This window comes from Dufourea novaeangliae, unplaced genomic scaffold, assembly GCF_001272555.1.
Source record: "Dufourea novaeangliae isolate 0120121106 unplaced genomic scaffold, ASM127255v1 scaffold124, whole genome shotgun sequence".
NCBI lineage: Eukaryota > Metazoa > Arthropoda > Insecta > Hymenoptera > Halictidae > Dufourea > Dufourea novaeangliae.
Genome location: NW_015374010.1, coordinates 3,693,560 through 3,813,291, shown reverse-complemented (window position 1 = coordinate 3,813,291; position 119,732 = coordinate 3,693,560). Strand labels below are relative to the sequence as shown.

Genomic DNA, 119,732 nt, shown 5'->3' with positions numbered 1-119,732 from the left:
AAGGTTAACTTTCGTTGAGATTCGTTGGAACTTTTGACGTTCACCCATCGTTTAAATTTATTCAGATTAATACGGACTTTTACGAAAATTGTTATTTACCCAGCCGGTGAACTTATGAATGCATTCGGATGAAGAGTACGTTTATTTGTGCAACGACCTTTTTGTGATTTGGTGATGTATATATCCTCGAATTAATTGTTTCTGTTGAAATGATCCGTTATTTTTTTCTCACGAGTGGTCATTCGATGGGTATAAATGTAGTGATTTAAAAATGGAGCATATTCGATCGATATTAGGTGATGAAGCTAAAAAAATGAAGCGTGCATTGACGAAGTGATTAGAAACACTCGATGTGAAAATTCTATTGCTCGATTGTGTTATCACTTGGTCTGCTTGTCGAGTGAAAATTATATAATCGATCAAATGTTAATTAATTTGTACTTACAAATTAGTTAGTATTATCCTTTTTTAATATATAGATGCGTAAAAACAAAGTACAATGAAATATTATTTACATATATTTATAAAGGATTCACGTATTGATAATAAAACAGTTTTAACGCGAATTACTTTAACTTTCCATTAAATCAATATCCAAAAATTCACTCCTGCCGTTGCAGATATCAAAAGTCAAGGTAAGAAACAATGAAATATTTCTCCAATAAATTGTTGCATAATTTTCTAATCGCAAGAATGTGTAAATATTCATTAATGACAGATAAGGAATTCCACGCAAGCAGAACAGATAATAACAACGAAGACCTCAGAGACACCAGACTCCATTGATGATTTCAATGACTCTATAAAACAAAGCATAATTTGCATCGGGCGAATGACCGTCACTGACAATGATCCACGCTTGCACTTTTACATTCCCAGAGGTGCGAAGACCAAGCAAAGTCAGAGTGCAAATTTCACCATTGTCGTATGTAAAGAGGCGCGAACGATTACGAACGGACGTGTTTTACTTTCACATGAGATGTCGAGGTCAATGATTCTCGGTTAAAACCACAAGAAACGAATCACAAAAGAAAAGTGAAAGAAAATTCCTGCCGAATCTAACATTAAAATCTCGCGAGATTACTTTTTGTCACACGAAGAAATTCATGGAGCATCGAATGACGGCGATCGAGAATTTAAAAATCGCTGGACCAATGGCGAAGAATAAAATTTCGCGGGGAAAATTGACACTTCACACATGAAACGGAAGGAATTCAGCCGCACAATGATCTTGGATACGCGTACCTTCATCGTTGACTTTCACGGTAGATCGGTAAAAGGATCACGGCACTCTCACTGAACTCACTGGCCATCGCCATCGAGTATTTCCTCTCTTTATACCGACTCCCACCTTTTTACAGGCACAGGAGAACGTTGCTCGTCGGGTTATAGGATACTTTGCTTCCAAAATTCGAATGTTATCTCGATGATTTCGGATGATTTAAATGCGTAATAATTCGACCGGAATTGTGGTTCGAGATTTCAGCGAAAGTTTTTATGTACGACGGGATGGAAATTGGGTTACGTTCGCCATATTTGGTATGATCTCAGATGCTGTCGTTGTTGTTACTGTAATAGTACAACGGATTTTAGAGCGTTCAGTAGTGGAAGTAATTTCTTGCATAAGTTTAAAATTTACGAGCACGCACAATTCTTATAGGAATATGATCGATAAAATGATTCGTATCGAATTTATTTTGCCCAAGATAGGGTAAATGTCACAATTACTGCCATTGTTAAGGTATACATAATTTATATTCATTTTTAAGGTGACAGTTATAGGGTCACTGCGATTGCTCGCAGATTTTAGTTAATTATTAATTAATTCTTCATATTTAATGCATGAAACTATTTTTTTTAATGGAAGAGGTGTTAAATAATATTATGTTCCAAACTGAGACGATTTTTAGATTAAACAACACGTGAAATAATTAAATGAAGTTACGGTACAATCTTAAGGTGACAGTAATTGGGACATCTACCCTAGTGAGGTAAAATACTTCTGCAATAAATATCTGTTTCAATTAATTTTCCTAGTGTTTAGTGTTTAATATTCTAGTGTTGCATTAAATAATATTTCCAATACTGTACATGATTACTATCGATCACCTATAACTTATTATAATATAATGTTTAATAAATAGAAGAAAATGCATTAAACGAATTTCCCCATTCCAATTTTTGTAAAGTAATCCATACAAATTTTAATATTCATAGACATTCATGTTTCAGTTAATAATATTTAGACTATGGATTTTTATGGAAATTGTAGTGAAAACGTGAGCAAAGGACGTGTCATCTCCACGTTTGAAAATGAATCTGCCGATTCAAAATCGCCAACTAAGGTGATATTTAATAGTTCTTAATCGTTTTTGTCGCTGAATCGTTTAATTCTGTTTCTAGTCTAACGCGTCCGATCTTGAAAAATTGCCAATCGTGTCATCGACTTGCTTTCTTCTATTGCACCCGAACGTCGATGAGCGTAACGGGACCAATATGGCCGACAGAACGTGCGCAAGCAGGTGTACAAATAGATTCGTACCGCGAAAGAAAAGAAGGAAGAAGACGCTTCCTTTTTGTCGAACTTTTTAAGTCGGAGCACGCTAATGAAAGCGACCCGGTGAAATGCAGACACATCCATCGGAATAACGAATGGCCGGTTTTGCTTAATTCTCGATCATTTTCATATTTTCCCCGTTCTCGCTTCGCTGTACATGAACAGCATGACCAATCATCTTCTCGATGACATAACTCTAGTTAAATTCCCAACTATGTAGTTAATCTTCACTGAAAACTGAAACCGAGAACAATCAATTACACTACTTGATACGTCAACGCTTTTTAATTTTGTAAATCTTACGTAAGTAACAGAGAAATGGATAAGGTATGAAAAATGCAAAATTTAAAGGTTCTAAAGGAGTATCTGAGGATTTGTGGTCCCAAATTGTTCCATACTTGTGTAATTAAATAATCATTTAAGAATCATGTGTACAAACCGGTTAAATTAATTATTCAATTTAAATGAAATGATTAAAGGTAGAAAGTTCTCTTATTTGAATTTCCACATTCAAGATGGCCGTTCCATGCGCACGAACCCAATTCTTTTGTATAATCTATCAGACAAATTTTAGGCACCAGAAGGAACAGAGATTAGGTATACAATTGTGTACAAACAATTTAGAAGAAAAATATCGTTTGAAGTTTTAAAAACTAAAAAGATATCGTTTCAAGCTTTAAAAACGAAATAAAAAATGTTGAAATTTTCCTTTCCATATAGAGTGAATAGAAAGCAAGTGAATCAGGCGAATTCTGTTATTATCCTTATCCGGTTCCACATGTTCACAACGAATGAATGCTTCTGTGTCTACGCAGCATAGATGTCACATTTCATGTCCTACGAGGTAGTAAGATGATTATACCGAACGATACAACCTATTATACGTAATACGTTCTCACGAATTCGATGCTCGTTTCCTAACTGTCCTCCATGTTCAATTCCGCAATTGTTCCGTATTCTATTGCACTGGTAATTTCTGTCATTACCTTTATGTAAGGCTTAACGAGAATTTATTCAACCAACAAGATTTAATTTTGTAGCTTACATCTAAAGAATATTATGAGGTATACATAAGAATACGCACTTTTTCTTGGTTCTTGATTAGTTTTCAATTTTTCAGTACAAATCGTCAAAAGCATGAAGCTAGATAGGTAGCCAATGACATTTAGTCCATAGTCCTTTATATCATGTTAAAGACAAATTCACAAAAATTATATCTAATTTTAATAAACAATCAATTGTCAGCAGATTTGTTGTACAAAGAAGAAGATAGTTTATATATAAAACGTTCTATATACAAATAATAATCATATATTTCATTATATCCAGATAGCACATGACGCCTTAAAGACGCACATTTTACAGCTATTTTAGGTCTGAGGCGTCGTTAAGCCGTCATTAAGCCGTCTTAAGCTGTATTGTGCGCTATCTGGGTAAATTTCGAATGTTTATATAAATCTAGACTCTTATAGACTAATTTACAGAAACCGGAATTAAACAGAAAAGTGTCTTCCTTGTTGAAGGAGGTTATTCAAATAAATCATCAGTACCTATAGTAGATGCATTCGATGGATAAGTAGCAACTACGAATTCAGACGCTGTTTAGCTAGATGCAGCTTCGAAGTCGCAGCGTCTCGGCCTCGTGTCGTTATTAATCTAACAAACGTAGTATACAGTGACAGGAAATGAACGGTTTCAGAGCGAGAGAAATCGTTATACAGTGATGGGACGCTGCAACTTAAAGCCGAATCGAGGAAGAATAAGAAGGCATGTGAAAGGCGTATAGCTTTAGAACGAACGTCTACCGTCGATAAAAATAAACGTTTCAGTGAAAACTGCAACCGTTCCTTCCTGAGCTTCGATCAAGTTGAAAGTAGCATACGGCAAAAACTGCATTTATCGGTGCAGAGAACTATTATATACATAGACGCATATAGTTTGTGCTCCCGCAGGGATAAAATGGCGTCATTACTGTAGCGTATCTACGTCCAACAGGAACAGAATAAATTTATCTCTATCAGATTCTTTTTACATACAAAATTGCATTTACCATTAGAAATTATATTGAAAAATATATGTAATAAATAAACCATAGATCAGTGATCGATATATTTTATTTCACATTTAGGGATCTGTTACGTTTATTTTATCCTCGCGTATCTGATCATGTAACAATGAAGCAGAGGACTGAAACTGGATCAATAGGAATACGGGTCAAAAGTGACCCCATCACCAACTACACGAGGGTAAAGTATAATAATATGTTTGATATTAAAACACAAAGTATATGTAAGTTTAATCCTCGGATGATGAACGTGGGTCACTCGTCACCCAGATTTTTAAAACATTTGATGAAGTGTCAATTAGGAATTTGGGTATGGGTCAGGAATGACCCGGTCCCGTCTTCCACGGGGCCGTCTTCCTAGGATTAAGAAAATATTTTTTATTTACGTAACGCATATACATCAACATTAATTTTAATAATACGTTGAGGTTTTACTTAATCGTCGGCGTGAGATGCTTTTAAGAATCTATCACCTTGAAATTCGACATGACAGCAACAGCTGACCGGAAATCGAAAGGATTCATGATTGATCGAGCCATCTGGGAACACCGCTAGAAGTTGACGATATATGTACTTCTGTCTGCACTTTGACACGTAACCCTCGGCGAAGCCTTCGATAATTCTGCACGGCTTGTCTTCCTCCCTGAAAGGGTGCAAAGATCGTTGTGACTTTGCTCGGACCACGATAGAACAGGAAGTATAGTAATCACGAGTCATGGGATCAAGTTAAAGAAAGGTATCAACTTTCACGAGGTTTATCACTCTGGTTACAAACTTATTATTAACTTCCGACGGTACGTAAAAAATTATTAACTTTCGATAGTATATAAAACAACTACAATTTTAATAGATCCACATTTTCAATCATTACAAATACAATTTATTTGAAAATAAAAAAGGAAATCTAATAACTTTCGTTAGAAACGACCGATTTCATGAAACATTTTAGAATTTTGAAAAAAATCTGTTTTAATACGTACGAAAATTTTTAAGAAGTTAAACAATGAATAAAACCTAATTGTTGCTGTTAAAATGTTCGGTTAACGAGTATGTATGTTTAAGAGCATTTTATGTCTAGATTTATTTTGTAATATCGAACATGAGTGTGTAGATTCTTTATTACCAAGATTGAACTTACATGCACGTTTCAATACGCACCGCCTGTGTCAAGTTCTTGTGGTTCACGATGTACATCCATTTGTTGCGTTTAGTAAGGCCTGATTTAGGAAATACAATTAGTTCCTGAAAAAAGAAAAAACGTACTGTGTACTAAAAAATTCTGTATTAGTAATCAATTCTTACGTTTACAAAACAGATATTTTTATTTTATGATTAAGTTACCGTAGATACACAGAGTGGTTCTTCTTCGGGCTCGTCTTCGTGTCGCCCAGATGTATCCAGCTATTAAATGAAAATAATAATATCTCAAAAGTATCATCTGACACAACTACAAATCGAAAAGTGTGTTTTACCATTTCGAAAGTTAAGGTTACGTTTCATTCGAAAATCTAAGGTCCAACTTCCGGGACGCGTAATATAAACCCAAATCGACTCCACTTTACAAAATTATACTTTTTCATTTGTATATAATATTCCATGCTTTTACAATATCCTGTACACACATTTCATAGCTAGAAGGTTGGTTATAATAAAATTTTATTGAAGCAGTAACAAGTTGGAAAGTGGTTAAATATTCATAAAGCTTTGCAATTCTATTAACATACAACACGTGAACGTGCATCAGTCGATACACGGATTTCACCGGAAGTGCTGTTTGTTTCAAATTTTAAAAAGTGTTCGCTTGGCATTCCACGTAAATACAGAATGAAAATGGTTAAAAATACATCGAGATATTTTGTACAATCGTGAACTTCGTATGTTGTATGCTATTACAAAGTATGTTACTGTTGTGTTTTGTAAGTGTAATAATTAAAAACATATACCTACCTCATCGGCACGCCCATGCAAATTAAGACGAGAATTGTTCTGCAACGCGTCGTTTACTAATTCTGTTGGATATTCCGGAATAACCTCGCAAAATGTTTTGTGCTCGCAGACTGGAACTATGCTAACAACAAAAAAGTGTATACAATAATACTGTTTTAACCCAGAATTTAGAGCCTTTCGATCTTAAATTATATTTTCTATCGTCGCAATCTGTAAATTAATTGGACTTCAGTAGTTTGCACATATATGTATATGTTTCACGATCTTGCGACGAGTAAATATACATATTATAATAACTCGGGGAACTGTAAATTAGTAAAAAAAAAGGTTTAGTGAAAATTATACGAGGTTTAAGAACTCGAAAGAGATGAGAATTTCTTCGACAAAAGATTAAATTTCTAGGAATTAGTGGTTTGAAGATCATTATTGAGTAATACAATTGTAAAAAGGTATTATTTTTTTATAGCACCTTTACGTGATGCCTCGAGAGACTTCGGACCAATTGCCGATTGCTGATGATACCCCCATGCCTCGTATATAAGCTGTAAAAATTACACTACATGAAGTAAAAAATTGATGATATTACATGAATGTAAAAATGTCCGCTTTTTCGTTGAAAATTTATAATATTTTAAACTCATTTTTTTAAATTTTTTACAGATTTTATGGCAAAATTTGAATACTCTGACAATTAAATAAAATAAAACCACATCAATCTAATAAACGACGGTCGTTACTTTTGCATACACTTAATATTATAATAGTTACGATCGTATAAAACAGGTGTTTTAGTGTTGTGTGGTTTTTCTTTCTTAGTCCTCCATTTGGTTTTGGGTGTCCTCTTCATCGTTCCAGAAGAATTTTATTATACATGAAATAAATAATAATCCCAAATAATTGGAATAAGAATCACTGAACTGACGCAACACTAACACCATCTTTCTTTATTTGTTGCATATAAACGTAATTATTTATAATTTCACATAAGGAAAACATCGTGGAACACACGTCGATTGTCAACAGTAGCTGTTCACGTTTGAATGTTTCTTGATTAATAAGGCCATTGATGATGATAATATTAACTTCTGATTCCGATAGAAATCGAAATGATAAAAGTCGTCCTCTAATCTTATCTATGTATTTCATAAATACCTAGTTCATTACACGTATATGTCTATAAAAATACGTATGTGTCATTTAATTACACAATGTATAAAATTCAACAATTTTTAATCGAGTCACGGTTCTGAAATTTTCTAATTACATCGTATAATTTAGACCGAAATATTAGTTACATGAAAAATTACAGAAATACACATAAACATAAGATAACAGTGATAATAAGACAATGTTTCGGTTGAAGTAAATTTACAATCTCACCAATAACAACATTCCTTTCGGCATCGCCATCGCACTTTTCCTTCGGATCATAACACTTGCAGACAGTGCAAAATTCGTCTTTGTTGCTAATTTCTTAAACAAACGATTTATTTAAACCGCGAATAATTTTAGTACTATTATGAAAATGTAGAAAACTTATTCCTGTTTGTTTCGATGTGTTCGCTTACGAGTATGCTTATGATGGAATACACGCGTGGTAACAAGTAGACTGCTTAAATTCGCTCCTGACGATACGATTCGGTTAAATTTTAGGGAAACAAAGTTATTGAGCCACTTTCGTGGCTTTTTGACGACTGATCTCGTAGCTTTATATCAACATCCACGGGGGAAATGAGATTACACTAATACACAGTCATTTGCTACTACCATTTTGTATGCGAAATGCGCACTTTCCAATATTTCGTTAATTAATTTCGCCTAGTTGGTTTTATTTCATTCACTTTTACACTCGACGGAAGAATTTACGAAGGATAAATAAATTAAGGGTACAGAATTTAAAAATTTTAAAACGACTAAACGATATATAAATATATTCTCAATTTCTTTAGAACAATTGTCAAGATTTGTTATTTCACACAAGTATATTTGCTTGATAACAGATTGAAGAACAGCTATTTTTAGAATTTAAATTTTACCATTTTATTGAATACAAATTTTTTAATGCATGCTATAATTTGTTTCTTAATTAAATTTTTATAGAAAGAACAATTGTTAAATAAATATAATTTGCAAATTGTACTTATAAAATATACATATATTTAAGAAACACAGGTATTATTTATACACACCTTACCTTCCGAACAGAATATTTCACTTAATTTTCATTAATATAAATTTTGTTATAACGTTGAAGTTAATTAAAATGGTTAATTATTGTGTTACAAATATTTTATACGTATATATTTTCCATGACAGTATCGATTAATGTAATAACATCTAAAAGCAATGAAATTAATTTTGAATTTTTAAATGTAACTAGATAATCAGTGTAATGTAGGGATAAAGTGTTTATACCTCTTCAAATTTCCCTATCTGACCAAGGTTACGAGCACTAGGCTGAAGTAAACCGCAGTTACGAGCAGTTACGACGAGCGTCGAATTGCTTCAGCTCGGTCGATTTCGCATTGCGTCCAAAGAAAATCAGAAAAATGTCGAAGAGGAATCCTGGGGACGAATATAGAAAAGGTTTTATTCATTTTATTTATTATCGTATCACTTGCATTAGGTAAAATAACATTCACGTTCTGCCTTGTTACAGTTGTACAGTCCTTTCTTCTCGATTTGTTTTCGTTATTGATTTCATGCCGTACACTCTTTGCCGTGAAGAAGATTAATTTTAAACACGTAACACACTGCACCGATGTAACATAACACAGTTTTAGGAGAAATAATGCAAACTTAAATTTTCTTTTATTATCAAAAAACTGCTTCGTACTTTTCATGTACCGTTTTTCGGGTGCACGCACCCAACAACCATGTGCCAAAGGATGCATCATCTTAGTAAAAACGGAGTGAATATTAACCTTATGTAATAAATCAAATCAATATATATTTATATATACTGTATACAATATCATTCTGTGTGACTTTAGAACATTTATACTATACACAAACTTATTGCTAGTCAACTTGTTCACTGTATTCATTTCAAATTTAATTTAGATGGCTAGGTCTAAATGGAACTTCTACTAAGCATGCCGCTTAAATATTTCCGGTTAAAGAAACAATGTTGTTTAACTTGATCTGAACTTTGCCAGTGTTTGACGTTGTCAGGGTCAAGTGTCTACAGAGCAGAGGACTCCAGGGGGGATGACAGAGGAAGGGACCGCTCTCCACTTAGATCAGACGACCGTAATGCCACCAACTACAGTCAGAGCGATGCAAAGAAACAAAAGCTGACATTTGGGTTCGGGAAAAAAAGTGCGATGGACCAAAAGAAGGGTATTCAGATAAAACTAGGCTCAACATCGGTGAGTGAATATTGTACAAATGAAGATTTCACATATACACCAGTTCTAAAATTATTTACAAAACTTATTCTCCAGAAACCCACAGTAAAAGCAGCACCTGTACAGAGGCCAACAGTAGCATCAGTGTTTAATGCAGATGAAGATGATGAACCTGAAGAAATGCCAGCAGAGGCCAGAATGAGGATGCGAAATATTGGAAGAGAGACACCAACGTCAGCAGGACCAAATTCGTTTGGTAAAACAAAGCAAGGGTTTTGTGACTCTAAGAAAATATTTGAGAAAACGCTGAAGAAAGCAATGGAGGAAGCAAATAAATGATTTCTTCTCTAATATATCTTGCAATTATTGTGAATTGTATATTAATTTTACATGAAATGCAACAATTACTAGCGAGATTCTTGCTACAGTTACATGCAAAATATTTTTATGAATTTTGCGCATTTTATCGGCAGAAATTACGTACGAAGTCTTACTTCCAGGTTTTCCATATCTTGAAACTTAATTAAATATTAGCTGTATGTTAGCAATGGCTAACATTAATCATGCACTTGAAATGTAACATTTCACTATGTAAATCGTAAACGAGTATACATATGTAATAAAATTATACCATGTACTTTTTATGTACTATGTTCATTTCCATCATGTTCATTTCAAGTTATGTGATAATTGATGAGAAAAAGAGTGACTTCTTTAAAATGGATAGAAAATAAAATAATTTATCAGGTAATTTGTAGAGAAATATAATACAAATAAAAAAGAACTCTAATTGATTTTATATTTATTTTTATTTAAAATTTACATAGCACAATTATTTCCTGTTTTGTTGTCCCTGACGAAGATCCTAAAAAAGAAAACAAATATAAGACAATAATAACGATTGATTATTGTATTAGGTGGTAACAATTTTTAGATCTAAATGTTTCCATAATTACCCTTGGGAAATTGCGGACTGGTGGAGTTCTAATGCGACGGTTTGCTTTAGACCTGTTACGAACCACTTTAGAGTGGATGGCACAAGAAACACAGTAGTGCAACTTGGCGTACAATTTTGGAAGCTGGTATGCAGAATAAAAGCTAGCTTCAGTTATGTCTCTTACAGCAGCCGCTTCTACGATGTTACGAATAACAAACTTCTTGATTGCTTTGTCTTTCGGTACACATCGTGCACAATTAGTACAGCGAACTGGATTTACATGGCCACGACCATGCTTAGCACGTCCACCATTTCTGCGTTTGCAAGTCTGCGGATAAAGAAAAAATAAATTAATATAAATTCTCCATAAACTGTCAAATTTTATTCAACTAATACAACTATTAATTACTTAGTAACATTAAACAGTTTCGAAAATACTTATTAAAACATTAAATATCATGTACACGAAGGTTAAGTTCATTAATTCAATAAAATTTAAGATCACATATGAAAAAGGAACTAGCGCACTTAATATTTCGTACATATTTAATTATAAATTTTAACAGACGATAAATTATTATTTAAAAGAAATTGTATTTTGTATAGACATTATGACAACCACATGGCACATCATTCAATAATTTAGTATTTCGCAAACACATCATACGCAATACTAAGTACACCTTCCAAAACTAATATTCGTATTAGATACACCAACAAGTCACCATCATAAAGCTACAATATCCAGTATATACTAAACTAATGCAATTATAGACGATAAATAAAAGCCAGTTACCATTTTGTTTCGCTAGCTACAGAAGAAAGGTCGGAAACAGCGTTCAGTAGCAACACTATGTAGAGTGCGTGAGTCAAATCAATGTATTTCCGTTTACATAAAATCATTCGTTTTTAATCATAGAACGTACATTGTGTAGTACATTTTAAATATATTATAACTAATTTTCTACATCGAGTATTTGTATTATATGTAAGTAATGTCAAAATTTTCCATTTTTCGAAGCTCCTTAAATTGATTGTCTACATTTGGGGGTATGTCAAAAAAAAAATTATATATGTACACCGACGAGCAAACTCGGCTTCCGCTAGAAGAAAAACTAGCGTTGGAAAAGGGTCTCCCAAAATTTGGTATCGAGATTTATTGCAATTTATGCCAAATTAAGGTAAGTGTCCTTTGTAATCGGCGTCAAACTTATGAAACCTTTATGAAGCTTTGAAGACGGTACGGAAGATTTGCAAGTTACAGAGGAGGGAATTATTTGCGGCATATAAGTTACAATATTTTATAAGCCTGAATAATATCTAAGCCTACTTTTTCTGAATTTATATAAATATCATTACAAGTATATTGTAAAATCATAAAGATAAGTAGGATTTAAGTAAAATAAGTATCTAAGGGCACTTTTATTGAATCTATACAAATATTATTATAAATATATTGTAAAATCATGTATCTAAGTAGTACTTAAGGCAATTGTTGTTAAATTTAAAGAAATACTATTGTAAATTGTATATTTTCGTACGCTTTTTTCAATAAAAAACAGTCAAATCATACATATGCGTTATTCATTAATCCCGGCACTATCTCCACTCCGATTCCTAATATCAATTAACCAAAAAAGTAATAAGAAATAATAAATAATAACAAAATAATTAATTCTAAAACTTTCAAGTTTTGGAAGAAGTTCTGGAATTAATTCCAATTTACCGAATTTCCATATTACCGAAGATAATACCGAGCTAATGGCTTGCGAACTTAGAATTCATTTTTCTAGTTGTAAGAATGAATATAAGATCGAATATTTTTGGTGAATGTTCGAAAATCTATATTTTGTAGAAGAAACTTTAAGAACTGTGACTATATTCGGTTCAGATTTTTAACCGACGGACCTTGATGTTTAGTTTTCGAAATATAAATACCTATCTTCCTGTTTAGTCCCAGATCCTTAGAAACAACTATTTATAACTTTCATTAATTTGTGATACTTGCACCTTTTTTACTTAATCTTGATAGTTATTTGGATGAAGATATATTATTGGGCATCGTGCACTACATGAAAATATTTTTAAAATTCGTCTTTGTTGTATCCAGTACTAGTACAATTAGTGATTCTAAATTTTTAGTATCTAAAGGGTGAATACACGATAAAAGAGGAAGTGTGATAAATGTTAATGTACATTATTATTGTTATTATTATTATTATTTCGATCATAGTACAAAGTTTGTGAACACGAAAACAAATCCGAAAAGGTTACTCTATATGTATGAAACTGCTTTCAGCAGTATATTAATTTTAAAACAAGTTTATGTTTCTTTTTACAATCATCTGTATGTAGAGTGACAATTTTATATTCAAAAAAGCAGATTTTGTGTTTTCTTCTGTATTAATCCACTGACATATCAAGACGCGACTATTTTTATCATTTTTAGATGTTATTTATTTATTTATTAGTTCCATGTAACAGTTATTAGAACGTTTTACTTTTTCCAAATAATAGTGAGCCGATGAGTTAATTAACATACAGAAGTACAAATTACAGATAAATCAGTAAAAGTATATAGAACCTAATATTAAAGAGTAAGAATGTCAGAAGCTCTAGATTCCAATAGTCGCTCCATTGAGCTAACATCTTTACACCATCCATCAAGTCTCTGAACCATTCCAGCTATTTGACTACGATCCAATACGCGAGGTTGTACCCACGTCATGTTCACTGTTCCTGCTACTTGATCGATAGCACCACGAACCAAACCTTGAGCTAAAGCTTTCATTACTAACAGTTCAACTTCACCAAGAGGTAATCGAGTTTCTTGAGAAATTTCTGTGAATGTTAGTTGTCTGCAACAAATAACACTTTCCATCACTATAATGAATTAATATGAATCCTTTTTATATAGTTTTTAATATTTATCTATAATAACACTTTAGTAGATAGATAAACAAAACAGACCTGTTGTTAGCTTGCCGTTTGAACGTCATTTCCATCAGGCACAGTAAAGAAATTTTTTGCCTCAGTTTTAATTCTTGTGCAGCTAGATCAGCAACTTTGCTCCATTGAGGTTTTAATCGTTCTAGTGCAGCAATGTCACCAGCATTGAAAGCTTGCAATAAATCGACAAGCCAAGAATTTGATGTGCCCTTCAAAGATTGTAAAACAGGATGAGCTAGCAATTCCCCAAGATTATAAACACCTTCACCCAAGAGTGCAGCTAAACCAAGAAAAAACGCATGTTGTTCCTGTTCTTGTCTACTTAAGGTACTTAAATCAATACAGCCCAGATATCTAAAACAAGACATTAATTTATAAGAATTTTTGATAGTACAATACATTCACTGTTTGTATAAAAAAATACCTTAGAGCAGTACGATAGTATTCAGCATGTTTTCCTTGCAAACGATAAAGACGACTGGCTAACAAATAAAATCTTCCATGAACTGTGGTAATGCCATCAGCATTATCTAACATAGCTTCTACATCTTCTATAATTTTTTTTGCTTGTTCTTGATCGTTTAATTTATCCAATAAAATCTGTCCAATAAGGACCTTGCAGAGAGCAACTGCTTCATTGCTAGTTTTAACTTTAGATTCAGTTTTCTCCAAAAATTTAATTGCTTCTTGTTTATCTTGAAACTGTTGTATTACGTGTGCTAATATTTCCACCAACGATAAAGGGTTTATTCTGAACACAAAGTATATACATATAATACACAAAGATTAACAATAACATTTTAAACAAATGCAGCAGTTTATTTGCAAATATTTTGCAATATGTATTCTAACACATTCGTTGCAAATTTAACTATTTTATACTTCCAATTAATTGATAATGTGTGGACTTTCTCTATTGCACTTGTAACTTGTTCTACATTTTATTTGTTTATTTATTTTATACATTTCATCAATGTTTAAATTACAATTTCATATAATAAATCGACTACAATTACAATTGAATTTCATTTGTCCAAAAAATGAAACATTGCAATAATTTAGTTAACAAGATATATGCCGCACACATTCAAGTATCAATTTACGAAGTCACAGCGAATTTGCTAAACTATGTGTAACTGTAATACAAAAGTGAGGTTATGATTCAACATTTAAAAAAAAAAAGTACATTTACTACACTTACTTATTCTCGAAGGTAGACAAAAAATTGACATATAATTGCACCAAATTATCTCCTTTCGAAAGAGTTGGATGTTTCACAAATGTTTCTAATTTAAGTGTCAGCTGATGCCAAAGCCTGCAAGTCACCGGACGAAGAGAGTAACATCAATTTTTTCTACTTCTACACAAATGTAATTTAGAATATTTTATAGGCAGTACCTTTTATTGTATAATTCTTCGAGCTGCGCCCATTCAGCAGCCAATTCTTTATCCGTAACATTTTGATTTTGACTTAAATATGTATTAACACCTTTCGGAGCTACGGCTGCCGCCATTTTTAATAACAATGACTAACTCGAATCAGCATACTGAAGTTAGGTGTGCGCCAATTCTACATTCTGGACAAAATCATAAAAAATTTATTTAGTTGATTATTCTTAACATATTTAATGAACCCAAAAGTTTTAGAAAAATATTTATGATTGAATTTTATGAATATTATTAAATGTTACTACAGAAAACATCTGCCGGAACTTTACATTCATTACTTATATATTTATTGAAAATTATTGGAAAATTAGTAAAATGAAATGTGAAACAAAAGCAATTAGTATCTACGTGGTTTAATTGTACAAATTATATGTGTGATTAAATTGTAAATTGTAAAGTGAAGTTTAGATAATAATCATTCAATCGATATTTTGTTATTCGATATACTACTCGACGGTCGCTGTTTTCGAGTAGTGCTGGATGAAACTAAATTTGCGAATGCAATGAATATTCGTACGCTGGGTGATTCCCGGAAATTTATTTGTGTAATGCATTACGAATTTCCACTATGGATTAAACCAATGATCAATTTCATATTCAAACAAGTGTATAATTTAAAAAATACCTCGTGATATGATCAACATTGTCTCAGATACATGGAATCGTCCATAGGAAGACGAAACATTAACTTGAATAGTTGATTGTTATTATTATTTGATTTTATTTGTAAATAAGTTCATGATTAAGATTGAAATCAACGGATTCTCATCAATGTACATTTAAGACTTTAAATGTTTAAACATGTTAAGTATTCAGCGAATTTTGACAGCTACCTCTCTTTTAATTTTATTCAATTATCATGAAGCAGTTGCTTCTCAAAATCTGTCATTCACACCTATCGTTATTGAGGCAGAATATCATAAAGAATATAAACTTATTATAAACACTACTGTTGAATATGTCCTTTTGTACCGCACTAACAATGTGAGTATTTATGGTCTCCTATTTAATGTTTGTGTCATATTTAATGTTTCTATTAACATAATGTATGACACATAATGTATGCAATCAGGTAACTTGGATGGAAACTGCGAGAATTGATGTTGAAAGCAATGCCACTCATGATCTGCCCCTTATTGTAGTTGTACGGCAGAAAAGAGGAATACTGTCGTGGCAGATTCCTCTTGTAGTAAATAACATGTATTTTAATGATTTAACTTATAATAAAACAAGTCGTACACTGTGTTCTACAAAAGAGTATAGAAATGAACCAGGAGCTCAAGAAGAATTTGTTACTGTTAGTTTGTCTACTGCTAGTCATATAAACATTGCATTTACATTGATTGTAACTGAGGATTTTCATTTTTATTTAAGGTATATCTTTTTATTAATTTGATTCAGTTATATGTTACGAAGAGGAGAGTAAGAAAATCTTAATGGATGTTATTTGTGCCTTATTTTAGACCAGGAGAGAAGAGATCTGTAACAATTTCCCCATCTGAACCTATTTATTATGGTTTTACCTTTCCAGAACAAACTGAAAGTTCTGTGATTGTGCACATTGAATCTGAGAGTGATATTTGTATGACTGTTTCAATTCAAAACACAACGGTAAGTTGAGTTAATTGTAAAATTTGATGTGAACAACTAATGGTAGATAGAGGTAGTATACAAAGGTTTGCTTAAATGTTTAAGTAACTTTTAAATAATTTTATTCCCTCAGAACAAAATATTGCCATACTTCATTATCAGAAATTTTATTTTTATTCAAACAATAACATGTAATGTTTTCATATTGTTTGTACTATTCAATTTTTTATGTATAAAATAATTTTGCCCATCTGTAACTACAACACTGTAATGATACATTATTATGTTATATTAATAAATATCTTTTTTTTATTTAGTGTCCTGTATTTGATTTAGAAAGAAATATTGAATTTGCTGGTTACTGGCAAACTGTTAATCGACAAGGTGGTATCACAGTGCCAGTAAGTATTTTTCATAACTGTTAATAAATGGAACAACTTATAGGCTGAAAGAGTATAAACACTTGTTTCAATAAAACTTAATTTCCATTATGACTTTTTTTAGAAGGAGGCATATCCGAGGGGATTTTTTGTTGTACTGGTAGTAAAAGGTGATGATACTGATTGCTTCGGATCACCTCACATGATCTCCTTGAGGAATAAAAATGTAACATTAATAGTAAATCATAGTATTACCAAACAAGATTATCTTATCGCATCAGGAGTAGTAGTATCTGTTATTTTAAGTTTTTGCATTATCTACATTGTGGGCATTGTAGCATTAAAAATTAAAGAGGGTAGAAAAATTGGCCAAGAATTATTGAACAATCAAGAATCTGGAAACATTAATGAACCTATACAAAGTCCTTCAACTATAGAAGAGGTAAGATAATAATTGCAGCATGACATTATAAATTATAATAAAAGAACAATATTAAGTTTTATATGGTATCTAAACTGAAAAGCATGCATCTGTTTCTACATATCTTCAGAAAACTTTTGTCACAGTTAGATGTATTGAATCAGGCATCGTGTTAAAAAATGAACTTCTATTTTATAAGACATAGAAAACGCGATAATACTAGAAATCAAGCATCTACACTTTTGTATATATCATAAATTGCAAAATAATATGGTCCGGTATTTACCGCAGTGGCCAAAAGTTAAATGCATGTTGTGGTATATATTTTTTGTATTATCGTTTTCCTACATGAACATGCTCCAAGTACACAAAACGATCTAAATCAAAGTTTTCGGTGATCCTATCATCGTTACCTGTCAACTTATGAATTTTAAGCTTAATTAAAAACTGTACTATTTGAACCATGATGACTAGAGAGTCTTACATATATATATATTTAGCATTATTCTTTGCTCATTATGCTTGTGTGACGCTTGTCTTACAAATTATTAATGTTTTAGATTGAGCCACACCAATCGGTAATAGAAGAAGACTCTTCACTGGATGAAGATGACATTGATATAATGGAAGATGCCCTGTCCGATAAAGAAGTAATACGAACAAAATTAGTGCTTGCAGTCTGTGATTTAGCTCGTAAAGATCCAAAAATTCTTAGACACAAATCCCGGTTGTACTTATACTACTTGGCAACGGTCGCCGTATTTTATACTTTACCCGTTGTACAACTAGTAATAACGTACCAGCATGTACTTCATGTTACCGGAAATCAAGATATGTGCTACTATAATTTCCTTTGTGCACATCCGTTTGGACTGTTGTCGGATTTCAATCATGTGTTTTCGAATTTCGGATACATTATGTTCGGTCTTCTATTTATTTTCTTGACGTCCTCCCGAGAAAACAATGGAATAGTCAAAGAAAAAAACAAATGCTATGGTATACCGGAACACTACGGATTATTTTATGCAATGGGTACCGCGCTAATTATGGAAGGTGTACTCTCAGGAAGTTACCATGTGTGTCCGAATAGAAGCAATTTTCAATTCGGTAATATGATTACTGTATCCTGTGAACTTTCGTAGTACCTTTGATGTTACAATTTATATTAACTCTATTGTTCTTTAGACACCAGTTTCATGTACATCATAGCAGTGCTTTGCATGATCAAGATTTATCAAAATCGTCATCCCGATGTAAACGCCCGAGCGCCAGTCACATTTGGCGCTTTGGCTATACTTATACTTCTAGGATTAGTTGGTGTTCTGGATGGTTCAAATGCTTTTTGGATTGTATTCACGATTATGCATTTAGTAATTTGTTTGTTTCTAACTATTCAAATTTATTATATGGGTCGGTGGAGATGCAGAGGCATTATTAGAAGAGTGATACAGGTAATTTTGTACTTTTTATGCATCGGTACTAATATGTCTACTGATTCTTTAAAACACGTTGCAGTCCTGCAGATACGAGGCACGTACGGGAATAAGAAATCTGTTACGACCGTTATATTTAGGACGATTCATAATGCTTGTCATAGCAAATTTATGTAACATTGCTCTCGCGGTATATGGAAATATAAGCCACGAGAAAAATTTTGCCACGTTTTTATTAGCCATATTAATGTCTAATTTAATTTTGTATACTATGTTTTATATTGTAATGAAGGTGAGTGTAAATGTGCGAATAACTCAAAGCGTTTATGTATCGAATCGTCTAAAATTGATTTTATATTTCAGATTTGTTATAGAGAGCGGATCCTTCTCCTACCAAAAATATATATTATTTTGACGTTTATGTTCTGGGCCGCTGCTTTGTATTTCTTTGTAAACAAAACAATTTCGTGGGCACTCACTCCGGCACAGTCTCGCCTTTATAACAGACCTTGCAAGCTTCTATACTTTTTCGACAACCATGACATTTGGCACTTCTTGTCTGCCTTAGCTATGTTCTTCTCATTCATGGTTCTGCTCACCCTAGACGATGATCTAATCGATGTACACCGAAGTCAAATACCAGTCTTTTGAGGGTAATGACACGAACAGGTGTTCATTCGTACTTCATTTTTGTTTATCTCTTCATGGGGATATGACTATATAATATACATTTTACCATTAATGAAGTAAAAATAGTATAAAATATATATGTATATATTAAAGATCATATAGTAACTATTTTGTATTAAACGCCTCAATTTCGTTAAACATTCGGATTTACAAAACTCTTCATTATTTATACCTTTCGATCAACCGTTTTCAATAAACTTTCATCTTACAACAGCAAATGAATTCTTTGATATTTTGCATCCCAATCACGAAGAGGTAGCATCCAATACTTTAGAACTTACCCATTAGTTTTTCCGACCGACACAACGGAAAAATTATGTGTAAATACATTCGCTTAGCTAGTCGTTCAGTAAGAATCAAACGCAACGAACAGACTTTTTCTAAAAATAAATATATATATAATATAATTTCTATATTTGGGAATACACTTATCGGTTTAGGAAACGGCAGTAACATTGTCTGATATCCGATAGCATCACCGTTGAACCGCACTAACGCGCGTCTTTACACTTTCCTCTCTACCATCAAGTAACGCTATCGACAGAAGCACTTATTATTACCTCTGCGAAATTATACTATTCCCGTAGAATTTACTATTAACAAGATGAAATAACGAGTGTCTGTACAATTAATTCTAACGGAGTTACATACACCAGGTACGTGGGATAGTCAGAGAATCGGGTGGGCTTTCTCAAAGCTAAGACGAGGCGCTCGAGTCATGATGGTGTTCCTGGGTGGTAGTTTCTATTTGTGATAATGTCCTAAGCAATTCCGCGCGTTCTGTCGGCTGTAATCGGTGGGCAATTTCTAAAATTGCGGTTAACCTCACTTCTGGGCAGGCCTCGAGAGCTTCTTTGATTCGTGAAACGACCGCGTCCTGTTTCACGCAAGTGATATTACGCGATACAACACTGTTCGCGTCATCGCATTGACCTTCCAGCCAGTTGGTCACAGTTTCATCCTGATCCCACAAGTAGGATTCTGTGGGACCCTTGTCTTCTATGAACCACCTACGTAACATTGCACCAACTTGTCGAACATTAAGATGCGGTTGCGTGGAAATTATTTCTTCCTTTATCGTATCTTCTAAAAGTCGTCTCCTGAGCCGCCAATAAAGTAATCGCCGAGCCTTTCGCCATGGTACAATGTCGTGAATTGCGTTCTTCTCGAACATTCTTTCCGGTGTGTCGTGGAGATCTGCGAAATGAACTGCAACTTGGTGATACATAGGTTCCAAGTATTGTTCTCTCTTGCGTATCTGAGACTCGATTTCTGTTCTTTCTTCTGGTGAACTTACAGTGGATAATTTCTCCTGAAATAACAGTACATGAAATCATAAAATTTCGTATATTACAAGAATATCTGTGCAAATGCAAAGTAGAAATATTTCATTGAATAATCATACTGGAGATCGTCTGTATAGCATGGAGACATCTGTCTACATATACTCTCTTGCATTGTACCGTCATTTCTTCATAAATAGTTGTACTTCATTGCATTAGTGTAGATGACTTAAAAACACTTACTTTAAGCTTCTGAATAACTGTGTCCACCCTGTGCATAGCCTTCAGTATATCTTTCATCCTAAACTTGATTTCCACTATTGCCTCGGGTTCCAGAACACCTGCTTTGCTTGTAGTATCAGCAAACATTTCCATGTAACGAGGGTTTATAGTCGGGTCGACTACTGCCCAGGCACCACCTCTCAATTCTCCATTTGGTGGGATATATACAAATATTGGTTTTGTATATTCTCTTAGTCCGTCTACTATGTAAGCGCCGAATTTGATGATCTGTTCATACATATCTGTGAACAAATACATGATTAATAATTAACATAAAAAATGGTAAAAATAGTACTCTCCAGGAATACACTAAATTAATCCAAGTTAATCACTCAGCATTAACAAATACCTTTCATTCCACCAGAGAAACCTCTCCAATTGGCAAATATAAAGAGTGGCAACTCTTCTCTTGCAAAATCTTGAATGGCCTGGGCAGTTTTGTACGCGCTGTCAGGGAACCATACTTGCCCCGCTTGAGATATTGTTTTGGCCTCGGAATCTAAATTCGCAGGGTCAGCTGGTAAATGCAGCTCGACAGTCCTTGTTTCTACTGCAATGACACCGCATGGAACGCCACCTAATCTGGCTCGTCCAGTTACGACAGTTTGAGCCCAAGGTCTCATTATTTCCTACAAATAATGTTGAGAGTGTTAAAGAAATTTGAGACGTATCGTTGTGGAAAGAAAATTATAAGTCATTTTTTCCATAGCTAATTATACTGTATCAGCTTGTTAGTTTGTGTGAAATGGTCTACCAGAGAATACTGTTCAGAGACTTTGGAACAGCGAATATTTTTTGCTCCTGGCAACAAGTGTATGTTGCAATGCATTTTTATCGTAGGGTAATTAACAATAATGGTACTGTACCTGCCAAGAACCTCGGTCAAAGAATCCACTTTCCCAAGCATTCACCTCGTTCTGTATATGCCTGCCTTCAAGCATCCATCTAGGATCGTAGGCTGCCTTTGTTGGAACATAACTGATTTCTCTGTCAACCGGATCGGGAAGCGGTGACGGTAATATAGGAAGAGGTGCTCCTTTAAACCTAGGACAATAGCTCAGCCATTTTAATGCAGTTTCAACACCGTCCAAGTCTCTTTCATCTGTCGCATGCGAAACACCATTGTTGTGCATGATTTGCGTACCACCCAGTTGATTGTTACTAGCGTACACTTCACGGCCTAGTACAGTGTTCAACGCTCTATAACCGGTCAAGATAATGTGCGAGTTCTCTATCTGAATGACTCTCTGTCCAAGACGTAACAGGTAAGCTCCAATACCGATAGCTCTACAGGACACAATAGAGATCGTGACTATATCCTGGTAGGCTCTGGACGTTTCTCCAGCTATCATACCAGCGTATTTCAAGTTCTCCACACCAAGACCGTCCTCCTTGCCGATAATATCAGTAATCTTGTAACGAGATTCTCCTCGATCTTCGATCAACGAAGCCTTTATAGAATTAAATGGTGCTAACCGCGCGTAGTCGTCCGGTGTCAAATAAATATATTTATAGCCTTTCTCCGGTTCATTCTCATCCTCCCAAGCGATCCTGAACAACGCTTTCACTTCTTCCGCCAGACCGATGCGAGCGCCAGAGTTCGCGGAGAAATAGATTCTAGGAATTCCAAGCTCTCTGGCCCGTTCAGACGCTCTGCAGAATAGTAAGTCCTCCTTCGGACCGAACGAACCAATTAAATGCGTCAGATCGTTTGCTATCAATATAATGTCCCGCCCAGTGTCTGGATATTCTGGCGTGTAGAGTCTTAATTTCCAAGCCACCATACCCACATTATTCTCACCATGGAGACGCTTCTGTTCCACTAGGTTATCACCCTCCAACACAAATTCCACGTAGTCCATCACAGAACTTGGGATGGTTAGATTGCAATTTGGTCTTTCTTCTATGTACGTATGCCAGAGTTTTTCCGTTTGTTGTCTGAATATGTCGAGTAAGTCGTACACGTAAGTCGTGCCAGCACTTTGAGCCTGGAATCGTTTCGCTTGAAGATAATCTTTGGTTAAATATGGCGTGGAGATCGGTAAACCATGCATAGGTCCTGACCTCCGGATACCACCGCTTGCGGTCGGCGACTGGAAAGTCTCAAAGCGAATAATACCTGTCTTTGGATCTGTTACCTCTGTGTACATATGTAAATCTATACTATAACCGCTATCATTGGCAATACACAAGCGTATAATGGACGTTGGCATGCCTGGGGACGGGCGAATTGTCATTTTGATTTCAGCCTGACGTACTCTTAATTTCCACAATCTGGGTCCGTATCTGAGTACCATACTGGTCACGCTTTCCTCTATTCTCACGGGATCCATAATAACCGTGGGTACAAAGTTCAGGAAAATATGATTGCACTCGCTGCGTTTGGCTAGTGGATGCGAGAACGCAACTTCTAACTCATCCATGGCCTCCAATAAAACACGCTCACCCTCGTTATGAAGATAATCAAAACTGGCCTCTTTAGTGATTAGATCAGAATGTCTTATAATTGAACGAATGAAGAACCGATAGTCGGTCACCTGTTGCCCTTTGGCGACCTTTGCATGGCCAAGGTAGAGGTGCATCTTTTGATTGGACGTGGGCAGGGCCTCCAGGTCATAGGTTCTCATTCTGTTCAGCTCCAACTGGAACGCACAACCGGGCTCGAGGTGTCGATAAATTTTATCTTCCAAGAAACCGTCTCTTTGACGGAAGGTAAAGAATTTCGGGAACTGTCGTTTCTTCAAAGCAGAGAACGTTACTCTTCGGATACCTCGTGAGATCAATTCCTCTTTGTTCGTGGTACACCAGTCTCCAAATAATTGTGCCAGAAAGACATCGTCGCGATTCTCTTTATTATCTTGAACGGCAATGCTTAAAATGTGTACCGGCTCAACGGATCTCTCGCCCATCTCCGCTGCAACACCAGCTTCTGCAGTACTTATAGACACGTTTATAGATGTGCTGTGTCTAGACTCGCTGCCAATGGCCTCCACCGCCTCCAGAACTTTGGCAGAGACTGCGATAGGCGAAGCCAAGTCTTCCAATAGGTCTAGCACTTCATCGGAATATCTGACGAACTGTTCCATATCGTGGAAGGCTGTCATGGCTCCAATTCTATGATTCACCGCGGATTGATTTTGTCGATTGGGATGATTATTCGGCAACAAGAACTGGAAATGCACAAGAGGAACTTCGCCCGAGAGTTCCAGGTGTTGCAAACAGGTTAGGTCATAACTAATGTACGCTCTTCGAACGTAAACTTCCAACGCAGCGTTACAGACTGCACGATTAGTATGATAGAAAAAGTCATGCAGAATATCGAAGATTGACGTTTCCGATAGGATCAATTTCTGTAAGTTTTCTGGATGGAAATCGTGACCGTACATGTCCACCGCTGACAAGAAAATAGACTCCATTTGGTTATGTCGCAATTCGTAGGCGGGTTGGTGAGCAGCAATCAAGATCTGTCTGGCGCGCAATGCCACCCTGCTGTGCTCTGTACGATTCAGACTAGTCAACTCTGTCAGGGTACTTGACAATTCGTCTGTGAGACCAGGCTCGTTCGCCCAAATGTGATCAATCAACATAGTCACCAGGACGTTCTTTCTGGTAACTTGATTATGACTGAAGATTATGGCTGTTACGGCAGCTACGTCGTCTTTGTGTTGCTCTATCAAAGCAGAAACACACTTGTCGTAATGACCTTGTTGGAACTGGCTCTCGACAGTATAATAATCTCTCAGAAGCTCGTGAACCACTGTCTTCATTCTTCCACGTATTCCATTCCTATACTTTTGTACTAATTGCACTATAACTTGTGTATTCAAGAAGAAGACGTCTCGTTCGGATCGCTTCGAAAGACTCGCCGCGTGTCCATCGATCACTGCGGCGATTTGCTGACTAGGGAATTGGGCCAAAACGGAAGTGATGTTTCTCTCGTAGAGCGACATCAGTTTTCTGATTTTCTTCTCGACGGAAATTGGAATTCTTCCGGATATCGAGGCGATTACCTCTTGAAGCTCGAGCAAGGGTAGACTAGGATCTCGCAACGAGTTCATGAATTTCTCAAGAAGTTCTCGTACACGAGGCACGTGGTACGGGTCAGCCAAGCAATATCCAGCCAAAATATTTTCCAAACCGATTCTGTACTTTGCATGGAGATGGTTTAATTTCTCAGAAACAGCGGGCGCTTCAGTCTCGGGGAACTGACCAGTATACTCCTGGGCTTTGGTTACCAACGATGGATCATCTAATTCTAATTTAGCGATCTGAGTACCAGCCTCGAGAATGGCACCTGGCCTTTTAATGTAAAAAACTTTTCCAGCTTCGCTTGCTGTAACCGTCATTACCATTTTCATAACCTCAATCTCTGCATAGGCTTGTCCAGCAGTAACGTGACCGCCATCTTCAACCAGAAAGCTGATCAGCTTTCCAGCCGAAGGTGATCGTAACAAAGACGGATCATTGTCTTTCTCGAAGATACACGTTTGATTGCCTATGACAATTCTGTAACGATCGACTTCCTCTTTCATGTAGGTAGTGAAACTTCCACCATCCAATGAGAGTAACAGACCTCCATCCGACAATCGGTGTACTTCTACTTCCTTATACGAACCGTTCATGACAAGAAAGTAACTGTTGGGTCCTGATTTGGCAGCTTGTACTTTATATTTAAAGCCATCATTAATGAGTTCGATCTAAAATTGAAGATAATGTTAAATGTTTAGAAGTTCCAACATACTATAACGGATAATCGTAAAATATTAAGTCGATTCTTATACTTATATGTATACCGTATGTGATACTGAGTTTATATTATTATTGAGGACTCACATCAATCACGTTGTCCAAATCATTACCACCTTGTATTTGTCCCTTTTCCAATGCAGTTTGGAACCCAGAGAATGCTGCAGTAATTGTTCTATCAGCAATATGAAGAGCCCCGCAAGTCACGGCCAACAATATATCCGGTTTGTCGCTTCTAACACGCTCAGAAATTAACAAATCGAGCCAAGCCGTGTCTATGTTGTTTTGCTGGAAGGATTCAGTTTCGAGTAATGTAATCAAATATTCGACGGTCGTCCTAAAGTCACCCCTGATGCTCAACTCTTTCAGAGCAATGACCAAATTCTCCCTGGCTTGGTGACGATCTTCTCCCCAGGAGAAACAGTGACCGAATTGTGAGTCCGCGAACTCGTGAAGACCGCCAGAAGCTCCTACCGAGAAATAACCCCAGACGTTCTTCGAGGACCGGAAGTTCAGTTCTTGGACAGTGCCCGAACTTGGCTTGAAACCTAAGAAATAAAATCTTATCAGTGTAACACCTATCACAATGCAACAATAATCGTGTCTACAATTATACTTATATTCACCTTCATCAGGATTTTCACTAGTAATTCTTGCAGCTATCACGTGACCCCACGGCTGAGGTTTGTGTCCTGGCTGATCAAAATCGATAATGCTGTCACCCCATGGATTTTCACCGTAAAGCAGACGAATATCTTTAATATGGTGCAACGGTAATCCCATGGCAATTTGAAGCTGAGCAGCAGGTAAATTGACATCTGACACCATCTCGGTGCAAGGATGCTCCACTTGCAGACGCGGGTTCAATTCCAAAAAGTAGTACCGTCCAGAAGTGTCGTACAGGTATTCGACAGTGCCGGCGCTAACATACCCAACCATTTTAGCCAATCTTACTGCGGCCTACGATGAAAGAACATAGCAAAAAACGGTTTTATGAAATGTGTTACATTGTTACTTTATATACAGGGTGTTCCAAAATAGCTTCGACTCCCGGAAATGAGAAGTTCCTGAGATTATTTGCAACTAGTTTTTCCTTAACAAAAATGTTATCCGAGGCTTTGTTATCGAAATATTTACGAAAAATCCCGACCAATCAAAGCGCGAGTCTACTGGCTGAGTTCCCGCGGTAACGTTGGCTACCAATCGCAGTACGTAACTCAACCAGTAGACTTGCACACTGATTGGTCAGGATGTTTCGTTGATATCTCGTTAACAAAGCCTCGGATAACATTTTTACTAAGGAAAAACTCGTTCCAAATCGTCTCACGAGTGTCCCATTTCAGGGACCTGCAACATTTTTGTTACACCCTGTATATCGCATATCCTGCTTCGACGACTGTGGTAGTTATCGACGAATATTATTAGTAATTACCTTCTCCATTTCTTCAAACACTTCCGGCTTGGCGATCACAGCTGGCGCTTCTTCAATAATTTTCTGATGTCTTCTCTGAATAGAGCAATCACGGCCAAACAATGATATCGCGTTTCCATAATTATCAGCTAATAACTGAACCTCCAAGTGTCGAGCACACTTTGCCAGTTTCATAATAAATATAGGAGATCCAGGTATCTCAGTTTGTACCTGTCTAAAAAGAGAATGCACTAAGTTTTTTCACAGGCATGTTTATTTTATTATTATTGCGACTATGTTGTGATCTTCTAGTAGATAATTGATTCATTCATCTATTTACCTAAACAACGTGGGTAATTCTTCAGCGTTCTCGACTTTTCTAATGCCTTTACCGCCACCTCCTTCACTGGCTTTCACCATGATCGGAAATCCAATTTTATTTGCTGCCGCCAAACACTCTTCCGCCGATGAAACGCATCCTTTTTTGAACAATTCCGAAGATATCTTTATCTTTTTTCCGCTATATTGAGCTTTCAGCTCTGATCCCGACCAAGGCAGCGTCGGTACTTCTGCAGTCTGTGCCACTATACTGGACGCGATTTTGTCGCCAAGTGCCCACATTGCTCTCTCAGACGGTCCTAAAAGAATTTTTTAATTATTTATTTTCACATATCGTTGTTTCATCAATTTTTACCATAGAGGAATCATTTAATACAATTTACTTATGGATTTTCAGACAATAGTTAAATTGTTAACAAGAACACATACTGATCAGATACAAAATTTCTTTGTTGTTTCTTTGTTGTGTTTATAGAACATAAAAAAATGATTTCAATTCCGAATGTGATTATGTATATCATTCTGACCATCGCTGTTATGGTATTTCCATATCCGCAACATTAAACGGAAGTTAAACAATTTTTACTACATTTTAGTGGACTAGTCTACAAAAACAAGAATTAAATAGAAGTTTGTCTAGCCGATTAAGAAGTCTATTGCATTGCATATAAAACAAAAGTTCAAAAATCGTCTATACATATAATCACAATCAAATTATATACCGTCCTTTACAACGATATTTTAATATGTTTTAAACTGGTTTTGTTCATACACTTAACGAAAATAAAAAATACATCCATTATTGAATGCCTAAGAATTATTTAGATTCAGAAGGAATGTTCGCGTAGTGATACACGCCGATTTTTCTGTAACTTTGCTTAATTATTTATGGGATCAACCTAAGAATTTTGTTGTATTTAGTCGGTGTTACTTTTAAACTTTAAGGGAGAAACCACCCTTTCTTTCTTTTTACTTATTTGCTTGTAACTTATGAACTACTAAAACGATTGAAAGAAGTTTAGATAAATTTTATATCGTTTTTAGTTGTCAATACATCGGTATGAAAAAAATGTTTAAAAAAAAATTGTCAAAAAATTCTTTTTTTTTAAATTTCTTCCTACCGATATATAGACAATTAAAAATAGTATACAATTATAGGTGCTAAAATTCTTTTTCGATACTTTTTGTAGTTCACGAGTTACAGGCGAATAAGTAAAAGGGATGCTTCGGATAGAAGGGGTGGTTTCTCCCTTAAAGTCTAAAAGTAGCACCACCCAAATACGGCAAAATTAAGGAAAATTACAGAAAAATCGGTGTGTATCAGCTTGCAAACATCTTTTCTTAGTCGTTTTGGTGTGTCCATTTAAGTGATCCAATTGGTATTTAGTTTTCTATTAATTTTATCGTCTCATTGATGACGAATATCGTCGTACCGATGAAACAAATGTTGTTTTTATGTAACAATTCCGGTAATTTCGGGTTCTCGGAGGCGTGACCCCATCCAGCCCATACGGCCTGGACCTGGGTGCGTATGGCGATGTCGACGATCAGCTCGACGTTCGCATAATTGTTGTTGTTCGCTCCGCCGGGTACAGGAACATATTGGTCCGCCATTTTGATGTATTCCGCATTCGCTTTCAGATCCTCCGGCGTGACCATCACGACGAATCGGACGGCTCGTTCGTTCTTGAACATTTCGTAGGACCAACGACGTATCGAACGCATGCATTTTACTGCCGCTATTCCGTTATTTGCAATCAGGATCTGTGTGCATAAAGAATTTTTAGGTTAAGTAGGTCATACGGATAGCGCCATATCGGGCAACATTACAGTAAATTCTCGATGAATGTTCGATGGTTTCACGGCACTGACAAGAAGAGGTCCACAGGTGTAACGCTGACTTTTTAATGAAGTTCAGCACCGTCATAGAACTTGGAATTCTGAAGCTAATGATATTTGTTTCAGCCGCATATGGCCATTAGTTTATGAAATATTTCGTGTTCAGTGCCGAGGAGCCTCCGACCACTTATCGAGGATTTACTGTAAATGCAACTTTGGACAACTAAAATCTTGCAATTTGAGGCCCTCATTATTTGGCCTATTAGACTGTGAATTTTATGCATTCACGTTGGAAAATACACGGTTCTCTGTCAATTACAAGTTGTCTGTACAATAGGAAATACGAATGAGCTCAATGAGGTTTTTCTTTCATTTCGAATCTGATAGACTCTTCAACACTAGGACTGCCAAAGGAGTCAAAATGACTGGTTATAGTACTAGTATCTTCTTAAAACGATAATTAAAATGTTATAACAATGTATATTCTCAGATCTTTTACAACTTTCATTGCAATATGAAAGTGAAGAAACGAGTTAAGTTATAAATTGGTATATTTTCAAAATATAGATAGAAATAGATATATGTTCATCTGCGGTAGTTCTACTGTTAATGGAGCAGATGGTGTCGTTTAGCATTGCAGCTAAGGGTTGAATGACACACTGAATGAATACTCTTCAGTGTGTCATTGGAATCCTGTTGAAGTCAGCTGTAGTGCTGACGAAACATTCGTATAATTTTTCCAAAAGACCGTGTATTTTATGCCCCAGAATCTCAATAGTAATAAATGATCGTTTATTGAAAATTCCCAAAATTCAAATGTAAAATGAGAAAGAGTGAAGCTTTCTTCGATAAAAGGGCGAATATGTACTTTAGTGTATCATGCAAATAGCAAAGGTCGTTTAATACTTGACAAATTTTGCAGTACTAAACTTTGCATAAGAATACAATTTCGAACGAAAATGGTGTCAAAATATGTTCTGTTCATTGATTCTTCGAAATAATCGAGTTAAGTCAGATGGTTAGATTTTATTTAGCCAATCGGCTGAATTACAATTTTTACATTTTCTGTACTGAAATGTCGAGGATACTTCAAGGTCGTGATCAGTTTCTTTGTAGAAGTATTGAATAGTTGTATTTTTGTATCTGCGTGTTGCGGTGGACGATTTCGAAACAAGTATGGCGAATCTAGCGTTCAAGGTCATTCAAGGTCAGTTATGTTACAAGGCTTTGGCCGGTTAATGTTCGTTGCGAAACGGTACGGTGAGTGGCTCGTAACGTACTCGAGCGGAACGGCACATCTGTGCGTTGAATGACCTGCTTCGCTCCGCATTTTATTTATTTTTATGTAAACACACGCACATAGTTAAACATTAACATAATTTTTAACGATTTAATTTTCACATTTTACAGTTCATACTATCGTTTCTACCATTTTAATCAATATTATATTAACATATAATGGTATATTATAACAAATACATTAGACCGAATTAACAATAGTGAATAATAATTTGTATGCAAATAACAGTGAAAGATAAATTTTTTAAAAGTTCATCGTGTAAAATATTGGAAATTTTTATAATATAACCAAGAAACTTTCTTGGTGAAAATATCGCATTGTTTTCGAAGATTGAAAAGAATATCCTATTTTGACAGATACTTTTCTGCTCTGTGGAAATGCAAAATGGAGGTAGAAAAATCGAAAATTGAGTAGTGGAACGAAAAATTGATTGTTCGACTTTTTAGCATCGTCCGAGAGGCGAACAATGGCCGCCACGTAGCGTTGGCTAACCACTGTCTAACAAACTTTCATTCGAAGTATTCTTTCTCTCCCTAAACACGTTGCGAGATACGTGCCAGCGATCTACTACATATTTGGAACGTTCCACATTCAGATGCGTGATGTAATATCGTGACTATCTGACTGCGGAAAAAAATAAAAGAAAAAAGGTTGTACAAATACTGAGAAATGTCTACAAAAAGAGTGTAAAATACGAGATTCATGAGATCTTGGTTTTTGTTTAATGGTTGTCAGAATGTGTTTCACGTCAGAGTTGCATATATTACGATTAACGCAGAAGAAAGAGTTCATTGACCACGATTATGTTTCTTACTCGTGATTTTGTATTAATCACAACGAATAGAGAGCATTTTGAATAGCTCTGGTTTTAACTCTGACAGTAATAATCAGTATTTCATCTTTTTAGTTATTTGTGTGAGTAATGATATATTTTTGTGGAAAAATTCTATGACAGATTTTTTAAGGAGAGTTGTAGTTTACAGAAATCTAAAGTAGGATAAAATTAGTCGTAGAACTATATTTATTATATAAATTATATAAAATTAGTCGTAGAACTATATATTTTAAATTATGAATTAACCCAGATAGCATATGACGCCTTCAAGACGCCTATTTGACGGCTTTTTTAGGTCTAACCTTTAAGTCGTGTTTAAGGTGTCATTGAGCGTCATGTGCTATCTGGGAGAAGATATGAACCGCGTATGTATTATGATTTTTAAACTAAATGTAATTTAGTTACACAAAAGTACTACAAAAAGAAAATAACGAATTCTGATTTTCTGGCTATAAACTTTGGACTCTGAACTCTGAACCCTGAACCATAAGCTACGAATAACGAATTACGAACTATAGATGATCATTTCAGAAAGTCTTACCTTATTGATAACTTTGGTCCCGCCAAACCGGTGAACGAATTCCTCAGGTGTGGCGATGGTGAAGTCCTTCTCAAGGAGCCTACTCTGCGCCTGGATCATCACCGTGCCCTGCGACATGCTGGGCCTAGGAAATCAAATTGAACAAAGGTTACTGTACATTGTACAAACTGGTTTTTCTAATCAGTGATTAACCAATAAACGGAAATCACTTTAAATATCGAGTACATATACCTTATAAGTAACTGCATTATTATTAAAATTTCACTGAACTGTCTGAATAACACTGAATTTACACTCTGACAGTTAGCATAATCTCCAACAAAATTTTTTAAGCGTTAAAACACTTTTCTGACGAAACAGAAGCACTCAATTCATCATACACAATGCTTTAATCTTATCAAATTTCAGCAATCCCAATTTAATTTATTTCATTTTGAACTTATAATATAACTATTCATTTTTTATTTTCAGGCTGAAGGTATGGCATATACGTAATAATTGCCACGGGAATGTCTTCTAACACCGTTCAATCACAGTATCAAGTTCCAACAACTATCATTAATTATGCTTGCTTTAACACAAAAAAATTCCAAGGATCCTCGTTTGGTTGTTTTTATTACTTCTCAATACATATGTCCCCTTAATATATCAAGTGTCATGGTGGTTACCGATGATCACTGAATTAAATTTAAAAAACGATCACTATGACTAAACAGTAACGCAATTTTGCAAATATTAACTTAATCACCTAAAGTATGAATAGCACATAAAATATTTTAGTTTGTAATAGTAAACATTATTTATATACTCGGAAATTATCATATAAATTAAATCATATTTTTGGTAGTAAAAATTTAAATATAGTTCAATACTATATTGACCAAATAGTGAGAAATTATCATACAATTCAAAATCATATTTAAAAGTAAAGTAAATCATACTTTTGATACTAAATACTTCAACGTAGTTCATTATTGCGATGGCCTAATGGTGGCAATGTCGACAGTGAATGGCGTCAGGTCGATGCTCTCGAAGAATCGGAAACAAAATTTTTTTCGAAACCGAATAGGAATGCGTAGTCGGGAGGGAAATGGGGGATACCGTTTTCCTGCATTTTTTCAGGGTAATTCCCGTCGTTCATTAGCCGGAAACGCGGGAATGACAGCGGAGAAAGTATACGAACCGTTAATTTAAGCGGTTCACGCAAGGTCGTTCCTACAACACTAGTAAGTAACGCTTTCTGAGCCCTCTATGTATTTCGTTCAGATACGATTCTTCTATTCTTTTGGGAGCATTTCTCTTCCTCGTTTGATTTGTTCTACGATTTGTCCCACGAATTTCCTTGGTTCTCTAAAGTATCTTATTGGGTTACGAATAATATAAAAAGAACTCGTCGAACCAGATGAAAGTTTCCTCTTTTATTGTGTTTCATAGAGCCCCTATAAGCTAAACAATTACATAAAATCCGCGAGTCTAGTAATTAGTATCCGATACATCGTAATTAATTCTAATTCCTTCGAGTTTGTCTTTCGCACTTTAAAAAACGTCACCGAAATGGCCATCGACGGTTCCCCTGCTATTTACGGTGGTCCAAACATACGAGGGAATGGAAATTACTAAATAATTAACCAACTGGCCGTCCCCCTCGAAGGCCGAACGACGAGGACCATGAATTTTGACCGAAGACAGATGCGCTCATGTGTAAAGTTTAACCAGTCTCCTGCGTCGTTGGTTCTGACTTTCAGAAATTTCAAGGACCTGATCCAGCATCACAGTGCCAGCTCAGAAATTCAAAATGTGACGTCCACGAACATTCAAGAGATCTCGATGCACGCGACGAGACCCGATGAATCGTAAAGGAACCGATTGATGACGAAAGATATTATTATACATAAAACTAGCAATATAGAAAGAAACACGCTAATTTCTGCTATCGGAACTGTCAATTGCAAAAATACTGAAAGTAAGTTTTTGCGAGGACTAATTAATTGACAGGTGAAGCGAGTTTTTTTTTTCTCAAATTTAATATGAACGTTTTTGTAGTGGTTGAAGTTGAGCCGTTTATTTGACAAACTGATTAACACCACGAATATTATTAAGGAAGTTTTATTTTAAATATATAAAGTTAAACATCGATCAAGTGTTTTGGCAATAACATTTGAAAACATTCAAATTAGTGGAATTAGCAGTTTGGCTTGTGAATGATTCATTCTAGATGAAGAACTTATATCTGTTTTTATTGACTGCAGAAGAATGTATTTTAGGAAACAGGGTGTCCCACATACAAGGTGTCCCACATACAAGGTGTCCCACGTAAGTGTCGCCATGAAATTTTAAGACTTTCCTCGAACTTTACAAAAAATTGTGTTAAACAAGAGTTACACTACATTTAAATGTACCTAACTTTCGTAAATCGGAGTTTCATTGCCTGCATTTTTTTCGGAGAAATAGATGTTACCTTTTGTTTTTTAAATGAAACTATAACATTTTTTAGTTATTTTTCATTACTACGAACAGTGACAAATCCAACAACTATAAATATGTTACAAAAAAAAAAATATTGTAGACAAATGTCAACAGAAGTTGTCAACATCGTGGTATAACTGTTCATACGTTATTTGTGTCTTTTTTGTAACATATTTATAATCGTTGGATTCTTATGAATCGTATAATGAAAAATATTTAAAAAAATGCTGTAGTTTTATTTAAAAAGCAGAAGGTAATATTCATATCCTCGAAAAAGTACAGATAAAGAAACTCTGATTTACGAGAACTGTGCACTCTTAAATACAGTCCAACTTTTCGTCTAACACAATTTCCTGTAAAATTCGAGGAAGTTCTGGAGATTTCGTGGCGACACACGCGTGGGACACTCTGTATACGTACAGTGGCTCGCACAGAAAATCATCCACTACCCTCGTTCCTTGTTCGCCATTGTAAAATCGACTAAATACAAATAAAAGATGTTTATAATCAATATAGAAATATTCTTTACTTATTGATATAAAATGTGAATAGGAAATAAAACGATTTATGGAATAAGGACACACTAAAAGTCGTCCATCATTTATAAAACTTAAACATTAATTAAAAAAAATATATACAAATCAAATATATTGTCGGATGGCCTCTACTATTTTCTATACTTTTTAATCTATTAAACATCGATGTTTATATATATATTACATTCTGTAAAGAAAATTAAAGAAAGTTCGTGGACGATTTTCAATGCGAGCCACTGTGTATACTCTTCCTCGAAATACGAATAGTAAAGACATTAATTATTAAATTTCAACTTCAAATTTGAAAATGTGAAAATATATTACGTCAACCCGGGCGGCGAGAGCAGTTTCTCGCTTGGCGGATTTTCCACGATGGATGTCCCCTCCATGGATGTATCTTTCGCGGGCATCTCGTTCGTCTCCTCCGTGGAGATCGTCGGCACCGCGTTCATTTTCGACGCACCGACGCCGGCCATCAGATTGTCCGAACTCTTCCAAATCGGATCCTTCTCTGTGCGTTGAGCCAACACGAAACGTTTGATCCGTCTCATTCCGTAACCCCCTTCCCCAATATCCCCCCGGAAAACGAAGATGTCAAGGATACCACCAACGGTCGGGATAATCCTCCGATGCACCAATCGATCGACGATCGATCTTTCGTCACTTTTTCCACGTCTACCGTTCGATCAACACCCCGCAAAAACCACCACTTAAATCACCTTTTTTCTTCCCCTACCTCTCATAAATGTATACGAACTTCCCCCACGAACACGATAAACGGGACTTTCCACAGATAAAACGAACGAGTTTCCGCTGGAATCTGGAAAGTGATCCTTCTTCTCGTGAATCTTTAAGGAACCGTCAATTGGGCCGATTTTTCCTTGTTTCTGGATGATTCGTCTTGGTATATGCAAATAATACTTTATTTTCGTCCGAAGGTATTATACAGTGAATTCGTAGACTTGTGAAGTCGAGGAATTTCGAGGTCCCAGGAATTTCGTTCTAAGATCAATCTGGATCGTTCTGTGAGTCTTTTAGTGATTCTTTATATTATTCAATACTCGAAGACGAATTTTTTTCGTGTCTTCTTCGATTTCTTGCGAGGATTCGATGGGATGTGAATACATTTAACGAGTTACAACGTTTATTTCGACTTGACTGCGATCGCGGTATCGCAGATCTCGATCATTTTGTGTCTACACCCGTTCAGATAAGATTCTTGAATTGGATAATCGCCGATAATCCATGCAGCTTCCTCGTGTTGTGAAATCGTTTTTCAGCGATTTAGACACGTTGGTTACTGCGAATCAGCGAAAAAACCCGCGTGACGTTCGATCATCGATTTACATTGACGAGATCACAAGAGATCTCTTCTTGTTTCAGTTTTTTTCTATTAATCAGTTGCGTCAGAAATCACCTGTCTGTGACTTCCATTCGATGCACGACGCTTGCGTTGGGAACTTGAAGTGTGAGTTTTAGGAATATCGAGCCTCGATTTTCATGATCGTAACAATGACAGTTCGAGATCTGGTGGTTTTCGATGATCGATGGTGAAGACTTGAATGCTGGGCAGATGCCAAAGGTAGTTAAAATTAGTTGTTTGTGGAAGTGTGGTCAAGATTGTAAATTTTTTAGACGATCCTAATTGTTAATCACTCCAATGGGCCAGAATTTGACAGATTTCGAAGAGACTCGAACGCTTGTCTAGCATTCACAGGAACTTTTATGATCGATTTGTTAACAGCAATTAACCAGCTACTATTATTTTGTTTTCAGTTAAAGATTTGAAGTTTCGAATATTCCAGCTGCTACACCGATGAATACTATTTCTACTAGATTTACAGAATCATACAACAGGAATGAAAAAACAGCAGAGAACTCGTGGCGGCTGGATACTTGATCACTTGTTTACCAACCGTAACTCCTATTTATAGCGATTCGAATTGATCAAAGTCTAAATTTTCGATGAGAACCGATGAAACCGTATATCACGCCTTCGAGACGACCTGAAGACCCATAGTAGAAACGTTGTTGTCCATGATTAGAAACGTAGATCAATTTTCGGTTTCCTCAGATTTCGGTGGATCAAAGTGTAAATCTTCGAAAAGAACCGTCAGAAATCGCACGATCAGCACAAGACACAGATTTCGAAGCGACTCTGTCGCTTCACAGCCCGTTTACCATTCACGGGATTTGTGATCTTTTTGCACCGATTTCGAGTATTCAAATGGCGAATTTACGAATGGAACACTGGCAGAAGATCACATATCCGTCGCGACACAAATTTTTCGGAGCGACTACGAACACTCTGTCTGTCATAGTTAGGAGGCCCGTGGCCACTGACAACCTGCAAGGTGGACGATTCACTCCACCTGATCCTTTCCCCTACCCATCGCAGCTCCGTTATACGAGGAAGTAACGTGCTTTTGTGACGAAGTGAACGGCCAACCGAAGGTGTTCTTCGTGCGCAATCACGGACGAACGCGTGCTGCATTGTTTTCCAATTCTTCCGTGGATTCCTTCGTGAATAACGCGGAACTGTCACTTTGACGATCAACAGATTAAATTGACTGCGAGATTATGTGACATTTCTTCTTCATTTAAAGTAAACTTTTACGATGGATTGCTTGGATTCCTCGGAACGTTCGTCACCGTACTCGTGGATTCTTTATTAAGTGTTCGTTATATTCTTTTCATTCTTGGGTTAGTTCGATGTATTTATTTGTGATCTGTTATTTTTTAAAAGTTCGGGGAATATTTTTGTTGATTGGGTTTTTAAATATTTATTTGGTGACTGCTTATGTTGTGAAATGTGTGTTTTTAATCCTCGGTTGTCATATTGGGACGAATGACCAAAAATTTGACACCGAAGTAAAATATCTTTGAGTCGGCATTGAAAATGGTATTACTGGCGCCGTGTAGCAGTAATTTCAGATGTTATAAAAAAACTTTTTATCGAATTTTTTCAACAATTTTTTTAAACATTTTACCATGGAAATATATTCTACAATGTTCAAACTTTGTCTGAAAATTTTGGCGACTTAATTTAACAGATAGTTTTGAAACAGCAGCTGATTTTACTAAACATCAATTGGCTTCAGTTGAATTGATCTAGTGTGACAACTATATTTGAAAAAATAGGTGTGACAACCGAGAGTTAATAACGATAAACCTCTGTTGCACTTGTAGACTATAATGCAAATTAAAAAGGACAGAAATTATGAGAATAATAATAAAATGAAAGTGTAAATATAATAAATATTAATGCAAGTCCTAGAAGGATGAATACGAAAAATGTATAAAAAAATCAGATGTCGTAATACAAATATAATTGGAGGTGCAGAAATTAATTGCCAGTATAGCTGGTGTTGCTCAATCTAATTTGAATTATGTTGTAATAAAGTATCGTGAGTGAGAATATTAATATTACAGAGTTTAGATCATTATAAAGATTAAATAGGCGTCGGCAGGTAGTGCGTTGCAAATGAATTCATTTCTTTCGCGGTTTTGCGACGCGTTCTAGTTCGAAGAGTGTCGCGTTCTAATCAAAAGTAAACAGAAGGATAATAAATGTATGTGCCAGAAATTAATCTTGCGGGGTACTTAAGCATATAGTTGATTATGTAAGAAATAATTAGAGAACCGTACGTTGGTAACGCGAGTATTCAATGAGTACAGCGTTTCATTGAGATACAGAGTTTCGTGTTTCGTGGCTACGATGAATACGACCTCGAAGAATATCATACTACTTAGGGAACAATTGTTCATTGCAATTGCACATTAGAAACATATAATGTTTTCTCGTAATTACAATTATCCAGGTACGAATAATCTTTTCGTAGATTTTCAGACGTTAATGTCGATTTAAAATCGTCAATTTATGCAGGTGGCATTAATTATAATTTGAACACTCGGTATAATTGAGAAATTCAGAAATGAAGATTAAACATTACAAATTTGTGGATTGATAACGCACAACACGTAATTAAACGTACAATCTTTGTATCGATATTCCTAAGAAATATTAATTTTTATAAATGAATCTGTATTATCGATCTAAATCTAATCAAAGCTATCAGAACCGCTGAACCTTGCCATTTCTATCTTTGTCAAAATAAAAAGCTTTGTATTTATTTATGTTTTGAAACTCTGTAACATTATCTGTGTAAATCGTATGATATTGTTATAGAAATATAGTCACTATTATTGTTATTTTATAACAGGTCTCGAGGCCCACAAGATCGAGGACCTCGATTTTCTAGCTACCTACCGAGGATCCAAGTGATCTCTGCTGCGTCTTCAGGTGGGGATGACCCCTTCTCTTCAGAGTTTACCATCGGAGCTAACGCAGTCTAAAATTTTCATTTCACGTCGAGCCGTCGAGCTCGACGAACCTCCCTGGTCTCCCGATTCTGATTCTATTAGGCCGTTGCACGTGAAATATCATTTCCCTTTAGTGGCACTTTATATTCTAATCAATTTCAAGAAATCAATTCAAGTATTATTAAGAATTATCACTAATAAACATAAGTTTTTGGAGAAGTAAATTTAAAAATTTCAAATTAATTTTTAGAAAATATTATTACCACTATCACTAGTTTCGCGAGTAACTTTCGCCAGTGGCCGGTTGTTTTTGTCAAGAATTAAGAAAATATGGTTTTAATTATGTACGTAACAAATTGCAGCAACTTTGGATACCTATCTGAAAAGTATCAGTTGACATTCACATGACGCCAGTTTGGCGTCATCGGTCGTCATAGTGTTAACTGTGGTCTTTTCTCTAAAACGCTTTATTGTGGCCCCCTCTGGATCAATTAATAAACAATTTTATGATAAATAAGTGGGTTATTAGAAATGAAGAATATGTAACAGGATACCTTTAAGAAGAAGAATGGAACTTTTGTGTGAGTCAACTAAATAATCTATTTCTTAAATTACTAGGAAACATAATTATTGGGGAATCTTTCTCTTTAATCCTAACTTTTTATTTTTAGTAATAAAAGAATGGGAATCTATACAACCATCCTACGTCTATTCATCACCAGATGATACTTTTAGTCCTCACACCTTGATCTTCTTGAGCTGACATCCACCCGATCTTTTAACTTCTTCGTCCACTAGTGGCTGTCACCTTTGATCTGTTACCATTCTTACTGATTTAAAAACCTAACTTTTATCTACAATTCGATTCAACTAGTAATGACTTTCAGACGTAACCCCTTAATGTTACCAGTGTGCTTCATCTCTCTTACGTTCTCAATGAAGTTTATCTGTAACGCTAATATGTAGTAACTTTCAGTCCTAACTGTCTTAAGATAATAATTACTGCCAGCCCTAACTTTCTTGCTCTACCAATCGTGACTTTGATCCCTAATTCTCTGAACTAGTACTGGCCTTCAGTTGTAAACCCCTAAAGGTACCGATGTGTTTCATTTCTAATCCTCTTACGCTATTAATGAGGATTACCTCTAATTCTTCCAAGTCAGTACTGATTTTATTTTTTAACCCTCTTGAGCTAATAGTGACTTTCAGTCTTAACTCTGTACAATTAGCAGTGACTTTCTTCGCTGAATGTTCACGAGCTAATAATAACTTGCAGTGCTAACTTCCTTGAGTTAATAGTTCTTGCCAACCCTAATTTTTTTGAGCTGTCAACCGTGATAATCATCTCTAACACTCTTACACTAGTAGTGACTTTTATTTTTAACTCTTTCGAGCAAATCAATCTTCTCTTGAACCACCAGCAGCGACTTTCATCTCTAACTCTTACGCTACCAATGATTGCCACTTCTAACCTTTTCTTTTACGTTACCAATGACTTTCATCTCTTTCACTTCCTTCAGCAATTACTAGCCCCTCCGTCTCTAATTCCATCGAACGATTTTTCGTTTCCATTGCAAACTTTCCTAGATCACTTCTGCTTTCCACGGCTAACGTTCTTCAACCACTATGCTCGAGGTCACGAGTTTTAACTGGTCGAAGCCATTGAACGGTACTACCTTCCTGTGACACTAATCTATGTCAACGCTCCTTTTTCTTAATGGCCGTTCGTCGTGCACGAGACACCCGTACACGCGGTGTGGCTTGTATAAGCCACACAAGTGCTAAATACAGTGGCCGCCATAAACCACACGTTTCGAAATTAATATACAACCTGTATAGAGGGTGTTCCATCTAAGACTGAACACCCCAAATAATTTTAGTTTCGAAATTAGTAGACAACCTGTATAGACGGTGTCCAATCTAAGACGGAACATATTTGAATCCACCTTAACACGTGCTACGATATACAATTAAAAAAGGTAAATTCTGCATGAGAAAAAATTAGAAACTACCAAAAAAATTGTGGAAAAAATGGTCATAAAAAAATATTCCATGTACGATACTCTCGTTTTGAAACTATTCAAATTATGTTTGAAACGTTTCTCATATTATTAATAATAAATAAGATAGTTAGGTGTTTGGTGAAACAGCCCGTATAAATATCATTAATACTGTTCTGAAAAATTGATTAAAAAATTGGTCTTGATACAAAGACGATGTGAAATTAAAATTACTATGTAAGCGTCAATTTAAACGTTGGCTGAGTTATTAATATCACGAATATGAAAGACCTGTAATATATTCAATTTTTTTCTTTGGGTGCCATTGGGTGTAGTGACATAATCGAACGATATTACGACATCCAATTATTAAAACGCAACGATGTATAATCTCGAATTATTTAAATTTATGCTAAATGTAACTGTTTTAAATTATTAGTCAAAAGTTACTTTGTTAGTTAAGAAACCGAAATACTACAGTACTCCACTTGGTTTTGTATTTCACTTCATTACAATAATTAAAATTTATTTAATACAGACCTTTATTTCGTTTCTATTATATTATCTTTATTTTATCTTTATTACATTCTACTAGTACTTTTTATTATATTTTGTTTATTTTCTTTTATTGGCATGTTCATTGTTGCTTTTGTTTGATTTCTTTACATGTAATACTGACGATGTTATCATTAGTATTATATGTTATCAAAATATTAATGAATTAATTGATACATGGTATATGTCGTATGTATTGATCAATAATAAAAGTTCACAACTATATCTAGTAAATTTAACGCTGGACCTGAATTAATAAAATAATTTGACAGGTAAGTAAATAATCATTCTAGAGAAATAAATGTTTAAATCTAAATTCTAGAGAAATAATTGTTTAAATGTAGCTTCGAAGGTTTTTTGATAAAACAATCGTTTGTTGTGTCGATATTTACGTAACGTACACCATTTTCGTGATCTACTTAAGAACAGATTTCAAAACGGTGGTCCACGCATTATCAGGGGATCACGCCATCAAAACTAATCATTCAAGGCCGCGTCAAGATTTTCCAGAATGCTATCGCGACACGCAATCCGCGGCGAAACGGAAGAAAAACAACCCGTAGAATCAAATTGTTCCTGATATGTTACACGAGCCTTCACAACAAATTTCATATTCTAATCTTATTCGACGAACGTCATATTTTAAATGTTCTTCGAACTGTTTCAATAATATCATAGATATTGATCTCATCAAAGATTAATCCAAATACACAGAATGTGATTTAAAACTTGATGAATGTTTAAAGTTACATACAGTCCCTTGAATAGAAAAGTTATGAACAATATGAAACCAAATTTAATAACAACAAAATGATGAAAATTTACCAAGGAGAAATGGTTTGGATGGAAAAATTGATGTTACAAGCAGGGACTTCTACCGAAACGTAAAATACCGGTATTATACCAATATTTTCGGTTGTACCTTTGCCCTATATAAATCCTACCCTTATAGAAATCGAAAAAAGTACCGTACTGAGCTAAAAGTGCTATCCAGGTGTTAAACTTGCCTTTTAAATCACCTAATATAAACTTCATTGAAAGTGTGTGAAGATATATGAAGTTAACGTTTAGAGAAAAAAATATATGGAATTTAAAGTCAAATTCGATCAATATGGCGATCTTTACCCAAAGAATATGCTTAGAAGATGCCAGGCAATTATGAATAAAACGGAGATTAAACAACATATTGATATGAAAGCATCGTAGAGCTTCAAAGTACTCAAGTTCACGGGAATTTTTATAATAGCTGCATTCACGACAAAATTTTGCCGGTCACGCTCTTAATAGATAGACTGTAATCATAATTAAAAACGGTTGATAGAATAAGGTAATTAATTATAATATTCTGAATGGTCAGGAGTGAAACATTTAATACAGAGTCCAACTCTACAGCTTGAACATACAGTTTTTCCACCGTATTTCCATCTTGACTTCGGAACATCTGATACCTACATATTTTTCTTTATAAATTCTACTTACATATAAAGATAAATTATTGAATTTGGGAGTATATATGGCTTCAGCGTAATCAAATAATTCCCCAATGAAAATCACTCTATATTCTGATATTTGTTTATTACTATCGAGTAAACGTGTAAAATCTATAGGGTGTCTGTTATGAAACGATTCCATATTATAACAAGTTAAGTGCCATTTGTATCCAAATGAATACAATACATTCCAACTTAATGGGGCCCCTATTAGTTTGGATACTGTGTCCTTCATTCAGATTCGGCTTGTCCTTTTTACACATTGGCCAAAAGCAACATAATTTTATTTTACATGATTGCACTTAACGTGTCAAAAAGAAAGAAACGAATTTCTTGGCGAAATGCGTTTCGAGCGTTTGACGCAAATTTCCATCGCGACGACGATGTTTCGTGTTTCACGGTGTCGCTCGTGAATATTCAAGGATGTTTGAACAAGTCACGAAGGTGAACTGCGATTCTGTGCACGGTAGAAAAATTTTTCACGACTGCTCGCGACACGAACAGCTTTGACACGAGCCGCGCGCGCGAGCACGTCTCTGGACCTTGTCCGATAACTTCAAAGTCCACTGTCGTCCAGTTAATCGCGCGCTCGAAACACCGATGGCGTATCACGTAACACCGATCGAGAAGACGAAATATGTACTTTAGAAATATTAAGTGTACTAATAAGTAATTCACATTTTTTTTTGGTAGATTATACTTGTTTTGGAAGAACTCAAATATTCACACTGGATTGATATTTTGGTGGAGTTTGCATTTTTTTCGAAAGAACTCAAATAGTCACGCTACATTAATAGTATTTGGTGTTTCTTTTGATCAACCTGTTCTATTTTTTGGTAAATTCTGTACTTGTTTCGAAAGAGACTCAAATACTCACGTTACATTAATATTTTGGTAGATTCTTTACTTGGATCGAAAAAACTCAAATACTCACGTTACATTAATAATATTTGTTATTTCTTTCCATCATTCAGTATTCTGAATTTAAAGTTGACCACAACCTTATTGTAAACACGACGTATTTACTTATTAGTACACCTAATAACAATAGCAGAATAAATTTTTATTAAGGAATTATTAATGAAGTTTCGAGTGAATTTACCGACATTAAACACTGTGCACCGTTCGAGTGAATTCGATCAAAATCAACCTTTGACACTTATAGGTAACTAACATTGTCATCTAACAATGGGTGATTTAACTTATTATTACAGTTGAATAATTTTTTAAAGAATGCACTTTGTTATTTATGAGACGCTATCTGTTTTGCAAATAAAATTGCTTGAAAATTGTATCAAATAATTGAAACAGACAATGGATCGGAATACATGTAAGTATACATATATATTGACTTTTCTAAACGAAAAATAACTAAAAATTAATTTCCCCACAGAAATTTTATTACATTAATAATACAACCAGTAATTGACCAACCGTTAGGTACTGAATTATTCGTTTCAGTTGTTGCATGCTCAAACATTTTGTAAACACAAATAATCCGCAGTCTAAGAATAGCTCAAATAAAGCTAAAAATACGTACTGCATCTAAAAATAATAAATCACAGCCATAATTCTCATCCAATTTTCGGAGCCTTCGACAGTAGTCTCGTGAAACCGGTTCGTTAATGTACAGTGTCCCATTAAACAGAATGACGAAACTTTCCGACAAATGGGAATTTTGTTTATATCCACCATCTCCCTTCCTCACATTTCGATTTAATTAACGACAATGTTTCACTTCATATTTCAAACGGTCATATGTAAAAAGGAAGTAGATAAACAGCAACCATTTTCTTTTACCTTTTATTTGGTATTCCAAATTTTGTTTACTTTCGACAACCAACGACTCTTTTAACTCTTTTTTACGACTCTTTTTAACTCGATTAGCGACTTCATTTTGTCACCCCTACTATGGTTCTCCATTCCTCTTCAATCTAATTGTGCTCTTTTTTAAAATCTTCTCTACACTTGAGAAAAACATAAAAGGTTTTTTTCTACAAGGTATATTTTTTATTTCTCAAATCTCTGGACTCGATAAGCTAATGTAATACAATTTAAAAATAATATACAGCTTGTTCAATATTTCGCTGAACCGAGGGCGATTGGGAGAATTAATCGTTTGACGCAGGATTAATTCATATCAATCAAATTCCAAAACGGTACCAAATTACTATCATCCATATGAACGTAATTAACACCATTCATTCCATATGAACCAAAACTAATCGATGATTTTCCACATGCCAGAAAACAACTCAAATAATTTCACATTTTACGAAACGCCGAAAAATCGGTGTTTCACAGTCAGCCTTACCGTACATGAAATCCGTTAAAATTTCCTTCCTTAATGAACTATTTCATCATTTTATACCAACATAGAATTAAAATTCACGAAAAATTCGGAACTTTCAGCACGATCGGTAAATTCGTAAAACGCACTTCACACGGTTCCCTCATGTAAAAGCACTTATAAACCAAGTTTTTCGAACCGAACATCGCCTCCTGTGATCGAATTCGAACGACACAGGGATCGAGAGGATAAAAAAAAAATGTGGAAAAAATCACCTGAGCCGTTTGCGGCGTTCGACCATCCCCGGTATGATAGTCTGCTGCACCTGGTAAGGGCCGGGATCTGTCCCCTCAGACGGGAAGATATCCTCGATCTCCAATTCCTCGGATGGATCGGCGTCGGGTTCGCCGACCATGAAGCTTACTGGTTTTTCCGACATGGTACCGGCGGGGGAATCGAGAAAATCGTCCTCTCCCGATCCTCGTTGGCCGGCTACACTGTCTACGCGGTTGGTGTTACCTTCAAAAGAGCCGACAGATACGTGTACGTGTCAAGATCAACTGGTCTCCGACACCAGGTGCCCCGTGTGTATCTTGCGCGCAACATTTTGTCCCCGGAATTTGCATAATATTTACAAGTATGTACCGCTACCCGCGTTCTTCCAATAATATCATTCCGTTTCGTGTGATTCGAATGGACATTTGTGTGTGTGTGTGTGTGTGTTTGTGACCCCTCTCTATCTACCGATACGGTCACACTTCTGTTGTGTGTGCTGGGGACAAGGACCACTCGCGTGGATCGGTTTCTTTCCGCGTGTACAGTGTGTTTTCGAAGTTAGACGAATCTTTTGGACAGTGTTCACTTTTTATTGTTACGGGGGAAACGGCTGAGCATGAGACCTTGTGGTGATTTCTACGGTGTTTGAAATTATTAGAGGGTTACACACGATTAATTTATAAGGATATTACGATGCCCTGATTTCTTCTATCATCTACAGATAAATCTAGGTTAAACTCGTTCTTTTAGAAACTGGACTTATACCACTTTAACTCTTAACTGATGAGGAGGAAATCTTATGTACTTATTACACGAATCTTATTACTAGACTGCGGATGTTTATGCATGTATAGCAGCTCCTGACTTGCAAAATGTAGCAATATGGAGATTCTAAGGTAATTTAATAGTATTCGCGTGTTATTATTCAGGTATTAAAACCGTTAGTACAGGAATTAATATTCTGTCCGATTTTGTTTTTTATATATTAGTGAACGGAATTGTGAAGTTGCATAAACAACCGCAATCAACTTATTACACAACTTTTTTTGTTGCTTGTAAGAAAACATCGAAATAAACAAGCATCTTTTTAACTTATTCAAAAATTATTCATGGAGTTCTTCACATCTCACCCGTTAAGGGTTAAAAGGAAATTGTAGCTCATTTATTGTAGCCGCTGCGTACAATTTTTGAGAAATTTTTTGTAAAAGCAACAGTAAAGCGAGTTGTGGCTAGTCAAGGTAACTGAGACATTACTTCTGCCTACACACATAGGAAAAATGTTGTATACGTTAAACGACTATTTAGTTTTGTGTAAATAGTAATTAATCGGTCATTTTTCAAACAGAGTTGGGGTAACGGTCCCTTTTCTCATGGTATCTTTTAGAGTAATAGCAATATCCGATAGGATAAATACTGAGGCTCAACTCAGAGGGATGAAGGGTTGAATGCTGTTAAATAGACACTGCAAAAATCTCATATATAATTTGTTTCGTTCTTTTCACTAAATTAATGCAACAGTACCGTCTGCAGTAACGATCCTCTAATACTCTAATACCTTTGTCCAGTGTACAGTGTTCATTTTTTCTACTTGCAAAAAATGTTCACGATAACACCAAATGTCATTTCCAATTTGTCAACTAATCTCCATCGATATTGCTATCATCAATCTATCAGTTTATACAAAATCATTTTAGAAAATACCATATTGACGTTCGATATACATATACTTATGAACACTGCCATAGGTGGAACTGATGAATAATGGACATCAATAATTAAGATTGATTCATTAAAAATTCAGGAATTATACTTTGTATTTTAAGTTTACATTTTCATGTAAAATGACCGTTTGTTGAATTTTTATTATCAATTCGGGAACACTCTCAGAAACAACTCCTTAGTCCAATATGTCGTGTAAAAGGTAACATGGTCCCTTGCAATTATAGTATGTTCCAAGAGAAGAATAAGGATATTATATAAGACGAACTATAATTTAAGGTACAGTTAAAAAAGAACTATTCGAACAAGCAAAAATAAACGAAAAAATTGAAATGCAATTTTTCGTACAAGCTTTCGTTTTCAGGAGCATTCATTTTAAAAATTCATAATATTTTACTATAGCGATGTCAGGTCTATGTATTAAAATTTCTCTTATTCACACTCACAGAACATACTGGCGTGGTTTAATTGTCTAACTTCGAAACATACTGCATTCTGAAATAAATATTAATTCAAAGCTCATTATCTGCAACCAAGCACTCGAGGTCCAACGACTTTCACACTTCTTATCACCTTACTGACCGGTAGCCTATTAACAGACTTTCTGATTTCAGTATTTATCGATAAGTAGCTCATTAATTTACTTTTAAATCGGAGTTGAAGAAAAAAATTATTACATTATATCATTAGGACTGTACTGTCTTTCGTTTTAATTGTAATTTGCCACTGCGAACAAACAGTTTATTAACCGTTTCAGACTCGAGTCAACGATCTATCGATTTTTTCATACAATTGTAAAGATGTCAATATTTTCGTTATGAAAATCCTCCAAGCTTTTTCGTAAGTGCTCCCTAAAAATCGCTGATCCTGAAAGGGTTAATAAACTGTTTGATCGTTAAGTCCAAGAAAGCTGCGAAACAGCCGCCAGGTAGATGACGTGCTAAGTCGTGAATTTTAATGATAGTCGATTTTTTCGTGCTCGACACAGGAAGCAGCATCGATTTTTAAAACGTACGCGAAAACTTTCGACGAGTGGCCCTCTAGTTCCGGCGCCTAACGATCCCCGTTTGCGGGCGAAAACTTCCAAATGATGTGGTTCATGCCAAAACAAAGCCGCATGCAATCCAAGCGATTATGAGACCAAAGGGGACGCTCGTTAGAATTTCTCGAATCCCAGGATCGCGATTGAAATGTTCGTTTGCAACAATCGAAAAGCAGACGAAAAAGATGTTTTCGAGTCGAAAGAAACTGACGCGTGGGAAGGGTACATGCGGATGGATCGTTGTGCGTGAATATGGTCGCCGCCATAGAGAAGCGGTTTTTCGACGATGAAGAATGGTAGGGGTCTGTTAGGACACGTTGTTGGTCGTTAATATGCAAATTTATTTACGTGAACGCGAGTGATTTAACAGTCTATGTATGTGAATTTCTTAATGTCATCGATTGCGTAATAGCCTTTCAAGGTAATGGTAGCGGGGATATATCATTCTCTATTATTTACGAGATGGGTCCATCTACCCGAGAAACTGATAATATCATTCTCCATGTACTGGACTGAGTCGTAAAGAAATTCTATCGTAAATAAATAATATGATAATTGAGGATTAACGCAGGAAGACCTAAGTTTGTGGCTTAATCGTGGATTAGTAAAGGGAGAATAAGACAAAGTTTGTTTGTTTCAGAATACATATAACATTCCTGTACTTCAGTCATATTATGTAAGTAATAACTAATAATAGTTATTTTACTGCTGTACGTTGTTCTTTATTATTTTTATTCGGACGATGTATGTGTTTTGTAGAGAAAACAATGAAAATCGTATTTAAGTTGATAAAAACTTTGACTTTATTTTCTTCTTTTTAAATCCTAGGTACGATTGATGCTTAAACAGATGGCAATATCTGTGACAGTTAAGAAAGTCTGGAAGGGCTAATAAACACTGGTCGTTCATTTATGAATTAATTTAAAATACGACACGCGGTTTCTTAAAAAAAAGTATGTGTTTTCTATGCTTACGGTGAAAGTTACTTAGGACTCAAACGCAATAGGTCTCACAAGAAGAGAATAATTTCAACAGAATAGTCAGTTGAACTGAAACTGAATTCAGGATGCTAATTCAATTTCGTTATCTATTCTATTTAGTAGTATAATGAGCTGCGTCGTATTCTGTTTAAATTTACACCCGTCAAACAAAAAATATTCATTTGCTGTCTTCAACAAATGAAGATAACAAGGAATTGTAACAAACCGTTTGTTTATAAGACAACATTTTGCCGAGAATAGTTTTCCATTCTATAAGAATCGATTTGTCAAAAGTTCAGAGTACCTGTATTCACTTAACTTTACAGAAATTAATTATAAATTCAATTCAAATTAAAATATTAATTGTGTCGAAATAAATTTAACAATGTATTTTATTTTCATGTTTGTTTTTTCTTTGATTATGAATAATTAGAATGAATACGTCCTAAAATGTATCTTGGTTTCAGTGTCAGTTTTGAAGAAATGGAAAGCAAAGGAAGCGAGAATGAGTTAGTGTAAAAATGATTTTCCATTTTCAGGCGTAAAATATTGAAACGTTTTGTATAAATTCGTTACGAGACGCCACGTTTCCAAATTTCAACGACCCGAACATTACCATGACAATATGACCATTACACAACGCGCTGGCTGCTTTTCCAGTCAATCCCATATCATAGTAATGATAATTTGCATAAATCGACTTTGATACGCTCGAATTTTATTATCGTACCTCGATACAGTCTTGGTTACACTTTATTATTTTGTATATGACAGAATATGATGGCATTAAAGTGTAAAATCGGCCCCAGATGATACTGTTACGTAAAACAAATAACACTACAAAAATTAAGAAGAGGATTTATATTAAAAGAATACGTATATAATACTTCACTTTTATTGTACCTTCAAAGAATACGATTTTTCTGAATCTATAACAGACGTGAATATATAAAGTAAAATAAAGTGAACATCACGATAAAATTTCATATAACTTCCAAGTTATCCCAAGTTAAATAAAACCCTTAGCACAGAAAGTAAATTTCTCTTTCATGTCCACTCTTGAGACCTTTCGCCCGAGATAATAAATTTTACACAATCAACCTAACCACAACTTCCTATCAACTGAAAATTAACCATGCACAACAAAATTGATCTATTCCCTATCAGAACACCCCGTATAACAACACTTTACCCACTTCGAAATTTCGCCAATTTCGGGGCCGATTTCGTCCTTTAACGCCTTTCCGTACCAACAATTCCACACAAACGATTCAATAACAAGGTTTAGTCACTCCAGTTTAGTGTCCACATTCCCGCTCCTCCAGTATTCCCGACAAAAGCCAAACACAATGGGTGTTGCGGTAGGAACGCCGAGTAGCACAAAGAAACCCAAGGGGAAGAGAAACAAAAAAAAAAAGACACACCAAGATCGCTGATACACCAAGTCGATCTCAACAAAGGATTAATCAACTCGACACCCACGCTGGTGTCACATCAACAGCGGAGAGCCCAAAGAAGCGACTAGGCCCAGCAAGATCATCCCAATTTCAAGAAGCCTCGAATTTACTCACCCTCGATCCTTCTACGACCGCGCGCCACCAAGCGAACCGTTCGCGCGAGTACAGCCCGCCACCCTTCCTGGTTCCACTCCAACAAAATCTGTCCAAGACGAGCGTGTCCGCGCGCTAGTACAGCGATTGAGAAACCGAGGATGACGACGAGCAATAGGACTATCGAAAACACCTCGGCAGTCAGTTTGACGATTGTGATCGTGACCTTGAAAGAATATTTCGACCGATCAAACGTCCCTCCAGGTTCGTGAACTCTTGACCTCCGAGTATAAAACGGCCCACAGACGATACGATTTATCAAACGATTTCAAGTTATACGACAAACTGCAAAGACAGATCAATCGATTTTTAGGATCCCGTACTGAGACGTACAATTGCACCACAAACGATGCAACTGTTTTTTAAATGATCGAAGCAACTTATGTTGTAGAATTAGTTAAAAAGACAGATCAACAGATTTTTAGCAATATGTACACTACCACACAACGATTCTTCAGAAGGTCGATTCTTGTGGGTAACACGTCACTTGCATGTATTACAAATACACTAACGGCCAAAGGTATGGGACCAGGTGTGATAATTAAAGAAAGAGAAAATCATATTCTACATAGAGTTAATAAAGGTAACGTGTTAAAACCAGAGATGGGCAAACTCATTATATAGATAAATAGTTTCAAATAACAAATAAAAGAGATAGAAAAGTTCTTCACCAATTTCAATTAATTAAATGGGGAAATTATAATTTTTATAATAAAATGACACTTCTTGAATGAGTGGACACTTGGCAAACCGTTACTTAATTTCATTAACTTTAACACTAGAACTCCCAGTATTAAATGTATGCTAAGTTAAATTGTGTAATTTATTAATGTGTATAATATACATATAATACAATATAGCTTAGTGGAGTATGATATAAAGTGTATTTGAAATTAAAGGTCAGCATAAACTCCGATAAAGGTATCTTTAGGATTTCGGTAATTGCAAAATAAAAAATCTGAAATCCGTTATTTTGACGGATTCGGCAGTTCTAGAATTAAAGGTCACGATGACGCTCTTAGATACTGCTGCTTTTCACTATGTATTATTCGAATGAAATTGTGCCCAACTCTGGTTAAATCTGATGGGAAGTGACTTATACATTGACTGACTACGTAACTTTTACTTTATCGTAGAAGAATAATGAATTACACTAAATCCTCGCCGAGTGTTCGAGGGCTCCTCAGCACTGAACATTAAATATTTCATAAACAAATGGCCGTGTGCGACTGAAACAAATATTATTGGCCCAAAAATTCCAAGCTCTATCACTGTGCTAAAACTCATTAAAAAGTCACCATTACACCCAGAGACCTCCCTCTCCTTGTCAATGCCGAGGAGCCTTCGAACACTCATCGAGGATTTACTGTACTGTACCATCAATCTCATGAACTCTGGTCCCACACATTTGGCCGTTAGTGTATGTGTTGTACATGACAGTGACATGTGTTATCCAAAAGAATCGACCCTCGATTCCAATTCGATTCTCCAGAAGTAAAGCCTCAAGAAAAAGCCCAAAGAATCAAAAACACCCTACCACAAACGTTGCAACTGTCCTTCAAACGGTCGAAGCAACGTACGTTGAACAATTAGTTATACGATAAAGTGATATCGTCTGTGGGCCGTTAAACGTTCGATATTCACACACCGAAGAAGCAACACTTCCACCCTTCCCGCGATCCCGCGTGTATGTACAATGTGGACGACGACCGCGTGGTCTCTACGATAAACGTAACTGAACTCGGAAGCGTATCCGAGTTCGTGTACAATCATCGACACCGAATGGAATATTACACGAGTCTTGATACGCGTGTACACTGAACCGACCGCCGAAAACACGATCCGTCGAGATAACGCTGATCATCGGGAGCACCGTTAACACAATCCCGATAGGGAATGACACGACGAAAGATCGGCCAGAGAAGTCGCCTAATCAGCCGAAGTTGAACGGACACGCGTGAAAGAAAATACGACGACGCTTCAAGGGAGAACGCATAATATCACATCGATCGAAATACAGTAAATCCTCGATGAGTGTTCGAAGGTTCCTCAGCACTGACAAGGACAGCTCCCTAAGTGTAACGCTGACTTTTAATTGGGTTTGGAACATCGATAGAACTTGGAATTCCGAAGACAATGATATTTGTTTCTTCAATATATGATCATTAATGTTTAGTGCCGAGGAGCCTTCGAACACTCATGGAGGATTTTCTGTATGTACTCTCGTCATCACGATAGTTAACTGGGGTTTTGTCGAACGATTAGGAAATTAGTAATGTACCGAGGAAAGTGTCCAGAAGACCCCGAAGCATACCAGATACAGTTCCGTTCCCTCGGACTCTGCCGATCCCACCAGAAGCTTTCTACCTCCTCCTCCTCTTCGTCAGATCGCCTGTTTTTGCCTAGCCTGGGGGCTCTGAAATTGTCACACAGGGAGAGAGAAAAGACGACGAAGAAAAATAACGATTTTCCTATCCACGCTCGATGTCACACTTTAGGGGGTGGGTCAGGTGGCGCGCTGAGGATCTCCCCCTTATTCAAAGACACTCTATATTTCTCGTTTGCGATCCTTTTTGGCGGTGATCTTGCTGCGTGGTTCGCGATCTCTGGTCGTTTCAGACCCCAGATCGACCGGTCCTCAGCATCGCCGCGGTTACTAAGAAGACGACTCGACACACGCACACCGCCTCTGGCCACACGAGGAGCACGAAAGGAGATACGACGACGCACTAACCGGCCAGTATAGACGTTCACGCGATATCGCGCGGACTTCGTGCACGCGCTACGGCGGAGGAGAGGAAATCGGGCCGCCTTGACATCGAGGAGAGACACCGGCGACGGCGGTGTCCGCTCCGCGAAACGATACGGGGAAAAAGGAGACCGGACGACAGGGTTCAGGGGTCGTCGGACCATCGACGTGACGAACGAACGAACGTCAATGAACACGTTTGGGCCTAACACGCGCGCACACGCCTGGTCGATTGTTCTCGCGATTGTTCCCGCGGCCACCACGGATGTGTTAACGATAAATCGACGACGACGGATCACGGCGGACCAACGGTATGGATCACAACGGACGACGGAAAGAACCCACCTTTCACGGCGAGTGTTTCACTATACGAGACGGAGACGCAATACTGTCCAGTTCGGTTTAGTGGTTTTTCCTCTTTCGGCCGCGACGATACTTAGCGCTGTTTATTTTGTATTCCTGTCTCACTGTCTCCTGCGGTCTACGCAATCGGTGGACCCCGTTGTTTGAGTGAGAGGGAAGGCTTCTTTTCTTCGTTTTTCTGGAGGAATTTGGGAAACTTTGTTATATGTATTTCGTGAAGTCGATTCCGGATACTTGCTGCTGGTTTCTTTTTCTTGTAAGGCGGAAGGAATGACGTATGCATTGCGGAATGGGAGGTGGTCCGTGAATGTATCGTTGACCAATTGTATTTTTCGGTAGAAATAAATTACGTGCTATTTTTTTATTTTGTAACGTAGATGTTGTTGGTTCTGAAGCGGATTATATTTTGGAATATATCGGGTTGATGGGAAAGTAATATCGGTTTCTATGGTTGGGTCGGTGGTGATCGTTTTCAGTTTGTTGGGATTACTTGAGAGTATAGCAGAGGGTTGATGTCCCAAGTATACTGCCACCTTAAGATTGTAGCGTAATTTTATTTAATCATTTTACCTATTGTTTAACTATCACCTCAAAAATTAATATAGGTTGAATAGTAAAATTACGGTTTTTTTTAATATTATTTCGCCATCACTTCCTACTCTCGTGGTCGCGTTTTTGATGTTCACATGATATGTACTTTCATTTTTCAGTATTAATTTTTATATACTAGATACGTACAAGTACATGTATTTCCTTGTTGTTATGTAAATCAGAATCGATTTAATAATAAAATTTGTTGTACACAATTCTTTAGACATTACGTTTTTGATAAGTAAAACAAAAATAAAGTGGCAGTACTAGGGAGTAATTGGGACATTTACCCTAGTGTATCTTGAAGTCTGATCTGATTTTTCAATATTGTTATGTATAAATTTTTAACTGGAATTTCCTTTACATCATCGTTATCGATCGACAACATTGATCATTCGGATGCGAATGTTTACCATGAAAATTTGCAATACCTGTAGTCACTATGTTTGTTGTAAAAATATTACAGACGATTTTGGTGCAAGCAACTGTATTTATACATTTTTTATCGTTACATAATAGACTTTATCGTACCAAAGGTCTAATCATTAAAACAGATCAATCTGATGAAGGTGTAATCTTTTATAGACACGCACCTCTTCACTGTCAAAATTGATTGATTGTATATAATTGCAAACTGGTTATTTGTAGCAAAAAACGACATTACTTTCCTATCTATCTAATGGGTACTTTTCAGGTGTTATTACTTTAAACAAAATTTTGGGCAATTTTTTAATTCTTGGATATTACATCTCCCTCAATTGAATTGTCTTCGAATGTATTTTATTCTCGATCTAGCATTGTTTTTCTCCCTTGACTCGTTCTGGTTCTAATTATGACTTTAATACTTTATTATAATGTACTCGCAAAATGGTAATTTCTTAGGTAACTTTTCGTTTTCCGATTGTTTGTATGTTTCGACTGAATTGATTATTTTCGAATCTATCGCATTTCTTGTGTAATAGGTAATGTTTTTCCTCCTCGATATATTCGTTTCACCTTCGAGTCGATGATATTTCGAAACTTTTTACCTCTGGTTTATTTATTGTACTTTTGTTACGTGACACATTGCGCAACCTTTCATATTTCTACGATGTTTTCTTTGATGTTTATTACCCAGGAAACTAAAGATTCGAGACTGTTCTATTTATTTCCATCGATTCACTTTTAATTCCCTTATTCAAACTTCATTTCTTTTGGTACCATTACGATTAATCATAATTTCTCGTACAATACACACATCGTTATCATAGTCTCTCAGACATAACAGATAAAATGTTCATTCTTTTTAACATTCCTTCAACCTTATAAGTATTTCTTTCTCTTTTCGTTAAAAAATTGTAATTCCTCACGTTACACAGCTTTTTCAGACTATAAAACACTGATTTTCAGACTCTCTTGCAGTCGTTTCGTCCAATATCTTCTTCGTCTCCATGCTACTCAAAAATCGAATGTCCCGAATTTCCCATTAACTTCCATTTCTTGGTCACATTTTGTCAAACCATGTTTGATCCCTTTTTCGGTCAAGGTTCGAATGTTTTGTCACTTTCTAGTCTTTCCCAGTTCCCTCCTACCACTTTCGAAACTATAATCCCTTCGGCCGCCCCCCTGGCCCGATTGAGAACTCCCCCCCCCCCCCCCCGAAACGTCCCGTCTATTTGAAGGCCCGGTTCCATTCGACATCGAACACGCGACCAGATTCTTTTTTGTTCGACTAGGTTGTTTTTTTTTTATTCGATCAGGTGTGTTTTCTACGTCTCCACCTTAATCAATTCGAATCATTTACATTCGTGTGTTTCCTCCGCGTTCTCCAAACGATGTGGATATTAACGCGACGAGGAAGGACGCGGGCGGCAGGGATCGTTTGTAATACACACGCCACAGTGACGTCCACGCGTGTTAAGTGTACACCGGTGACCAACCGGAGATGCGTGTAAGTATAGCATAGTGGCATTTTACACGGATAAACGTTATGCAATGGGACTGTGTTATTTCATTGTAGAATACGTATGTAAAAACGTGGAAAATAATCGATCGATCGGGAGACATTTCTATGCGAAACGAATTCCGCGCCGTGAAAATCAATCAGCCAGAGTTCGACTCAGGGTTAATATTAGCTTGTTGCACAGGAAGTCATCGGGGTATTAACGAAGCCTGGTATTACTAAACATTACTGTTTCCTACGGTGTAAACCTCGCGTAACGATGGCTTGATCACTTTGTTCGGCCTATTTTAATGTTTCGAGGAATGAGGATATCTGACGAATGAACAGAAATGCAAATTTTATATTATTTTTTACAAATTCTTGTATATGAATATCATATTCTTATGTAGGATATACAGGGTTTCCCGAAATAGCTTCGACTCCCGGAAATGAAGGGTTCTTGGGATGATTTGAAATAACTTTTTCCTTAACAAAAATGTTATCCGAGGCTTTGTTAACGAGATATTAATGAAACATCCCGACCAATCAGACAACAATTATGTTGTCAATTGGACAACAAATGATGTGTCCCTAATCCATTTAGTAACAAATATTGACTTTGGACAAATATATGGTCCTACATAGTATATTAAATTTCGACGAATTTTATTGAAGGGAGTAAGATCCAACAGTTACCCAAGAATTACATTATTCCTCATTTCTATTATTACTAATTATATTCTTATTATTCTATCTTATATTCTATCTTTCTGAATTAATTCATGCAAATACAGAACGTTCTACTAATCTATCCATGGAATCCATTTTTCTTTGAATTCGCATAAAAGTTTTCTTTCTTCATTAATTTCGATAACTTCAAATTAACGTTGTCTCACTAAATCATAAGGTTATACAAAACTCCAGAAAAGAAATAAACAGACTAATGTTATTAACGATCCACCAGTCTTGACATATGCGATCCATTGACTGCTTCAATTCCCTCTAAACAACTGTCAAGCAATTTTGTTGTCGCAACAAGCAGTGTTTTAAAAAAACAACAGAGTACATGCTTTAACTTAACGTGTAAACAGCAACCATTGTTAACAATTTTCATTCACGAAAGTTTAGTCAAGTGCATCCTATCAGCGTCATTGGCGATTTCATGTGCAACAACGTAACATTGAATGAGTTTTGTTGAATCCATCCAGTAAAAATCAAAAGTATTCGTAATAGAAGAAGAAATACTGAAAATGATTTAATCTCCAGTTGCATCTGTGACACATAATTATTTACATTTTCGTACATACGTTTTACTGCCACATTTTTATTGCACGAATACTTTAGTTTTGCACTGCACATTTATGCGGTTGTAGTATATTGCGGTCTATCCTTTGTTCATAGAAGCATATATTATTAAAAATACTAAAATGTAATATTATCGAAGTAAAGCCAAAAGTTATTATACAATCCGTAGTACATAGGGTTAAAACAAAATTCATTAAAAACCCTTTTTTCCATAAGCCTAAAAAAGCTCTACTATACTTAACAAAAAAAAGTACACACTACCACCGGAAAGAGTCGATGTTCCTCGAGTTTATCCCACGTATTAAAAAGAAAAAACAAAAAAAATATAACTTTGCAATTTTAATTTAACGGAGGTTATAAACATTGCGTCTAGGGTTAATTTATTGCTCTTCAAACGACTGACCGTAAACAGTCACTGATGTCGGTCGATTAGAAACGTTCCCTCCGGTTTTATCTGGTGCGACCGTGTCGGACGTCCCTGATAATTCCTAATGACGAAAAGCCAGAGCAGGTTCCGCTCTTGACCACGAGCGCCGCGTGCTCGGATCATGACATTCGCGACGGATCGTACGATATTGAGCCACAAATCGAAACCGTCCGAGGACATGCGCCCCGGTTATCAACAACAACGACCGCGTGTAATTTGATCAGAAGCTTTACTTTGATAATTTCTTCAGTGTAAACGAACTTTTACGAAGATCCTATAAACGAACGAATTTACAAAGATTTCTTCCTTTCTCGCCGCGAAAAAAGTTTCATCTTCCAATAGAATAATTACAATTACAATTAAGACTACACATCGTCACTCTGGTTCTTAATTACTCTATCTCCACTAAGTTTACAAAGTTTACAGGACTTAATATGTATTCTTCAAATTTGTATTCTTTGGACCAATGAGACGCGCGTGGATTGACTAAATTTTTTTGAAAAATGCGTAATTAGGTAAAACTACGTAAATTAGGTTCATTTTTTTTTTAAATTCTACTCGTCAAATGGGAGTTGACTATCTCGTGACGAAAATGGGAGTGTCGCAATCACAGTGGATAAAGAAAGTACTTGCACACACAATATATGTATACATATAGCTTTTAGAGTAATCCTATACTCTGGACTGTCGATACTTGCAATTTTCTTAAAGAGGTTTTCCTTCATTTGTAAATGCTACTGAAATGGAAATAAGAAAAATCTTCTTCCGGTCTGACCCTTTTTTTAGCAAACAGATATTTGTCAAGTCTAATCTGTTTTTCACCTTAAAAGCGGTTATCCCTTATCGAAAGTGGCTCAATAGGTTTTGCATTGTAATAGTCTCACTGACCGGGTCATGGCTCCTTTTACTAATGCTTCGATGAAGAATAGTAATCGACTGTGTTAACAAATAGTGTGAATCCAGCTTAAACTCGAATTCTGCAGGGATTGCTGAAGCCAGACCATGCCAACTGGAACTATTTCACCCCTTCGCCAGCACCGCGCAGCCCGACTTGGCTCGAACCATACATAATGCTTAACGGAGACAGAATGGATTTTACGCATACTTGTAAAATATTCAATTTTTAAATTATTCTAATTATTTCTAATACTTCAAAATTCGAACAATATTGTTATAAATCATGAAACGAACCGTTAGAGTAGGCGAAAAAATAATGATTTGATAACAGTCCCAACCCTAGCTTAACTATGGTATAACTTCAAAAACACTCATATTTGTAACAAATTAATTGAGTTATTTTTTTGGTAATTTTTTAGTAAATTGGTAATTAGAATTAATAATCACATTAATAATATGCAAACAAGGTAGTTCTGTTAGTATAAGTTTTACAAATTACGGTTCGTGATATAGATTTTTCAGACGAAATCCTTAACAAATTGAATGTTCATTAACGTACGATCCAAGCGATTATCGTGTGATCCCGATTATCGTACACACAGCATGGCCCGGCTCGATAAGATTGTTAGCACACGTTGAAAGGTGATCAATGGTAATTGTGAGTGTAGTATATGGTAGGAGGTGTGAACAAACTTTCGTAAACGAGCATACCGTCTTTAAAAATTAGACAGGCTTCTAAAGTAATGTGTAGACCAATTTTTGTCCCAACAAAATTTTCAACGAGTTTCATAGGAGTTATACCGAACGTGTTACACTCGTAAAATTCAAATTTGTATCTGTCTATGCGCGCAATGTAAAGGATCATTAATGTTGGGCATGATGTGTTACTAAAACGACAAGATAAAAAAATGAACGATTAACCAGTTTATCAGTCGCGTGAGTATAGAAATACATGAAATCGTGTGAAATGGCATGCATCGCTCATTGATAAGTGCAGCACAATATCTTCGATTGCATAACCGATGTCGCGCGTATTACGATTGCACATGTCGCACTAGAGCGGTAATGATCGAGGCAAAAAGATTCTTTTCTTTGAAACACATAAGTACTCATGCGTGAAGATACCGATGTGGTCTGAACTTTCAATTTCAATACGTGATTGTATTTTTCTTTTTTTTAGTATATTTTCGTCGCCGATAGCAGAAAGACAGAAATGAACGTTTATAAATACTTATTTAATACTTTTATTAGTCTCTAAAACATCATGAACGTTAAAGTTAATGACACTTTCGGTTATATTGTAGGTCTTATGCATTTATAATGGGGGATACTTTCAGAATAATAGCGAAAATTAGTTCTTGAACATTTCGTTTAGTTTCTGCTTTTATAAATTAATTTACATAATTGTGGTTTTACATCAACAATCGCACTGTACTTATACGTTAGCAAATCCAAAATGTACTACGTTTATCTTTTTCTTTACATCTAATGAATGCAAATATTGCTATTCATAATTATTATGTGTACATATTATGTAGTACATTGATTTATGTTCTGCATAATAACGACTGTCAGTTTATCGAAGAAAAAATGTCTCGCGTCAAATAATCGTGAGCAAACGTTATTTTTTTCTACTACGTACTATAATTATTTACGTATATTTAGCGGTCACGGACTCAATGGATTTTCACGCGAGGCAATCAAAAAATTGACAAAGCTCTGGGATTGGTCAGCTGGCGAGTCAGGCGACGTATAGCGTGTTTTGATTGGTCCGTACGGAAACGTGCGGTGTATCCAAGGAGCACGCGTTACCAACTGATGTATACCGAACGCGACTAACCACAATCATAAATGGAAAAAATTGTTCCTGTTGCTGTCCCGATGATTATTTAATAGAAAAAAGGGATAGAAAGCTACCGTACGAAAGGAAATACGAGGTACTCACCGGTGACGGATCTTTCGCGGCGGAGTAGCACGCTCCCCACTGAGGTTAGGTTCGTTTTTCCGTTCTGGTTCTGTCATTCGATATGATTCTGCTCACGACACGATAGAAATAAATAGTACCCGGCACTGGTTATGCCCGATTATTGTCTGTAAACGATCGAACGTAGTCGATCACGACGTTTGGAGTTATTGTCACCTCTTGTACATGGATTTTTTTCCTTCCGCTACTGAGACAGGTGCACCATGGCGAACACGGACAAATTCATATACCGACGCCACACAATCTTCGTGTTTGACTGTTGATTCACCACAGCGAAGGTTCTTTTATCGGTAGGGAAGTACCTTTCAGTAGCGTGCTCCGTACCTAGAGGTCAGGGTCCCGCGGATACCGGTAGTTTCAAACGAGCCTACTTACCGTTATGGATGAAATTGTATTTGATAGAAATTTCTTTGGTGTCATTGTCAGTAAAGTACGATTCCTTATGGTAATATGGTCTAATCAAATATAGTAACCTAAAATTTAACTTTTTAATAAGAACTAAATACGTACAAGGAAGTAACCAGAAATATGGCTACTCTTTAATTGCTACTAATGATTATATAAGTAACACATCATTATTTGTACGTAAATACAGTATTGGGAAAATAACAGTATCGTTATTTTGCGACAAGCACTCATTGTTATTGCGTTTGAAAAGTAACTAGTTTATAGAGGAGATTACAATATATAGATTGTTCGAATAAACTTAAGGAATTTTGATAGCAGATATACAGTTTCAGTACAAAAAATAATTATGGATGGCAACAGTATTCAAACATTATCAAGAAATATAGAAAAAAAATGAAAACAGATTTTGATTTCGAATTGATTACTGCCTACACTACATAGTTTTGACATAGACTTCAATAGTTTCTATATTCCGTAATTATTTCGGTTTTAGTACGACTTAACCAACATGTTACCGAAAATATATCTGTTTTTAGTCTTTAATTAAAAATGATAGCAATTTACCATGGATTGGACCTTTAGTACGTTTACAGACTTAGGATACGCCGTTCTAAGTCTGTGATTCGTTATTATGCGTTATTCGAGAATTTTTTCATTACCTTTAACGTATAATTATATAATTTCCACAATAATGTTTAGATATTACGGAACTTCGATGAATGGAATTTTAAAAATTCATTGGGTAAGACGAGGTACAGTCACATAGACGTTACCTTAATGAAAAATGGTACGAATTACACGATTCAAACTACGAATTATGGTCATACCACGAATGACGTTCTACGCTTCTCAAATAATGTATTTAAAGAACTTGTTTCGAGGAATGTTTTCCCACGAAACTCAGAAATTGCTACAATATACACCAGGAATCAATTTAACGATGGCCAAAATGCTATGGTTTTACGTTTTACACGGACGCACTTATCACTAAGTAGAAAAGCAAGTAATAAGAGTGAAGTTGATTTTTCTCACCAAAAGAATTATTTATCTTTACAATTGATGGTATACATTTTTTATAGTAGACACTAAAATGCTTTGTATTATTATCTGTTCATTTAAAAAAGTTTATTTGCTTTGTATGTACAGCATAAATTAGATTCTATTGACATAGAACAATTCACGCAGGCTATATTAAATGATGTAATTTTATTGCAACATTTGAATCCGCAAACGAAGTTCACGGTACATTGTGATGGACAAGTGATTTATAATAATTATGTTCCACTGGATAATGATTACAAATCATGTCAGGTGCTTGCCTCTGCGCTGACAAATGTAATTAAACAAAGCGTGAACATTCCATTCAAAGAAAACTGTTTCTCCATGTTAGAAGTCGACAATTCACATCAAATAGAAACTGCTCTTATGGTTAAACTGTTACCATTAATACACGAAAATTATACTTTTCCGAATGATAATTAAACAGATCATACAATATACAATTAAATAGGAAAATGTTAACATATGATTGTAACATCTCAAGAAGAATGATGTAACATGAAACTGAAAAAAACTAAAAGAATTCTTATATTAGAACTTTTTATAGTTAATTATTTTTCTTATTCCCATTCCTGCACTTTGAATGATGCTCGGTATCGAACGTTTCAACATATTCCGTTCAAATGTTCCCGCCGCAGTCCACAGCATAACCGGCAGAATCCTGCGCAAGCGTAGTTGCGCATAAGGAGCGTAGTGTTCGGTGTTCCACCAGTCAAGACGCGAGGGTCAGGTTAGGCAGGTCGGTCTGACAGCGTATCAAAAACAGCGTCCCGTAGTAGCTCGTAAATGAAGGTTAACTTCGTCGCGACCGGAGCGAGGACCGTGGCGAAAAACGAGGGCGATGCTACGCGAGAACTGTCAACGCGATCTCCGTGTCGGTTTCGAAGTCTCGCGGTGAATTAGCCAGGGACAAACATGGCTCGCGTTCCGGCAGACGTGTGTTTTTCTTCGTGGTGAGACCTATCTCTCTCTTCATCCTCTGTTCGCCTGTCTCTGTCACGGCGGGGCAGGGATCCTCAACCTCGGGAGTGGTGATATATACACGCAAGTACGTAACGCATATATATACGAGCGAAAAACATTGTAACACGGCGCGTCTACACGCGGGCCCCCGACGTATATTAATATACGCATGGCAAGGGAAGAGGAGCTTCCCGTTTGTTAGTATGCAAGTGCCGTTTCGGTGCCCCTTACGTGGCCTTATTTGCACTCGCGTACGATCGGCGCGCGAAACGAATCGAAAATGACCGATCCACATTTCGCTTGATCTTTTTTTCGTGTGTATTTATTCGCCCATGTAAGTACAATTTAATCTCCGCGGAGCATCCCATGAGTATCGTACGTATATCGTGTGCCTGTGCCTCTTTTTTTTCTCTCTCTCCCTCTTTCTCTCTCGCGTAACGTCGCGCTGTGTGTGCGTGCGTGTGCGTGTAACGGTGCAGTAAATGGCGGAGGATGTAAAAGGGCTTTCCGAGTCTACGATGTACCAGCGGAAAGTTATCGGTATTGTCGTTTCCCTGACATAACCGCCGTTACTTCCCTTGCTCGTGGTTTCAGGTGAGAGTCGATATCCGCAGCTGTTCCCCGGTTCCAGTCCCCGTAGCGTTCGGTAGGGTTTTTCGTACTGTGTTATCAACGATCCTGTGTGCGATGTAAATACGTCTCGTATCTTATATGTATTTATTTGGCGGCCTATTACCACGGTGCAATTTTACACGCGAAGTTCGTTGCACCTAACCCCCCCGGTTGCACTGGCATCGCATGGAACTAATCATCGGGGGGAGCCTTTTAACGTTCTTCGGTGAATTCTATAACCTCAAAATTTATGAATTTCGCTATTAGAACATTTCTCCGCGCCCCAGGGGTTTCCGGTAGTGAACACGGCTAGAGAATTCGCGTTACTTCAATGGTATATATAATACATATACAGTCTACGTTGCATGTATGAACCATTGTTTTTATACTTTGCTCTAACCTCGGGTATATCGTTACACCTTTCTTATTTAATACCATCGAACTGTGAGTGATATTAACAGTAGAGTCAATAGACTCCACATCCTCATTCTTGTACCTTTTAATACTTACTCGTCGTGAAATCAAAGGCGTATTCCGCCTCCATAGCGATCGTTATTGTTCTGCCAGACCCACCATTATTTTTAAAAAAAGGAAGGGCGGGAGCTAGTTTAATTTCAAACTATAATATATTACCATTGTGTTACTAAAAATTGTAGATTACTTAGTGGTATAGCTAATATTACATTGAATAATGAAATTTTAGAAGTAGGGCTTATTGAGTGTACCTTATGGAGTACTGTAAACATACATATAGTATCGTTTCGATGGAAACTTATGACAGGGGTTGCAGTGCGTTGGCAGAGTGTAAATAACGGCGATTTGGCGCGTGTAAACACAAAAAAAGGGGGATTTTAGTTACAACGTAAGGCTTGAAGTGCGTGTAACGTGATAAGGGCTCGTATGCACGACGTTTAATTCGTTCTCGTGCACATTACACAACCGGAATAGAGAAAAACAATCCGCGCGGGTTGTAATTAAGCAATGGTCGCGGTTGCGCGTGTTTGAACATCACCGCGGGAATAACAATACGCGAGGGCGGGAATTCGTGAAAGAAAAAGATCCGTATTGAAAAATCCCACCTTGACTCGTCCCTATCAAGCTCGTTAAGCATGAATAAGTGGCATGTCAACGACTTCGTGAAATTATTTAACCCCGATCGCATCTGTCGCCCGCCGGATTATGGCGCGTTCTCAACCGTGTCTCCTAATCCGTCGCGCAGATGTAAACGACCGTTACAGAAATATTTGAATTGCGTAGGTGAAGATGAAATATGATATTTGTCAAAGTAAACCAAACACTTTTCGAGATACTGAATAACTTTGGTATTAGCGTGTATCTTGATTACTCAGGTGACATTTTGAATAGCTTGAGTAGTAACATTCTGTGAAACTGGTAATTTGCGTGGTTAAGTGATTCTCGAAAAATCTCGATTGCTTCAATCGTGAATGCTTCGAGTAGTTTCAGATGTTAAGTAGCACTCTAAATAGCTTGATTATTTGATTAATAGTTTGAATTCTCGGTGATTCGAGTAGTACTTGAAGAAGCTCGATTGTTTGAATTGTAACTTGAATAGTTCGAATGCTTAACGTAACATTCGGAGTAGCATTGAGTATTAAATACGAACATGTTTGCTTATTGATACAATACTTTTAACTATCTTGTTATGACTATTTTGTTGGATAATTTAATTATTATTATAATACTACATGTAATTTAATAATTTAAATAAGTTATGAGTAATTTGTTTATAGGAACGTTGTTAGAAATAGTGCGTGTAATCGAATTATATTTTGACTACTTCGATTACTCAAGTATTTTAAAGTAAAGTCATGTATCGATTTGATTCTTTAAAGGTCAGAATATTTTTGAGTTATCAGAAAAAGTGTGCCAATTGTTCAGATTACTTCAGACACAAACAATTTTAATAAGGACTATATGCATAGCGTTACATTTAACACAATTCGGCCATGAGTAACATAATTACGAATGCCGTTTAATTGTAGATTCACTTATTGATTACTTTTTAATCAAGACCATACTCTGGCAGACACTTTCAGTTTTGACTCACGCGACACCGAAGCCCAAACACACACTCGGATCGAATAAACTTCTAGGGATTCGAATTTATCGATCGAAGTGACCATCAAAGGAACCGTGTGAATCTCGACCATAGTTCGCAGTATGAGTCATCCAAGGAGTGATTGAAGATTTCACTAAATTCTCTCCTTCAGATTCTCTTTAAATTCAATTCTCTCGCGGATCATGACTTTCTTATAAAAATCAGAAAAGCGATGTATTTTTATAGCAGAGGCATATTTCGATTTAACAATAATAAATGAACATTTTGTTAAGCCGTGCAAAACGGCAGGCATCTAAAACGAGTTTCAACAAAGCAACAATTTATTCTGGTGGTCTCATTCACGCGCTTTCGCAAGAGGCTGCGTCGACATCTGACGAGTCTCTTCGCGTCTTCAGGCTCTAAATTAGTGCTCTTGATATCCCGGCTATTCATATTTTCCTGTTTCGCGAGATGAAAAATTAGTCCGGGCTGTTTCGGTCTTCAAAGGAAAATAAATACATCCATCTTGCATAAAGTGTTGCAGTGGTGATCAGATTCGGGGTGAGGGGTGCGAGAAAATAAAGGGGAAGATCGAAAATCTTCGGTTCCGTTGTTTCAGGCTGTATGGACGAAACTTCTTTACAATTCGTCTTGAAATCTGAACAAAGGCAACGGAAATGGAATCTCCATAGATATCGAAATCATAGTCGATAGACACGACTCGATCCATCAAACTTTTTGACGGTAATCTTACAATTTTTTTATTCGAGATGGATCTCAACCACATTTTTTCTTCGCACACTATTGCACCCTATTGGGCTCTGTGAAATGAAAAATCAAAACTTTCATCAGATTCAACGAGTTCTCCATTTTATTTGAAACGCAATAAAATACTTACGGGGAAACAGATATTACTACATTTTCTTTTGTATTTCTTTTTTGCATATCTGGACCCTAGAGACGGGGAGAACAAATCAAAGGTTCAAAAACATTGTAACTTTGGAACCGTATGATAAAAATTCAACGATAAACAATCGCTACCTTCAAACTATCGAATGGACTTAATATACATTTCGATATGTACATAGAAATGGTGAACATTGCATTAAGTCCCCTACGTAGGTACACATAAGATCCTGTGGTGGGTCACGATTGACCCGACCTCGACGGTGGTCCGTACTTTAGTGAGTTAATTATCGCAATCTAAGTTCCGCTCACGGGTGTTCAAGATGTCCGACGTATGGGCAGCGGATGTGGCATAGGCTTTTTACTTGCGGCTTTGTTACACTTTTATTTTCGTCGTTTCTCGACCGTGCTGCTCGCTGCGCCACGCTCTCTCGACTGAGAAGTCGGAACAAGAGAGGGAAAAAAGGGGGAAAGGGGGACAGAAAAATGTAAAACGACGATGGAATGACTGTCGGTTTCGCTGGCGAATGCGCAACCGGATGTTCCCTGTACCACGAAAAACAGTTCGCCGTGGAAGACGGTTTGTTAATTAGCTCGTTGGACGGTGAGCACTCGGTGTACATTGGTCCAATTGTGACTCGAATCCGACGGTGCTCCACTTATAATAATAATAATGGTTATTTACGAGGAAATCTTTCCTATCTACAGTTTCTGAAACGACATGGGACAGAGACGCGCAGCGATGAATTAAAAACAAGACAGAGTAGAAGTCGAAGCAAAGAAAGAATATAAAGTAGAAGAAATGTATGTTACAGTAACATTAGGTTTGTCGTCGTGAATCGCTGTCGATTATATGTTCTATTTAGGTTGCATTAACACTTTGTATGCTTGTGAAATTTTAGGTGCTTCAGAATTGAACAGAAAATAACGTATCCTCCTAATTTTCATGTATATTGAGTGAAATGAAATATAGAAATACTGAATGTACGCTAGAAACACAAATCGACACCAAAAGTATTCAAGTTTGTTCATTAATATTCCCATAACAAGAATAGTTAAATTTAACATCAATGTAGAAATGCAATGATTACAAATTTCTGTAACGATATTTCATCTTTCTGGTAATTTCTCAATGCCTCCTGGATAGAACTCTACTTTGTCATCGAAACGTTATACGATGAACTTGATAGTACCTAAAAAGTTATCGACGGTATTTTATAAACATTGAATCTTCTCAGTATGGATGATATTCGCCGCACAGTGTTATCAAATGGTCAAGAGCAATTAGGCTTGGTGTTAGGTATCGTTACGCGGAAATCACAGAATGTATTTGAAAGCACCTCTCTGTGAGTCGGAGGAATAAGAATTTTGATACAGATAGTATTGTTACCAAATACACCGACCAAAAACGATCTCGAGTCTTTTCATTTAAACTAAGCCTTTGTTTTTACATTCTGAAAATTAATTGGACACCCTTTGTACACGAGAAACTCCGAAGGTATTGGGAGGTGATAATTGTGAACCGAATATTTTTCACCTATTTTTTTATTATACACATCGCGTTTTACTTTCATGTCGCTAGCTTAATTGCTTTGGAAAGTTCGTAACCATATAAATTAGCGTTACTTTGTATACCACTACCTGTGGATAGCGGAATTACGTGTCGGTGGTGTGAATGTATCGCTCGTAAGTATATGTACAATACACGTCTCGCTTCTACAGTGCATCGAGCATGATCGTTTTTTGGTTTTATGGTTTCGTGGCCTGCACCACGTTTCGGCGGCCTTAAATATAATTTCTTTCTTTTATTAACGCATTTCCTTATGACACTCCGCGTGTCATCCTTCGTGATTGAAATAATTATTTTAGATTACTACGAAGTAGTATATTACGCAACGTGTAATTAAGTGTAATGGTACTTTCTATGTGTTATTATTAGATTCTGAATTATGTGCGTTTCATGCACGTTCGAATATATGTATAAAACGCAACGTGGTGAAGGCTTTAAGAGGCTTTAATATGTAGTTATTAAATTACTTTGAACCTAATAGAGTCATCGCCGAGGAAGTTCTTGTTTATTTGTTGTATTGTGATATTTAATCCACAATCTCGGTTGGTTTATGAACGTGGACGTTTTTACCGATAGAGATTATTACCAATTACTTTCTAGTAAACAGAATCATATTCGTTTCATTCAGTTAGAAGTTACAGTCACGCCCTCGAACTGTCTATCATTAGTTTTATCATACCATTTCTACCAGAAATAACATTAAAACATTATTCATATCTACCACAGACAAGACGAGTAAACTCGTCCTTTATCATGTACCATTACCCAGTTATGGAATGCTTTCGATCGAAAAATGTGCAAGTTAATGGTTGTCTCGATGTTCCGATCGGAGGTGTTTCCATTCTTTGTCGATGATTACGATCGAATGCATAAGACACACAGACGACGACGACGACGCTTTTCTACAATTAAAGTTCAAGAGAATCGTTATGTCTGGCCGTGTGGCTCGTAGGCCGCGGCAAGGCCGTCCGATTTAAAACAGTAAATTCACCTGACCGCGGCGCAACGGCTGGCTTCGGCGACGCGACGTACGCGAGTAAACGTTTAGCGTTGCTCGTGAAACTTTCATCCGCTACGTGTTCTCGATTCGCGGATAAGATCGAGCCACGGGGCCCCCGTAGAAATTAATTACCGCCGGTATTTTCACTTTTCTTTGCCCGTTCGCCGGGGCTCCGAACACCTTGACCACCGACGTGTCTCGATTCTTTCCCTCGCAATCGGAAACGTTATTAATATATCAACAGTTGCAGCAGAAATTTCGATCGTTTCGAGGATACGTCGGATGGTAATTTAATTTTATTAATCCTGTCAGTACTGCGGACATGTAAACGCGTCTAGCCATGTGATCGTTACGAATGATATACAGGGTGTCCCAGAATAAATGCTGTTTGATGTAACTACTGAACGGTAGGTGATAAGACAAAAATGTAAGGAGACTTTTATCATCATTTTTTATGTAGAATGTCTTTGTGAACAAATTGTTTTACCTTTACTTTTTCAAGGTTAGACCAAAGTCATCTCGTGTTGTTAGTTCTTGCGACTTTGGATTGCCTCAAGGTCATTTCAAGGACGTACGCTGATTTTGTTTCTTTTTCTGCACTTTCATGATATCAAAACAAAAACATAGCATTCCATTTAAAAAAGACGAGATGACCTTGGTATCACTTCGAGAAATTGAGGGTAACAAATTTTTTTATATTGACATTCTACATAAAAAATGTTGATAAAAGTCTTCTTACATTTTTGTCCTATCACGTACCGTTCAGTAGGTATATTAAACGGCAGTTATCGTGGGACACCCTGTATATTCGTTGAATCCAGTTCAACCGGGGAAGACGAGTTAACTCGTCATTTGCATTTTACTGTATATTCCGACAATTCTCAGGTTTCTTCTCTATGTACCCAAAGGTTTTTATGTCGGTTTGATAATATCTTGTATTTTTATGTCATTATAATTCTGTAGCAGTGGAAATTACGTCGTGCTTGAACAGAATAATTTGTTAAATTTATTTTTAACATTTATTCATATGGAAGTACGTTAATCCCTGAGTTCAGTTTTCTCTAAAGCTCGTAGAAGCTTCTTTTTCCCGTAAACCTAATTTCTCTGCTTCTAGTGTGATTTCGAATTTTCTCATAATAAATGAGATCGAGTACTATTTTTAGAAGTGCAGTTTAAGGCCACATGTTTTAAAATTTATCATAGGCGGACTAATTGTTAAAAAGATAAATGTAAATCGTTTTGTTCGAATTTTGATTAGTCTCTTCAAGTGCAGAAGGCTTCATATTTAAGAGGAATGCATGTAGATTGGGAATGATTTAAAAGTAAAATTAAAACGGGTATAGAAGTGGCTCCCATAGTGGCCACGAATCGGGGATCTCGACGCTTGGTATGGGAACACTGTGTACGTTTTCGGCCAAGGGCGGTTTCTTTTATCACGGTATCGAACCGAACGCCAGAAACTGGGGCTCTTGCGATCCTGATTTGAATGGAACAAGGCGAACGTGTATCGAGAACAATGTGAGAAAAATATTCCAGAAAGAGAATACAAACTGTTGTATTCTTTGAAAAATGTTTGTGAAAACAATTGACAGTACATATTATGTAGTATCGACAGTTACATATAGTACATACTATCAATATTATTAATATTTAAAATTCGACCGTAACAGTTACAAAATCTCTTAAGTGTTCACTCATTCGTGCGTTTACCCTATAAGGACGTAAACTCAGTTGTCGTAATACGTAAAACGTATTTCGTTTCATCCCTAATATTCATTCTACTCTCTAGTGCACGATCTCGATTCATATGTAAAAGTAGCCCCGACGCATAAAAATGTTGTCGTCCCGTAAGGGTTGAAGGAGGGGATGCGACCCTCCTCAGAAAAAGTATTCATAATGTTATGTAAAATTGAGCGAACAATCGCGGATGCTGCTGGCCAATGCGACAAAAATAAGCGCCGTGTATTATTAGGATCCCACGAAAGTCTCGTTCGTCGGTTAATGCCGGGGCTAGAATTCAATTTTAAAAGCACTTTGCATTCAGAATCGAATTATTCGCTAGCTGGCCCGGTTTATAACATGTGAACACACTGCGTTTGTAGTTGGGGTCTTTTCGGGTGTTTCAAGATATTCCCACTTTTGTGTCGCGGTGGAAATCGATGAACACCACCAACTTGTTTGCGCAGCCATTTAGCCGTTCCAGATCGGTTCTAACCGAAGTAATATCTCGCGTAGAACAGATTAATAAATAAAACGTGAGTGGTTAACGATGGTTAGAGCATGCGTGTGGTCAAAGAAGAAATAGAAATAAAATTATGGCTTCATAAAATGTTAGAAAAATAAATTTCTTCTGGTGATTGCGACGCTTGTTTAGCAGAACCTTATGTACGATCCATTGGAACGGATTAAAAGAATTTGATCGGAGGCTTGAACAGAATTTCGATAGAAATATTCACCTGAAATTATTTGCCATGCAATGGAAACGATAAGTTAATTTTTAGTCATGACATTTATTAGATGCCACGATAAAAATTCCACTATTCCTATTTAATAAACTAGTAATATAATTTAAACGATTTTTTTACCCCTTTATTCTTTCAAAATGGCGGCGATTATCGAAGAACGAAGGCAGATATTATCAAAATGACATAGACTTTTGATTTGCTCGAAAATAAGCATTGAATTAGACAAAATATAGCGGATGCTTATTGACACACGTAACAGAAGGAATACTAATGAGTTTTATCGGAATATTTCATCAGAACATCTGGTTGATCTGATAAAGACCAGTTGTAGTTCGAAACACACAGAGAGAAATAAAACGGTAAAGACGAACGGAGAACGTTCAATGCTTGATCACTCGTTTATCTGATAAGAACGTGAAATAAATTCGATACTGTCGTAAAATCTCGAGGAATAAATTTCTTCGCGCGTAATTACACGTCGCGTTTGTCAGAGACGTAAATACCAACTGGCGAAGTTAATAATATCCGTTGAATTCAATTACTAGGGTGGAAAGGTGGGGGGTTCGGATCGAAGGTTTTAAAAGAAGCTCATCCACGTTTTAATCAGCGCTCACGGCAAATATAGGTAATTCCGCGCGATATTTACGATCGTACGGCTGCTTCACCGATACGTTTACGGGTGCCTGTATCGCGAGGTTAATATTCCGACGTTATGAAAGCGGCGATAAAGACGTCTGAGCACCGTAACAAATTGTTTGCGCAGAAGAACGCGAAAGAGGAATAATGGTTCAATTGAGAGGAAAGTAAAATCCTGCCGTCATCCTGGCGCGTGGCAAACCAGGCCAGAGGCCTGGATCCTCATCCTCCTCGTCCTCGTCCACGGAGAGGCTGCAAAGGATGCCAGGATCGGCTCAAGAGAGGCCTCGAGCGCAACGGCTCACCGACATCGAGCCGCAAGCTGCAAAGGTGAGTGAAACGGTTACCGTCGTATTATTTCATTTTGTTATTTCAATTCGCCATATTATTTCATTTTAGTAATTCCAGTCCGCCATATTACTTAATTGTGTTATTTCAGTCCGCTATATGACTTAATTTTGTTATTTCAATCCGCCATATTATTTCATTTTGATCATTTCAACCCGCCATATTACTTAATTTTGTTATTTCAGTCCACCATATTATTTTATTTTAGCTATCTCAATCCGCCATATTGGTACTTAATTTTATTATTTCCGTCCTCTAATTTAATTTTCTTAGTAGACTAAAGAGTGTGAAGGAAGATAAAGGGTTAAATCTTGAAAGAAAGCTTTCAAATCATTGTATTTTAATTAATTCGTGAATATTAGAAATATGTGTAAAAATTCATAATTTAGAATGTACATGTTTTATTGTTTGATTTTCTTATGAAAAATGACACATATAAAAAAGTAAATCGATTTGTTTTGTGAATATGTATGTAATAGTATAAAGTCTAATTAAGCAAGTGATACAGTGTCAGTTACATTAACTAAGACTCGAAATGATCGAATTGGTACAACCGAAGAATGAGTGACGGAAATTGTATTACCCAAGAGCCGGGAGATCAAAGCCAGACCAATCTGGCGTGGGTAGACGCGAATAGCATCAATTTAGGGAGAAGAGACACGATTCGGATTAAGCGAGAACCAAGAGAATAGAACTGGAGCGATCTGAAGTTGTTAGACAGAAATTGGACTAAAATCGGGTTGAGAGATTCCAATAATATTAATGGAGAGCTCCTGGCAAGAGTTCTGGCAATCTCGGAATAACTGGAGACGAAGTTATACTAATCAAAAGAACTTTGGTTGAAAAAATCATGGAAGGGACTAATTTAGGACGAAGGGGTCTAAGTTGGACCCACTTTAACTTAGAAATTCGAAATGGAAAAACCCAGGACCAATTTAGACCTAAGACACCGTCCAATCAGAGCGCGAGTCTGCTGGTCGAGCTCCCGCGGTAGCGTTGTCTACCAATCGCAGCACATAGCCAACGCTACCGCGGATGCTCGGCCGACAGACTCACGCTCTGATTGGTCGGGGTTTTTCGTTAATATCTCGTTAGCAAAGCCTCGAATAACATTTTTGTTAAGGAAAAAGTTGTTTCAAATCATCCCAGGAACCCTGAAGTTCCGGGTGTCGAAGCTATTTTGGAACACCCTGTATATATTTATTTGAACGGGCCCCAAATTGTTATTCGTAAAAAGTAAACAGTCGTTGTACGTAGTACAGCACAAGTTGTTTGCACCTTTTATTCACCTTGGTCTACTTTTCGCCTTTGTTTTGCACACCGAGGATATCAGCCGCGTTTCTGGTAATACCTGGTATGACCTTTGCTTGACGTAGGTCGGTAACCGCAGCGTACATCACGCCTCTTTCCTCTCTTAAATCTTCTTCGGAATTACCTCTTCGTTCAGCTTTCTCTGATTCCGTTTACTTTCTCTTTTTACCGGGGTTAATGATTTTCACGTATAACGCTCGCGTCTTCACCTTCCCGCGTGAAAAATTTCCTTTGATAGACGATAAGAGAGTTGCAGTCGGCAAAATCTCTAGGTTTCAATCGTCTAAAAGTGAACGTTTCATCTCGTCTGATGTAAAACACTGTCAGCTTCAATCATCTGTCACGAACTGTCAAGTTCTATCGAGCTCTTGACAACTCGAGGATCAAAATCGATATGTACGTAATGTGTGTATAATTTCTGCACCTGTTTTTTTATAGAATGACAGAGATTGTTCTTATTGGAACTATAATAATATATGTAGGATTGAAATACTACGGATATTAATGGTGATTACCAATTGAATAAATTACGTCATTAGAAGTGATTCGGTTCTATTTACAAACCTTTATTGCACATTAGAGCTTTCTAAAGATACAACACGCCTCAGACCACTAGATCATTTTATAGTTGGAGTAAAATTTAATTCATTCCTGGAATAGATGCTAAATCCTATCTTACACCCCAGATTGTATTACTAAACTGTGAATCTTCATGACACATGACATATCTCAAAGTAATTTATAAATTCAAGTATAAAATTAGGGATTCCTTTCTTCTCTTAAAGACTTTATTAGGCTACTAATAATAACTAGACTGGATCTTTATCCAAATTCAGATTTTTATAGGTCAATTTACGAAACTGACATTCTGTTAAAGATTTGTTTTTTTATTAAAAGGTCTATCGCGTTAGGTCTGGGTTAGGTTTGTGATTGAAATTTTATTTCTAAGCCTGTTTTTCATCCCGGTCGATATTAACCTTTAAAGGCCTATTTTTAGGCTCCAGAGGCGATGCTTCTTTTTGCGCGATGTAACACCATAAAACATATACATGGTGAACCACGAATCGTGATCAGTAAAGATTACTCTGTTATTAGCAGTCCGATCGAAAATGTTTTTTCCACAAAGAATAGTGGATGCATGCTCAGCTATCAGTGCAGAAGTCATAGAAAGTGCTAAACACTCTTTTATTCGCCGCCTATGCGACTGCATTGCAGCTGACGGACCCCATTTTGAACATCGCTTAAATTAAGGTAAAAGTTATGTTATAACACTTACCGAATTCGTCTTGAAATCCTCTAACAGATAGGCGTAAAAAAATTATAGGTGTATTTGCAAAAAATTGAAGGTGACCTTGAAAAATCATGAAAAAAAAATTGGCAAAAAATTTGCTATAATCACATTAAAGCTCTCTTGAAACCATGCTATACCTGATAAATACATTTTCGATCGGACTGCCAATAACAGAGTAATCTCTACTGATCACGATTCGGTTCACCCTGTATAAAAGTTCTAGCTCGATAATATAAAAAAAAGTCATGAAAAACCAGCCAGTCTTGTAAAGGTTAATCGGTTAAGAAGAAAAAATCACAGTTTCATTCTCCATGGTCAAGTGAACGTAAAGATTTCCGTCAAGGCGCCGACCAAGCAAATAAAAGCGTCTACTCGCGGGTCGCGACAAAAGTTATCATTTTTGTCCCTTTGCGCTCTCGTTTCTTCACTCTGTCGATAAGGGGCCTTCTCCGGTGTTTGCGCGCGGTTTTCGGAGGGACTGGTAAAGCCGCATTCACGGGAGAATGCGGAAGTTGCTTCTATTTCGCTCTGGTCTCGTTCGTCCATCTCGCTGGCGTGAGAGCAAATCGATAGGCTTCGCCGCTACCGCGTCGTACGCATACAGGGTGTCCCGGTAATCGTACCAGAACCTTGATACGGGGGATGGTAGATAGTTAACTTCTTTTTTATTATCGTTTAGACACCTGACACACTTGTGGTCGAACAGGTTATTCGAAAGTCTTCATCTAGGTGATCAATTTTCCCATCTCTGATTTCTGAAACACTGTAGGGGAGAGAATTTATTGTGTAGGTAAACAGTTTTAAATAACGAATAAAAGATAAAAAAAAAAGGTATTTCGCCATGTTTAGTTCATTAAAACATGGATATTCCAATTTTTATGATAAAATGATACTACTTCTTGAATGAATCAACACTTGGCAAACCATTATTTAATCACGTTAATTGTTTAAAGAGCAGGATTACGATTGTAGATACTGCTGCTTGTCATTGTGTATTATTCCAATGAAATTGTGCCCAACTCTGTTGTAGGGTAAATTCAGGAGAGATGCCACCCTTTTTGGTTGAGAGCCAATAACTTTTTTGGTTTTCTACTAATTAATACGATATTTTTTTTACTACAATATTACACTCATATACTATGAAAAAATACAAACAATTCTAGACTTTTTTCATGGAAAATCCACAAGTATTTAAAAAAATGACAAGTTGGCAAAGTGACTTCTCTTACAAATCTTGTAAGAGAGATGCCACACCCATGAAGATACATGTATTAATTTCACTTTCTTAGATTTTCTTTGCCATAATTGTTGCATTGTAAGACACATTGTGCAAAACTCATGGAACCATTTTCGGCATGAGCAGCATTTGATCCAGTCAATTGTCTTTTTTCCTTTAATGCTTCCTGGATACGACACGTGTAGCGACAGCCGAGTACATTGACACTAACTTGTTGTCGAAGGCACATAAGTGAGGTTATAGAAACATACAACATATGTAACTATCTTTTTCAATCGGAAGATATTACAATATCTGTCCTGAATTTACCCTACATGGTCAAGATAAACGAACCACCCTGTACCTGTCCCACTAAATATGAACGTCTAAACAATTTTCCTTACCACTGAAGATCTGAAAAAGGGGTTACATGGTTGAGGAACTTTGAAAGAGTCGTGTCTCGAAAGTTACTTCTCGAAAACAGGAGAAAGTTGCTTGTTCATTTCTGAGGTTGTCCGAGGTGTCCTCATCCACATCTCAAGAGAAGATGATTGGAAAACTTAGTATACAATTTATAGAATTCCCCTTGTTAGGTCCAAAGTGGCCTCCTAGACCGGTTGTGGTTGTTTTATTCTACATTCTTGATTTGTTATTATTTTTTCTGTAGATTGTTATTGGTAGCATCATAAACAATTTCTGAGGTTATCCAATATGTCCTCCTCCACATCCCAAGAGAATCTAATCGAGAAACTTTGTTCAGAATTTATAGGATTTCCCTTGCTGGGTCCAAAATGCCTTCCTGGAGTTGTGGTCGTTTCATTCTGCATTCTCGACTTGTTATTATTTTTTTGTTGATTGTTCTTGGTAGAACCATGATTGCCATGACACCCTGTAACCAACATCCTCTCCTGGAACACCGATCCGTCCAACGGAAGCCTTCTATTTTCCCGGGCGAAGCGTGTTAACCCTTCGGACGCCTCGCAAATTAAGTTGGCCTCGGCGCAGTGGAAAAAAACCCTTGGAGTCCTATTAACTGCTGTTTACCTCACAGGCCATAAGTTTCAGACCAGCCTCACCGTTGCACCGCCACTACCTCTCTCCCAGAGATTTATTCAGGTGCTTCGGGGCGATACCTGATTGTAGGGATTTCCGTGCTGTCGCGCTTTGTTTTCGAATCCCATTGTACTCGCATCCAAATGCGATGAATTATCGTCTCATTTCAACAATGAATATCGGTCGGTGCTGTCATGAGAACAAAAGAGATTATTGTTGTTAAATTACATCGATTGAAACGTAATTCGTAAGGGAAAGGCTCGACAGTTCGGGATCACTTAGCGCATGAACAGTCAGGCTTAAAATAAATGTGTAAAAACTTCGATTTTTTAGTATCTTTAGCTGCATCAGTGCAAGTACAATAGGTATGAGCCGTAATATATTTTTATAAATAAAATGCAGTGCAGTTAGAATGCATCTTTATGCTCATCAGAGCATCTTTGTTTTCGATGTTACAAAGATTACTAATAGTATTTCATTAAATAGAATTGTATATTTATTTGGATTTTACAAATTTTTAAAATACAATGTAATCTTTATCACGCAATTGAAGAAGAATTTCTTAAGTAATCTGAAACACCCGAGTCACCATTAAAATTCATTTTATACGCGTTCTCCACCTGAATGGGCGCTCGAGCATCGATCCTCATGCTTCGAGACGGACTTTATCTAAAATCATTGAAACTCGAGGGTAGACGATTAATTACGAGCTCGCGATATCGTTTTATCTCGGCGAATCTCCTCGTTCCGTAATCGACGTGTCCGGATACTCTTCATTTAAAAAGGATCCATCCGTAATGGATGTGAATCATTAAGAAAGATGGGGTGAATCACACGGAGAAATGCGATGAATCACGTCGAAAGCGATCGAGCATCGATCTGAATGTATCTAGCTTGATGCGTGGTGAAATTTTATTTTCGGGTAATCGATTTTTCATAATGTAACGCGAGTTTGATCGTATTATAAACGATCGGGAACGCGCATGGTCATTCTTATCCGCAATAGAAATTTTATTATCGGCAATCTGACAGATGTAATTGTGTATAAAATGTTATTGTGCATATAACATTTAGTTACATGCACATCAAATATTATTAACCCTAAATGTTACATCATGTTAAGGTCACTATTTTTCCAGTTATTAATTTCAAATCTCTACAATTTCTTCAGTTGTTTTTATAAAGTGACGAAGCATAGAGTTTGTAGAAGTAAAATAAATTGTTCTGATCAGTCTATTTTTCTACCTATGCAAATTACAGAGAATTCTAAGACTACAACCAGTTTCCATAACCAGATCCCAAATACATAGGGGTGACCTACCCAAAACCGGGTATACCTGGGTAAAACCGGGACCGTCCGTTATTTTCAAAACGGTTTTAAATTTTTCCACGTCGTTGCGGTCGCGTATCGCAGTGATTTACATCAGTTCATCAACAAACGCCGACCGCGATAGACGTGTCCTTATGTATTCTGTGTTTTTGAGTGCTCTAATCTACATAATTTTTTATCATCTAACAACTTCGCCACTGCTGACAGTGTTGGGCAAGTACTTTTTTGGTATAAATTATGCTATTTGTCGTGTATTAAAGTGTAAATACACTGTCATAAAGTGGTTGAAGGTTTGAAAAATTGGGTAATTTCTTTTGTCACAGATGCTAGGAGCAAAATCGTATACGCGTTTTTTTTCATTTTTTTTTTTCATAAAAAATTAGATATCAGTTATTGTTAGGTGATTCATTTTTTAACCCCTTTTCAGCAGCTCAATTTAAATTTTATTTTAAACAACAAAATACGCTCGAACGCGCCAATTTTTGTTCTAATATTGAACTATTTAACTTAATTCGAGAATAATTTGAATATATATTTCTTCATTGTTCTCACAAAACCATGGCGATCAAATCAGCTACAGAAAACCAATCAAAACTTTTGCACTGACCCAACACAATATCAATTACGTCTCTTCTCTACTACAATTTTATTCATTTCTACACTACGCGATCATATTTCACGATTAACAACGATATAACACGTCAAAAGGCTGGTCTCGCGTATTCCTACACAGAGGACCAAGGAACTCAGCAAAATAGATGGAATTTTACATTCACATTTTCAAGATACACACATTCCACACGAATCTTTACATTACGAACATATTCAGCTGGCGGAACACGCGAGCACCAGCCGCCGTCATCTAAAAAGTAATCGTAAGAAGGCTCTAATTAATTGCGCAGAAAGTGTATCTTCTCATGGCTCTCTGGATGGAACGCTCGTTTATAAGCTCCTCTGGCGAGCCGTGTTTTCTTTCGCGGATGCCCTTTTTTCATCGTGAGGTCTACCATACCAGCGGCCCGTTGAACACACATATGTATGTCGACCGCTGGTTCTTGCCCCGGCCCCATCAGCCAGCGAAACACTTGTTATTTCAACGGCAGCCAGGCCATACTCTGTTCACGAAGTTCACGCGGCTGGGTTCGAAACTGCACGCGACCGTATTAATTCAGCCTCGCCCCCCCCCCCCATTATTATGCGTATCCATTACGCTTGTTCGTCTTAGATATCCGACGTCGTTGTAGCTAATCCGTTAACCGGCGAAAACGAGTTAGTTTGTCGTTTGAAAATTCTTCTAAAAAGTTGTACGTAAAATTTGTTAGCTCAGAGTAAGATACAGATATATAATTTAGATGATCAGAAATTACTCTCTTTGCATTTCATACTTTAACAGTTAAATTATAATTTAATTATTATTATTTTTCACTTCTGCAAATACCAAATTAAAGATAAAACATGAATTTACACGAATAACAACAATTTTTTTGCATTTAGTGAATTTTTCTAACGTTAAAAAACCGAGATCATTACTATTAAATGTTCAGGAACTAGACCTGTAACGTATTTCTTCCCTTAGAATAAAGGAATTAATTAAACTATGCACACAGATACACATTTCTAAAACAAAATTCCACCCTTAAAGGATTAAAGTCTATACTTCTGTTCTTCGACCAAACATTTTGTAAAACAAAAAATTGCGTCTAACTAAAAAACGAAGCCAGTTCTGACACACGTTCACATGAAGTTTTCTCATCATTTCTACGTTTAGAATCCTCCATCCTGTGGTCCGACAATTTTATGTCTCTCTTGTAGTATTCTGTTTCCTGTCCGTTTCTCGAACGCGCGTAAACTTCCTTTAAACGGGAGAGCAAACGTGTCAATCGATTCGCTCGAACGATCAATAAAAAGTAAGTCGCCGCTTTCTCTGTGGTGTGTCTAAGCCGACAGGTTGGATTGATTAATGGGAATGATTGACGATCGTTTTCCATCGGAGCAGAGATCCACGTGGTGGTGGTGGACGACGCGGCCGTTTATTCCGGACGGTTGTTAGTACTGGCCCGGTAAAATATTGCTATCGGAAGAAAAGAGTAGACGTAAATAATGCCGTGCGAAATTTGATGTCCGTGCCAGAAATAGAACTTTTCTCCGTCGGGCGGAGAAGGCGCGCCTCGAAAAAAAGGGGGATGGTAGGCCACGCGAGAAAAAATGAATATCCGTAGGAACATGCGTCTGATTGCCGTTTTTATTCGCGGGTGCCTGACCCGAATATTTATGATCCAGCGGTGAAAAAACAAACGCACGTCTTTAGCATTTTAATTGCTGATGAAACGCGTCTCTGCGTAAAGTGTAGGTGTGTGTTCTAGGTGCAGTTAGTCAGAGTAGTATACGCCTACTCCGTTCGTATGACACATTCTGCATAGTTGGGTAATTTTAAAGACAGAATTAACGAGTGTAATTTATACGTAGGAATATCAAAAAATTCGCGGAATGAGGTTGCTGTTTTGTTTTACGAAGTCGCAGCAGCGATGGGCAAATTCATTATATTGATAAAAAGTTTCGAATAACGAATAAAAGATAAACAATTGCTTCGACATTTTTTCTTATTGATTAAAACGTGGAAATTTTTATTTTTATAATAAGGCAATACTTCTTCTTGAATGAGTAGACACTTGGCAAGGAATTACTTAATCTCATTAGCTTGTCCAAAAAATTGGTCGTTCCGTTGAAAAAAATTAAGGTGACACACAAAAAAAGTACGTATCTTATAAGATGTGTCTCTTGATGCCATTTCAGTTCCAAGCCTCAAAATTTTCATAAAGTATACTGTTAAGTCATTATTTGAGGTGATCAAATTAACTGAGACATCCTGTGTACATACTTCTTATAAAGCACCGAGTTTCACAGGAAAATTACTCCAAGCCTACACTTAACCGATGAAAATGTATTGTAAGAACTCGAGAATATCCGATGCAGTATTGATTTATTATAAATAAGTGTGCATAACATAAGTATAAACTTTGAACGAATACGTTTTGTCTGCGTTCTTTAGCTACTTACACCGATGACATTATTCTTTTAAAGAAACTATGTACTTATAATTTCTCAATCGAACGCATGCTAATTCAAGGTGTACATTAATCAAGATAAATGGTGTCATGTAACTGACGGTACAACAAAAAAATTAGTCGAAAATATAGAATAAAATTTTTTCGTTTGAGACTTTCTATTCGACAAAATACACTTTAAAGATTCATCTGTAACACGTGTATTCGCCTGATAATAAGTAGAAACGGAAGTCACCGAACAGACGCGTTAGCCAACCCCTTATTCAATTCCACGCGTATCCGACAAATTTTCAAAGTACAGTAAACATAACATCATATTATTAATCGATTACTTCCCGAAATCCGTTATTTTTTACACTGGATTATTATTGGCTTGTTATGGTGGATGATTACAAGGATCTTGAATGTCTAACATTGCCGATTACAAGACCTGTTAACACATCAAATCCCATATCGACTACCGATCACCGACAGTAGATTTCCATTCAGACCTTGTCGGTTACAGATGAATGATTCAATATGAAATGTAAAAAATAATACCTTGTTTTTTAAAATTGAAAAGGCAATCATATTTCTAACACTTTCCCTCCCAAATCGGTTTGCATTTTCGTCATATCCAGTTTTTGCAAAATTGTATTATTTGTAAATAACTATCCTATAGCCTAAACAAAAAGATCATAAAAACCAGCTCGGTACTTAATGTCTTTTAACGGTTTTTTTTTTACAATGGAAACGCGTTTATTGCTGTCATCCGAGTAATAAAGGAGAGCAAGTCGAGTCTTCTCGCGAAACGGAAAGCAAAGAAAAGGGGTGGCCTTTGGATTCCTACGGTCAAAGAAAAGGCTGCCTCCTTGTTCAGGATTATTGATTCGAGAGTACCAGCGACGAAAAAAGGGAGGGAGGTAGCCGAGAGGAGGCATCGTCGTATAGTTTTTCCGAGGCGTCATTCTAACGATGGGCGCGGTTGGGCCGCCGTTTCTGCGCGTCTTCCGCGGATTGAATTCCACCACCACTCTCTGGAGCTGCGACTCCGTTATGGGAGCTGCACACACGGTGTCCGATAAGTAATAACTAGACTGTGGATGTGCTCATGCGAATATAGACTTTGACAAACTAATTCAGAGATTGGGGACAAATAGAAATTTGTCTACTGTATTTACTATTCTATCAGGATCCAAATAAAATCAATTTATAATTTATAGAAAATAATATAGCTGTAGTGATTTTCTCGAATGTTTTTTCTCTTTATTCTTTTTTATTCAAGTGTGTCAGTCGTTATTATATTTATTAACACCTTTCCCTTTTATCACATTTATATTGATAGATAAATTTGTGAATAATTGAATTCTCTAATTATTCTTACATTTTTTTACAAAAGAAGGATTTAACTGCAGTCTTGTTAAAGAAAAAAAACTGGCTTAATAGTGATTAATATGACGATAATAATAAAAATGCATGGCTCTTCGTAGTTGCGTCATAGGCGAACTTGACTGCACCGATTCTCTCATAAATGATAGAGTAGCTTCTCTATACGTAACAAGGTTAGAGAATCTAAGGATTTGTGGGTTAAAACGATTCAGTGACCCTAAGATTCCTTTATCTGCCATCATCGCCCATTGTTTCGCGGCTGTTAAATAATTCAGTGAATTATTTTAAGATATTGAATTTATTCGTGTACGTTCAGCGTAAATACATGTGTAGTAGTACTACATTAGATTCATTGAAAAACATTGTTTATTGTGTCCATAAACAAATAATATCTACAAAAAATGATGCAATATCGCGTCGTAAGAAACTTTATAACTGTTTCAGAATCTTTGTATTTCATTTCTAATATAGTGAAACTCTTATAAAAGAATTCAACCGTCATTTAGTTTTTCTTTTTTTGTTCATACAAATAATTTCGTGAAAATTTGCCACTTTAGAAAAGTGATACTGTATTTATTTAGTAACGCTTGGTAAAATAGAAATTCTATCCTATCATTAAACACATTTCATTTTCTTGTATCTAACACTGAACATAACAAAATTTCTAATTTTGTCTGTATAATGAATATATTATACGTCTGTTTTATCAATAGAGAATATTTTTTAACAATTTTAATGAAAAACTAATAAAAATTGTTATATGTATAGGTACCATAACAATGTATAAAAAAGGTATGATATTGTTTACCAAGTTTGTCCACATTTTTTATGCGCTAATGAGAATAACGAGGTATCGAAAATCCGATAAGAAATTAAAGTGAGAAGAGACTCGTCCAATTGTATATTCTCCCCGTTTCAATTCTCAACGATATCGTATCGGAGTCCCAATTTTCGTATCCCGATTCCCTGTTTGCCGCCGGCTTCGCCCCAGTTTCTACCCCTCAAGGTTGCCATTATTATTGCCTGATTGGATGTGTTACTTGAACGACCCACTTTCTGGTGGAAACTATTATTTCCATCAGGCATTATTGTGCTGTCGCTCGAAAAGGCGGAAGACAGTTGCCTTCTCGCATTAACTGCACAATGCACCCCTATTCCTCTTACTTGCCTCTGTCTGTTCAACGAACCAAATGCATTTTCTAACTTTTTGCGCGTTCATTCATCTAGGTTGGATGTTTTAACTTTCATTTAATTGCTGTGTTTTATAATTCTTCCCAAACAGCATCGTCTGTCTTGAATTCTAATCATTCGATAGCTAAAGGTGTATGTATATAACAGAGAAAGCCCTTAGTAAACCATTTGCTATGATAACCAATAATCAATAAGTTATGATAACTATTAATTATGTTACTTAATTGATCGCATTAGAAAAATAATGTTATGTTGTGCTAATTATAAAAAGACAATTTATGTTATGCTGAGTACCTACTGATTAAGAAATAATGTTGTGTTCAGCCAATTAAATAGAAAACTATAATGTTATCGTTTTTCATTGTGCACAATTCTGCTTAATCTTTTTGTGGTATAACTTTACACCAGCGTTATTACTTTATCCGTTTCGGTCAATTTCCACGGTCATAATATTTACAAAAATTAATCTAAAAACATTACATCGGCGTAGAACTAATCTGGAATCTCCAAGCTATCCGTATAAATTAACATTGAATCTCTAGCCAAAATAAACTTTCTTATTCATGAAAATCAAAAACTGTTACTTTCTTCCCCAGTCTCCCCTAACTGAGTGAACTCGAGCTACCTCGAAAACAAAAGTGATTACAGAATAATTATTCACTGCCCAACTCTGGAAAGACTCAATATTAACCTTTCTCGGTCTTGTGCATCCACCCGACTTGCCACTATTACTCCGAAAGCTTCATATTTTACCGACCTCCAATATATTTGCTTACAATTTCACAACTGAAATGTTCATAAATATTTCCTTCAAATTTCTTAAACGTTATAAATACATACATAGTTTTGCCCTACAACCGATAAGAATTGTCGAGGGTTAAAATTCCATCGATATTCATGAATCGCGCGCGCTGCCAGCGGACTGATTTAAGGGTGGCCAAACGTACGCGAGGGTGTCGGAGGGGATGGTTGTTGCGCGAGTTCCACGCGGGCGGGATGCAGGGGTCGCGTAAGGATCGCGGGGGGTTTCCCGACGCGGAGCGAAGCGGATCGGAGGCTAGCTGGTGACTCCGTGACCCAGTTTTCCCTCCCCCGGACCGACACAGACGCGGGCGCGCGCGTGTTTCCCTCCATTGTACAGGGTGGTTCACCTAAACTGACCATCTCAGTTACTCGTAAATTTTTTACTGTAAGAAAAAATATTTTAAACAAAAATGGTATGGTATCAACGGGAACATATAATCCAGTAATATATTTTTTATTATGTTATATTTTTCTCAAGATACAACCGTTACCTGCAGTTTTTTTTAAATGGAATACCCAATATTTCTTCTACTAGAAAATTTTAGATTATTATTATTTAGTGAATGTAGGTACATCACTAAAATAAATTATATTGATAAATTTACAATTTATCACCGATTGGGATTGACATGACAATTTCTCCAAGTAGATCACTAATGCTCTTTGAGGTGTTTGTAACGTTTGGTCCTTCAATTTCCTTTCAATAATCTTAAAGGGAGAGATGCTCCAGACCCTCATAAAATCGTTTTTTGCCCGAAGCCCGAGCCTCGTCAACAAAAGCAGAGGGACAACAAAGTATATATACGCTTGACAACCCCCCTCCCCCTCCAGGTGGTGGGGATAATGCCTGGACAATAATCGTGTAGTACAAGCCAGACGATAATCGAGAGGAGTCTGTATAACAATAATTGCCCCACTGAAGCAAACATTTTCTCCCATACACAATTTTCTCGTGTCATTAAAAACAACGCAGATATTTCAGGTGAAAATCTTAAGTGACTCACCCTGTATACGCGCGGTCACGAAGCCGCAGAAGGGGGAGGGTCACACCCCCGTAGTCCGAGAAGGACGTCATCGACGGGATAGTCCTTCCTCCTCTTTACTCGACCGCGTCGACTCGCGCGATCCTCTCACCCCCTCCGTTCGTTTCTCCGCGACGTTCAGCCCGCGGTCCGTCGCGGTGTTCCGTGTCGTGCACGCCTCGTCCCTGATCGGACGCGCTATGCGTCGCGTTCTCAGCCGTTGCGCCAGCTGTTCCAGCCGTCTCGAGGTAGTTCTTCCTCCCCGACGATATACCATACATCTCCCTCGTCCCGGCGACCTCTTCTCTCGCCGTCGTTGCGCTCCTCCTAGCGAGCGATCGTGTACGCCCGAATTTCTATTCTCGATATGTGGTTGGAGGCCGTCGTCGCGCGCGTGCCATGGGAAACGGAACCGTCGTCCACGTCGCTGCTGGCTCGAGGGACTGTGATCTAACGGAGAGAATCGGCTAGAAGCCCAAAACCACCCCCCTGCAGAGGTGCACAGAGTGGATTGTCTCTGATGTGTTTGCGGATCTCGTATCGTTTTATCGAAATTTTCTTGGGAGGCGTTCAGGTAGTGTTTCCAATAACTAAAAAAGTGTATGGTTAAGCCCGTTTTTCTTATCCTTGGAATGTTTCGACCGAAACTGGCCTGCTCCGCGAGATGATGCTCTTCTCTGCGCCTCTTATTCTCATCTTTACGCCATCCTGCAACCACCCAACGGTCTCTCCTCGCTCTCTTTTCTCTGCTTTTGTTCGATTTTGGGGAATTGTAGGATAATCGAGTCGATGTTGTTACTTTTTTTTTTTGTTCTGTTTTTAATCGGGATTTTCAAGTCTGGTTTTCTTTTTGTTGCACGCGTTTGACCTATATACGGTGGCGCGCGATCGCGCTTTAATGGACTCGTCCTGCGCGACGTCCTTGTTCCTTCTACCCTTGAATGTTCGAGCCGAGTATGTAATATTACCGCGTGTGTTTGTTTGTTTTTTTTTTCACGTGTTCTCTCGCATGTACTGCTCTTCGTTCTCCTGCAGAGTTGGATTTACTTTGGTCTTTTTTGTTTATGGTAAACTTGATGATAGTGCAACACGTAAACATTCTTTGTTATTCTTATAAAAGTTGACTTGAGTAGAATTCATTCTAGATTCCAGTAATATCGTTGCATTTTCATCGTAATGTAATAGTGGAACGTTTAATCGAGAACTCGCTTTCCGGATTGCATTGAAAATTTTCACATGTTGGTATTCTTCGGTGTACTCGCGGTGCGTATCGATAGTTGTGGTTCGGTCGAAAAGGTGTGTCCTTTATGTGCTACTAAATTCAATACTTAATTTTGAAAATGTAGTTTATTGCAAAGCAATTTTATTGTTTATTTACTTTCATGGTTGTAAACATTGACAGTGTTACGGTATTATTTTTAATTTGCTAAATCTCTTAGTAGATAAAATATATTTCAGACATATAATAGATAAATAAATTTTCTTTTGATTTGAATTTGACATCTGCGGTATTATTTTTAATTTACTCGAGCTTTTAACCCGTTAACTGCATTTGTACACTACAGTAGACGCCTACTTTATCACTTTAGTGATAATATCTGGAACATTTCTTGACGATCAACGATACAAAATTTCTTCAAATGATATTTAAGCATTAAACAAACAGTGTTAGTGTGATTACTAATTCATTATTTATTGTAAGTGAACGCATTGTTTATAAAATTTTTTTTAAATATTTCATCTAGTTTTTAAATGATTATTGGTTCGTGATTTTACAAAAAAAATTTTGTTGTATCAGATTCCAAAAAGATGCAGCGAGCAAGTTAATAGATAAAATATAATTTTCCTTTGATTCAGGTGTCTGGTCAATTTTCGTATATTTATTACAAAATATTATAATATATTATAAAAATTGAGTATACTATTAATTTAAAAAATTGTGATTCATTTTTTCAATGTCTATAACTTAATCCAGTAATAAAAAATGCACTCTAATGAGGTCAGTGATTAAAATAAACAAAAGTAACAAGTAATGAACAGACGACAGCACTATTTTTACTTGACAAATTTCCTAAATCCATTTTTTCAAAAATGAAGTCTCATTATTGATTTTGTCATTGATTTTGCAGGACGAATCACTTTCTTCCCGCTCGTACCACAATTTTCGAAACGATCCCCACGATACTCTAACCATTTAAAGTCCCGTGAATTTATTCTTTCTTGCTTGAACTTCTTTTCCCTGTCGAAACTTTTTCCTTGTATCCTGTTGGTAACTTGTCGTATTCTCATTATCGCCCGACGAATTTTCCGTTCTGGTTTCGCATGGCTTCTAGCAGTTGAGGACGATTGTTCCTGCGTCATTTTCGAGTCGAATTTCTCACCTCGGGCCTCGTGTTACGAAGAATTTGGCGGCGACCTCCTGGTCAGATTTCACCACCGTCCATCGATCATCTTCTCTCCGTCTGAAAGCATCCCGCAAGTGTGTGTGCCTCTCTGTGCCGACTCAAATTCCCGTCTCTTCCTATATCGCTGTAAATACATCGTCGACAACTATACCATGTGCATGAACGATTGTCGAGGACGTTGATGCTTGAGAAAGTTGGAATAAATCGGTTGGATAATTGTTCAGATAAGGACATTGTGTTATTCATCCCTTTAACTCCAGCTATTCGGATTATTTCCTTCCGTCTGATTCTGTGCATTGAAGTTTTAACGATTGTTAGAGGAGGAAGTGGTAATATGGAACTTTGCTGGTAAATTGTAATTTCACAATAAAAGTAGTAGTTCACGTGCCGTATGTTGCGCAACAGCCTAAATGCAATTTATGTATACAGTGACGTAAAAAGAAAAACTAACGAATTTCAAGCGTGTTTGTTATAATTCCATAATTAAAATTATGTTCATCCTCATTCATCCCTTGTGTCAATTAGACACACTTTTCTCCTAAGAAATTAAGGTTATTCTGTTATGTGTAATTAAATTTAGCCGAGACTCCATGACTTTTATTTTAAAGAATACGCAAATTTAACCATTTACCTCTTCATTATATTAATGTTTCACCACTGTGTCAAGTTGATACCGAGGGAAAAATTAAGTTGGCAAAATGATGGGTAGACGAAGGTTAAAAACCACTTTCAATTTTTTTTAACGTAGCGAAATCATCAATAGGAACATTAATTTTCTAACAAATTCTTGTTTCGTAAAATCGTTTCGGAAAACAGAGTACTTGCAAGAACTTTTCCAGTCTATCAATTTAGAAAGACAGTTGACCATCCAGCCAACTAAACGGCTGCTCTCGAGATTAAAATGGAGGCATAAGAATGCGATTCTGGATCCCATAGTTCCACCAAATTGCGCTCCCTTCGTAAACGATCGAGAGGGATAAACGGATATCGTGGAAGTGGAACCGTGCCCGGAGCACTCCGTACTGTTTGCTCAAATGTTGCCAAAAAGTTCGTCGACCCACTAACGGGAGAAACTGCAGCTGCTCGAGCACATTTTCGCCTGTTATAAATTCCGCGATGTTTATCGATCGCGAAACGCGTAAACGCCCACCACCTCCCCCTCCCAGTCCGTGGAAAACACGCGTGCGATTTTCCTTCTTTTGGTTTTTCACCGCCGCATGGCTTTACGCAACCGTGATAAATCGTAGATGCCCACGATAAAGAATAAAAGATGTTCACTACGACCCGAAGTACGTCAATAAATGCGTATTACCCCGGTTTCACCACGAGATTTCGCGAAAGTTACATCTGTCTGAAACGTTTCTTCGGCTAGAAATCGTACGAAACTTTCTTATTATTATTGTTATTATTGCTGTTAGACCGCGGGATGCTTGTGTACTAGAAAAACATTGATTACAAGAAATTTGCCTTGATGATTCGATATACCGATTTATTGGGACGCAGAACGAAGTTTCTTTTTTCCCTTAACTATCTTGTTGGATTAACCCTTTAACGCCCAGACCTTTAAATCGTTATTTCGAAATTATATATTGTATTTTGTTATTTTGAAGTCGAAAATATTGGTATTGAATCAACTCATTTAAAACAAATTTTTTTATTTACTTTTAACCCTTTAACGCCCAAACATGTCTTTTGGGGGAACAAATGATTTTTCGCGGTTAGTCAACTCGAAAATAGTCCCATTACGTGCACCTCGTCTGTATTTTCACGACAAAACTGATGGAAGTATGATTTTCTAGTTGTGACGCATTAATGGACGTTAAATGGTTAAGGAAAAAAATGGAAAACTAGTTGCATCTGATGAAACTTCTGTCGTTCATTGCATTTCACAGAGCTCTATAGGTCACAATTGCGTAAAATCTGCAGTCTAGTGATGATATTCGGGAGTGGTTAAAAGTGAGGATAATTCAGGATAGAGAATTATGGACGAAGGTGATGTTTCTTCTTTTTTTGTTGACTGTGTAGGATAGTGACATACAGAACCGCTCAGAATTATTAGAACCATATGACTATAATAAATAAAAACTTCTTTGTGATTTTCTAAACCAATGCAGGCGTTCGAATACTGTAAATGAAGAAGCGTACTTTAATACATTGCGATGCAGGAAACGTGTTATGTGTCATTCAAACATTTGCGTTATTATGCGATAGGTATTCCAAGGAATAAACATTCATCTTTCAAAACTGTTTTATTTCTCATACTTGGCTGACACGTATGTGCCTATTCTTGGAATAGACGTTTTGGAATTGTAGGATACTCCTATAGAGAATATGAATTGATATTCCTGGGCCAGTTATTTGAAAACTCGCCGGTTATAACGGATTTATGTGCCTAGAAACTGGGATTCAACGAATATTTGTGTTGATTATCGTTTTTGGTATTGCAATACTCTCCAGATGCTGGTGTTTATAAGAAGCGCCCAAGATGGCCGTCAGTGGATCAAAGCTTGCAGTCGTCGTGGACATAGAATTTCAATTTTTCGATAGATTCTATAAAAATGGGACGTGTCGATCGCATGGGATCATTTTAATAGAGTCAGTTATGGTAGTTCAATTTATCATTAACAACTACTTTGGTTTAAAAATTGTTATAATTCCGGGAGAATGTCAAATATAGCGAACGTCACGTCAACATTTGTCATTCTGTTCCTGTACTCCGATGTGTACCCCCATATTCGTAGATAAAATGTATTGTTTTAAATATAAAGTCACGAATTTTATATTGCCGTAATTTTTTTTTGGTTGAGGTTATGTCAATTTTTATGCGACTATCGTGTAGTGCGGACCATCGAATTTCATCGTGGGACATTTGACGCTTCGACAAAACACACGTTGTGATAAAAACTTATCAAAATGAATTGTCCGTTGTGCAAACACGAAAATCGCGTGCAATTTTATATTTCCCACGTATTACATAAAAATAGAAATAGGTAAAGTACAAGATTCGTTATTATTATTGTATCGTATCGTCAACGTTCACCATGTCTCCAAAAAGTACAATTCGCCGCTGGGGTCTCAACTGACCCGGAGTGTTGCTATTGGACAGTCGAATAGTCGACGTCGAGTGATTCAGCGAAGCTTTCACGAATAAAATTTTTTTTATCACGGACCTCGTGCAATTTTCGTGGATTTATGTTCGAGAACGGTGGTCCATCGCGTAAGCTCCGAGTATAGAAATTTACGGACGAATTCGATTGGCCGCGGGAGGCTCAAAGAAGCGTAAACCAGGAGGCAGCGGCGAAACGATCGTTTCCGAGCGATTGCCAGATTCACCAGGGAGAGAACAGTGCTCGCTTATACACACGTATATAGAAGCCCCGATGTTTGCCTCGAGGTTGCCAAAAAATACAATGACCCAAATAAGACGAGTCGCGCGCGCTCGATACTCGCAGATTCCGTTCTGACTCTGGTCTCTCAGCGGAACATAAGAGCCGATACTCAACAGTAGACTGCGGATGTTTATGCTTTTAGCGTCCAATGACTTGTCAAAACGTAGAAAACAAGAGATTCTAGTAAAATTTAATAATATTATTATTAATCTTCGGACAACGAACTGTGAAACATTCATGTGCCCCGCGGACTCTGGGTCAACTGGGACCCAAAGTAATACATATCACTAGACTGCGGATTTTTATGCAAATGTCTTATTAAAATTTCTTCTTAAAGCTCTAATCGTAGAGTATAATTCTTTTTTAACGTATCGAACATTTCTCGGAATTGTGCATACTGTTTTTCATTTATTCCTTTATTACATGTTAGAGGTGTTACATGTGATCGATGAATTGTAACATATAAAAATTACACGAGTGTAATAACTTATTGGAAAGTGTAATCCAGTGGGTGGATGAACACGATTTTTTGAAAAATTGGCGCTTTTTACCTATAGTTCCGTATGATTACATTTACATTTAATATAACATAAAACCATGTTTCCTCGTAAAGCCTTTACATGTGTTCCAAGGGTATTGTGCATATGAAATGTCGACATTCCCAGCCAACCCGATTTATACGGTGTGTCGAAAGGTACTCCACGTGCTCGAAGAATTCAGTGACCTCATAAATCATCCAGTTTCAACCTTCTGCTATTCGTCAATGTCTTCGGCCATTCGTCGTCGATATTGTAATGAGGGAGATCATTACCATGCTCATTCCTGAACGTGTGGTTCTCGCTTCTCCGACAAATTACGGTTCTAGAAAACCAGAGCTTGAAAAAAATAGGATTTTGCAACCACAAAAACACCAATCTTTCATAATTTCAAATGGAATGATGTTTTTATTCTGAACCCATTAAGGATCAAACAGTGAAATAATTTTTACACTAAAGACTTTTTATCCTTTGCAAAATTACATAGCTGGGTGGGAGAAGAAATAGTGATAAAAAAATTATTAAGTGAATTCTGTACTTGAAATTACAGTCTTGTAGAATTCGTCGTAAATATCGCGAAAGACCAGGAAAAAGAAGTAAAACCGCCATCTTTCACGTTCCTATTTCACGTTCTTATTTCACGTATTCGTAGGTCAGGGCGTTCGCGGGCAATGAAACGTAAGCTTGTTGGACAAACGAGATAATTGATAGCGCTCTTATAATTGAAAGCCTACTCAGCCGACGGCTAAAGAGGAAGTCCCTTGTGCGCGGCTGAAAGGATAGGCTTGACTTCCGATTTTTTCGACGAAACCCGTATACAATCTGATTCGTAGCTGGCAACCGAGAGGGACGCGTTCGTCTTCTCAAAGGGGAAATGTTTTTCAACGCATTCAGTGCCCAGTGGGTCGTTCGTGGCCTGCGATCAACTCTCCATTCTGACCATTTACCATTTTCACTATCGACCTCCTCATACATCGTAACACCGATTTTTCCTACTTATTCTATAAAAGTAGAATAAGGTGATTTTCTTATAGCACTTTGTTTCTAATAATTCAATTTCATCATTTGTGCATTTGTTGAGTTAACTTTCAATTTTGCGACAACGCAACATCATTTTTAAAGCACAAAACTGTAAAATTGAAATAAAAAATGGATAAAATGGAGAAAAATGGAGATAAAAAATTTCACGAATCGGTTGAAAAATTCCAGCTGACTCGATTTCTGGGGGACTAGATCACGGAGAAATTGCAAAATGTGTATTATTTACGGAATGATAAACCCGTGAGTTGTGTCCAGAGCATGAAGCACAGTTGGTTAAATAATTCGGAGAGCCAAAAAATTGTGAATGGTTCGTCGGAGCGTTCAACGGAGGGAGATTCGAAAGGCGCGATTCTGTGTGCTTTTTCAGCTTGAAGACCAACGACGGGTCGGGCTGCGTTCGGCAGACAAGGTTAATGAGTAAGCTTGCTACTTATGCGGGGACTGCTCGACATTCGGGTTACGGATTTGGCCTGAATTTTCTGTACAAGGCGATCCGAAACGCAGAATCGACGGTTTTCTGTGACGGTTCAAGATTAAAATAAGAAAGTGTCGGAGTGTCATGAATGAACAACTACGTAACGTCATTGGTGCACGAATTTTTGTTAGTTAATTTAAATATTCTGTTTTATATTTACTTTACAATAATTCAGTAATAAAGGTAAAAAAATAAGAACCACCAAATAATGATTGTGTGAAGAAATACGTAGAAGTTCATTTTTTTTTTTTTAAATTTAACCACTTTATTTATAATATTAGGTTATCTTTGTGGGGAATATTTTAAATTGTATTTGATGAAAGGGAATTGTATTTATTTCGTTTAAGTCGAAGGGAAATATTATTTGTGGCTACCGATGTGTACACATTATAGTAAATGTAAACGTACAATAAACATAGAATTCTTTTTCCTTTTAGGAAATTATTAACGAATCTATGAGTTATTGTACAAGTTTTTTTTTAAATTAGAAAGGCACTTTGGAATTAATTTTTTTAATAGAAATTTGAAACTAATGACATGGAAGTTACACTTTCGATCTCCATGAAAATTACTTCATAAATATGAATTTATAGTTTCATTTTAATCTACATTTTCTAAACACTCTATGCTTCTATTAAATTCTTCGATTTCTCTTTTCCTGAAGTGTTTCTCATCTAAAATGTGGAATGAAAATAAGCTCTATCTAGATTGCGTATATTTAATACAAATACAGTATATTTATGGTCTCATTATGAATACAAATTTTCACGAAAACTGCATCGATACAAATATTTCTTTACTCAGTTATAGATTCTATCAGGTTCCAAATAAAATATTACATTGTTACGAAATAAGTGACCATTTTACATTCCACAAACGCCATCACCCTATAAAAACAGTTTCTGTAAATTATCCAATTACATTGCAACAAATCATTTCTTTTCATCGACCTATTGAAAATCTCTTTAAACTTCATTAAACATTTTAGCCTACACGATTATAGACGATACTCTATAGTACAAATGCATAAGGTCCGCCAGTCGAGTAGTAAAACAAAAAAAAAAGTATGCGTCGAAAATGTGTAGATGTAAATGGAGGAACGACCGAACACAAAATTTGAACCGCACCCGATGACCCGAATGTCGTGCAGCGTACCCTCGTTAGTTAAATTCTCCACGCACGATGATTCATCCGAACCGTCTTCCTTCAATTGCCTTCACAGACTGCCTCCATTTTCTGCCAGTGGCGGACGCAACGCGCGGCGAAACTCGTTTAAAGCGTTTCTTACTTACATAATAAGTTCGAACCGCGTCGGTTTCGCGGTTCTCATTTCTCTTTCAACGATCGAGCCGATCGAACGAAAACCGCTCGAACTTTTATGCACCTCGTTTCATCGAGTTTACGTCTTCGATCGACTGAAACCACGCCTCATTTTCATTTTTACGAACCGATTGGAGAAATAGTTTCGAGGTTTTGGTCCCTGGGAAATTATTCGAGATACTTGACTGAAAGGAAACGTTATTTCTGTATTATTATTATAAAAAAAACGTAGATTTAACGGAATTATTTTAGAAAATTTATTTTATCTCATAAGTTCTAATTAAATTTGCTTTATCTGGTGTTTCACTATAAATTTGAGTTTCTAACATTGAACTGAGGACTGTGTCACCTATGTGTATGTGGACGTGGTATGGCTAGATTGCATAAGTTTATGGAAATTCACAGTTTTAAATGTTAGTACATATATGAAAGTTACAATTTGAAGGAAGTTTAAATCCTGGACTAGCGGCTTTACCCCACGGTAATAATAATACGTGAACGGTTTTAAACGTTATTGAAACGTTTATTTACGTCTTTTGCGTGTTAAATGCATAACCGTGCGCAGTCTACTAATGACAGACGAAACGATAATGGTGGCAATTAACCTTCGGTTGACGAATACTGAATCCATTTGTACTCATCTATGCATACATGTCGACCGTGTAACACAATATGTATACATATAACATATATTAGATTGAGTCACAAATATCTTACTTATTTCACAATTTACACTAATATATAATGTCCTTTGTATTATTATATGGATCAGATTTCGTTTTTTGGTTAGTCGATTAGATGAAACATTTTTTTGAAAGGATATGTTTTCTCCACCCGATAGAGGAAGTTGTAATTCAACCCAACTACAGAGTCTCTAGTCTAAATTATTCGTAACGAAGAATAATAAATTTTATTTAATTACACCTTATTTTAATACATTTACCGTAAAATGTCACACATTCGTTCAGTTTATTTTACTTTATTTTCATAATATGTATTCCTAAAGAAGGATAAATCGAGCCAGAAGATACTGCCTCATTATAATACAAATTCACCATTCCCATAATGGGTCTATCTGGATCCAATATCGCCTTTCAACCCATTATGACCCAATATTGGGTTAACGCAACATTTCATTCGCAATTTTCTTTCAGTGAATTTACATTACTGAATTCTCTTTTTCATGCTGCAGTTATAAAAGAAGATTTCAAAAATTTGCTCAATATGTTTTCAGTCGCTATTTCTTCTTGAAATTTGAAGAAATTGAAAACAGTTATATATATTTTTTATACACTTTTATAAGTAATAAATAATTATATGTATAAAAATCGCCTTGTTTCACTGACTGGCACTTAATATGGGTTAAACGATCCACCATTCGAGGGTTAATAAAAATGGCGGTCTTTTTGTCGTTGCATGAGGGATATCTTGTCCTCCATCAAATCCATTTGAAATTCGAATTGTATACAGCTGTTCGCGGATCACGCTGTGTGAAAAGTGGGTTAAAAATACGAGCCCTCGATCCCGTAAATGTAAACATTTCGTCCGCCGGTAAATCAATGCGTTATGGCACGGGTAAAAAACGTTTTGATGGAATTTTATTCCCGGGCTACTTTCTTCCGTGCGGAGCCGTAAACACGTTAACGCATCGAGGATGGACTGTTTTATTACAAAACCTGGCCGCAATAAACCCGGAATAAATTCACGTGTACGTTTCGTGATTTCTTTCGGCTGATAAGTATACACTTTAAGTCTTCTTCTTCTTTTTCTCCTTTTTTTTTAATTATCGACGTGACTCGTTGCTGATCTTTGGTGCCGTTGACTTCGAAACTCTCACGTGCACCGATAAACTCATCCGAACTGTTCGTAATGATTGCTCGTTTTCGTTTTATTCGTATGCGTGTAAAAGTTCGATTTTTAATCCTCTACGACGCCTTTTGTACGTTTATAGCATTTTAATCGACTGTTTATATAAGTAGTTGCTTTGATATGCAATTAAAAAAAGAAGAAAGTGTCTTTTGCGACATAAAATGGAAAATAAGAAGAATATGATTTTGTGGAATTAAAATTGAATACACAATTAGACTTCATAAAGTTTTAACTGAATTGTGTTTAGTTTTCTTGTTCTTTTCTCGAGTATGGGAATGTTCTTAGATTGATGGAAAATAAATGATCGACTTTCGGGTCTGTGGTATTACATTTCTGTATAATTTGCATAAGATTGCTAATCACAACAGTTTATTTTGATTATACAAAGTCCAATCTTCGTCACCTTATAAAAACAATTGAGAAAGTCTTACATATTTTAAATTTAGTACAGGGATCAAAAGCTTGACACATTCAAACGATCATATATTGTCTACATACCCAATATTTATTAAAGAATATTACACTTAAGCTTCTGTAACACAGTGTATTATTAAGGTAATAAATTAAAATAATTCACAACGAATTTAATAAATACAAATTTAACTAATATGAATATTATTATTTCTATACACTCAAATCGAAATGAAGCACCATCTTACTGTTACGAATAATTGGATTTTAGAGTAAATGTATAACAAGCGGAAGAAAATAAAAATATACAAAATACATTGAATTAAAACAGCCGTTTATATGAATCCAATTTCGATAAAATTGATATGGTTACTATGGTTACATATAAATACAAATAAGTTACAATTAAACAAACAAAAAACAGTAGACTTACATCAATTTCAATATAAACGGTTCATATGTCATTAAAAGTTATCAATACATTTAATTTGTTCTTAATTTTAGTGATCCCTAATATGCGAAGTAAATTCGTTTTTGTATCTGATTGTTCCAAAATACTGTACGAGAATGAAAATTTGCATGAACGTTCGCAGTCTAGTTACAAACTGCGTGTTGATCTACGTTCAGGATCCATCATTGATAACGATGCGACGACGGAAATTAACACTGAATATTTCTATTTGATACAGGGATTAGGATGTAATCGGACGGACGATTTCAGCACGCCGGTCAGTTCTGGCAGCAACATGGGCAGTATCGCACGGTTCCCGAAATTGGACGAGTGCGCCCACTTTCATTACGAACACGTCGAGCTCAGTTCCTTGGAGGTCAGTTGCGGATCATTAATTCATTGCGTTCTCGAACACCTGAGCCAACTGCATAAATAGTTCTTAAGAATAAAACATATGCACGAAAAACGAGACAATTTGAAAATATATATACAGGGTGTGTCACATAACTTGTCTAACTCCGAATAACTTCGAAAGTATGTCTTTTCCAAAAAATGTTTTATATAAAAGTAACATTGTATCGAAGGAACCATATGATGCTGAAACGATTTTCTTAAAATAACCTATTTGTGACCTTGAATTTCTTAAATTGAATGCGTACCTTTTTGGATCGAAATTTGAAAGATCGAACGAGGATACTGAAGACAGGTATTGGAAATTACATTTCTGACGGGTTTTTCAATTTTCTGTTATTGTATTTCTTGTTTCGTTAATTTAATTCTGGTGTGCATACTATTCACGAAGATTATCAAAACACTTATTCTAACAATTATTTTTTTTCGAATCAGTTACATGTCGTGTATCTTGTTAACAAATTTTGCGTTCACTTCGTGAATAGTTCTTAAGGGCTATTTAGATAAGTATAAAATGATTCATAGGAACAGAGGTTTCATACATTCTACAACTGTCTATGTTTTTATCTTAATTTTTTTTTTTAATGACTGGACTCTGATTCCGAAGTACGATCATCTGGTTTCGTTATGGATCAGACATTGTCCGGGTTCGTCTTGCAAGAGTTACAATCTCGATACCTTTTTATACGACCGAATAATAACTCGACAATTAATTTTTCAATATTTTTTTTTTGTATTTCGTTGAATAAGTGAAAACGGATTAGAAGTTAGTCGCGTGACACGCAACAAATAAACGATGAAAAATTATATGCTTGCAGGTTTCACTTAGCGAAGGTTCCAATGATTCCGACAGCTACGCGGTCAGAGTCACATCCGGTGATGCATGCTGGACCCTCCAACGATCTTATGATAATTTTGTTATGTTTGACAAGCAATTGCATCGCTGCATATTTGACAGGAAGTACTCCTCGTTGACCAAGCTTCCAGATACTCGGCCGAAAACCACCTGTGATATACTGAGGGACTATTTAAATCGGTTCTCACAGTTAAATCATGAAGGCCTAAATTGCGGTCCTGTGTTAAATTGGTTGCAGCTAGATAATAGAGGAAGAAGAATCCTCGTCCCAGAGTCAGATTCATGCCCCATTAACACGCCCGCGGTAGCCGCGGCTTATGCAGTTAGACCGTACGTGGCCCAGGCGCCGGATGAAATCTCGTTCCAGGTGAGCTTCCGCAACAAACTCAAGACAATAGATAAGAATTGCAGTATTCTACAGTAGCTGGGGTAGTATACTGTAGTCTAAAGTAGTCTACAATGATTTACAGTAGTTCATAATAGTCCATAGTAGTCATCAGTATTTCATAGTAGTTCACAGTAGCCCACAATAGTTCATAGCAACCCACAGTAATTCACAATAGTTCACCGTAGCCCAAAATAGTTCATAGTAGTTCATAGTACTCTATAGTAGTTTATAGTAGACTACAGCAGTCTACAGTATTCTATACTAGTCTATAGTAGTGGAGAGCATTGTATAATAGCTACAGTGGTCTACAGTATTCTGAAGTAGCTACAGTGGTATACAGTTTTCTACAGTAGCTACAGTGGTCTACAGTATTCTACAATATTCCACTGCAACTGTAGTATTCCCTTTCAATATGCACGTTTTGTCTACACCTTTATACTGACATTGACAGTTCCACCGTACCATTGTGTGACGTAGTGTAGATAATGATTTTTGTCCACTAGTTTTATTCATAAAAATGTAGGTACATACCCCTTTTTTCTCAAGTGTTGTATGTGATTCTTGCAAACAGATTTTGTCAACTGATGTCTTAGATGTATTCTCTTAAATGATTGACATTTGATTCTTTTAAATTCGTTGTTCATTAATACAAATCCTATTGGGTTACTCTTCCATTGATCTTTATTTTTGAGAAAAATGAGTACATTAGGAATGGAATAAGACATAATCTTATAGCTAGACTGGAAATTTGGTGTAAAATACATAGAAATCAAAGTTTTAACAAACGCCAATTAAATTTTGCTGTATATTTTTTTATTTAACCTCAATTGTAAAATGTACACGGTTATGAATTTCAGGTTGGAGACATGATCTCTGTAATAGACATGCCTCCATCAGGGGAAAGCACATGGTGGCGCGGAAAGCACGGTTTCGCAGTGGGATTCTTTCCAGCTGAGTGTGTGGCCGTGATAGGGGATAAGGTTCCTCGACACTTGACCGTGTCGACGACAGTCAGATCGAAGTTACCCGTGAAACCGGTGTTCAGGAAGCACGGGAAGCTGATCGCCTTTTTCAGATCGTTTATACTGAATAGACCATCTAGGAGGCGACTGAAGCAGTCGGGAATTTTGAAGGAACGCGTGTTTGGTTGTGATCTAGGGGAACATCTGTTAAATTCGGGACAAGATGGTACGTGCATCTATTTTACAAGTCCTTTGATAATAAAATCCAAGTAGCCCTTACACAAATCCCGCAGCTGTGTCTTGTGAAATACAGAAAGGGCTCGATGAATATTCACAAAATTACAAGTGATGATGATAACAAAGAAAAAATAATTCAAATAAAGAAGGGAAGACCTTGCAAGCATCTAACGAGTCCTTACTGTACATTCGTTAAATAGCCGTTACAAGCGTTTATTAATCACAATAGTAACCTCAGCAATACCCAAATTACTTTCAACATAAACGTTTTACATTAGTCTAATACTGTTTATCATTGCAGTGCCTACCGTTTTAACATGTTGCGCCGAATTCATCGAGAATCATGGGCTGGTCGACGGCATATACCGTCTGAGCGGCGTGACGTCGAACATTCAACGATTACGAAACGCGTTCGACGAGGATCGTGTTCCTGCATTGCATTCCGATGAAAGTATTTTACAGGACATCCACTCGGTGGCGTCCCTATTGAAAATGTACTTCAGAGAGCTACCGAATCCACTCTGTACATACCAGCTTTATTCTACTTTCGTTAGCGCGGTTCAGGCTAACACTGACGCGGAGAGGTTAAGGCGGATGAGGGATACCGTTAGGAAATTACCACCACCTCACTACAGGTACTTTAGAGGAAAATGTATTTACTTTCCAGACTCCCAATCAGTAAACTTTTATGATCTACCAATACATAGTGACTATATTGGAGAAAAACTCTCTGTGCATAAACAAGTATCTTGTAGAGGAGACTTTAGGGATTCTGAACACATTTGTATCCGAATTCTAAGATTACAACCCCGATCTGTCATTTGCAATAACGGCACATGTTCCTCGCCTAATTTCACATAGACTACATCACATTTGAATCACATGAGAATCCGTGAACTCGATGGAGTTCACGAACTGATTGTCCCTGAATTTAATTTCTGTTTTGTACTCTTTCGTTTGTGTACCATGTTTTAAACATGCAATACACTTAAAATTCATTCGTATTTTCAGAACTTTAGAATATCTTATGCGCCATTTAGTCAGAGTCGCAGCCCGCGGCACGGAGACCGGTATGACGCCACGGAACATCGCCATAGTTTGGGCTCCGAATCTGCTGAGGTGCAAGGAACTGGAAGTGGGCGGCGTGGCGGCGCTCCAGGGGGTCGGTGTGCAGGCGGTGGTCACGGAGTTTTTAGTTTGTTACGCGGAATTAATATTCGGGGACGGTCCGGTCGGACGGCCGAAATCGTTGGCCATTACGACACCCGCAAGATTACTAAGCCTGGAGGAGGCACGGAACCGAAGTCTGAGGGGCGAGCCGGATTACATAGAAGTGGGCGCCGGTCCAGCTGGGTTATCATTACAGTACCACACGGTCATAGAGCTGCCGCGAAAGAGAAACGGCTCGAAACGTTCGCCCTCGTTGAACTGGAGGGCTTTGTTCGGTCGGGGTGGTCTGGGTGCCAGGGGGAAACCGCGACAGGTTGGCACGCCACCTCAAACAGAAACGGTGCCAAGTTCCTTAAATTCGTTGCGACGATTGAGACCGGTGAAGAGCGCCGACAGTTTGGATGGCGAGGACAGTCTCGGTCCTCTGTTGGGACCACCACCAGCCAGACCGTGCGGACACAGTCGTTCGGTGTCGCACGACTCGTATTTCGATCATTTGGCGGACGCGCCGAACCCGACGTCGCCCTTGGACCTTTCCGAGATACAACTTAACTTCGATCTGGAGGAACGGGAAATGAGAATGTTCTCCGAGGAGGAGAGCGGAGGCGTAGCATCGGTCGAGGCATCCCCGAGACGGCAGAGACTGGAAGGGGCTCAGAACACTGCTAACACCGGTGGATCAAAGAGAAAAAGGTCGAGACTGGAGGAAAGACTGCAATGCGACGTCGAATTGCGCTTCATTGATAGCCAAAGTCCTGATCAGGTAGAGAATTATTTTAGATTTTAATTAACCAAAGAAAAGAAGTACGAAGGAGCGATGTATTGTGTAAGGAATTGTAATTATATTCACGTACAATTTCACATGGCCCTTGTAGTGGTTCAAAGATGTTATCAGTTTTTTAAACTCTTGAATCATTGTTTGTTGGAAGCATATAATATGTTGTAATATCGGTTGACGTATTAATTAATTGTTATGTACTTATAGGTGATGGTATCCGCAGACGTGCACAGTATGGACACCCCATCCTCTCTACCCACGCCAGGGTACCTTCCATTGTTATCCGAAGCATCGACGCCACTTACCCCAGCCACATTGCACGGCACCCCGCATTCTACATCACCCATCCCAGCCAACAGTCCTAGGATAAGTTTCCGAAGCTTCACATTACCGTTAGAGATCGATGACGAGCAAAGCAACGCGAACAAACTGAACAGAACTAGCGTGTCTTCCGATAAATCATCCGACCCTAGTCATAGGTTATCCATAAACTTAGAAGGGCAGAGTAACGCTAAGTCCTGCGAGAGACTAATGACGTACGAGAAACGCGTAGATTTGTACGACGAGAAAGGGTCTTCCAAGGCTCAGAAGACGTCGAAAGAGTCGAACTTAGGAGTATCAGACGTAGACCAGGAGATGGTATCTTGTGATAGGCTAGTGTCCCACTCTAGTGACATAGAATCGAATAAGAGAACGTCCCCCTGCAAGGACGCCGGGAACAGATCGAGCGCGTGTCCGACCGACGAGAGCAAATCGTCCAACAGCGACAACAGAGACGCATTGGATGTACGAAAAAATAATGCTTCGAGTAAATCTGTTGGTTCCCAGAACGACGGTAATCTGGCTGGAAATTGTAACGCACACAGAAATGAAATGCAAAGTATGCCTTTGTCGAGTGCCACTGATCTCGATTCCCCGATGTCCTACGAGCAGACCATCGATGATCTGCCAGACTCCGGCTTTGTAATCTATGATAGCTCTGACAAGATGTTCACTACAACCGAAACACCGCAGATGGCATCGACCACCAATGATTCCGGTGAATGGGTGATAGTCGAAAGAACCAGCTCTATCACAACGCCTACCAGTGATTCGAGCAGTCCCAAGGATCCTCTGGAGGGGACAGTGAATCGCGCAATAGCGACGGAAGCGCCGCAGCTGAGATCAATGTCGGAGAACGTCTCTAGGACCTCTCTGGATTTTACTATGGGCTCGACCGTGGACACCGACACGTCTTGCATCGGTGTCAGCGACTTGACTGAAAGTCCAATCCTCCCTCAGGAGTCTGGAGAGATGACCTTCGACGTTACCGATAGGGAACTCGATGAACACAATGGTACCGCTCAGAGGACATCCAGAGGCTTCGATGGTCAAGCGAATTTCGGTTTGGTCGAGTCTGGGAACAATTACTCGAATATCTCTTCGATACACGACCAGGACAACGGAAATCAGAAGATTTGCACCGTCAGTATCACGGACATCCGTTTGAATCAGAAACCCAACAACATGGAACACGAGGTATCCACGTGTTACACGCAGTTGGACAATACGAAGTCATTGAACAGAAACGATAACCCCGTGAAGGATGAAGTCCGCAGGGACGAAATGTTCGAGGACACTCAACGAACTTCGAGAAACATGGACTTCCTGCAGCAAGACGTCCGACGTTCCCTGCAGCTGCACCACAAGCCCCAGTTTACGGGCGAGCGACGTTCATTCTCGAGCCAATCGAACAGGAAGGATCTCGATCTATCTCTCACCGACAATAACAAACAACGTTGCCCGAATCAGAAGCCGGAAAAGTGCCAAAGCTTCGAGTACGTCTCACCAAAGGAATCAGCTCAGAACAGTCAACAGCACAAACAGTATCAACACGCCGACGAGAATTCGAAATGCAACAGTCTGAAGAGTACCCAGCCGCGGGAGCATATCGAGGTAATACCGTCGGAGAACGCTACGGAGCCCAGTGAAATAGCACACTCGCCCGAGGGTGCATCCGAGACCACGTCCTTGAACTCGTCCTGTACCTTCTCCAATGCGTCCTCCCCAGTGGATGATTCCATAGTCCTTCGAGACACCGCCGCGATACTACAGGAACTAGCGTTACAGAGATTGTCCGGTGGAATGGTGGGCAGTGACCTGTCCGTTTCAACAAGAAGAAGATTCGACACGGAGAGCAGCAAGGATAGAAGAAGCTTCGATTCGGAGATAGGAAGGGAAATTGTCAGGGAGCGCAAGATGAGGCAGGAACTGGACACTGCTAGGGGAAAGTCAGAGGAACCTCCGGTAAATACTCCGCATCTGCCGCCATGTTTGAGGGCGCGTCACGCAAGGGCCACCAGGGCGTCTTTGAGTCGATCGTTAGATGAAGCCAAGTTCAATAAAATGACCGAGGCAGCTTCGCTGCCTGTAAAGCAAGCCTGCGAGGACTCGCAGCACAGTTCCACGCCCAATGTTGGGACTGCGTCGAACGCGTCGAATAACTCCGATAAGATTAACCTGAAGAATCTCGGCGGCTTGGACCTGGGTGATCCCCAATGCAGAGAGAGAATAGAAAAGTACAAAGAGGAGAGGAGGACGTTCTTGAGGGACAAGTACAGGTCCGAAAGCTTCCGGGGAATATTGTCGAAGACGGAGGACGACGGGGAGCAAGCGCTTTTAGCTAGGTTAAAGCAGAGAGCGTCTAGGCCCTCCCTTCATTGATATTAACGGTAATATTTATGAAACGGTCGAATGTCCCCGCATGAATGCCTCTGTCGCGGTCGCACGTTTGAAGTATTCGGATGAGTAGAGTGATGCTGGTGAGTTTGCACTGATCGCGTTTAATCCTTTGCACTCAGAATTTAGTTTGACCACGATTGACCTTGGGTTCGTTTCGTTGTGGTAGATTTTTCAGTATTATCTGTTCGGAGGTGAATCTCTTTATTAAGGAATGTAAGAAAGTAGAAAGGGAAATGAATAAATGGAAAGACCATTCGTGGTGTCCTGTTCGAGCAAGTGATAATTCAACACTTAAAAATGTGAAAAGAATGTTAAAAAGAAATTTATCTTTTAAAATAACTCAAATATGAAGTTTATGGATTTCAGTGTAAGTTGCTTTCTGTTTTATTGTTTTACTTAAAAAGATTGGCTTTGATTGATCGAAGATGTAGAGGAACTGTTGAATCCAATTCAGGTGGATGTTTATGGTCAGTTTTTTTGTTTACTGACAATCACACCAGATCCAATTTTACTTGCAGGTACTCAATGTCACTCTTTACGTTTATAAGTATGCCCTAACGTATAGACTCTTGAGTGATGGTAATAAAAAACTTTAACAGGGATAAATCAGAACTACAAGATCTTCTGATACTTTCACTTATTTAAAGACTTTTATGATGTTTAACTACAAATGACTGCCACCACCTTCATGGTAAACTTTTTTCTTCGAACGAATTAAATAGAGTCTTATATTGAAATCCCTTTAATCAAAACTAACAATTATTAACATCTTTCATTCAAAAGAACCTACAAAAAACGTTATTTTGCGTTTTAGACATTTCTTAATTATACTTGTTAATTGCGTTTCAAAGAACAAATAATTATGAAACTTTTTAAGGATATTACAGTTATATATTTAAAAAACAAAGATATTAAATTTGTTGCCATTTTTCTAAGGAAACGTTATCACCTGCGTCTAGTGCTATGTACGATTTCGTTTTACGATTTGAAGACTCCCAGAACGTATGCATTTACTTATCGTATATTATTAAAAAAAAGTTAAGAGTGCAAAAGGTTAAAGCATGAAAACAGAGCGCAGTTGATCAATCGCAAGGTGTTATAAGGATATTAAAAAGAACGAAAAAGAAACGAACAAACTGAAATCGATTGCGAGAGAACGTTCGTTCTATCGCTGTTGTTAACAGAACAGTCCGATAGCTTGAATGTTCTTAATTTATTATCTAATGTGTACATATAATCCGAGTTCTATGTACGAATAAGGCTATTTTCTGTTATTGTTATCGAATCTATAACGAATGATCTTTTTTTTTTCCGTTGCTGTTATTGCTCCCAAAGATATTCCCCTTCTGCCCCCATTAGATTTTTTATGTTCGTCGGCGCTGTTCTGTTATCGACCGGTTTTCGATCGATCCCATAACGCACCATTATACGAGCCGTGGGTCCACACGAAAACGGAGTTCGTTCGCGAGAAGAAACCCTTTGCACGCGAGATTCCCTTTCTTTCGTCCGCCATTTTGGTGAACTTGTTTTTTCGAAATGTTATTTACGAGGTTAAGTTTATAAACGAACAAATTTATATAATACTCTGTAACGTTTAAAAAAGAAGAAACAATGAATTGTCTTCGAATATGCGTGCATGATGATTGAGTGTGTATAAGATAGAGCGAGAGAGGAAGAGAGAGATTTATATATACATATATATATATAATATATAGTTTATGATATTGTAATGCGTTCTCGTTTTTCTATACGTCGTACTGTTTGCTCGAAGAAATGTTACGCCACGTCGACTATAAAACTAGAAAAGGTCTATGAATCTGTTCGTTCGATTTGGTCCCGAAATCTACCGAGTGCAAAGGGTTCGAAATAGATTTCAGCCACGCATGCCTTCTTAAAAAGTATAATCAATTTTATTGATTGTAATTAGACTGCGGATGTCTATGCACATATTCATTCTTTGTGGACATTAGAATTAATGAACGTCAACTGACAGAAACTATTAAGTTATGTAATAAATATCGTTTTCTAAACTGCTCCATTGCGGCCGTCTTGAAATCAGTTAAAGTGAAAGTTCAGTGAAAGTATGTCGATTCGGGTGGATTTTACTCCAATTAAAACTCTTCATTTTAACCCTGGTACGACTTTCAGTGCAGATATACATTTCAAATTGATCAACTTTTTTAACTTACTGAAAAATGTTTCAGCGATAGTTTTACACTTTGTAGAGTGTTGACGAAAAATCTTGTTGTCAGTAGATTACATTATTTATTGGTTATTTTCTGGATAACGGTATTTTCTTTACACTCGAATGTTATTAATCTTGTTATAGAGAAATATTTACAATTTGATGATCTTATAATGATTATAATAATCTTGTGTCACTAACATCGCTGGCCACACAAATATCAGTGTAATAATTGTTGTTGTAAAGTTTCTCGGTAATTTTGTATCCTTTGAATTAGTAATAAGAAAGGTCAGTAACAATTTCCTTACATTTTTAATGAGGCGAATTTAAAATTCAAACGGACAAAATTAAGAAATGAAAACGTGATTAGGTCGACAGGTACCCTAAGGCCATTGCAAGATTAAAGATTATGTTGAAACTTTGGTATTCGAAATCGATATTTATTATACAACGACCTAATAGAGTCAAATGTACATTTATCTCTTTCGCTATGGGTTCCATTAGGATGTAAACAAAATACTATCAAATTATTTACTGTACCGATTCTTAGACGATCATGTACGCTGTAAATGCATAAAATCCGCAGGCTGATTATAATCGGGTGATAGTTTGAGTGAAAGTGTAAATCGAGACGCTTCCGTTCTCACCTGTAAAATTTCGTTGTTGCTCGTCAAACTGAAAATTTATTTTAAACGACCAGCCGTTGACTATGCAAAATTTGTTCGATCAAAACGCGAAATTTTCTCGATTCATCAATTATTTTTTGACCCGATCGTTCGAAATTTTTTATCTTTATTAGCCGCACTTTTTCGGCCCCTCCCGGTTTTCTCGATTTTGTACGTGTTTCACGCGTTTCCTCTATTTTTCACGCCGACCCGCTTGTCCACAGCTATGATGTAACGCACGTAGTTAGAAATTTTTTTTATTTTTAAATATGTTACACCCGTTTATAGCGATTAATATCGAGAATGATAGAATACTCGTTACTATTCGTGTTCAGTTCTTCTTTCACGTTTACATATTACTCTCGTTTCTTCTTTTTTTTTTTATTATCGCCTCTTTTTTATTGTAAGAACTCACGACGAGTTTTTCGATGCGCACGATTCTCGACACCGATTGCAAAAAGTTTTTTTGTTCCTTACCCTCGTCCCTCCCAATCATTGTTTCGTTTTTTGTAATTCACACCGCATTAAACTAAGTATTTGATTGTAAACCACGCGTCGAATCGACTTTTCTTTCTCGCCGTTGGACCGAGTTCGCGACGATCTATTCACACGTTATTTGTATATGCTAATTATTATTTAGTCGATATGTAATATATTAATTTATGTACTCTAGTGTTTGAGTATATTCAAGGAGAAGAGAAAACCTTGCTTAAAATCAAGATTACTGCCGGGAAAACGATTGATCGTCACGATCACTTTTGTTAGTCACTTCAAAGAAATCCCACGATAGAAGAAGGAATAACAAAAACCGTGCACGAAATGCTGTCTTGTTTTGTAGATTTTTATCACATTCTTATTGTTGTTATATTTTGCATAATTTTGTTTATCCGAACTACTTTGTTCTACATTCTGTTGCGAATCTTATTTTTAGATCCCGTTTTTTGCGAATTAGCGACGTGGACTGCTGTAAAGACACAATGCCCGATCACCAGCGAGATATAGTCGCCAAATTTGACCAAGTTCGTGTTCCAAGAACTGGAACACAAGAGGAAGAGGGATAGTTCGAAGCTAGTTCGTTCCTTTTCCATGATCACGGTTTCCAATTTGATCCTCGCGAAACGCGACACATAATCAAAAACGAAAAAAGGAGCCACCGGACCTCTGTGATAGCATCCATTCAGAGCCTCATTAACGTACCAATTAACGATATTTGTCTGGTCTGATAGAGCTCCAGGCGTGTGTAACTGTACATTTCGATCTCTGGACGAATCAAAGCACGGAATTATAGAGGGGATCGTCCGTTTGTAATCTTGAAAATGCTCAAAAACGATCAAAGTCAAGCATGATACTTCACCGGCCACATCACACGAATTCTATGTACCGGGTGATCTGAAGATAGGATCGAGGAACTGCAGGATTGTGACGGTATTCAAAGAAACGTATAAACAATTTTGATGAAGTATTAGGTGGACGAATAAGTAATTTGTTAGTTTTTTAGAATTTAAAACAGGTTCGCCACATGTTGATACACAGTGACGTATAATGTGGAAAATAGTAGGGAATAGTTTGAAACGTTTGGAAGTTACTGTTCTCAGTGAATATAAATACTGATATAGCAAAGTATTGCAGATTACTTGCTGGTACACCTAATAGTTCCTTTAGGTGATGAAAATATTTTATTCGATGGATTTAAAATGTCTGCAGAAACAGATGAAGAATTGATAAGAGGGTTGGATGTGATTATAGTCAGAGTGAAAGTAGTTAATCGTTCAAGGCCATTCCCCCACTGTCAAGTGAGCCTTCAGAAAACGAAACTGATCAACACCAGTTTCTGCAAACTTCTCAATTTGAGTATCTTTTATATGGTTGGTTTTTTAATATTGTTAATGTTGATACTTTTTATTGTCTTGATTCGATCAGCTTGATTTCTGAGAGGCTCAAATATGATGAATAAGGTCTTGCTTTAATCTAGCTTAATACTGATCATAATCTTGCTTGTGTCTAGCTTATTTCTCTGAGATACAGAGAAGACATGAAAGTGTCCAAGTATTGTAGTGGGGGTGGGTCTTCGACGGCTAACTAATTATATCAAATTATAGCGATGATCTATCTTCTCAGTACAACATTTCGGAAGTAATTAGAGTAGGAAGTTATAAATGACTGCAACAAAAGTAATTTTTGAATCTTCGTTTACAAATGGGGTGTCCTGTAACTGATGGTACATTATAGGAGATTATTCTATATCCAAAAAAAAAGCTGAAAGTGATAAAAACATGAATAATATAATTTTACATAGAGTTTCGTTTTAAATTAAGTCAATATTCAAAGTTGCAAGTCGGTTTTTGAACACCATTTAGCACATGTCTGCCTATTACTGGATGTTTCTACTTACATTAATCATTACAATAAGACTGCGGATTCTATGCATTCAGAGTATAAATAAATCTGTAATACATAATGAAAAACACACTTTACTGAAAATTTAAAAAATCTAACTTTTATATGTAGCGCTATTTAACTATACAATTATCAGTATGTCGAAAGTGGTCCAGAAATATTGAAATTTGTATAAACATCCGCAGTCTAATTGCAAGTATTCACTGCAATACGGGTATTATTTGTCTTTTGGAATAATTTCATATAAACCGACAGAAGATCTCCCGATGTCGATGGAATACAATAAAGAATATTGTAATCACGATTAATGGTTTCAGCAAGTGGAAATAGTGAATAATGGTCAGACACAGTAGCAACCGTGTTCATAACCATAAATTTCCAACGTGATGTTCTCGAATACATAGCCTCATATTAAAAAATATTGTTCTACATTTCCAATGCCTTTTTTCCATGTAGAACCGCCCCACTTTCCGATTGTACCACCCAGTTACAGGGTAGAATAATTGCAACAATGTCGTGCATAACGTCGTTTCGATTTTCATGGATTCTACTACAATGTGGTTTGTGATTTTAAAACAAATCTGAAAGTCAAAAACAGATGAAACCGCAAGATTGCTCTATCCTGCTTATTAATTAATAAGCAGAATGCAAGGCATTATACTGTAATTAAAGACCAAATTCTTACGTTTGGTAAAATGACAAAAAATAAATAAAATAATCCGTTGTACGTAACAATGTATTAATTAGTGTAGGCAATAATTAATGTTTCTGAGTATTAATTGACGGTATACCAGCGTTATTGTTACGAGTACTGTGCACTTCTTCTGAATTCGTGGATCATGTTTTCAGAACACCCAGTACGTGACATGGCATCAGCCCTCTGCGATCTGACATTCTGCGTATTTTTTTAAGACACAATAACGAGGTAGTATGCAAAATATACAGGGTGCCCCAGCTAACGTTATCATTCACAATATCTCCACTATCTTCGATGTTGCAGAAAATTGTTAAAGAAAAAATTATAAGTTTCATGGGACCTGATATTATGGTTTACAAAACAATTACGTCAACATTATACGTCTGTGGGTTTCAGAGTCATTGTTAGCTATTCAATGGAACTGTATATTTTTTATCGCGCCATACTCTAACAGATTTCCAACCGAATTCAACAATCCTTAACGTAGCCATCAAATGACCTTGAAGCTGAAATTTCATGTCAAATAAATTTAACCGTCAAATGACCTTGAAACCAAATTTTTCTTATTTTATAGAAGATTATCGTAGACATTTTTATAAATTTCTTATTTCAAAATGCTCTCAAGGTGACGTAATTATACATCGTTCAGTTTATATAAAAATGAAATTGAATCATTGTTATTGAAAAACACCACAATCATTAACAACAGAAGCAATCTGAGTGACCACGTGGGCTGGAGCACCCTGTATAACAATCGTTCTCCCATAAACCAAAATCGACGACCAAGAACACAGACACATTACTCGAGATCTTCAGGATATTTGCAAACCATTAGTTAACAATTTCTATTGTATACGTTCAACCGAGGCGGGACGAATACGCTCGCGAGTGGAGCAACAAAAAAAAAATGAGAGAGAAAGAGATGAAGATAATGTTTTTTAATGAATGTTGATGAAGAATGGTTATGAGTGAGATGGAAAAATAGCGTCTGGAGTACGAGACGTGAAAGACGCAAAGTGATAATCCATAAATTTAGGGACTCGCGTTAAAACGCGACCGAATAATCGCGGGCGACGCGGTGTTTAGCGACTTTGTAGCGTTTAATGAATTACGGAGACGATGGAGACTTAACTCCTTTCGCGTAATTTATTATTGTAATCGAGCGATCGATTGTTCCTCCGTCGTGTCGCCCTTTCTCGATAGTATTTCTCTCGTGTTCGATGTAGCCGCCCCCTCAGCCGTGATTCTTGTTGAACTATTCACGAGCTATGTATCGCGGATTGTAATGTGACGAACGTTTCCATAATACACTGGCCGAAATTTTTGTAAAGTCACCATGCTTTTTTGATGAATTCTTATAATTATTCCATACCAATGAAAAATTTGTGTTTGGTAGCATTTGTGGATTTGATTCAAGAAAGCATATACATCGCTTTCAAAAAATAAATATAACATTTATTTAAAAAAAAAAAACATAATTCTACAAAAAACAAACTGCGAAATTTCTATGAAGTCATTCGCTTTTTATTAATTGTTTTTCACTATTTCTATATTAATACTTAGTGTAACCTCCATTGTTTTTGAATGAAAATACAAAAATAGATACGATGGAACAATAAAATTAGTACTTTGAAAATATAGTAGCCGAAATTTCTATAAATTCATCTTCATTTAATAGATATTTTCAAAATACCACCAATTTTATTGCTCCATCGTATCTGTTTTTGTATTTTTATTTTAAAAAATGGAGGTTACACTAAGTATTAATATAGAAATAGTGCAAAACAATTAATAAAAAGCGAATGACTTCTTAGAAATTTCATAGTTTTTCTGTTGAATTATATTTGTTTTTTTTTTAAAATAAATGTTATATTTATTTGTTAAAAGCGGTGTGTACGCTTTCTTGAATCAATCCCAAAATGCTACCAAACACAATTTTTTTATTGGTATGGAATTCATAAGAATTCATAAAAAATATGGTGACTTTATAGAAATTTCGGCCAATGTGGACAAACTAAAGTCACTGTGACGATTTGCAATTTCGGAGGGCCGCAAGTTGTTCCAGTAGTGTATTCGAGATTATTACGAGCGGATTCATCGACGATTCCATTAGACCAATAAAACGAGATAACGACTTTTGAAGGTAAAGTCTCTATTTTATCGTAGCTTCTGCGTTCAGATATGCTATAAATGCATAAAATACGCCGTCTAGGTGTTGTATTTCTCTTTGGTCGTAATGTGTGAACGAGAATCTGTCTTTTGAACATCGATCATTCGAGGAAGTGTAGAATTTTTTATCTTATACGACCCAGAATTTTCAAGAGGAAGAAATGTAATTGCTTTGGAATCTTATGAGGAGACTGTGGATGTTTATATAGATTTCAAATTTTATTATTGAGCTTTTATAGAAGAGACTAATTTATTAGTTCGTTGAGCTTTAGGTGGTAAAATATCATATAACATTAAAGTACAAGAATATTTACATTAATGAAGAAATATTGGAAAACATAAACGACTGCAAAGATTGAGTTACATGGTTTCATGTAGTCAACAGGTCTCATTTTATTTCATTTTATATATGCACATTCGCATGTAAATTCATAAGATTCAGTGCAGTATCTAATCGTGCAAGAAACTGTGTCTATTAATAAATATAGGACATCTCAGAATACAATACAAATCAGAAAAAGTTATACGTCCATTAAATAAATTTTGTTCAATGTTTATTTTCATCTGTTAAAAATGCGTAGCTGTGAAGTTACACAATTCTTATAATTCCAGTTATGAAGATGGCTTTCATGTTATCGCCGCCATTTTCTAAACCAGTATCCTATATTTTTGAATGCTTAACCTTTTTTATTGCTATTTATTCTGATTTATTGTTAAATTTTATCCTTAGGTTAATAAATAATAAACAATGAAATGTATGTGGATTCCTTTATGTAAATACTGATAGGTATTCAGAAATTTGAAGAATATCAGCCACTACAGAGACGTCATCTCGTCGGCAGAATTTTTACTACGCATTATTTCCGATTTATATTAGGTGTACCACTATTTCTCGACGGAATCGGTATTAGTCTCTATAGAAATCAAGGATCTATACTGTTTCACTTACATTCATAATAATGTTCCAACATCCTACACCATTTTTGCTCATTGAAAAATCGAGAATTATTCAACTTCAAATGTATTGCCTCGTAATTCGAAGAAATAGTGTGCTTACTTATTGGTACACCTAATATATAACATTCAATTGCTGATAATAAATTGTAACGTAATTGTTTACATTACCACGACTTGTATTCCATTCCGAGACATCCGGTATTAAAACGAATGATCGACGTTTAACGATTTCTTTTACGTCCTCGTCGTAGCGTTCCGTGTCCACCAAAAAAAAAAGCGGTTCATTAACGCAACGCGTCGTGAACGACATGCATGCACAAGTAGCGTATCCCGATGACGAAGCAAGAGGAAGAAACCCGTTTAACGATAATGGATAAAAGATAAAAAAAAAAAGTATTTAAAATGTAATAAAGAGCGGAGAAACTTCAATAGTCGCTTCCCTTGGGTACCGCGCGCGTGTAATTAAGGAGAGGCCTAGTTAGCGGTATCATGAATGACGCCTAAGAAACTGAGAAGAAAAATGAAAACAGACAAAACGAATGGTCTCCTGGAGATTGCATCTATTTACGAGTACATTCTTGCACAATATAATGCGCATTAACAGTACATCCGTAGGATGTATATTTTTAATAATTTCAGATTCTTGCGGTTATACAGGTTAGGATAATAGTTCGTAGGTATCCCCCCCCCCTGTATGATGAACGAGCGATGACTCGTGCCTATTAGAAAGTTTAATCGCTTCCTATAAAAAATGAACAAGAAATGAACCGACGCAATGGAATCGATATACCACGTGTAATCGCAAGGGCCAATGGTGATCTTGTTTTTTCGAGTGTCGAAGACACCCACAACCGTTCGTCGATCTGGACGCGTCCTTTGTCCCCGCCACCCCTGTAATCTCCACCCTTCACTTATCTTCTTCAGTTGTATCTCTCCGTCACTTACGACTGTTCTGTTATCGAAACGATACTACTGTTTTGCCTACTACGATTATAATTATAATATATGGAAAATTATATGTAAACAAATATAAATACTATAAATATCGGAGACATCATGTCGACGGGGGTGTGCTTTTTTCAACCTGTCTTTAATTTTCTCTTTTTTTTTTTCGATTTACTGTGTAGATCGTTTCGTAGATTCTTTTCTTAACCCACGTGCATTATTTAAGTAAGTGGTACAGTAACTTAGCCCTTTGTATTAATTACTTTTTGGGTGGAAAAATTTCGATTATACAATGGGTAACAAAAGTACATTTTTAAAAAGTACAAGTAGTAACCTTTTTTAAAATTGGTCCAAGTGACATGAGTTTTTTTGTAAAATTTTCATTAGTCTCTGACAAAAAGGTTGTAAAAAGCGACCTTTTAACTTTCTTCGCGATTCCGACCAATTGCATCTTTTTCACAAAAACCCTTAGTAAACTAATCTCTCTACCTTCACAAAAAAACTCAAGTCACTTGGTCAAACATTTAACAAATTATTCTGGTTTAAAGGGTGTGCGAATGCTTTTTTTACCCACTGTGGATAGAAGCGACTCATGATTACCTGTTTTCTTAATTATAAGAGAATCACGTGAAAACTTTGTTAATGATGACTTTCAATATTCCACAGGTGTAAAAATCCGACAGCACTGAAAATCAGCTGATTATGTTGGATCTAAGACGTTTTTGTTGGAAATGTCGCATTACGTTCGACGAGCTATTCCCCAAAAATGGTGATAGTAAACGCGTTATATTTCACTACAGTTTCTAATTATTGTAATTATTATTATGTATACTATTTATTGTAATTATTTGCTCAGTATTAATAGCCAGAAGAACAATATATCTGCTGTATATTCGAAAGATATAAGGATCATACAGTGTCCAAAGAAGGAAGTAGATGGTGAAATTTCATGCCTGTAAAAGACGTTTGGATTGGATGTGGATTAGACGACCAGTGGACGCCTTAGCGTTCACAAAATTCTCTATTCTATTCTAATATTTTACTCACAATCGATATCGATGTAATGTAAGTACACAAAATCCACATGAACTAATATTCATTTAGCAATGTCGCGTTCGAATGAAAAAATCAACGGCGACTTCAAGCTTGTAAAAATCCTTTGCTTACTAGTAAACGTTATGACGGTACCCAGATAGCACATGACGCCTTAAAGACGCTCATTTTACGGCTGTTTTAGATCTTAGGGGTCTTTAAGCCGTCTTCAAGGCGTCATGTGCTATCCGAGTAGTAAACGTATTTACTAAAGTGTCTATTGCATTTTCTATCAATGATTCATTCGGTATCAATTTCTATTAGCACAGAAACACCCCTGTACTTGTATATGCGAACGACCCAATATTCATCCAGCAATGTTGCGGCCGGAATCGGGATGGCCGATGGCGACGTTTCAAGCCCGTAAAAGACCTTTGCTCTTTAGTTCTTTATCGTATCCTCGTCGCTCGATTCGGTGTCTATTCAAATACGCCCCCTTCCTCTCGATAAGTTCGTCTGTCTCGATTGTGTATGTATGTATATCGTCGATTTAATAAGGCGAACAGGCCGAAGGGAGGGCGTCACATTGTCATCACGAATAAATCCCCGCTCGAGCCGGTCCTAACCTCTTAAAACGGTAAAGGACCTTTGGTCTTTACTTCTTTAAACGCGGTGATAGAGTGGTTGAAAGGTGAGGACCACTCGAGCGGTGCCGGAAGAGACGCGGGTACGGTACTGCAGAGAAAAAGGGGGTTGGCTGGGCTGTGCCTTTATGCCCGTAGGAACGGAGAGGACCACTCCATAGGGCAGGAAGCACAAAGGTGAGGGCGACTCCGTGACTATCGCTGGATCTTCCGCGGTAATTATTTTTAAACACGTCCTGGAGATACGGATCTTTAGTGGGGCTCTAGCACCCGAACAGCCGAGTAAACTTCTCGCATCTTCGCAGACTAACTAAATAACCGGACTAATTAGGGCCGTACCCGTGCTTTCCGGCACGTTGTGATATCTCCCGTTGATCATTATTTCCAGTGGTTTTTCTTCTTCCGTTTTTTTGGTTCCTTCCACCCTTGGAAAAACCACACCTCGCCTGAAAATACGTAGATGACGCCATTAGTGCGAATTGGGATTTTGAATGTTTGATGATTTAGAACTTGAAGTGAATTGAAGCAAATTGAACTCACAGCATATTTTTTAGGGGAAAATTTCCTCAGAAATCCAACGGTAAGGATTGCAAAAGTGAGAAATATTTATTTAACTATGCAAAATTTGGTATAGAGAAATTGATTAGACTTAATGCACGGTTGTAACAAAAAATTAGGCTTGGATATAAATGACTCATTTTGACTACGGAGTATGAAAAAATATGTTTACCTGTGACGGGTTGAATTTAAGAATATTTATTGTTACTTCTCGGTCCATTGTCACATATGTGACAATTTATTTATTATACAGGGTATTCGATTATTGGTGTTAGAAACATTAAGAGGTGATTGTACACGTCAAAATAAAACGAAAATTAACATTGAACAAAATTGTGTTCAAGGCTTGGTTTTAATAAGTTATTAATATTCAAACGTTTGGATCAAAAGCATCTGAAAACAGGCAATCTGCGTACAAGCTGTAAACTTAGGGTATGACTGTCACGGCATAAACATTGATCTATTGAAAAAAACTACACCCTTAGGCTTATTGTTAGTCGAACATGTGATACGTATAT

General features: G+C 36.8%; 7 protein-coding genes across 9 annotated transcripts; 3 read left to right on the top strand and 4 right to left on the bottom strand.

Moving 5' to 3' along the window:
* Nucleotides 1-5,057: 5,057 nt before the first annotated feature.
* Nucleotides 5,058-7,979, bottom strand: LOC107188342 (protein spaetzle-like). The gene is made up of 5 exons (XM_015576618.1): nt 7,942-7,979; nt 6,570-6,690; nt 5,964-6,023; nt 5,761-5,864; nt 5,058-5,265 (listed from the first exon to the last, which is right to left on the bottom strand). The coding sequence occupies exons 1-5, from the start codon at nt 7,977-7,979 to the stop codon at nt 5,058-5,060; spliced, it is 531 nt and encodes a 176-aa protein (XP_015432104.1).
* Nucleotides 7,980-9,043: 1,064 nt separating this feature from the next.
* LOC107188382 (PEST proteolytic signal-containing nuclear protein-like) lies at nt 9,044-10,280 on the top strand. Its single transcript, XM_015576661.1, has 3 exons — nt 9,044-9,155; nt 9,744-9,940; nt 10,016-10,280. The coding sequence occupies exons 1-3, from the start codon at nt 9,119-9,121 to the stop codon at nt 10,256-10,258; spliced, it is 477 nt and encodes a 158-aa protein (XP_015432147.1). The 5' UTR covers nt 9,044-9,118; the 3' UTR covers nt 10,259-10,280.
* A 429-nt stretch (nt 10,281-10,709) lies between these two features.
* LOC107188383 (40S ribosomal protein S26) lies at nt 10,710-11,723 on the bottom strand. The gene is made up of 3 exons (XM_015576662.1): nt 11,653-11,723; nt 10,876-11,184; nt 10,710-10,784 (listed from the first exon to the last, which is right to left on the bottom strand). Exons 1-3 carry the CDS (start codon nt 11,653-11,655, stop codon nt 10,752-10,754), a joined length of 345 nt encoding a protein of 114 aa, XP_015432148.1. The 5' UTR covers nt 11,656-11,723; the 3' UTR covers nt 10,710-10,751.
* Nucleotides 11,724-13,378: 1,655 nt separating this feature from the next.
* On the bottom strand, nt 13,379-15,319 carry LOC107188444 (26S proteasome non-ATPase regulatory subunit 13). Its single transcript, XM_015576739.1, has 5 exons — nt 15,204-15,319; nt 15,007-15,120; nt 14,230-14,556; nt 13,827-14,159; nt 13,379-13,714 (listed from the first exon to the last, which is right to left on the bottom strand). Exons 1-5 carry the CDS (start codon nt 15,317-15,319, stop codon nt 13,447-13,449), a joined length of 1,158 nt encoding a protein of 385 aa, XP_015432225.1. The 3' UTR covers nt 13,379-13,446.
* A 679-nt stretch (nt 15,320-15,998) lies between these two features.
* Nucleotides 15,999-19,826, top strand: LOC107188369 (SID1 transmembrane family member 1-like). The gene is made up of 9 exons (XM_015576646.1): nt 15,999-16,238; nt 16,327-16,628; nt 16,718-16,865; nt 17,162-17,245; nt 17,349-17,666; nt 18,206-18,752; nt 18,831-19,096; nt 19,161-19,370; nt 19,442-19,826. Exons 1-9 carry the CDS (start codon nt 16,056-16,058, stop codon nt 19,727-19,729), a joined length of 2,346 nt encoding a protein of 781 aa, XP_015432132.1. The 5' UTR covers nt 15,999-16,055; the 3' UTR covers nt 19,730-19,826.
* A 317-nt stretch (nt 19,827-20,143) lies between these two features.
* On the bottom strand, nt 20,144-62,111 carry LOC107188411 (acetyl-CoA carboxylase). Of its 3 annotated transcripts, none has more exons than XM_015576700.1 (12): nt 61,830-61,899; nt 46,280-46,523; nt 32,345-32,468; nt 29,263-29,593; nt 27,831-28,128; nt 27,512-27,725; nt 26,706-27,039; nt 26,167-26,627; nt 22,200-26,030; nt 21,683-21,962; nt 21,295-21,575; nt 20,144-21,080 (listed from the first exon to the last, which is right to left on the bottom strand). In XM_015576700.1, the coding sequence occupies exons 2-12, from the start codon at nt 46,441-46,443 to the stop codon at nt 20,466-20,468; spliced, it is 6,933 nt and encodes a 2,310-aa protein (XP_015432186.1). In that variant the 5' UTR covers nt 46,444-46,523; nt 61,830-61,899; the 3' UTR covers nt 20,144-20,465. The 3 variants fall into 3 exon arrangements, with proteins under 3 accessions (XP_015432186.1, XP_015432189.1, XP_015432187.1); XM_015576703.1 differs by lacking the exon at nt 61,830-61,899 and adding an exon at nt 51,593-51,736; XM_015576701.1 differs by lacking the exon at nt 46,280-46,523 and having other exon boundaries at nt 61,830-62,111.
* An 11,696-nt stretch (nt 62,112-73,807) lies between these two features.
* LOC107188341 (GTPase-activating protein CdGAPr) lies at nt 73,808-106,947 on the top strand. Its single transcript, XM_015576617.1, has 7 exons — nt 73,808-73,876; nt 99,681-99,818; nt 100,672-101,076; nt 101,955-102,285; nt 102,598-102,931; nt 103,308-104,229; nt 104,452-106,947. The coding sequence occupies exons 1-7, from the start codon at nt 73,808-73,810 to the stop codon at nt 106,945-106,947; spliced, it is 4,695 nt and encodes a 1,564-aa protein (XP_015432103.1).
* The last annotated feature ends 12,785 nt before the right edge of the window (nt 106,948-119,732 follow it).

What these genes read in the sequence shown, in the direction of transcription:
- LOC107188411 (XM_015576700.1), bottom strand. Translation starts at nt 46,443, where the DNA reads ATGTCGGAAAAACCAGTAAGCTTCATGGTCGGCGAACCCGACGCCGAT. An exon ending in GAATTACCCACGTTGTTTAG is followed by an intron (nt 27,726 to 27,830) that starts GTAAATAGATGA and finishes TTCTCTTTTTAG; the next exon opens with ACAGGTACAAACTGAGATAC. An exon ending in ATTTGGACAACGTGATTGAT is followed by an intron (nt 26,031 to 26,166) that starts GTGAGTCCTCAA and finishes CTTCAATTTTAG; the next exon opens with ATCGAACTCATTAATGATGG.
- LOC107188341 (XM_015576617.1), top strand. Translation starts at nt 73,808, where the DNA reads ATGCCAGGATCGGCTCAAGAGAGGCCTCGAGCGCAACGGCTCACCGAC. An exon ending in TCGAGCCGCAAGCTGCAAAG is followed by an intron (nt 73,877 to 99,680) that starts GTGAGTGAAACG and finishes TATTTGATACAG; the next exon opens with GGATTAGGATGTAATCGGAC. An exon ending in TCGAGCTCAGTTCCTTGGAG is followed by an intron (nt 99,819 to 100,671) that starts GTCAGTTGCGGA and finishes ATATGCTTGCAG; the next exon opens with GTTTCACTTAGCGAAGGTTC.
- LOC107188342 (XM_015576618.1), bottom strand. Translation starts at nt 7,979, where the DNA reads ATGGCGATGCCGAAAGGAATGTTGTTATTGGTGAGATT. An exon ending in TGCATGGGCGTGCCGATGAG is followed by an intron (nt 6,024 to 6,569) that starts GTAGGTATATGT and finishes TTCATTTAATAG; the next exon opens with CTGGATACATCTGGGCGACA. An exon ending in GTGCGTATTGAAACGTGCAT is followed by an intron (nt 5,266 to 5,760) that starts GTAAGTTCAATC and finishes GCACCCTTTCAG; the next exon opens with GGAGGAAGACAAGCCGTGCA.
- LOC107188383 (XM_015576662.1), bottom strand. An exon ending in CAGTCCGCAATTTCCCAAGG is followed by an intron (nt 10,785 to 10,875) that starts GTAATTATGGAA and finishes TTTCTTTTTTAG; the next exon opens with GATCTTCGTCAGGGACAACA.
- LOC107188382 (XM_015576661.1), top strand. Translation starts at nt 9,119, where the DNA reads ATGTCGAAGAGGAATCCTGGGGACGAATATAGAAAAG. An exon ending in TGGGGACGAATATAGAAAAG is followed by an intron (nt 9,156 to 9,743) that starts GTTTTATTCATT and finishes TGACGTTGTCAG; the next exon opens with GGTCAAGTGTCTACAGAGCA. An exon ending in TAAAACTAGGCTCAACATCG is followed by an intron (nt 9,941 to 10,015) that starts GTGAGTGAATAT and finishes CTTATTCTCCAG; the next exon opens with AAACCCACAGTAAAAGCAGC.
- LOC107188369 (XM_015576646.1), top strand. Translation starts at nt 16,056, where the DNA reads ATGTTAAGTATTCAGCGAATTTTGACAGCTACCTCTCTTTTAATTTTA. An exon ending in TTTCAATTCAAAACACAACG is followed by an intron (nt 16,866 to 17,161) that starts GTAAGTTGAGTT and finishes TTTTTTATTTAG; the next exon opens with TGTCCTGTATTTGATTTAGA. An exon ending in AAGGTGGTATCACAGTGCCA is followed by an intron (nt 17,246 to 17,348) that starts GTAAGTATTTTT and finishes GACTTTTTTTAG; the next exon opens with AAGGAGGCATATCCGAGGGG.
- LOC107188444 (XM_015576739.1), bottom strand. Translation starts at nt 15,319, where the DNA reads ATGGCGGCAGCCGTAGCTCCGAAAGGTGTTAATACATATTTAAGTCAA. An exon ending in GAAGAATTATACAATAAAAG is followed by an intron (nt 15,121 to 15,203) that starts GTACTGCCTATA and finishes GGTGACTTGCAG; the next exon opens with GCTTTGGCATCAGCTGACAC. An exon ending in TACTATCGTACTGCTCTAAG is followed by an intron (nt 14,160 to 14,229) that starts GTATTTTTTTAT and finishes GTCTTGTTTTAG; the next exon opens with ATATCTGGGCTGTATTGATT.